General features: G+C 37.8%; 3 protein-coding genes and 3 long non-coding RNA genes across 6 annotated transcripts; all 6 read right to left on the bottom strand.

Moving 5' to 3' along the window:
• Positions 1–9,177: 9,177 nt before the first annotated feature.
• Positions 9,178–12,361, bottom strand: LOC149090141 (uncharacterized). Its single transcript, XM_089235736.1, has 2 exons — positions 12,206–12,361; positions 9,178–9,525 (listed from the first exon to the last, which is right to left on the bottom strand). The coding sequence occupies exons 1-2, from the start codon at positions 12,299–12,301 to the stop codon at positions 9,256–9,258; spliced, it is 366 nt and encodes a 121-aa protein (XP_089091862.1). The 5' UTR covers positions 12,302–12,361; the 3' UTR covers positions 9,178–9,255.
• Positions 12,362–22,450: 10,089 nt separating this feature from the next.
• On the bottom strand, positions 22,451–28,040 carry LOC149090140 (uncharacterized). The gene is made up of 2 exons (XR_016193174.1): positions 27,901–28,040; positions 22,451–22,760 (listed from the first exon to the last, which is right to left on the bottom strand). It is a non-coding gene; the product is annotated as an uncharacterized LOC149090140 (long non-coding RNA).
• A 7,975-nt stretch (positions 28,041–36,015) lies between these two features.
• LOC149090139 (uncharacterized) lies at positions 36,016–40,409 on the bottom strand. Its single transcript, XR_016193173.1, has 2 exons — positions 40,313–40,409; positions 36,016–36,319 (listed from the first exon to the last, which is right to left on the bottom strand). It is a non-coding gene; the product is annotated as an uncharacterized LOC149090139 (long non-coding RNA).
• A 22,113-nt stretch (positions 40,410–62,522) lies between these two features.
• On the bottom strand, positions 62,523–70,366 carry LOC149090138 (uncharacterized). Its single transcript, XR_016193172.1, has 2 exons — positions 70,286–70,366; positions 62,523–62,842 (listed from the first exon to the last, which is right to left on the bottom strand). It is a non-coding gene; the product is annotated as an uncharacterized LOC149090138 (long non-coding RNA).
• A 1,049-nt stretch (positions 70,367–71,415) lies between these two features.
• Positions 71,416–83,687, bottom strand: LOC149090137 (cytochrome P450 2J5-like). Its single transcript, XM_089232406.1, has 8 exons — positions 83,408–83,687; positions 81,525–81,649; positions 80,086–80,192; positions 79,220–79,521; positions 74,258–74,376; positions 73,896–74,151; positions 71,735–71,922; positions 71,416–71,648 (listed from the first exon to the last, which is right to left on the bottom strand). Exons 1-8 carry the CDS (start codon positions 83,635–83,637, stop codon positions 71,467–71,469), a joined length of 1,509 nt encoding a protein of 502 aa, XP_089088532.1. The 5' UTR covers positions 83,638–83,687; the 3' UTR covers positions 71,416–71,466.
• A 15,089-nt stretch (positions 83,688–98,776) lies between these two features.
• LOC149090136 (transmembrane protein 62-like) lies at positions 98,777–121,651 on the bottom strand. The gene is made up of 14 exons (XM_089232397.1): positions 121,327–121,651; positions 115,918–116,029; positions 113,611–113,748; positions 112,383–112,428; positions 111,108–111,255; positions 110,885–111,009; positions 109,124–109,246; positions 107,743–107,898; positions 106,263–106,422; positions 104,396–104,503; positions 103,250–103,331; positions 102,739–102,864; positions 100,745–100,863; positions 98,777–99,885 (listed from the first exon to the last, which is right to left on the bottom strand). Exons 1-14 carry the CDS (start codon positions 121,639–121,641, stop codon positions 99,472–99,474), a joined length of 2,172 nt encoding a protein of 723 aa, XP_089088523.1. The 5' UTR covers positions 121,642–121,651; the 3' UTR covers positions 98,777–99,471.
• Positions 121,652–121,927: the final 276 nt, after the last annotated feature.

The raw sequence follows: 121,927 nt of genomic DNA, 5'->3' as shown, positions 1-121,927 counted from the left end.
TATTTGTTTTATTTGATTTATTGCTGACTGCATTAATAAAATAGACATTGATTTTTTCTACCACAATACCGAGATCTTCATCAGTGGGTATCTTTACTATTTTCTCATTTTTATTTATTAGGTTGTTAATGATTTTCCATTGCTTTTTTGTATCGTTTCCACAAGCATTAAATTTATTGTAAAAATATTCCTCTTTGGTACACTTAATCTTTTTTTTCAGCATTTTTTCATAATTTTTGTATTCTAACCTGGCTTCTTGATTACGTGCGTTTCGCTTGAATTTTTTATATAATTTCTCTTTAATATCAATCATTTTTTTTAGTTCAACCGTTATCCATTCATTTTTCTTTCCATTTTTTTTATTTTCAATACTTTTCATCCAGAAACAACGGTGTTTGTAGATGATATCAATAAATATTGCGTACAATATATTCACATTTTTCTCCGAGAAAACATTTTCATTCACTTTATAATTTTTTATGCAGGTCTCAAAGTTTAAATAATCAACCCTATCAATGTTGTTCTGTTCAAGAGTTTCAGATTTTGTAATTTTTGTTTTTTCGGCATTATAACCATTTAAAAATAATGGCCAGTGATCAGTTATATGAATTTTGGCTATTGCAGTTTCATACTGCGTTTAATTTTGCATTTCTTATATACATATGATCGATGCACGATGTTGATTGGGTAGGCGTATTAGTATAAGACAAAAATCCATTTTTCGCCATCATCCCTGTTAATTCCTCCGTTTCATAGTTTATTTTTAAGATATCAATATTGAAATCTCCCATACAAATTACATTTTGATATTTTATATTGCTAATAATTGATTCAAATTCGATTACGAATTGCAGTGGATGGAAATCATGTGCTCTATAAATCAGTATTATACACAACTCGAGATTAGAATCATATGAACAAGTTATTTCTGCTGTAGTCATATGCAAATCGATTTTGTACAGCATGAGCATTTTTTATGCATGCTAGTACTCCTCCGGATTTATTCCTATTTCTTGTCTCACAAATAATATAATATATTACATTATATTATATACAAATACCCTTATATTTGATATAAATCTATTTCATCATTTTTTATCCAAATTTCACTTAATAAGATATAGTCGAATGAGTAATTTATTTGTTTTTAATATATCATCAATTGATTGAAATTTTCACGCATTCTCACGCAGAAGTTTTCAAAATTATGAACATATTTTTTCAATATTTTCCATCCATTATGAATTTTTATGAGTTTCGAAATAAATTCTAACTCAAATTATTTCTTTAAAATTCTGAAATTATTTCTTTAAAATTCTGAAATTATTTCTTTAAAATTCTGAAATTGTTTCTTTAAAATTTCGAAATTATTTCTTTAAAATTCCGAAATTATTTCCTTAAAATTCTGAAATTATTTCTCAAAAATTCTGAAATTATTTCTTTAAAAAATTCTGAAATTATTTCTCTAGTTAGTTTTGAAATATTTTCAGTAATTTTGGTACAACGCCTTTCACCAATTCTAGAATACATTTCTTCATGGAGTGGTTTTTTTTTTTCTTTTTGGCATTTCTATAAATTGTGTAATGCAAGCATTTCATCGGTGTGTCACTGCAAAAAATCTTCGATGAAGATCCCTTGCTTAACAAGAGAATGTTTGACTTGGAATGACTTGGAATGAAGGGTATTAATCAGCACTATACACCAGGTGTTGATGTTTTGCAGATTATGATTCGAGTTCTATATAAGAAACGCGTTTTCGAAAATGAATTTGGCACTGCCCGTTTTCACGGATGCCACGTCATGGCCTTTCGGATATTAAAATCATTGATTTTTTAACGTATTTTCCAACGTATAATGATAGATAACAAGAAATTTTAGATAAAGACTTTTTTAGCGACTAAATTTTAGATTAGCGACCACTGATAGATGGCGCTTTAATTTCCAAGCCAACTCGTTAATGGCAGTAAATTGCAGTTTAGCGATGTGGCCTTAGTAGGTGTATGGTGAAGTATAATCATGGATTTAACGCAGTGATTTTAAGGTATTCTACTCTCTCCACTAGCATTTTCTACAAAATATTACGGAATGAACTTTAATAACATTTTTTGATAGAAAGTTTCTCGAAATGGGAAAAAAAATACAAATTTTAGACTACCTTTGTCGTTTTCTGAGAGTCATTTTTATGTCAGATTTTAAGAGAAGTTCGTGTAATATTTGAAAAACGATTGCAAAACATTCTATAGATGAAATTCTTTGTTATTTTTTGCATCATATTCAGCCAGTGATGATGCAGGTTATGAATCGAAATTTAAAGGATTGTATTTCATGCTCGCTCATAAGTTACGCCCAAATCTATTAATATAAGTGTGAATTTTTTGAAATTTCACTTCACAATATTCTGTATAAAACACTGCAATTAGACAAATACATGTGATAGACTTTGAATTTCGGTTCATAGCCTTAATAATAGATGGCCAAAATATCACATAAGAATTTTGTAATGATACAATTAATAGATTTTCAGAAATCATCTTTCAAACTCAAGTAAGATGTCAAAAATTGCGATCTTCGTATAACGCAAAGTTTTTATTCAAGGATTACTTGTGTGTAAAAAAAAGCAACACTAAAGTATAAGCGTAAGCGTCATATATAATCAAAACAAGGCCTGTGTTGGAATCACGAGAAACGGAGCTTTTATTAAAAATTAAAATATTAAAGAAATTGGTATATTTTCTTCCAAAATTTAGTTTTAAATATAGTCGGATACATTAAAATCATAGTTATCGTGTAAATTAAAATCGTGGATTTTTATTAAACTTATTTTTCTACAGATAAACGTTTAAAAAAACCGAGATTTTTCATCGCGAATTGCATATATGTTGCGGAAAAATGTCATAATTTTTTTCGTTTATTTTGCATAATAAAAGACCAAAATGTTCGGTTATTTTTCATAATAAACCATAAAAATCCGTTATTAAATGTGTAATAACCGATTTATCACATTTACCATAGCATAATTGCTATGTTTGCTTATTATTGCTAAAACTGCGGAAGGTTAGGAAAATATGTGCTGCTACAATTGCAGACAAAAATGCATTAAATGAGAAAAAGAAATCATTCATCATGGCAGGTTACCTTATTTCATTCAGGAAGAATAAGTAAAAATTAATATCCAAAAAAAAGGTAAAAAACGGGACGTCACCGAAATTGTGGTGGAAATTGCCAATGGTTAACATATTAAGCAACGAAGTCGGATTCACAGACTCGCAGATAGCAAAGCTTCTCACTCTAGCATAGAGAGAGAGAGTATTTCGAAACGGTGAGTTCCTTTGAAATTATAATTTTTGAAAATTCTCAAAAGGTAATACTCTCAATTAACATTAATTAAAAAAATACTGAATTTCAAAGTAAATTATGTTTAGTATAGTAGTTGTAAAAGAATTTGTTCTTTTTACATATTTATTAGAGATAACTTGTGAATTTTATTCAAAGGTTAAACAAAACTATGCAGTTAACAATTTTCAACGACAGATGGCGATACAGTCAGTAAAATTTCATCGATCATCAGACAGGTTGATGCATCCGCTTCAAGCATAAATCACTCTAAAATTCCCATTAGAATATCATAAAAATGCTCACAATTAAAATGTCTATCACATGTCTTCAACAATGAAATTTTGTGCTACATTTTGAAATGTGTCAGATGACACACATACCTGGAGATAAAGGTGTTCAGTTGTCTGATGCAACGTGTCTAAATCTCTCTGAACCCAACGCGGACGAACCAGTGAAGTGTCTGACCGGGACAAGGGCTGATATTGACGAATGTTGACAGAGCCTGGGTGGTGTACGGTTTAAAAAAAAAAAGTGAAGTGTGAAGTGAAGTATCTGAAACCATGGCCCTCACAAGCGCATCATGGGCCCCCGGGCCAAGTGATGTTTTTGAGGCCCTATCTGGAAAATTCTCGAAAATTTTAACCGCTTCTCATTTTTGCTAGGCCCTCTCCTCTTGGGGCCCCCGGCCTTGCCCGGGTGGGCCCATGCGTTAAGACGGGACTGCTCACAAGGGGGTGGGCTGGCAAGGCTCCATCCCTGGGGCCCGGGACGATTTTCATTATTTTTGTTTTTCCACGCTATAAATCCATCATAAAAGGTTTCAAACTTCACGAAGCTGTGGGGAAAAGAATTTTCTCAATGATTTTGCAAAACTTGGCAGCAAGTGTCTTAAACCGAGATTGTACTATGAAAGTTTGATGAAAGTCCTTTTATAAATAAAAGCTGAAAAATGTAACCAATAAGTGCATCTGTTATATTCGCTCGAATATAACCGATAGAGTTATTCATGGAATCTTCCAAGTTTTGTAAAATATCTTTTCAAACTTCTTCAAAGATCTTCTGTCAAACTTTTATAGGGTAATCCCAGCATTACAGAACTATCAATTCAGCTCGGATTATATTTCGTGGCCAGATAGTGTTTCAAGCGGAGATTTTGTGGTCTTTCACTCTGAGATATTATAGATGATATACATATTCACGAAACTAGACTTTGCCCTTGACATCATTTACATTCCGTTTGATTTCATCTCTTTCGAATTATGGTAATTTTTCAGTGTTGCTTTAATGATAACCTTATTAATTGTGCACAGGAGCAGCACAGTAAAAGTTTACAATAAAAATCTTTGGAGTCCCTGGAACGTATTAATTCATTTTATAGCGATTCCTATAAGAAAAATTATTTCGGTTTCCGAACGGACTTCGAGAACGAATTAAGTTCGTAAACCGCGAGTTGACTGTATATGAGATACGTCCAGTTTTTCGTAACGCAGTGCTACTCTGTGGGTGAAATTTTGAACTATTTTCGAACTAAACTTAGCGAAAACAAAACTCAGCATGATAAGTATTTTAGATCAAAACCCCCCTTTTTACGTCAATTAGTTTATTTTTTCTCAATTTCCAAAATGTTTCATGGGTGACTTTTGCCCACCTTGGTGAATATCCAAGCGACACAGCCATGGCCCCCACATGGGGGGGGGGGCTGACAGGGCTCTTGTCCTGGAGCCCGGGACGGTTATCATCATTTTTTACTTTTTCACGTCATAAATAAACTACAGAAGGGGCCCGCAAAAGATCCCAGTCTACGGGCCCCGTTACAGGATGTGGGGGCCATGGATACAGCTTCAAAACATTACCTTCATCATGGTTCCCCACATCCTGGAGCATGGCCCCTAGGCTGATACCTTAGGCGGACCCCCAGAATAGATTTTTCACGGACCCCCTCAGAAGAGAATTTATACATAGCATGAAAAATTGTCCCCAGCCCTGTCAGCCCCACCCTTATGGAGATCATGACCCTCATCTTACAACAAGGCAATGCTATCAGGCTTCTCGCAGAGGGTCGCTGTGACTCGGCCTGTGCTGCCACACGCGGCTTTCTTATAGGATTGGGGTGCCAAATCAGGGTTAAAGGGAAAAACAATTATGAAAAGAAAATTGGAAAAAAAAAAGAAGTAAAATTCAGACTATAAATATGTTGGATGGATTAATTTTGTTGGGAAAACGGCAATTTTCGGCCCCCACAAGGGGTCGGCTTACAAGGCTCCAGTCCTGGGGCCCGGGGTGATTTTAATCATTTTTTTGTTTTTCACGCTATAAATTCATCATAAAGGAGAGCCGTGAAAGTCTGCTTGGGGGGCCCGTAAAATATCCCAGCCTAGGGCCCTGCTTCAGGATGTGGGGGTCATGTTCGATATATAAGTATGCGTATACAAACTTGTGAGTTTTCCGGATCATTTTACTGCTTACTGGTGCAGCTTATAAGCCAGAGGGGTGCTGTAAAAATGTCTCGCGCGAGTGAGAATTTTGTCTCGAGGCACCCCTGCTCTTTGGAAGCTTGTAGGCAACAGGGCTGGACAAATCTATTGCCCAACGTGACAGAGGCATGTCAAAATTTCGACCGAGAATGTATGCGGGCACGTAGAAAAACAAAATTTAAACACACGGGGTTTTTCCTTTTCATCGTCGATGATGTGAAGTGTTCCTACATCGTGCAGGAAATTCCACACACATGCTTTCTTCGGCAGTCATGATACAAATGTGTAGTCAACGTATTTGGATCTATGTTTACGGTCCTAATCTTTAGCAGCCCGCTGCTGTCATGGGCCCTCATATGCTGCAACTGACCTCAGGCTGAAATTTTTGCAAGGGAATTTCTGTAAAATTTCTTTGTTAATTTTGATTCTTTAGTAAATTTAATTCTTCGGCTAAAAACAATAATGGTATTCATCCCAATTTGAGATGGTCAGACGTCTCTCGCTTTCCAGGGAGAGTCCCGGTTTTAGACCAATAAATGCAATAGCTGTTTATCCCCCCCGTTATTCCTTCGCTAATCGAAGATTCAATAAAATAAAATAATTTTTAAGATTAAAAAATGGAGATGGTGGCGAATATTGGGGGCGAGAGGGAGGTGGTACGCTTTCCCATGTACCGATAATTTTTCTATGGAAGAGAACTATGGAAGGCACAAACTCTGATGGTAACCTCGTCAAGCAAAATTTCCCTCGAAAATTTCCCTTTTGTGACTGAATTTTTCCCACACACTCCGAAAATTGTGCTGCCATCTATCGGTAGAAATATGTAGTCAATTTTTTTACACTAGAAAAGCGTTTGTTTTGCATTTATATATTTTTTTCAATAAAAATTATTTTGTTTGATGAACTCTCAAAATTTCCCACAAACGCCAAGAAATTTCCCATGTGGACCAATTTTGGTCAATTTTTCCCATGAATATGGTAAATTTCCCTCGAGTTACCATCACTGGTCACTGATATTCCTCGAACGCTAGGATTCCTGCTGCCACCTATTGAATAGAAGCAAAAATATCTGTTATAATTTCTAAAAAAGACCGATTGTTGGTTCTAAACTAGTTCTCAGCATGAAAATGGACAACACTCGGCAGGAAACTATGAACTTTTTTAGTTTCATGCCGCATGCCGGTGTAAATTTCATGCGCCAAAATATCGGTTACAATGAATTTATGTGTGCTGCAGGAATTAAGTTTTGCTTTAAAAAATAAAAAAGTTTAATTTTTTTTATATTCATGTTGTTCATTTTCGTGCTGCACATCGGTCTAAAATCATTTCATTTTTTGAATTATAACAGGTAGTTTTTTTAATTCAATAACTGGCAGCAGAGGTCCTAACTTACGCGATTTCTCGTATTTGTAATAGTAGAGTAAAAATTCGAATACAATCATTTCCCCAAAAGTCAGGAAATTTTCCTCCTCATATATATATTTTTTTTCATCGGTTCGCAAATTGTTTTTCCTATTTATGCCAATTCACGAAAATTTTCCCTTAATTTCAGCCGTCTGCAATGAGAAAAACGTTGAAGAACACTGAACTGAACTTGTAAAAGTTCCAGGCATGGCCTCCACAAGGGTGGAGCCAGGGACAATTATCATCATTTTTTGTTTTTCACGCTATATATTCAATATAAAATGGCCCGTGAGAAGTCTGATCCGAGGGCCCGATAAAGGTCCCAGCCTTCGTGGCCTTGCTCCAGGATGTGGGGGCCATGGTCCCAGGCTTTATCGCCAATAGGCAATTTAGCCATTGTTATTACGGTAATTTACGTTATGTTCCGGTTTCTCAGTCGTATGATCTGGCCACGCTATTCTAGGCCCGCGCGTGCCCAAATCAATACCTCCTAGATACTACCAAGCCAGTGTTTCTCAACCTTTGCTGAAAGCAAGGAACCAGTAAAATGTCTGGAACAATTTGACGGACCGCATGTGTCCCTTATTACGGAACATTCAGGTAATTTTCGTTCCGATTTCTTTTTTGCCATTTGTCCTGTTTTTTCAACACGATACCTATTTGAATTCGTAATAAGTATTTAGTAAAGTCGTGAATATATATATACACTGAATTTTCATAATATAAATAGTATTATGATAATTGTGGCATAAGTTATCAATATTAGAAATGAAGGCGCTATCTATCGGTGGTCACCTCAAGCTCGTTATTGAAAATATCTTACTTTCATCGTCTTATATCCGTATCACAACCTTCACGGAGGTAGACGAGCATCTCACCACCACGCCACCCGTGGGCGTTTTCATTCGGCGATAGTAAATGAAAATGGCCACTCGGACCCCTTACAAAATAATCGTGGAATCCCCCGGGGGTTTTCACGGACCACAGGTTAAAAAACATCGATCTAGACGCTTTTCATGTATTTTGCTGTCATAGCGTCACCTTTCGGTGAGAATTTCACCTATTTTCATTTTTTTGAGCTGAAGAAGTCCAACTCTTTGACAAATCTAAAGGCTTAAATTGCATTGCATTCTTTCAGTTTGTTGATTTTTTTATGGTTCGATAGAGTCCGTCCAAGTTTGAAGAACAGTCTGTGTATAATGTCCTACAAATCTATAAAATGTCATTTTCAACGCCCTTCTTCGAACTTACTCATTGATCCAAAATAAATGTTTTCCGCTTTGAATTTTGTGACGCTCCGTTCAATCACCCCTGAATAGTTATTTGATTAAACAAACATCAATAATCGTCTTACACGAAGTGTGGTAAAACTTTCTCTACCGCCCCCAGGCGGGACGGTAGAGATGGCTTTTTCCTCGGTCTGATATATCAAGGAAACAGATATTTTCTGGATATTATGCCGAGGTGAACTCGGAAAGAAAAGTCATCTGGTCACCGCCGGGAATCCAAGTCTTCTTGCATACCAGACAAGTGCTCTATCATGTACACCACTGGAGATACGACCCTGCTTTCCTTGATGTATTGGTCTGGCGGGGGGTAGGGGGGGGGGGAGGAGACGTCTCATCCTCTCTACTGTCCCACGTGCAGGCCATTTTCTGGAGTTAAGGAAGGCTACTAACGTCTTCACTTCATTACTTCACGTCAAAGCGCGTGAAATAAGAAAGGCAGAATCGTGTCTTCCTATGTGGTAACGTACTTGCCCGGTTTGCAAGAGGGGCCTGCGTTCGTTTCCTGTCAGAGAGCAGATGACTTTCCAAGTTCAACCTCGGCATAATATCCAAAAAAGATCTATTTCCATGATGTATTGGACTGGGAAAAAAGCCGCCTTGTTATCGTGTTTCTTTCATGTTTTGTGCACAACCAAAAACATCACTTTTAATAATTACTCATTCATTTTCTGTTGCTCTAATTTTATTAATCAAGATCTCAGACGACAGTATTTCGGTACCAAATGCGTTTCAAGAGTGTGTCATTTTCGAATTTATTTCTTCTTCTTTCCATATCCTCCGTACTGACTATATTGCTGTCCGTAGGGCATTCCTCCTCCTCCTCCGTAGGGCATTCCTCCTCCTCCGTAACCACCTCCACCTCCTGCGCCAGCTCCGGCTCCTGCACCAACGCCTGCGTTAATTCCGAAACCGATTTGTCCTCCGACTCCAGCATCGCCTCCAACTCCTCCTCCTCCCATCTGGGAGTGAGCCACCTTACATCGCAGCAACAAAAGCAAGCCACACAACAACCAAATTTTTGTCTGCGGGAAAATAATAGAAAATAATTACAAAGTCAAAATTATATACAGTACATCAGTGGTTCTCAAAGTGTGCGCCGCAGCTCCTAGGGGCGTCACCAATTTTTGCCAGGGGTGTCGCGGCATGCTGGCAATATTCATGTGTTCCTATTCTCCGTGCTTTGGGGTGGCTCTTTTTATGGATACAGAATATCTACTGGACTACTCTGTGGAGCCGTCGGTGAATGAACTATGACTAGGACAAGGGAGCAGTGAGTCACAAAAGTTTTGACAAGGATTAATCAATAATTTTCAGATTACCAAATCCACGCGAGTGAAGCCCGGGGTAACAGCTAGTTATCAAATAGAATGAACTGTTCAGTATGCGTTATTTGCAATACACAATTTTTTATGGCTTTTTTAAACATATTTAATGAAAGCTGTTGCCTTTTAATATCATAAAACTCATTGCATAATCTTGGAGCACAAGAAAGATTCTCTTTTACCATTACGTGCACCGTCGCCTTTTTTCATTCATTTCGGCGGTAGAGTTCTGGGACACTCTGTCTAACGCCATATTCAAAAACCTCCTACATAATAGCGGGCCTAACATTGGATTTTGGAGCAGCCCTCGATAAAGGTTCACATCGGTGGCCCAGTTCAAAACAGCAGCAACTTGAAATTCTGTTTTGGGATACCCCTGCATTTTGAAGATTAACTTTGTATGGAACTCAATGGGAATCAACTCAGATTTAATTACAGTAGGGAGCGTATAAGCCATACATGCTCAACCCACGACCCGCTCACCAAATGTGGTCCTCGGAGTCATCTGATGTGGCCGTGACCTCAAAGCTAATTTCATAAAAATGAAATAAGCGGCACATTTCCGGATCACTTAAGTAGCTTGCAAGCACTTTTACTGATCACTTAAGTAGATTGCAAGCACTTTTACTGATCACTTGAGTGACCCGCGGCACATTTCCAGATCATTTATGTGGCCCGTGATATATTTCCAGATCACTGAACCCTTAAAATGCAAAGCTTTGCATATGCGCAAAACATTTTTTAAACTGGAATTACTGATGTTACACATAAAAATTTATAATTTCAAGCATATTTTTTTGATAAAAAAATAGTAGGGAAAAAAGAGTATATATGGCATACCCCATTTTTATGCATTTAATCCTTTCAGACCCGAGCATTCATTTTCTGAAATTTTCGGGATATTTTTGATACTCAAAAAATGCATTAAAATCATTAATGTTATCAAATCTCTAATTTTCTTTTTTTTAATTTGCAATTTTTTGTGAAGGAATAATTCGTTTCATTCGAATTTTCCCAGCCAAGATGATGCAGGGTTTGTTATTTATCTTCACATAACATTTTTTCCACGGTTTTATTGCTAAATTTTATGTAGTTGATCACCCGGATGCACTTTCTCCTCGAAGCTCCTTAAACGCTCCTTAAAATCCCGTAAAAGTTAAACTCCAAGTGATGCCCCCTGATAAAAGCTTTTAAATTTCATATTCACCATATAATATTTCTAACTCAAAACTTACACAATCTTTCAAGTCAGGATTTAACTGTCTGAGGTCAAAAGAAAGAATTCTACGGTGGGGGAAACAGCAACCATCACATTTGTGTAGCTTTAGGGTCTGAAAATGTTGAATGTACTTTAACGCAGCGGTTCTCAACCTTTTTCGACTCGCGGAGTCTTTTCAAGTAAAAAATTCTACGGCGGAGCCCCGTATAGGCCAATTTTTTAATTATTCATCAAAGTTACTGATTATTTTTACTATTTAAAAATATTTATAATTATTTTTTTGAATTTCACTGTTTTTTTGGTGTTTTTTTTTTCCTCGAGAGGCCGCGGAGCCCCTGGAGAGTGCACAAGGAGCCCCAAGTACTCCGCTGAGCACCGGTTGAGAACCGCTACTTTAGTGTAACAAAACTAATTTCTTTTTTACCTTTTATATTCAAAGAATAATCAACACTAAAAACATGTACATTTAAGGGTCAAGTGATCCGTAGCATACTTCCAGATTACTTAAGCGACTCGCAACACATTTACAGATCAATGAGACTTTCCCCCCCCCCCCTCGCATGTATATTCAAATCAATGAGGTGACCAGCATTTTCCTAAAGGTTGTGTACTCTTGGTCAGTAGCATCTTAAGGCATAGGCCCACCCAGGAGGAGCTGAGGACCTCAAGAGAGTGGGGAGGAAATAGATCTGGTTAAGTTTACCTAATAGGATCTTAGAAAACCCGCTTGGCTCGGGGGCCCATGATGTTCTTAAGACAGCCCTGGCCTTGGTAGCAGAGATTAGAGTTGACCGGGGGATGTTTGCCCGGATGATGCATATTCTGTTTGTTATTTAAAGCCTCGACTGAAAATACTGGTCCAAAGCCCAATTTTCGGGTGAGAGCCACACGAGTAGTTATGAACTAAAATCTTATAAAATTCATATCTTCACTGAGTTATAGCTTCAAATACATATTAGTTGAGCATTAAATCCGCATTAAGACACATTTAAGCACAGTCATGCGCAGAATCATTTCCAAAAATTACCGGAATTGGTTTCATTTTAAAAAATATATAAATATTTAAAATTTAAAATAAAAAATAAAATTATGGGTACATGAAAGAGCAATCGCGAGAATTAGAGCAAATGGGAAGCGCCAAAAATCGTAACAATTTCATACCATTTTGCTATCCATGATACGATATCTGGAACACATGCGCAGGAATTCGCAAGTTTTTGAATTCTGATGATGTCTCAGAAAATACGCAACAATCATATTGTACAATACGGCATAGCGTGACTGAAATTTTCCTTATATTTCCGTGATATCTCTCTCATATTCATTCAGTCAGTCATTCCATTTCACGAAAAAAAAATTGTATACATAAAAAACAAAACACTTTATTCTTTCTGTTATGACTATTCGAGGAAGTTTTCTTTCTTTGTGTCTAGCGTTGAAATTGTTGTTAGCAGTGAAATAATCGCGTGAGACCCTATGTTATATCGTATTCGAAATCATCACGAAATAAAGCTCAAATGTTTATATTCAGTGTGAAAATTCTATGGGAAAGTGAATAGACAAATAGACATGCACGTCGAGGAAAACTAAAAACTAAATTGTCTTTTAACATTGCAATATTTGAAGGAATAATGGTATTTTCCGACGGAGTTACGCCATATGTCTGAATGATGAAATCACGTGATAACTTGCATAATCGAAATCCTGATTGTTTATGAAGCACATTATTCTAAGCTGCATATACACAGTAAATACAAAGGCGAAAAAAATACAGTCAAACTCGCTTATAACGACATCGAAGACCAACGAAATTTTGTCGTTATAACCGAGGTGACGTATACATGAAATTTTAAGTGGAAAAATATAATCAGGTGCAATCAAATACTACCATATTGGAGTTGTTATTTCGTTATGATCAGGGGGAACATATTTTAACAAAAAAAATACGGGAAATCGACATCATTATTACGGGACACCGTTAATTCTCGCTAAAAATGACACCAATCGTCTAAAAATCACCGATCATATTGCGTATAAATAACCCGTGCCGAGAAATAACGTACCACATCAAGTCTGCGGGGAACTGCAATGCATTTCACGGTGACACAAAGTTGGACAAGACAAATAACGTAAATTGTTTCCTTCCTCATTTTGATAAAGATGGCGAATGAAAGTAACCTTCATCGAAAAACCAGGACATTTTTACGAATTAGTCTGACAAAATTACAGATAAATACAGGAATGTCTCGTATATACGGGTTATATCAATAAGCAAGTCGGAATGTAAAATTCTTATCGTTAAGTATCAGTAGAACAACATACAAGAATTCCCTTGACCCCTTCATGTACAAACTTTTAGCAACCAATTTGGACGATCTGTATTTAAAGCAGCGTTTCATAAAGTCACGAATATCGCCCCCTGGTGGACGAGTATAACATAGGCTCCTATGGGTTTGCTTGAGTCGGGGAGCGATGAGAGAAAAAAATTTAAAGTGGGTGGTGATGGGGAGCAAAATGTTTGGGAAACTTTTGACCATTGCGATGCATCTCGCATTTTTAAATTCATTAAAGCCACTGGTTTTTATAACAAATTATAGTTTTTACAATTCATGTCATTGTTTTACATTTCGCGTTGCTTTTTATCATGCATAGTTTTTATTTTTCTGACATGATCGATTGTTATGGCGCAGTTTGACCAAATTGGTCCTTGCGCGAACAAATTTGAAATCCAATCCAATCCAACCCCAACTATGATTTAAAGTAGCGATAAATCTAAAAAACTGGTTCCTTCATCCGCATTTTACAAATATAAGAAGGAAAAAAGATGAGTGCAGTGTATAGGTCTTTCTCTCACTCTTTCAGAATTTTTGAAGGGAAAAAATCCCTGGAAGAATAAATATTTATATGCGCATTATACGCACTGCAGATTATACGATGATATTCTTTCCTCAGAGCAGAAAAATTGGAATCTGGGGATTATACATTAGATAGTATGGTTCTGGACACATACCGCTTCAAGTATGTTTCGTCGTTTCACCTCATAGTGACGGTCTCATCGACGTTGGTGGCAGCCCCCTCCCCCCCCCCACCCGCCCGAGAAGAAAAACCCGACTAGAATGCGTTCAGGAGTGCAAGGATTGGACGGTGGGTAATTGGAAACAAGTTATGAGGTCCTTTCTTTCTTTCAAATCGAGCACAACTCAGGTCTATCACCATCTATGGGCGATTCACTACCTAGTGAGTTGTGCCGGGGTGTAACTGTGTATAACTAACACCAACTGTCTGGGAGCGTATGTAGTGTTCTGTTTGATTTTTCAGTACCGCCATCTATATTTCAGAATTTCAGAAATGAAGTGAGCGATGTGCTATGATTGAATTACATTTGTACTGTTTGTAGGTCTGTTGCTCTCTGTGGCGAGGCTTTTTGAAGGGGGAGATCGGCTCGCATTCGCGCCTTGAAGTTGGAAACCACAGAAAACCATCTTCAGCTGACCACCACCGCGACGCGAGTCCGTCACTATGACCACTCGACCATCACAGCGGCACGTTATGAGGTCCGATGAATCACGTTTTCATTTACATCATACGGCTGCCGTTTGGAATCTGTAATAAATTGCAGGTCCCGGTCTATAATTAGCCCTCGTGTGCAGAAAATGGCCATGGCGCAACATAAATTATCAAATGACACAATGCTTAGAAATGGCACTAAATTTGAAAATTCGTATTATCATGTAGACCACCTCTGCACTTGAGGCTAAACGAGCCCATGTTTTTAAACGGCACTGCCTTCAATATATCTTTAAATTCCTAAAAAGTTTTTCTTCTGTTGAGGGTGTCTAATAACATCGGTGCCGTTATATCGAGGTTCCACTGTTTTTTCCGGAACTAACCAAACGGCTAGTAAACCTCATCGCCTTCCTGAGCGATACCCCAGAGAAGACCAAGCTGAAGGGGAGCCCGAATCATGATAAAAAAAAAATGTGGGCACAGTGCCCCTTCCAACTCCGTCCCCTGAGATCAACAAGACACGTTTATTGTCAACCTTCTTACAAAACTGAGAAAAAGTAGCCTTCTTAAAGACTATCCTCTTGTCGTTTACACAGGTATACAGCAGTCGGCCGCAGAAGGATGAGGCCTGGAACTTACGCCGAGCCACTAGTGACATGAGTTAGGTTTCCCTCCTTTCGGTCCCACGATAGGGGCCCCCGATATCTCTGTATGGGCACATTGTGAATTATATTTTTGAATCTCGAATGTACATATGTTGTCACAAGGTTCTCTAGGTATCCTACGAAAGGTGTCCAATCTCCCTTTTCTCGCATTTGTTTAACCTCGTACATGCATTTTCGAAATTGTACGTGAATGAACATGACACGGCACCAAAGCCCTCTGATTTTTTTTTCTTTGTTCAGTTTCGCACATCTGTATATGCATAGAAGTCATATGCATGGCCCCCACATCCTGTAGCTGGGCCCCTAGGCTTTGATCTTTTGCGGGCCCCTCGGTCAGACTTTTAATGGGCCCCTTCTGTAGTTAATTTATAGCGTGAAAAGCAAAAAAATATGATGATACCATCCCGGACCCCAGGGCTAGAGCCCTGTCAGCCTCTCCTATGTGGGGGCCATGGCCATATGTTTACACTTATACGTTATATACAGGGTATGGCATTTTACTGGTAAGGTATACTTCCAATTAGAAAAAGTTTCAAATAACGTGTAGTACTCAGATTTGTTGTCATGTTTCAAGGGGGTTTGTATAGTTATTAAAATAAAAAAATTAACTTTTTATACTATCTCCGTGTGCCCCAAAACCCAATTACAAAGTAGTTGCCCTGTCACTCTTGATGACAACAAAAAAAAAAATTCACGTTTCTAAATGCAATATTAACTGAGATATCCGAATTCAAAAAACGGAGATTTCGGGGGGGGAAAAACAGCGCGCGTTAACTGTGGGTAAAACAGTTATCTACATTTAGACAATTTATATTGCCAATATGAATGCACATACATGATTAGGGGTGATAATAGGAACCCCGACTATTATTTTTTACCCGCCTTGTTTTTCAGAATTTTATCCCGCGTGACCACGTCCTCCAGGAAGATGAGCTGAAATCGCGTGACACCGGTTCTCAATCATTTTTGACCGACGGAAAACTTTGTGGAATTTAATTTCTGTGGCGGAGCCCCGCGCGTAGAGAGGCCTATTTTTTATTTATTCATCAAAGTTGGACTTATTTATATATATATATATATATATTATTGAAAAATATTTATAATTTTTTTTTTTCGTCGAGCGCCGCTGGGAATTCACACGGAGCACCAGTTGAGGACCGCTGGCGCAAGCGGCAGAGGGTGGTCTGATCAATTTTTTTTTTCTTCCAAACCCAGCTTCACAGACTTCAACCGCCATAACAGCAATCGATTGAGAATTTATTAACGAGCTAATAGAAGAATGCCTATTATATAATTAAAATGTTATTTAAAAAAATTTACTTTTATAAAAATTCAAACTTCCTTTAAATAAAAACAAATTCATGTTTTTTTAAATTTATTAATAATTTTTTGAAACTATCGAACAATTGAGATGAATCCTATAAATTCATATCAAATGATAATAGCATGATCTTGTTTCATAAGTTGAATGAATTTGTTGTAGATGGCGCTTCAAAATGTATCAAGACAAATATGTATCCTAAAAATTTATAGAAGAAATTTCTTTTCATCGGTTTTTTTAAGAGAAAAAACAATTTGAAGACACTATCTATTCTTCCAAATGTTTTTCTCTTTGTACTGTAGAGTGTTATTGAAATGTTTTATAATTTTTTTTTTTTTTAATTTTCGTTCTTGTATAAATACAAATACAAATACAAAAACAACGCCACAACAGGCAAAATGCCCAACGAGGTGGCTGATAAAAAGATGCCCATAAAAATATGGTTGTCATATGTTTCAAAAATACAGCAACCCAATTAAAAATGCAATTAACACAAATTACAAACAATATATACACATGATAAAATATTATACAATGCCCATAAAGAATACTTATGGTTGTCTTATTCTAAGAATGGATAGCTTCTCGATTTACCCCAACATGTTTATCGTATTTCTTTTTAAACGTGTCAATTGTGTTACAATTTACTACCTCCGGGGGTAAGCTATTCCATTTATTAACAACCCTATTGGAGAAAAATTCCCTGCGACACCATAACCTTGCATTGTCCCTCACCAATCGATACTGGTGTCCCCTTGTAAAAGCAGTCGATTGGCGGTGTACTAAAAGTTCATGGTCCATCCTATCCATCCCATTGAAAATTTTGAACACTTCGATCATATCTCCTCGACACCTGCGTTCATCCAATGTAAACATATTCAAAAAATGAAGTCTTTCTTCATAACTCAAGCCCTGTGTGCCAATAAGGACACGCGTAGCTCTTCTCTGCACCCCTTCAACCAAGTCTATGTCCCTCTGTAGGTATGGTCTCCAAAACCTTACAGCATACTCCAGTCCAGGACGAACTAAGCCTCGAAAAAGCGGAAGAATGACTTTAGGAGAACGCGAAGAGACCTTTTTGAAAATGAGACCAAGCATTCTATTCGATTTTTTGACAACCGCTGAACAATGTTCAGAAAACTTAAGTCGCTCGTCAATGAGAATTCCCAAATCGGTGACTCTAGTTGCATCCGGGATAGTGACACCATTCAACTCGTAAGAGAACCGTGGGTTGTTCGAACCAAAATGAGCGACCATGCACTTATCTACGCTAAACGTCATGCTCCATTCATTTGCCCATGCTGCAATCTTGTTTAAGTTGGTCTGGAGCAACTCCCTATCGCTTTCATTTCCGATTACCCCCATTAGCTTCACATCATCTGCGAATTTGCTAGTAATTCCATCGATACCCTGATCGAGTTTATCGATAAAAAGTGAAAAAATTATGGGGCCAAGGACACTTCCTTGAGGAACTCCACTTGTGACGTCTGTCCAACCAGAGAATTCCCCGTTCACCATAACTCGTTGCGACCTATCTCTTAACCACGATTCTATCCAATTCAGCAAGTTGCCCCCTATTCCAATCTCGTGTAAACGCTTCAAGAGTTTGCCATGTTGGACCCGATCGAATGCCTTCTGGAAATCAAGGTAAACAACGTCGACATTTTTTGCTCTTACCCAAAGCCTTAGTCACGTAATCATAGAAGCAAAGGAGGTTAGTTACACATGACTTCCCCTTCCTGAACCCATGCTGATTATCCGACAATACATTATTCTCGTCTATCCACTTCACAAACTGCCTTTTGATGATAATTTCCAAAATTTTCGAGAGGGAGCTCGTCAAACTCACTGGACGATAATTAGACACCACTTCTCTACTACCCTTCTTAAATATCGGAACAACGTTAGCCAGTTTCCAATCTCTCGGGACGATACCCTCAGCAACACTACTCCTGTATATCTGTGCGACTGGCCCCAACAATTCATTAGCACCTTCCCTGAGAACCCTGGGATAGATATTATCTGGTCCTGGTGCTTTGCTTGCACATACATTTCTTAGAAGATTTAGGACCTCCACGTCTTCCACTTGAATATCGTTGAGCATTTTATTACCCCATGCAACACCCGTATATCGAATATCATTATCTCCATTAAAAACCGACGCGAAAAAGTCATTGAAAGCACTACACATAAATGGAATGGTTGAAAGGAATATCGATCACGTTGCAGAAATATCGAAAATATGCCAGTTACGGCATAAACCAAAATTGAACATCTTAATATATTTTCATGTTTTCCATAGCTCACTCACTCCCTCATTCACTTGCTCACTCACTCAATCCAAGAGACGCTAAAGGGTGGGTTGGGACACCGCACAGGGTGGGTCTGCAAAGGGCGGAGGTTCAGAGGGGCGGCAAATTTGAGGAATGATTGGCCAAGAAAATTAGCAGAATGGGAAAAAGGCGACAAAATTTGTAGAGTTCTCAATTAATCCACCTTTCTTGCCAACATAGGTATAGGCTTGGTCAATGGGTGACCAAAAAACCGACCTAGAGGGTGTGCAAGCATGTGAATGAGCAAAAGAGTGACTTAGAGCGTGTGCAACATGTTAATGACCAAAATAGTGGCCTAGACTGCGTGCAAGCGTGTGAAAGCATGTCAATGATCAAAAGAGTGACCTAGATTGCGTGCAAGCGTGTGAACGACGAAAAGTGACCTATAGAGTGTAAAAGCATGTGAACGACTAAAAGAAGGACCTAGGACATGTAAAAACATGTGAATGACCAAAGGAAGGACCTAGGACATGTGTAAGCATGTGTAAAGATGTAAATCATCAAAAGAGTGACCTAGAGCGTGTGCAAGCATGAATGACCAAAAGAGTGACATAGAGTCACTCAAAAAAAAATATAAAAAAACACTACCGCACCAAAAACACTGAAATTTTGAACAAATGTTTATTCGACATGTGTTGGTGAAATGAACCTCCGATTTAGCAATTGGTTAACGGATAGTACTTGAAAAAAAAATGTTGAATTCAGAGATTTGAATCATATATTTTTTTTAAACTTTAAAAATTCATAAATTTCTCCAAAATTTCAGAATTTTCAGTGAAGTAGTTTTTGTCTTTCAATCTTTTACGGAGATGAGCTCAAAAACTGCAACGAGAGAAAATCGTGTTCAGTTTTGCCTATACATTAAAACTATAAATCATAAATTCTTTAAAAACTTTAAAAATTCATAAATTTCTCCAAAATTTCAGAATTTTCAGTGAAGTAGTTTTTGTCTTTCAATCTTTTACGGAGATGAGCTCAAAAACTGCAACGAGAGAAAATCGTGTTCAGTTTTGCCTATACATTAAAACTATAAATCATTACTTTTTCTTTCTGTCTTTCTTTTTGAAAGAAAAACTTAATCGATTGACACGAAATTTTTTGCATTTGATTTGCAATTGAATGAGATATTTTCAATGTATTTTCTGAAAAATCGGCTACAGAGGTCGTGGCATTCTTAAAACTTGAGTAAGCTCTGACTTTATAGTCCTCTGGGAGGAACTACATTATTGAATTTTCAAATAATTTTGCCCTTCCCGACTTTAGCGGTTGATTTTTATAACCTTCTCCTAACCGGATCATGACCCACCGTTCTGTTTCAACGAAAAGATATAAGCAGGTGGTCGAAGAAAACCTGGGCCATACTGGGAAAAGATTGATTTTTATAACTGGTGAATCAACATGTAATTACAAATATTGTGCATTTTTTTAAGGAAAAATTCTGTAAAGGAAAACTATGATGTATTCTCAGGTAGCGAAAGGAAAAAATGTATTTGTTTCCTCGAAAAAATACGGGAATTTGGGATTCCGAGTTCGTTAAAATACGGACCATTGCTAGTGCTCTGAAATGATACCAAAGGCTAGCACAGTTGCTAACTATTACTAAACTCACTTAAAAATCGCCTATTCCTGGAAATGAAGCACTGCTGCAAATTGCAGTGGATAAAATAAATTACACAAACTAAAACGTCGAAAACATGAATTTCAAAAATCATTTCAATCCTTGATTTCAATAAAGAATAAAAAATGCAAATAGGCTGGCCCGTAGCCAGAAATTTCGTTCCGAAGGGGTACCTACTTTCATTTCGGGGGGGGGGGGGGGAAGGGACCAAAGTGATAGGTCAAAGGATCCAATAGATTTGGCCACCTTTTTCCCTTTTTCCCTTTTTTTGGTCATTTTCCCATATTTCTCGGGGACCAAACCCCCAATCCCCCCCCCCCCCAGTTGCTATGGCCTTGCCTATTTGGATATTGTGTTTCATGATTATTCGTGAATTTTATAGGCCGTATTTTAGGCCGAATAAATATATTTATAGGCCGAATAAATTTTTTTACAAATTGTACTAACAGGACCAAAAAAACTGACGCTATAGCCGGGAAGACGTTAAACGTGGTCAACGTTATACTGAAGTGTTACTGTATAATGTTACTCTCAAGATGGATATTCAAGTTTTCGTCTCGATGAACTAAATGATTTGAACGGTATAAAAAAATATAAAAACGATTTTAAATAAATTAAAAAAAATATTTTCTGCTTTCCATCACATACTCAACTAATTGTCACATAATCTCTGTAGTAGATGGATTACAGAAATAGAATAGCAATTCAATTATAATGCCACGACATGAAGGATGCCCCCTTGTTGTGGAAGTGAACAATAGAAAAGGATTTGGTCGCACAGGGCACGACGATATTTATCTTGGTCACACAGGGCACGATTTTTCCTTGGTCGCACAGAGCACGGTCGCACGTAACCGATAGGTCAAAGGATCAAATAGATTTGGCCACCTTTTTCCCTTTTTTTGGTCATTTTCCCGCATTTCTCGGAGACCAGACCCCCAAGTCTCCCCTCCCGCCATCCAGTTGCTATGGTCTTGGCTGTTTGGATAGTGTGTTTCATGATTATTCGCGAATTTTATAGGCCGTATTCAATAGAACTTGGGTGTTTTTAGCATTGAGAACTTCAAACGAATTTTTTTTTTCTCTGATTTTTAACTCTTAGTATTAAAGGGCTCGGTCGATTGCCCTTTAAATTGAAGGGTTTGCCTTTCAACGTGTTCCCGCAACATGTCGATTGCTCCAAGTCTGATTTTCTTCATTGCATCTGATGGAATAGTTTAGGGTGGGGGGGATTTTGAAACTTTTCAAACATGTTATTTAAGTAGCCAGTAATCATATGTCAAAGTTGCGTGTAATTTGGTTAAGAAATCGAAAGGGTGATTAAAAAGTTGTTGCTCTGTCTCTCCTTAGGCCAGAAAAAAATTCCACTTTTGCAAGTGCAATATTCACTGAGATACTTGAATTTAAAAGCCGGAGGATGGATGAGAAGGCAAACTAGACAGCATATACTAACAAAGAACGTTTCTTTCCCTCATTTATGCTGTTCTTTGCCAGCTTTTTTTTCCGACTTAAACATTTAATTATCTCCGCGGATATTGCACTCGGAAACGTGAAATCTTTTTTGGTGATTTCAGAAGTTACAATTCGGATTTTTTTTTATGGCAGGGTGCCATAAAAATTTAGAATTTTTTTTTATTTTGTGACATACTTTCCCACTCTCAAAGCTGGTGCAGGGTGGTTTTTTTCAACACATTTGGGAATTTCTTTTAAATTCACATCCTACCTGTAGATGGAGCAGTTGATGAGATAAAAGCAGCATTAGGGGCCATTCAAGTATTACGTAAGCAAATTTTCAGCCATTTTTGATCCCCCCCCCCCTGTTTCAGACATTTTTATCATTTTACGATGGTTTGTAATTTCTTCAATGCTTCCAATACATGAAGGAAACTATATAGTTTGCTAATTGCATTATATTTCGCAACTTCGCTCTATAGGGATCAAAAAGATTTCCCGAACCATTAATCATTGTTGCAATATTTATTACAGCATTAAGATCACTTAGAGCAAAAAATCGTATTGTACATTATTTCTTCTTTGAATTCAATTAAGAATTTTTCCTTTTGTTTCTTTGTCGAAGGTCTTATTTCTTCTTGCGACCCATTCCTCCTCCTCCTGCTCCAGCATTTCCTCCGGCTCCTGCTCCTGCATTCATACCGAAACCGAAACCAATGCCAGCACTTCCTCCTGCTCCTGTTCCTAGTCCTGCTCCTCCTCCTTGAGCGTTGGTGCATCGAAAGAGGGCCAAAAGGCACACCGCCAACAATTGCAATATCTGTAACCACAAGCACAAATAAATAAAACAAGTATAAGCAGATACTGTATATTCATATGATTAGTAAAAAAACACTCTGAGAAAAATATCTCGTGTACACTAAACTACACTCTTTTTCCATCTGGGATCATAAGGCTCCCCATGGTATCCAGAAATTTCACCCATATTACGTATTGTCCCCGGTACATTTCACAACCGCAAATTTCAACCCTTAAATTTTGCCTGCCCTGACCGTATGAGTGACCGCGTTAGTGACAAGTAAGTGACTGACTGTGTAAGTGACCATATGAGTGAGTGTGAGTGACTATATGGGTGAATGAATAATCACATGAATGACCAAGTGAGTGGTGGTTGAGCGAACACATGAGTAAGTGAGTGACCCTATGATTGGCTGTATTAACAAAGCCTGACTGTATGAGTGGTCGTATTAGTGATCAAGTTAGTGACCATATGAGTTACGTATGAGTTACCAAGTGAATGACCAGACCGCAGGGGTAACCACACTCACTTGGTCTCTCATATGCTCACATGCTGTTACTCACTCATACCGTCATCCACCGACTCACATCACTCATATGACCACACACTTAATCGCTCATACGGTTCACTCACCCACTCACTTGGTGACTCATATGATCAACCAAGACCGGAATTAGAGGGGGACAGGAGGCAACTGCCCCGGGTGGCAAAATTTGGGGGCGACAGTTTTAGGTGAATGAACACCGTTAAAAAATTATCGAATTTTAAAGTTGTGGGGTGGCAAAATAATGTTTGCCCCGGGTGGCTGAATCATGTCTGCTTAGGACGGTAAACGTCCTAATTAAAGCCCTGTGGTCAACCACAGGGTCAGTCTTATTCACTCATCGTCGCAAGCTCTTGAGATCCAACCCTACCGTCACCACAGTGGTGGTCGTCTGGAGTTGGTTTTCTGTGGTTCCTAACTTCAAGGCGCGAATGTGAGCAGATTTCCCGTTAAAAAAGTCTCGCCACAGAGAGCGACACACCTTCAAGCAGTACAAATGTAATTCAATCATTACATATCACTCACTTCACTTCTGAAATATAGATAGCAGCACTGAAAAATCCAAAACACAACATTACATACGCACTCAGACTGTTATGTACACACACAGTTATACTTCCTGCACTAGATAGTAAATCACCCATAGATGGTGATAGACCTGAGTTATGCTCGGTTTGAAAGAAAAAAAGAAAGTCATTCACTCATACAATCACTCGGTTACTCACACAGTGAGTCACATACCTGGTCACTCACTTGGTCACTCATACGTTCAGGGCAACTGAAATGTCCGCGGGCGAAATATACCAGAGACGAAACTTGTCGGGACGAAATTTCCGTAAACCGGCTCCCTTACGGTTCTGGGATATTCTAAGGAGAGCCACGACAAGTGGTGAAGAGGACCCGAGGGCTGTGAAGAAATAACGCTTTCAAGTGAGATATTATGGGGGGGAGGGGAATATGATTACTTTCAGAATCCAGTAGAGTTGTCCCGGGCTCACATATTGGCCCTGCACGATGAGATCTGGTACAATGATTCTCAAATATATATGTATGTAAATATTTAGGATATTATTTCTCAAACTGGGGGAGTATGGGTTCCCAGAACATCACTTTGACCGAGGATACATTGTTGAGATGGCTATGTAAAAAAAAGAAAAAAAAACCCCACAAGAAAAGGAAGCTTACGGAACTCTAGCCCTAGGTAAGCGCGGACCCACGGTGCAGGGGGGAGGGCCAGCGTCAAAGGTGAAGCCGAGTCATCTAATGTATTTGCGTATATATGAATTGGCGCCATAATCATGCCTCCCCTCGGAAATTATCGTGCACTCCCCAGACTGTCAAGTCTGTCTCCGCCTATGCCAGGGTGATGAGCTGGGAGGTTCGATTTAAGGTGTAGATTCGTTGGGTCATCCCGTATTTTATTATAAGACCTATTTTTCCCCATACAAATGTGATGTGCTAGAGATGCGCTCATGGGACTGCACATCCCACTGCGGAATTTCTAACGAATTGGCACATGCCGGAATATATGTTCTGAGTGTATGTATTGCACTAACACATCATGTTATCATGTCAGAATTGTTCTTGTTTCGTATTCTGTTGGTGCTGCCACCCGTCTTCCATATTTTCAAGTAAATATAGTAAGCGCTTGCATTTTCATACTTTTTTAAAGGGGAGACCGGCTCGCATTCACGCCTTGAAGTTTGAAAACCGCAAAAAAAGAGGTCCTACAACAACACCACATACTCAATCAACCATCACACTTCACTCAGGATGTATAATATGGATGGCAGCACAAAAAATTCACACACAACACTAGAAGCTCACTCACGTTGTCAGGCACACAAACTTCTGGCTCAGCTCATTTGGTAGTAAAAATTGCCCATGGGTAGACCGACTTGAGTTACAAGGCTATAGTGAAAGGAGGACCTACTTCCCCTCCCCCTAAATATGAGAAAATTTCTATCATTTTGTCCCTTCCCCTCTCCTGAAATAACCTTCTACGGCTGATTATTATTATGGGGGACACAGAAAGCTGGGAAAACAAATACAAATGTTAAGAAATTGTAGAGGGTGTTGGGTAGATTGGCGCCCCCCCCCCCCCACAAGATAAAATATATGGTCGACAGTGAAAGTGTTTTCAATTTTCAAATCAAAAAAAAAAAATTCTCAATATCATTCGAATTTCATATTCTTTAGACACGTGTTTTCCCTCGTAAACAATATAAATCACCAGGAAAAGATGGTAGAAGCTATAAATAAGACACGGGGCACTATGGGTAGCTTAGCGGATGAAGGCTAATAAGGATTTGAAAAAAAAAATTCAGAAAGAGATAGCCAGGCTTTTGTCCAGGGCGGAAAATTCGAGTGATGGGTGGCCAAGAACATTAGACTAGAACAAGGGGGCAGCAAAGTCATGAATCCGCCTCTGGAAGAGACAAATAAGTTTCGAGAAGACACTTGTTCTTATGTTCTTGGACACTAAGTAAAACCAAGATTCGTCACTATACTTATGAGTATTATCGTGAGTATTTATCTGATTCTCTTAAATCAGATAAATACTCAGTTTCTGCTGGTGATTAATATAAAATCGCATCCATTCAATTTGAAACATATGGCCTTCACAAATTATGAGAACTGGAAACTCAGAAGCACCGATGGTTATCATGAAATTGCTCAGACCCCTCACGTTTGATTAAATATTAGTTATGAGTAACTATAAAGCAGTGGCTCTTAACCTTTTTTCCATCCCGCACCACCAGTGTAGTTCAATTTACCTTACCGCACTCCCTTGAACAATGAGTCAATTTGTTTTAAAAATGTATTTTTTGTCATTAATTACGTTAATTATCCACTAAAAGTAACAGTTTAAAAAATTCGTATGTTAAAATATAATTGCAAAACTAATTCATTAAAGAAAAATGCCCACACAGGTGTCGGCACAACAAAGTTAAAATCACTCGACGTATCGATTTCAGTGGCTTAATTATTATTGTTTTTTCATAATTATATTGATATTTAGGTTCTTCGTTTATAAAAGGACGGTCTTACCCACATATATATATATCACTTGCATTCAAGCGATTCATGGTTTTTCTTTAAATCAGCAAAAATGATTCAAACAGGCATTTTGTAACTGGTATAGAGCAGTGTTTGTGAAGTTTTGCCTTCTCTAGTTTTGTAAATGCTTCCAACTCTACACGCAAAAATTGTTCTAACTAAGAATTTTGGAACTTCATTTGAGAACGTGCGCTTTCTCGCACTTATTATTTTGCACTGAATTACCATCACTAATTGAGATAAAAAAGAAATGGATCTGTAGTATCGCAAACGAAAAAATAAACTTAGCAAAAGCATCTGAAAGTGAGTGCGCTCTCTAAATCTTTCGAGCTGGGAAAATTCAAATTTCACGCAATACATTTTTAAGAACAAAAGCCAAAAAACTAGATAGATAGATAGATAGATAGAACCGCTCACAGCCCCGGACTGATGCAAAGTTTCAAAATGTAGGTATCATTCGTATTTTTGAATTGAAAAATTGAATTTTTCGCATCATTTCAATATCCCTGAAGAATCTCAATCAGCATGTTACTAATTTTTTTTTCTCTATCTTCCACTCCTAAAAATGCTTTCCTACACCGCTGGTTAAGAACCACTGCGCTATAAAGCATTTGGTAAAATTTTGAATGGAAGAGTAATCCTTACGAGATCGTAATAATAGAGGGAGTGAAGACGTTTCTCATTTATATTCCTTTTTGCCGGGATGATCGTTATTGTATCAGATCAGGTATGCGAGATTGAGAAAAAATTTTAAACATGCTGACTGATTAATCAGGAAAATTGAAATGATGCAAAAAATTGACTTTTTCAATCCAAAAATATGAATCTCATCTACATTCTGACTACATTTTTTAGCTTTCGCTCGCAGAAATGTGTTGCGTAAAATTTTGAATGATCCTAACTTGTGAAGGGATTTTGAAGGCACTCGCTTATACTATGCAGTTTGGAGATGATATCGCAGTTTTTCTTTTTCTGTAACCGAGATTCTTTACCGAGATTATTCTTTACCGAGATATGAATTTATTTATTTTTTACTTTAATTACACCAAGGATGGTAATTTAGTAAACGATTATTTTATTGAGTATTAATAATCATTAATTAATACTTAGGCAAAAGTACCAAAGGATGTTAAGAGACGTCGCGAGTTCACGTGGTTCGTCCTTGTCAGAAACTTTCCTGACACAGGGGTGCAACATAAATGGTGACATGACCACACAAAAGGATTGCTACCGCAGTTAATCCCAGTCCGATTGGTTAGCGCACCAGCCTCTCGGACAAAAAAACGCCGCCGTTCGGAATCGGCAATAAATTGTAGGTGCCTGTCTGATCAGCCCTCGTGGGCAGAAAAAGTGACCGTGGTGCGGTAAAAATGATCGATGGTCAATAAAATGTTACAATCGAAAAGTTCGACTTACAAAAGGGGTAAAAAATGCTAAATTCTGTGCATAACTTATCGGAAATTAGCAAATTTAAATATCAACAAGTACATTCAATCAAAATAGTTTTGAAAAAATGAAATAATTTAAAAAATTCTAATGATAACAGTCGGCACATACCCAGCAGCGCATTTTGTTTGTTCTTCTAGTGAAATCAGAGAAAGATTGTTTCAACACCAATGTTGTGAATGCCGTTAGCTGGAACGAATGCCTCGTTAAATACTGATGGCCATGCGTACAGACCGAAGGAAAAATTATGCAATAAAAACTGTGCAAATAAAAAGTAAGTAATATTACAAACCAATGAACGATACAAAGATAATAATAAGGAGCATCGCGTGCATTTATGGGAACCGATGCGCAGTGATTCGACAACACGAATTTGTCCTTGGTCAAAAAAAATGGACACGGTTATGTCCCAAAAATTGTATTTACCAACCAACCTTTTCGTGAAGATAATGAATGAACGGATATCATTTCGTTTGAAAAAAGACTGAAATATTCACGCCCCTAAGCACGGAAACGTTATTATAACCATCGATGGGGTGGCCTTCGCATCTTTTTGTCAACCATTTGATGAAGGATATGGGAAAAATCAAATAAGTTCCAGAACATTTCTATTTTCTTTCAATTTGGCGTAAACAAGCTCAAAAGGGAATGCATTTTTTAAAAAAATTTTATTATGCAATGACATTTTCATAGTTTTACTTCAAAAACTTGACAAAAGAAATTGTTTTGTGTGTTCTACATCTATAGCAGACATTCAAATATTTTTGTCGAGGTATACCAATGCCACTATTAAGGGAAGATGGCGGGTCTGGTATCCCGGACCATGAATTATTTTCTAATTATTTCTTTGATTCCTCTTTCACTAGTTTTTTTCGAGAAAAAATATTTTTTTTCATCAATAATAGAAATTTTTTTTCATAATTTTTGATTATCCCTCTCATAAATTCTGGATTTCTATAAAGACGTGAAGTTCTGGAATTATTGCTTTCATTACTTTACAAACTTTCTCCAATTTCATTCTTTTAAATTGAAATCAACTTCATTCATTTTAAATTAAAAGCAATTTCAGTCTTTTCAAATTTTCATGGATTCTAAATTTTACTTAATAGATTCTCCTCAATTTAATTCCAAATTCTCCTCTATTATGTATTTTCATCGACTCCAAATTTTAATCAATTCTGAATTTTCATTAATTTTTATTCATCATTTCCATACATACTATTTCAGATATTTTAAGAATTCCTGTGTGCGCAGTGGCGTCGGAACAAGGGGCTAAGTTTGTCAGGATCATAGACTAAAGATATTATTCTGCTCGAGCGGCCACGGTAATTTATGGCAGAGGTGTGAGCACCACTAAATTGATTCAGAAATCAAAATTTCTTACGTAAAAAAATTTAATATCGAAAGGAAATACCCTTTATATGTCATATTAACCAAAACTTCTGTTAATATCGAAGAAAACTTCCCGAGAAGTTTTGAGTTACCCTGCTTAGTTCGATCCTGCGTACGCCCCTGTTGCCAATAAGTTCCTAACATTTACGACGCCCCTGCCTATGCATTCGGCAACAACGTTATGTATTTTTGGACAAAAGCTTAGGCAATTTCGATACCGCAAAATATATAAAATTGGAGCTCGAAGGGAAAGCCTATGATGCCTATACCTGTGTTCCCGAAATCATTGAGTCACCAACATTTAACAAATTATTTATGCAACAAAATTTGCAATTGAAAAAAATTAGTTTCTAAAACATAAAATAATTAGATTTCATACTGAGTCCGTGGCCTAACTTTCCTCGCCTACCCTTTCACCTCGATCCAGTGCACTTTAGAGCTCCTTGTAATGTTGGAAGGAGAGGTTAAAGGGTGAAATTTGCGACTCTTCTGGTAAGGAGGCCGGGGCACAAGACCCACCTGCCCCCCCCCCCTCTCTAGTTGGGACCCAAGGGTCACCACACAATTATTATTAACGTATTTTTGGTTTTAATTTTAATGAAAATCAATGTTTGTTTCTGATCATTCAAAGATGCATAAATGTTTTTTTTGTGCAGTAAACTTTTAATTGCAGAAATTTCATCAGAGTAGCATAAACTATTTTTTCTGGTAATTTATTGCCAACCAGCATGATGTGAATATTTAGACTCAAAGATCCAGAGCAATCAATATTGAACAACCTTCATTAAGGCATCAGTTGAAGTCATAATTACTTAGAGCAGGGCCGCAACTAGATGTTTGGTCACCCGGGCAAGTGTGAATTTTAGCGCCCCCTTGTAATGTTGAAGGAGAGGTTTGAGAATAAAATTTGCACCCCTCTGATCCAGCGCCCGGAGCAAGAGACTCGCCTGCTCCCCCCCTAGTTGCAGCCCCGACTTAGAGTGTCATACAATTATTAAGTTTCCTTCATAAAAAATTTTTTAATATTTTTTAAATTTTGTTGGGGCATAATGCCAGTATGGCATCCTCATTCTGCGTTAAAGGTGCTCAACTTTTAGGAGAGAGTGCGCCACTTCATTGGTTTGAAAACAAGTCTAAGGCCACTTAAGTGATCCAAATGTGTCGCGGAACATTTAAGTCATGTGTAAGTGTGCCGTGGGCAGTGGCGTTGGAGCCGGGTGTCCGACCACCCACGGTAATTTGTGACACGGGTCCGAGCACCCCGGAATTGGTTGGAAAATCAAAATTTCCTACATAGTGCTCCAGACGAGCACCCTCAGGTTCGAAACACTTTCGACGCCACGGCCGGTGGGCCGCTTGTGTGATTTGAAAAGTTTCGCGCTTCTGTATATGCATAGAAGTCATATGTTTACACTTATACGTTACATACAGGGTATGGCATTTTACTGGTAAACTTAAGGTATAATTAAAATTAGAAAAAGTTTTCAAATAACGTGTAGTACTCAGATATGTTATTCATGTCTCAAGGGGGTTTGTATTAATTTTATTTTCTATTAAAATAAAGAAAAATAGCTTTTTATACCGTCTCCATGTGCTCCAAAATCCAATTACAAAGTTGTTGCCCTGTCTCTCTTGATGACAGCAAAAATGCAATATTAACTGAGATATTCGAATTCGAAAAACGAAGATTTCGAGAAAAAAAAAACTTCGTTAAAACGATATTTCGTTATAAAGGAATTCCATGTTACCTAGCATTGTTCCTACGTAAACTTATTTAGAGCATTAGAAAAGTGTTCGTTAAAACGAGATTTTCGCTATAACGGTATTCATTAAAACGGGATTCGACTGTATATATATATATATTATTGAAAAATATTTATAATTACTTTTTTCAAATTTTACTGGGGGTTTTTTTTTCGTCGAGTGGCCGCGGCGCCCCTGGGAATTCACACGGAGCACCGGTTGAGAACCGCTGGCGTAAGCGACAGAGCCTGGTCTCAGGGCAGTGCGACCGGTGAAACTGCACCTGCGGCGTGCCGGGTGGGGGTTACCACACCAAGAGTCTGATAATATGGTAGAATGAATCTGTCCCGTATTAGATGGCGGGTGTGAATTGCTTCCTCTAGCACATCACCCTGGATTGTCGCCTGGGGAGGGGGGGGGGCACCACTAGACCTAAGACCGGCCCTGCTCAGTTTTCTCTTCCAACCGCCATAACAGCAATCGATTGAGAATTTGTTAACGAACCAACACATGAAGATAAAAACTGTATCAAAATTTTATTTAAAAAGTTTACTTTTATAAAAATTCAAACTTATGGAAACGTAAAGTAGGACAAATATATATTTTTTTTCTTTCAAATAAAAACAAAGTCATTTTTTCAAAAATGTGTAAATAATTTTTCGAGACTATCGAACAATTAAGACAAATCATATAAATTCATATTAAATGATAATAGCATGATCTTGTTCCATAAGTTGAAAAAATTTGTTGTAGATGGCGTTCCAAAATGTATCAAGACGAATATTGTATCCTAAAAATTTCTGGAAATTTCTTTTTCATCAGTTTTTTTAAGAGAAAAAACAATTTGAAGACACTGTCTATTCTTCCAAATGTTTTTCTCTTTGTACTGTATAGTGTTATTGGAATGTTTTATAAAAAAAAATTTTTTTAATTTTCGTTCTTGCATAAATGGAATGGTTGAAAGGAATATCGATCACGTTGCAGAAATATCGAAAATATGCCAGTTACGGCATAAACCAAAATTGAACATCTTAATATGTTTTCATATTTTCCATAGCTCACTCACTCCCTCAATCACTTGCTCACTCACTCAATCCAAGAGACGAAACTAGGAGCGGGTTGGGGCACACGGTGCGTCTGGTGCTCCGGGTGACTTACTAGTGGGAGCAAAAATTTCACCTTTTAATTTGTGACCTACAACCTACATTTGTGAACCTACAACCTACATTTGTGAACCTACAACCTCAATCATTGGCGATAATTGCTGGAAGTAAAATATCTCCGTTAATATTGCATTTAAAAATATGCAGATTTTTTTTTTGTGAATGACTTCACGGAGCCGCATTTATATTTCCACTATAATTGTGCCCTTCCCGACTTTCCTCATCAAATGTCCCATTTCATTCGATTTTTTTTTTTCAATGATCTTTTTTTCTATTCTTTACCTTCTTCTAGAAATGGGAATGGTGTGATTTGCAGAAGATTTAATTATGCAATAAAAATGACTATAATATAAATATTCATCTCGCATATTTTCTATAATCCAGTTAAGTGCATTTAATTTGCTGTATCCCCATATTTCTCGCCAACGGTTAATATAGTCACCGAGTTTATATTGCGATACGTTATAAGCTCGATATACAGTAGATAATGCTTAGTGATTTTTCACCTAACATTGGCAACATTATGGGCTGAAATTGGTGGTCTTCTATTTTTGATCCAAATTTCCCGTATTTTTCGTGATCAAATATGGTCACCGAAATCACAATAACGTGACAACTTCATGCATTTTTTGTATCAGATAATAATTTTTGTAAAAAAAATATTCTTGAATACATTTTCGGTTATAACGAAAAAATTCGTGGAATCTTCTAATTTGTTGTAACCAGGTTTCACTGTATTATGGTGCCTGCCGCTTATAAAAAATTATTTTTTTTAATCCGCTCTTATCCTGATGAATCTTGTTTTATTGAGCTGTTGATTTTTATAACCTTCTCCTAACCGGATCATGACCCACCGTTCTGTTTCAACGAAAAGATATAAGCAGGTGGTCGAAGAAAACCTGGGCCATACTGGAAAAAGATTGATTTTTATAACTGGTGAATCAACATGCAATTACAAATATTATGCATTTTTTAAGGGAAGATTCTGTAAAGGAAAACTATGATGTATTCTCAGGTTGCGAAAGGAAAAAATGTATTTGTTTCCTCGAAAAAATACGGGAATTTGGGATTCCGAGTTCGTTAAAATACGGACCATTGCTAGTGCTCTGAAATGATACCAAAGGCTAGCACAGTTGCTAACTCTTACTAAACTCACTTAAAAATCACCTATTCCTGGAAATGAAGCGCTGCTGCATATTGCAGTGAATAAAATAAATTACACAAACTAAAACGTCGAAAACATGAATTGCAAAAATCATTTCAATCCTTGATTTCAATAAAGAATAAAAAATGCAAATAGGCTTTGTTGAAAATACGTAAAAAAAACACGGCAATTTTACAGAAAAAGGTAGTATGGCCAAACTTTACATGAAATACGGGAAGCATGGTCACTCTATGTATTTCTTACTGATAAATACAGCCCAGAATTTTATTAAAAATGACATTAATGCCTTTTTTATTCTCCTTCAAGCTTTTATTTTTTTTGTAAAAATGCTTATTTGAATTTTTCCTGCCATAAATTCCTTTTTGCAGCCCGTAGCCAGAAATTTCGTTCCGAAGGGGTACCTACTTTCATTTCGGGGGGGGGGGGGGGAGACCAAAGTGATAGGTCAAAGGATCAAATAGATTTGGCCACCTTTTTCCCTTTTTTTGGTCATTTTCCCACATTTCTCGGAGACCAGACCCCCAAGTCTCCCCTCCCGCCATCCAGTTTCTATGGTCTTGGCTGTTTGGATAGTGTGTTTCATGATTATTCGCGAATTTTATAGGCCGTATTCAATAGAACTTGGATGTTTTTAGCATTGAGAACTTCAAACGAATTTTTTTTCTCTAATTTTTAACTCTTAGTATTAAAGGGCTCGGTCGATTGCCCTTTAAATTGAAGGGTTTGCCTTTGAACGTGTTCCCGCAACATGTCGATTGCTCCAAGTCTGATTTTCTTCATTGCATCTGATGGAATAGTTTAGGGTGGGGGGGGGATTTTGAAACTTTTCAAACATGTTATTTAAGTAGCCAGTAATCATATGTCTAAGTTGCGTGTGATTTGGTTAAGAAATCGAAAGGGCGATAAAAAATGTGGTTACTAGCGTTGACTTGAAACATAAATTTTTGAACTAATGAATATTATAATAATATTTTTATTTCTTCTATTGAATAAATTTATGTTTTACGTTATTAACTGGATAAAATTTATTTTAGTTCAACTTCATTATAAAAAAATTCGGTGGAGTTAGACATCGGTTGACATAATTTTAAATTTTTATTTCCGTTCGTGGACAAATTTCCTTCCATTTCGAGTTAAAGTTTCGATATTGTGCGCGCCTGAATAAATTTTAGTTGTGTTTTTAGCGTCATCTATCTTTGACTTTAAATATTACTTCCTAATCTTACAAGTATAAATTACGGTCATATTTTTTTACATTCTATCGTGTTTTCTTAATCGGAGAAATCAAACTCTCAATAATTTATAAAAGAATTGATTATTTCGATTAGTTATGCCCTTTTATAAAATCTATGAAACGTCGGTTAGTACGATGTTTCATCTGCTTTCATTGAGCCTGAAGTTTTCACATAATTTGTAATGTATTTCTGGCATATATATTTTTTATGCTTTATGTGTGGGGAAAGTGGGCTATACAAATTGCCCAAGTAAGTCCTAATACGGCCTTTATCTCATCAACCGTTCAGTGTAGATCAGGCATTTCAACCCGTTGCTCTCGAGTATGACAGTGCTCCCTGAAGCCCCCACAATGTTCGATGCTCGTGTCCGATTTCGTGCTCACAGGTACTTGATCAACGTTCCTGTTAAACACCCTGTGCAAATTGTGTATTCGAGGATTGAGATCATCCCAAAAAAAATAATTTTTATGCCAAACTTGCCATAAGGATGCTTTTCTTTTGAGCATGAATACAGGCAGTGCTCACGACTAGCAAAAGGTTGAAGACCTCTGTCGTAGAGAAATGATTCCAATTCAAAAAATACTCAAATGTGTTCAGAAATCATACTGTACCAGATTTGAGATTAAATACGGTACGTCACAAAATAAAAAAAAATCGGAATTTTTATATTTCACCCCCTCCCCCGTCTTCTAATTCCCAATTAAAAAGTTGTTGCCCTGTCTCTCCTTAGGAGAGAAAAAAATTCCATTTTTGCAAGTGCAATATACACTGAGATACTTGAATTTAAAACAGGGATTAGTTGGGAAGAAGGACTAGACAGCATATACTAACAAAGAACGTTTCTTTCCCTCATTTATGCTGTTTTTTTGCCAGCTTTTCTCCTCCGATTTCTACATTTAATTATCTCAGCGGATATTGCATTCGGAAACATGAACTTTTTTTTTTTTTTTTTTTTTGGGCTTTAGAAGATAAATTCGAATTTGGTTTTTTATGAAAAATTTCGATTTTTACTTTGTGACACACTGTATTTTACACTCAAAACTGGTGCAGGGTGGTTTCTTCAACACATTTTGAGCTTTTTTTTTTTTAATTCACACCCTACCTCTAGATAGAACGGATGATGAGATAAAAGCAGCATTAGGACTTACAGGACACCCTGTATATAATGCACATATACAATTTTAGACCGATCTTCGCCAAATCTTGCATATACTAGTATACCAATTAGGGCCCGACTTGAATGATAGGCCATTTTAAAAATTCATCAGAGCTGGGCAAATGTCCCAAATGGGCAAAAAACTACCGGGCAACAAATGTTCATGGTCATCAACAATGACTTTTGGAATGATTAATTTCATTACCGTGGCTCCTTAACAATGTGTTTCAGACATTTTTATCATTTTACGATGGTTTGTAATTTCTTCAATGCTTCCAATACATGAAGGAACCTCTATAGTTATTTTTGCTAATTGCATTATATTTCGCTATTTCGCTCTATAGGGATCAAAAATATTTCCCGAAACATTAATCGTTGTTGCAATATTTATTACAGCATTAAGATCGCTTAGAGCAAAAAATCGTATTGTACATTGTTTCTTCTTTGAATTCAAGTAAGAATTTTTCCTTTTGTTTCTTTGCCGAAGGTTTCATTTCCTCTTGCGACCCATTCCTCCTGCTCCAGCATTTCCTCCGGCTCCTGCTCCTGCTCCTGCATTCATACCGAAACCGAAACCAACGCCAGCATTTCCTCCTGTTCCTAGTCCTGCTCCTCCTCCTTGAGCGTTGGTGCATCCAAAGAGGGCCAAAAGGCACACCGCCAACAATTGCAATATCTGTAATCACAAGCACAAATAAATAAAACCAGTATAAGCAGATACTGTATATTCATATGATTAGTAAAAAAAAACATTCTGAGAAAATGTCTCGTGTACACTAAACTACACTCTTTTTCCACCTGGGATCATAAGGCTCCTCATGGTATCCAGAAATTTCGCCCCCATTACGTATCGTCCCCGGTACATTTCGCAACCGCAAATTTCGGCCCTGACATTATTCCTGCCCTGACCGTATGAGTGACCGCGTTAATGACCAAGTAAGTGACTGACTGTGTAAGTGACCATATGAGTGAGTGTGAGTGACTATATGGGTGAATGAATAATGAACATGAGTGACCAAGTGGGTGGTAGTTGAGCGAACACATGAGCAAGTGAGTGACCCTATGAGTAGCTGTATTAACAAAGCTTGCCCGTATGAGTGGTCGTATTAGTGATCAAGTTGGTGACCGTATGAGATACCAAGTGAATGACCAGACCGCAGGGGTAACCACACTCACTTGGTCTCTCATATGCTCACATGCTGTTACTCACTCATACCGTCACCCACCGACTCACTTTGATCACTCATATGATCACACACTTAATCGCTCATACGGTTCACTCACCCACTCACTTGGTGACTCATAGGATCATCCAGGGCCGGAACTAGAGGGGGACAGGAGGAAACTGCCCCGGACGGCAAAATTTGGGGGCGACAGTTTTAGGTGAATGAACACCGTTACAAAATTTGCGAATTTTAAAGTTGTGGGGTGGCAAAATAATGTTTGTCCCGGGTGGCTGAATCGTGTCTACTTAGGATGGCAAACGTCTGAGTTAAAGCCCTGTGGTCAACCACCCATCCACTTGGTCAGTCATTCACTCATCGTCGCAAGGTACCGGGTTAAAAACCCTACCGTCACCACAGTGGTGGTCATCTGAAATTGGTTTTCTGTGGTTCCCAACTTCAAGGCGCGAATGTGAGCAGATTTCCCGTTCAAAAAATCTCGATACAGAGAGCGACAGACCTACAAGCAGTACAAACGTAATTCAATCATAACATATCACTCACTTCACTTCTGAAATATAGATAGCAGCACTGAAAAATCAAAACACAACATTACATACGCACTCAGACTGTTAGGTACACACACAGTTACACTTCCGGCACTAGATAGTAAATCACCCATAGATGGTGATAGACCTGAGTTGTGCTCGGTTTGAAAGAAAAAAAGAAAGTCATTCCCTTATACAATCACTCGGTCACTCACACAGTGAGTCACGTACCTGGTCACTCATACGTTAAGGGCAAATGAAATGTCCGTGGGCGAAATACACCACAGAGACGAAATTTCTCGGAACGAAATTTCCGTAAACCCGGCTCCCTTACGGTTCTGGGATATTGTAAGGAAAGCCACGACAAGTGGTGAAGAGGACCTGAGGGCTGTGGAGAAATAACGCTTTCAAGTGAGATATTATGGGGGGGGGGGGGAGAGATATGATTACTTTCAGAATCCAGTAGAGTTGTCTATATAACCAGGGCCATCTTAACCCATTGACCCATATGAGTATGGCCCGGACTCACATATTGTCCCTGCACGATGAGATCTGGTACAATGATTCTCGACTCGAATATATATGTATGTAAATATTTAGGATATTATTTCTCAAGCTGGGGGAGTATGGGTTCCCAGAACATCACTTTGCCCGGGGATACATTGTTGAGATGTCTATGTAAAAAAATAAAAATAAAAAACCCACAAGAAAAGGAAGCTTACGGAACCCTAGCCCTAGGTAAGCGCGGACCCACGGTGCAGGGGGGAGGGCCAGCGTCAAAGGTGAAGCCGACTCATCTAATGTATTTGCGTATATATGAATTGGCATCATCATCATGCCTCCCCTCAGAAATTATCGTGCACTCCCCAGACTCTCAAGTCTATCTCCGCCTATGCCAGGGTGATGAGCTGGGAGGTTCGATTTAAGGTGTAGATTCGTTGGGTCATCCCGTATTTAATTATAAGACCTATTTTTCCCCATATAATTCGGCTCTTGGGACTGCACATCCCACTGCGGAATTTCTAACGAATTGGCACATGCCGGAATATATGTTCGGAGTGTATGTACGTTGTCAGAATTGTGCTTGTTTCGTATTTGGCTAATGATGCCGTCTGTCTTCTATATTTTCAAGTGAATATAATAAGTGCTTGCATTTTCATACTTTTTTTAAAGGGGAGACCGCCTCGCATTCACGCCTTGAGGTTTGATTCACGCCATGGGTAGACCGACTGGAGTTACAAGGCTATAGTCAAAGGAGAGTACCCCCTTTCCCCCCACTCGAAATATGAGAAAATTTCTATGAAATAACCTTCGACTGAAAAAGGTTGAAAGGTAAGAAAATTTCCACTGAAATAACCTTCTACGGCTGATTATTATTATGGGGGACACAGAAAGCTGTGAAAACAAATACAAATGTTAAGAAATTGTAGGAGGTGTTGGGTAGATTGGCGCCCCCCACAACATGAATTATATGGTTGACACAGTGAAAGTGTTTTCAATTTTCAAATCAAATTTTCTTTTTTTCTCAATATCATTCGAATTTCATATTCTTAAGACCAGTGTTTTCTCTCGTGAACAATGTAAATGACCAGGAAAATATAGCAGAAGCTACAAATTAGACACGGGGCATTATGGGTAGCTTAGCCTTGGATGGCTAATAAGTATTTTAAAAAAAAATTCAGGTGATACCCAGGCTTTTATAGGGGGGGGGGGGGAGGAAATTCGGGTGATGGGTGGCCAAGAATATTAGACTAAAACAAGAGGGCAGCAAAATCATTCATCCTCCTCTGGAAGAGACAAATAAGTTTCGAGAAGACACTTGTTCATATGTTTTTAGACACTAAGGAAAATCAAGATTCATCACTATGCTTATGAGTATTATTGTGAGTATTTATCTCTGATTCTCTTAAATCAGATAAATACTCAGTTTCTGCTGGTAATTAAGCATTTGGTAAAATTTTCAATAGAAGAGTAATAATCCTTACGAGATCGTAATAATAGAGGGAGTGAAGACTCTTTTATATTCCTTTTTGCCAGGATGATCGTTATTGTATCAAATCAGGGGGTGCGAGATGGGAAAAAAAATTTCAAATTTCTGACTGATTATTCAGGAAAATTGAAATGATGCAAAAAATTGACTTTTTCAATTCAAAAATATGAATCTCATCTACATTCTGACTACATTTTTTAGCTTTCGCTCGCAGAAATGTGTTGCGTAAAATTTTGAATGATCCTAACTTGTGAAGGGGTTTCGAAGACACTCGCTTATACTGTGCAGTTTGGAGATGATTTCGCAAAGTTTTTCTTGTTCACGAGATATTGGATTTATTTCTTTTTACCTTAATTACACTAAGGATGGTAATTTAGTAAACGATTATTTTATTGAGTATTAACAATCATATTAAGAAATGCTTAATTCATTAATACTTGATTCATTAAGTATTTAATAATCATATAAACAGTGTGTTTATATGATTATTAAATACTTAGGCAAAAGTACCAAAGGATGTTAAGAGGTGTCGCGAGTTCGACACGCGTTTCGTCCTTGTCAGAAACTTTCCTGCCACAGGCGTGCATCAGAAACGGCAACATGACCACAGAAAAGGATGGCTACCGCAAGGAATAACGGACCGATTAGTTAGCGCACCAGCCTCTCGGTGAGTATGACAAAAGAAAAAACGCTGCCGGCCGAAATTGGCAATAAATTGTAGGTGCTTGTCTGATCAGCCCTCGTGGGCAGAAAAATGACCGTGGTGCGGTAAAAATGATCGATAGTCAATAAAATATTACAATCGAAAAGTTCGACTTTCAAAAGGGGAAAAGAATGCCAAATTCTGTGCATAACTTATTGGAAATTAGCAAATTTAAATATCATCAATTTAAATATATCAAAATAGTTTTGAAAAAAATGAAATATATAATTAAAAAAAACGCTAATGAAAACTAGTCGGCACATACCCAGAAGCGCATTGTTTGTTCTTGTCGTGAAATCACAGGAAGTTTGTTTCAACACCAATGTTGCGAATGCCGTCAGCTGAAACGAATGCCTCGTTAAATACTGATGGCCATGCGTGCAGACCGAAGGAAACATTATGCAATAAAAACTGTGCAAATAAAAAGTAAGTAATATTAAAAACCAATGAACGATACAAAGATAATAATAAGGAGCATCGCGTGCATTTATGGGAACCGATGCGCAGTGATTCGAAAACACGAATTTGTCCTTGGTCAAAAAAAACGGACACGGTTATGTCCCAAAAATTGTATTTACCAACCAACCCTTTCGTGAAGAAATGAATACACGGATATGATTTCGTTTGAAAAAAAAATGAAATATTCACGCCCCTAAGCACGGAAACGTTATTATCGATGGGGTGGCCTTCGCATCTTTTTGTCAACCAATTGATGAAGGATATGGGAAATCAAATAAGTTCCAGAACATTTCTATTTTCTCTCAATTTGGCGTAAACAAGATCAAAAGAGAATGCATTTTTAAAAACAATTTTATTATGCAATGACGTTTTCATAGTTTTACTTCAAAAACTTGACAAAAGAAATTGTTTTGTGTGTTCTACATCTATAGCAGACATTCAAATATTTTTGTCGAGGTATACCAATGCCACTATCAAAGGAAGATGGCGGGTCTGGTATCCCGGCCCATGAATTATTTTTTTAATTATTTCTTTGATTCCTCTTTCACTAGTTTTTTTCGAGAAAAAAAAATTTTTTTTCATCAATAATAGAAAATTATTTCATAATTTTTGATTATCCCTCTCATAAATTCTGGATTTCTATAAAGACTTGAAGTTCTGGAATTATTGCTTTCATTACTTTACAAACTTTCTCAAATTTCATTCTTTTAAATTAAAATCAACTTCATTCATTTTAAATTAAAAGCAATTTCAGTCTTTTCAAATTTTCATGGATTCTAAATTTTACTTAATAGAATCTCCTCAATTGAGAAAATTTTCTTTAATTCCAAATTCTCCTCTATTATGTATTTCCATCAACTCCAAATTTTAATGAATTCTTAATTTTCATTAATTTTTATTTACACCCGTGCCTATGCATTCGGTAATAACGTTATGTATTTTTGGACAAAAACTTGGGAAATTTCGATACAGCAAAATATATAAAATTGGAGCTCGAAGGGAAAGCCTACGATGCCTATACCTGTGTTCCCGAAATCATTAAGTCACCAACATTTAACAAATTATTTATGAAACAAAATTTTCAATTGAAAAAATTTAGTTTCTAAAACATAAAATAATTAAATTTGATTCCGAATCCGTGGCCATCAACTAAGCAAATATTAATTTTGACCCTCCTCGCCTACCCTTTCACCTCGATCCAGTGATTGGAGCTAGGGCCGTCTCAAGCGCATCATAGGACCCGGGCCCAGTAATTTTTCTGAGGTCCTACCTGGCGAATTTCCGAAAAATTCACATACTTCCTATTTATCTGAGGCTTCTCTTGAGGCTCCCCGGGCCCGTGTGCCCGGATGGGACCATACGTTAAGACGGTACTTCTCGGTGTTCCACACTGACATATGTTTTCTTAGTCATGGCTCTGCATATATCTTGTCCTAGACAAACCGGACTTTGCTAAAAAAATTATATTTTCTGAAGTAAATTGCAAAAGACGTAGGCATTTTTTTTCTTCAGCTGTTCAGCGAAGAGAAAAAATGTTTAACCTAGTACACACAAAATTTCTGCCTTAATTGTTTTAAACAAATTCTATATGTATTTATATTTATCGCCACGGGTGTCAAACTCAATCGGACCACGGGTCATTTTCTTCGGAATTATATCGCACGTGAGCCACCCCGGGCCGCAAATAGATGCTTGGTCAACCGTGGCAAGCACGCACTTTGGCGCCCCTTGTAATGTTGGAAGGAGAGGGTGAAATTTGCGCCTCTTCTGGTAAAGAGGCCGGGCACAAGACCCACCTGCCCCCCCCCCTCTCTATTTGCGACCCAAGGGTCACCACACAATTATTATTAACGTATTTTCGGTTTTAATTTTAGTGAAAATCACTGTTTGTTTCTGATCATTCAAAGATGCATGAATGGTTTTTTTTTGTGCAGTAAACTTTTAATTGCAGAAATTTCATCAGAGTAGCGTAAACTATTTTTTCTGGTAATTTATTGCCAACCAGCATGATGTGAATATTTAGACTCAAAGATCCAGAGCAATCAACATTGAACAACCTTCATTAAGGCATCAGTTGAAGTCTTATAATTACTTACAGCAGGGCCGCAACTACATGTTTGGTCACCCGGGCAAGTGTGCATTTTGGCGCCCCCTTGTAATGTTGAAGGAGAGGTTTGAGAATAAAATTTGCGCCCCTCTGATCCAGCGCCCGGGGCAAGAGACCCGCCTGCTCCCCCCTAGTTGCAGCCCCTACTTAGAGTGTCATACAATTATTAAGTTTCCTTCATAAAAATTTTTTGAATTTTTTTTAAATTTTGTTGGGTCATAATGACAGTATGGCATCCTCATTCTGCGTTAAAGGTGCTCAACTTTTAGGAGAGAGTGCGTCACTTCATTGATTTGAAAACAAGTCTAAGGCCACTTAAGTGATCCAAATGTGTCGCGGAACATTTAAGTCATGTGTAAGTGTGCCGTGGGAAGTGGCGTTGGAGCCGGGTGCCCGAACACCCACGGTAATATGTGACACGGGTCCGAGCACCCCAGAATTGGTTGAGAAATCAAAATTTCCTACATAGTGCTCATGACGAGCACCCACAGGTTCGAAGCACTTTCGACGCCACGGCCGGTGGGCCGCTTGTGTGATTTGAAAATGTGCCGCGGGCAACTTGAATGATATGGATAGTACAGATGTTGATCTTCACCAAGTTCCGAAGTGCTCTGGAGCCGTGCTACACGTCAATGATCTGTAAATATGTCGCAGATCACTTGAGTGATCTGTAAATGTGTCGCGACCACTTGAGTGATCTGTAAATGTGTCGCGACCACTTGAGTGATCTGTAAATGTGTCGCGGTCACTTGAGTAATCTGTAAATGTGTCGCGGCCACTTGAGTGATGTGGAACTGTACCGCGAGCTGTGCTCTAGAAGTGCATCACGAGTCAGGTAAGTAATGTGGAAATGCACCCAGATCTGTAAATTTGCCTCTTAGTTCCTTTTTACAAAATTCCGTTTAAGGTCGCGGGCCACGTCAGATGACACTGAAGGCCACATTTGGCCAGCTTTCCATGGGTTGGGTAAATATTTTATTCTCCGTCATCCGTGATCAAAGATGCATTAAGAGTCTTTCAAGCGGCTTTGTCTGTGATTTCGCTTATGTACGCATTGTAATTTTTACACAAAGCAAATGTTTAACGCAGAGGTAATATTTAAGCGCCATTTCGAAAAAATACAATCCCCAAAAACAAGTAAAAAAAAAATCTTTGGATCTTTCCCCCCCCCCCTTCCCAAAATTGGAGTCAACATCATAGAATGGCAGTATAAATACTGTTCCGTTCCTTATCACTTTTTAGTCATCTCTTATCTGCATCACAGTTTTAAATCCGGATAATACTGTACCTCATCAGAATATACAAAAGAAAAGGATTGGCGTCTCTGGCGTCAGCAACAACAACACTCATCGTCAGACACATATAATCCGGATATTCCTCGATAGTAAATTCCTGAACAACTTTTATGCTCACCATTTTAAAAATGACGACGCCCTTTTCCTTTATTCCTTTTATTCGCCACTAGAGCCCGAATTTACATTCGCTAAACAAAGTGGCAAAATATGCGGGGCCGCAACTAGGGGAGGGGCAGGTGCCGTGCCCCGGGCGCTGGACCAGAGGGTGCTCAAATTTTATTCTTAAACATTAAAAGGGGGTTGCCAAAATGCGCACTTGCCCCGGATGACCAAACATCTAGTTGCGGCCCTGAAAATATGCACTAAAAAGTTTAAATATGCGCTTAAAATAAAGATAATTCTGCATTTAAAAAATGCCGAAATATGACATGAAATCAAAAATATGTGCGGAAAATGAAAGCAAATAACTACTTCTGTTAGAATTTAACTTAAGTTTTCGGGTTTTTTGGTTCAATAAACCAAACAATTGTTGACAAATGAAAACAATTTGTTCAATAATTATTGAAAATGTTCGCCACTCGCCAAAAAACCCGAAAAACTTTTAAATTTAATTCTAATTTTCACGAAAGCCTTTTTTTTGTTTCGGCTACTTCTGTTAATGCTAAAATATGGGGCTAAAAATTAAAAATATACGCAAAAATGAAAAATTCTAATGCCTTTGAAAGTGCCGAAATTTTGTTTTTAAAAAATCATAATAACTGCGAAAATATTCATTTAAAAATGCTGTAATACTCAATGGTGAAATATTTTCTAGGAAAAATTAAATAAATTTGAAGAATAAAAAGATGAAAATAATTTTGAGGAAAAATGACCATATTAATAGCTCGAGTATTTGACCATCAATAGATAATGAAATATTCTATTGCGTTACCGATCATTGGAGAACGCAAGGGGATAGCGAAGATTATAGGGTTATTTTGCAGGAAAAAACGTAACCCCCCCCCCCCCCCAGAAGGACAAAAAATCTGATGACCTCCTCGAAAAAATTCTGCGTACGCCTGTTACCGATAAATATTGCAAAAGAATAAATCCATGCAATGAATTGGAAAATTTGTTCTATATCTTAATTACATGGAATTTTCCTGAAGCTAACGAAAAAAAAAGTAAAAATTATTATTATTATTTTTATCGTTTATGGAAAATAATGTTGAGAACCCACAGTAAGTCTCATTAAGAAATGACCCCCACAACAAGAAACCTGAAAGACCTCTAAGCCCAGGGCCCTGAATCAAACGGGGGTGGGGGGGGGCCCCAAACGGTCGAAAGCTTACTCTATTTCTGAAATTAATTCCTCTTTTTCACTGCTTCTGAAACAATTTCTTTGATACACTCTCGATCTGAAATAATCCTGAAATTATTATAGTAATCCATAAATTATAGATTTTTTTTTTCACTCGTTCTCAGAATTATTCCTGATTTGTACTTTCGATTGAGATGAACCATTTTAGCGATGGTTTTCTGCTACCAAATTCAAGAGGCTATAAAACATTGTAATTTTCAAGAACTAATTCTTTTACCATCAAATACAGTGCTTTTAGGTGACAGCCGGTTTTTCTATCCCAGATATTTTGATGTTATTGTCGGAAACATCCGCTGTGAATGTCTTCAGTATTTCAAAGAGCCCGTCTTGGTTCTTCCGGACAACAGACAATAAAAAAACGACCATTTGGAAAAAGTTGTTTTTTTCTCTCTTTCTCGCAACTGCATTCGAAGGTCCCGTCTTTTTTTTGTCGTCCAAATTCTATTTTTACTAATGGCTTTCTCAAGATAAAAATATTCGTTTGTGCCGTCCACAAGAAAGAATCCCTGCATTGCAGATGGTCTTGTTCAAGGATACAATCTGGTTCCCAAAGGAGCTATTCTAATTGCCCTGTGGACAGACACACGGTGTGACATTGGTGGCGGCACATGTTGATCATACATCCTGGGTGGCATGTACTTTTTTTTTAACACCTGGTAAGACTGCCGCGTGATGGTCTATCAGAAGAATAGACGGTGGCCTTTGACTATTTAAAAGTACTAAAAGAAAACGTTTCAGCCGGCGAATATGATAGTGAATACAGTACTGGATTATTTTGAAAAACTCCACGAAATACTACTTCAATAATAATAATAATAATAATGTGGAAGTCGGCAATCATCATACGCGTAAACTTGTTTCCGGTTTTCATGGGCTTCAGGCTTTCAGTCTCTGCAAGATTTTCCAATTTATCCATTAGTACTTATAGGAATTTTGGGTTCCAGCCCCTCCCATATATTTCTGAATCCTTCCAATACTGTATTTCCAATAAACGCCTATGACAACCATGCACTGTATATTGTTGGGGGGGGGGGGAAGTTCAATGATTTTTGATATTTTTATCATGGCCAGACCACAAGAGGCACAAATTTCATCCTTTAACCTCTCTCTGTACATTACGAGGAAGGGGGCGCTCAAATGCTTGCTTGCCTCGACCGACCAAGCATTTAGTTGCGGCACTGTCTGTCAGCTCCATGCTTGTAAGGGCACTAACACTTATGGTTATTTATTTCAGAGGGCCAAAAGTTGTTTCTTCAGTTGTAAACTTCCTTTGTAATTGGTAAATTTGTTTTCTAAAACTGCAGTTAACATTCAAATAAATAAGGTAATCTTTTCGCGCTATAGAACTATATTAGAGCTATTCGGCTACCGTTACAGCGCGGTCAGCTTACAGGATGTGCGGTCTAAAAAACACTTGTCGTTATTGTTACCATTATTTGTTTTAGTTTTAAAATTTCTTACCAGAGCCCAAGAATTAACCCAGTATCCAAGAGGGTGCAAGGGGTGCGTTGCTATCTGTATTTATTAATTATTCGGGGTGGCTCACAAACTCCCAGATTCCTTTGCTTATGCCTAAGCCGTCTGAAGAGCATCAATCATAGGTAATCTGGGCAAAGTGATTTTCCGTGACCCCCCCTTTTTTTTGGCTAAAAATACCTATCTACCGATTTGCCTACTTACCTTGATAACTGTGACTATATCTTAGTCATGAACTGTGCTCCCCACCCCCAGTGCGTTAAAACGTGACACTGTGCCTTACTCATCTTCATTTAATCTATATTTATTTGAAGAGAAGTCACAACGTTAAGAGGAAATGAGTTTTCAATTAGTTTTAAAAACATAATGAATAGTATTTTTGATCTGTTTTTTGTTGTTTTTTTTGGAAGAAAATAATTTTAATCATAATTGGATTTTGTACAGGGCCGTCCTAACAAGACGCGAAATAATAGCGTGGCCGAAGGCGTCTAATTTCGGAGTACCCTTAGTCCCGATTTTATACGTATTTTATGGGGCAAGGACAACCAGCATCCAAAAAACTCGTGCATCAATATTATAAAATATTAAAAAATATCCGTACGAAAAATATTTAGATTCAATTTAAAAGTTAATTTCAAATTGATGAAAATTTAGAACTAAAGAAAATTTTATATCGATGAAAAAAATAATTTCAAAACTTGAAAGAAATTCGACAGAAATAATTGCAAAGAAAAAGAAGATAAAAGAGCAAAAAGAAAAATAATTCAAGAATTGATGAAAATTCCGATTTCATGACAGGAATAATTGAAGAATTTTTTGATGAAAATTCGGAAGTGATTAAAGAAATAATTGAAGAATTGATGAAAATTCAGCATTTATACAAATACAAAGCCGCAAAATGCCCAGCTAGGTGGCTGAAAAATATACAGTCGGTCCCGTTTATAATGTTCCCACCTACATCGTTTTTCCGCTTAGTACGATTTCACGACTTATTTTCGTGGTCCCAACTCTAACAAATTATCATTAAGATTTCCCGTTTAAAGCATTTTCCCGCTTACAACATTTTTTTCATGACGATTTTTTTTTAAAAAAACGTTATAACCGGGATCCACTGTAATTCCAGAATTCGATATTTGAAGGTCAGACTCTTGTTCACTACAAGAAATGTATTTGAAGTATGTTGGTTTTTTTTTTTATTGTGCGGGCCTCCAAATCGGGGGAGTGCCTGATCTGATATGCACACCTACATCCCCAAGGGTGACTCTGATTTCGGATAAACGGTTTTTTACGCCACTGGAATAAAGAGGGATACACATGGGGGGTGGCGCCAGTAATAAAATATTTATCTAGTAGGTTTCTATAATCCAGTCTGGTAAACTACCCGAAAATAAAAGAAATAAAGTGTCTAGTTATTTGCGGAGATGTTTCGATTGTGCGCGACTCGTTTTCATTATTGTGCTGTTTGATTCTGTCCATTCTTCCAGTGCAACCACATGAAGAGTTCCAGGAAGAGTCAAAAAGCTGACAATGAAGAGGGATTACATGTCAATCAGGGTATTGACATTGTCCCTTGTGTGACTAAATAGGTGATGCTCCGACTGTTTCTTTTGCCACATTTTGTGACCGGAGCCCCCCCACTTCGTAGTTGACCTGTTCGACCTCCCGAATAGAGATTCCTCATCATAAAGCCCTTTGTTGGAAAGAAATGATTTTCTGGTTAACCGGCTGTTTTGCATTTAGCCATGTTTTTGTCCGTACAATGTTTGCCCATTTCACTGTGGTCAGGCCAAGAAGAAGCACAATGACAAAGGCCGATAAAAATGGCTCAACGATGCTCAGAAAGAAAGAAATGGCGATACTTGTTCTCATCGGGATTGAGAACAACTTATTAACGCGCCATTTTCGATGGCAAAAAAAATAAAAATGGCATCGAGTCTCAAGTTTCATAGATTTTCGTATTTCCAGATAAGTATACATAAAAATACAGTGGAAATTCGCTACAACGATACTCGATATTACGATGTATAAATCCCCTCTACAACGATATTTTTTTTCGAATCTTGTTTGGAATCGTCAATGTTCAACTCCTCTCGATACAACGATATCCTTTACCGCGGTAAATGACCTCTATAATGGAAATTTTCAGGGGATTTTGTAACTCGTTTCTATATAACGATATTTTTTTGAGATTTCGGAACTGCTCTACCAAGATATTTTTTTCATATTTCACTCAAAATCACCTTCAATATATTTTTAAATTTCCTCACCAATTTTTGTCCTAGCGAGGATGTTTAATAACATTGGTATTTTCACTTTCTTCCATAACCCACACATCTTGGAGTAGGGACCTTAGGCCAGGATCTTCGTGCTGGCCTCCAAGCCAGACTTTTTACGAGCCGTTCCAAAGAAAATTTATGTCATGAAAAAATTGTATTAATTGTTCCGCGCCCCAGGGCAGGAGCCCTGTCAGCCCCACCCGGGCTGCAACTAGGGAGGAGCAAGTGGGCTGGTGCCCCGGGCGCTGGACAAGCAGGGGCGCCGAATTCACCTTTTAATTGCTTCTACATAGCAAGGGGTGCCAAATGCACCCGCGGCTGAAAAAGTATCTAGTTACGGCCCTGAGCCCTGCCCTTGTGGAGGGGGCATGCTATATACCCTCAGAAAGTGTTAATTGAAGTTGTCATGAGACTACTTTCGGTCAAGGGCGTAGCGGGGGGGGGGACTTGGGGGTCTGGTTCCCCCCCCCCCGAAATGTGAGAAAGTGACCGAAAAAAGGCGAAATCCATTGTTCTGTCACTTTGGTTCCCCCCCCCCGAAAGAAAAGTGGTTCCCCCCCCCCCCCCCCCGAATGAAATTTCTGGCTACGCCCCTGCTTTCGGTGTAGTATATGCAAAACTGTTGTAAAAGAAACTACTTTAAAGGGTGAAAGAACTAATAGAATTTTATTCAGCAATTTCAATATTAGATTCGTTTTTGCTGAATTTAAATACTCATAAATGCATTTTATTTGGTATTAAGAACACCAATTCAGATGAGATTCCAACAACAGTAAATTTGGTGGTGCCTCTCGATATAACGATAATCTCTCAATAACGATTTTTTTCTTAGGTCTGCAGAGTATCGTTGTATTGAAGTTATTATTGTTGGTTGTTATTGAAGTTCAAATACTGTATACTAAGAGAACGTTTTGTTTTCCCGGGACTTCTATTCGCTTCTGAGCGTCTTCAGCCCGCTTTGGCTATATTTTCTTTCAATGGCGACTCTGCTCTACTCAGGGTAAAGCCGCTTGAAAGGCGGTGCTCTTAATGCAGCTCTGACCCAGGGCTTCCCCTCTCCCTCATCCAGAACCGAGACTCCTTTTACTCATTGAGTTGAACTTAGTCAAAACTAAATTTATAATTTAAAAAAAAAATTATAAATTAGGTTAATCTCTGGACCCCTGGGCCGGGTGCCGATTCAGTGATTGGAGGGAGCGATGGGACGATTATTCCTTTCAAGAGCCGGAATATATTGCAGGAATTGATGTGTCCTCTGTAAAATACAGGATGATTCAACATAATAAATCACCCCTCCCGACAAATTTTCTGCCAGCTCAACATAATCGGCTCCCGGGCAAAGGGATAACCCAGGACCCGATAAAAATAATTTATACTGAGGCGAATTTAACGGCATGTGCACGGTGCCCGATTTCTGAAATGCCCCAAAAAACTCAAGTTTACACTTTTTCTAATTTAAGGGACTAAATATTTTATCTGCGCCCGGGGCCTCAACTAATCCGTCTCTGATTTTAGGGCCCCATACTTAGCTGGAAGTCGCAAGATCATAGTACCAGATCTCATTGTTTAGGCCTTCCATGGGCATGAGATACTCCCCCCTCCCCCATCAGGTCATGGGCTCGATTTAGATCTAAGTTCGAAAGTAGCCACATTACCCCCATATTTCATTCAAGAGCTTTATTTCGTTTCACTCAATTTCTTTGTTTTTTTAGCCATCTGTCGTGGATCACCTTCACTTGATTTTTACCGGTGCCTCCTTATAAAAGAATATCCCAAGGCCCAGGTTATGAATCACTCTTCTAATGCTCCTGAACGCTACAACCAGGAGGTTTCTGGAGGCTCTAAAGCTTGGATGAGAGAACAATTTAATTATTGTTTTTGCATTATCATGTGTTGAATATTATTCTGTAAAAAGGTGTTCGTGGTTTTTGTCTTGCTTGCAGAGGGAGTCCCTAATTTTCCTCTTATTGGCAGAAAAGGTCTTACAAACGGAACACAAAAGGTTAAGAACCCCTGAGAAACTGCTTTCACTGACCAAAAGTGGTACTCAACCTTTTGATGAATGCGAGCCATTTGTAGGGGGCGGCTCTTGCTCTCTGCGTGGAGCAAAGCTGCATTAACTTACAAGCGGCTTTGGCGTGGAGTGCTGCTCAAAGCTGGTTAAAGCTGGTTATGCGCACCATGCCGCTCTTGGAGGAGCGACAACATAGCCCGACGTTCTGGAGCAGGGTTCTTAGTCTGGGACTTTTAGCCTTTCCCTATAGTTAATTTACAGCGTGAAAAGACAAGAAACGATGAAATCATTCGAGGCCCCAGGACTGGAGCTCTTTCAGCCCCCCCCCCCCAACCGACAGGGCTCCAGCCCCCACAGGAGGCCATGAGTGCCAAATTCGAGTTGAAAGGGGGGGGGAATCTTTGTCGACCCAAAAAAAGTGTGGTCAAGGGCACCAAAAATATTAGCTCATGCCTTTTTTTTTCTAGCTCACCAAAAATAGCTCCCGCGTAGGTAGAGAATTTTTCTCGAGCCGCCCCGACCATTCGACTGATTTTTTTTTTACTGTTCGCGGGCCACAATCAAATGAAGTGGCTGCATAATTTCCAGTTCAGTACCACAATAAAAATTTCAGATAGCAATGAGGACATGCTCCTCACACATTCGGCAGCAGGGCCCATAGGCCGGGATCTTTTGTGTTTGCCCCCTCCCCATGCCTGCGTTTCAACGGGAGTAGCCAAAGATAGATGACGCTGAAAAACAAAACTAATTTATTTAGGGGCGCACAAAATCGAAACTTGTTAAAAGGTATGAGACCCCCCCCCCTCCCTCCCCGCATTCCATCACCTGCAAAGAAGAAAATCTGCCTGGGACAATTGACTTTTTGCAGGAACGCGTTTAAAATAATTCAAACCCTTCGGTTTAGTGGGCAATAAACAATTCATTCTAAGAGTTAAAAATTAAAAACATCTTTTGAAGTTCTTAATGCTAAAAACATCTAAGTACTACAAAAAAAAAAAAATTCAAGCCTCTAAAATTCACAAATAAACATATAACAGTATCGGAATAAGAATTTACGGCATTAAATATTCAAAAAACACATTTTTACAACAACAAAAAATGTTTGAAAATAGGAAAAAGGGACATTTTTATGATACTGTATTTCGTTCTAACTGCAAAAAAAAAGCCTGAAACATGCTCTAATGATAAGATTATAGTGAATTTATAGTGTGAAAAAACAAAAAATATAAGAATCGTCCCGGGCACGGTTGGTTGGCGGTTCCACGGCATCTTTTTTTTCACAGTTAGTTTTCACAGAAGTGAGAAATTGAAAAGGGGGACCAAAAAAAACAAAAAACCTGCAACATCCCAGAATTCGGTTGACCCGGGACCGATGATGCTCTTAAGACGGCCCTGAGGTCCGGGACGAATCTCATTATTTTTGGTCTTTTCATGCTATAAATTAAATATAGTGGGACCCGTGAAATTGTCTGGCCTAGGGACGCATCGAAAGTCCCAGCCTAGGGGGAACCCTGCTCATACATGTGGGTTCAAAATTAGCAATGTGTCACAAATTGGAATATTCATTTTTTTAAACTAATATTCATCATCATCATCTACATTTTTATTCAAGGGTGGCCAATGGCCTAAGAGTAAAAGGTTCAGTATTCATGCTTTAAGTGCTACTTCTCTACATTAGTAGTTGGACTTGTATTTGTATTGGATGTGTAGGAGGAGGGGCTCAAAATTTGTACTTTTCCCCCAGCTGTCCCAGTATTGTTCCAGACTCTGCCACGAAGCTGGGCTGGAAGAGATCTCGGCAACGTGATAAGTCCAGTGGCAAAGTTCTGGCTTTCATTCATTCATTCAGCTGTCCCAGTATCTAGTTTTGGTCTTCTCGTACCTATGGATACGTGGGTTATATTATTTAGAAAGAACTATACGTACCCAGGAAAAGTTCGATTGTGAAAATAACTTGGTGAAATTTCTGAACCAGAAAAATTTCTCAACCCGGAGGGGGCCTAAATTCACGCTCTTCCACCACGACTCCCCGACAACCTGAAGCCCCTCAGGCCTCTAGGTAGCCAAGACCATGGCCGTCTTAACAGCCTCCCCGGGCAATCCCAACAAGTCAAAATCCCGACACGTTCAAATTAAAAAAAATTAATTTTGCTGTATAAGCCGCACTTCGCGCTTTCTGTAAGAATTTGCATTTCTCGCAGCATAACATTTTGTATGCCTGGGAGGAGGGGGGGGGGGGTTAGTGATGGAAGAAGTCATTTAAAAAAGTCTGAGTTATTCGACACATTTATAGGATGTTTTGACTCGGCCTGTTGAACGTTGTGTAACGGAGATTCCCTGTATTATGCAATTGACATTATGTCCTGTTATTCAGCCACCCTATTCGACTTGTTTATGCCGAATGGACGCTTTTCAATGCTAAGCTGCTTATACATGTTTACGTTGTTGATTTACTTTTTTGTCTGTGATTGCAAAAAGGAAATATTTGCAAAAAGCAATTAAGAATTTATTGAACTTAATCCTCGAATTGCACTGTTTGTAATTTCAGGGGTCTTCAACCTATCAAACATTGCGGGAAAAAGTAGAACTCTCCACGAAGCCCACGGGCGAACAACTCCGGCAATTCACAACGGCTTAATTTGGTGTAAAATGGATCATAACGGGAACCTGGTTAAACAGTGGCCACAATAATTAAACTTTTAATTACTCTGAAATTATTTTTTCAGTTTAAGTCAATTTTGAATTTTTTTTTTTTCGGTAATTGAATCATCATAAAAATGAGAGAATTTTCATCATGTAATAGTAATTCACCAATTTTATAATGTAAAACATATGGATTCGACATGGGGCCACAAGGCTGTTGCATATCACCCTTCTCATGTAAGGACTATGCATGTTGTCAGGGCTAGTGCCGTCTTAACGCATGGCCCCATAAGGGCACGACCCGGGAACCCAAGTGCAGAAAGGGCCTCGTGAAAATGAGATCTGGTCAAAATTTTCAATTTGTTAGCAGGTGTTTCCAATCAATTGGGGGAGGGGGCAATAAAAATCCATTTATTATCTTGGTATGCACCCCAAACCCCCTCGCGGCGACAAACGGAACTCCCGACAGAAAACGCGAAGTGCGGCTTATACTGTGAAATTAAAATTTTAAAATTTATTTGTGATCGCAATTTATTATTCTTTTTGACGCAGTAAACGCCCCTCGCCAGAAATGCAAATCCCGACAGAAAGAGCGAAATACTGCGCATACGATTAAATTAAAATTTTCAATTCAACCCTGTCGGGCTTTCGTCTGTCGGGATTGTGACTTGTCGGGATTTTGACCTGTGAGGTTTGTGACTTGTCGGGATTTTGACCTGTGAGGTTTGTGACTTGTCGGGATTACGACACAAACGACAAGTATCTGGTTGTTGCTCTATCTGGGGCAGCACAAAAAGCGTGGCTAATGCACACTTGCTTGTGGGGAGGAGTGCTGAATAAAAGTATTACGTAATGTGTTCATCTGTAAGCGAATACTTTAAGGAAACAATATTTCCATATTTTTTTCTGTTTTCTGTCTTTCCATTGCCAACTCTAAACTTTTGGGCATGCTCTGAAGGCCCGTGACTAGATGCTTGGTCAGTCCGGACAAGCACGCATTTTAATTCCCCCCCCCCCTCCGCCTGTAAGGTTGAAGGCCACTGGGCCTGCAGTGAGGTTAAAGGCATGGGTGGACCCTCACATCCTGAATTAGGGGCCCGTAACTCTAATCTTCGATGCCCCCCCCCCCCCGACGGCAGGCTTTGGAACCACGCAGAATTTCACGCCAGGAGTGGAATTTATAACATGATAAAACAAAAAAAAAAAAAAGGTAATTGTTCTGAAGTCATCCCCGTCCTTGAAATTTGTGCCTCATCTAGTCCAAGGCCCCAGATCTGCCTGCTTTCCCCAAGGTCGAGGAGGGTGTTCCTACTTCAGTATGCTGAGCCAAGCTGTCTTCCTAATATCACCATTCGTACCACTTTTCTAATTAATCATTAGAGATCACCGAATTGCAATTATATTTTACATTAGAGTTTACGCCATTTTATGTGTTAATTTGAAGCCATTTCGTTTTTTTCCCTCAAAAGAGAAGAAAAGCCGTTGGAGCCGAGATACGACCCTAACCCCCCCCCCCCCCTCCGAATCCACCATCCATTGAATAAAGGGATCGACACTGATTTTTCTTTACCCTTTTTTCTAAAAATAACCCCCTGGCCCTGATAATAACACCAAATTCCAGACTTTTAATCCTTTCCTAAGATAACATCACAATGAGCCAGACGCGTGACCATTGGTGGACGCTTGCGCCATTTCTTCAAGTTTGTCTCTTTCTTCTTCCCCACATCTTGTTAACTACCCCGCCCTATCAACTTAGGTACTGTTAATTTGTTGACCAATGACAGCCAATTACAGGGTCTTCCTGTACAGTTCGGAGGAGGTACCTGACAGGATTCCTGGAATCGGCTGTACATGGGTTTAAATATCGACGACATCCGCCATTTGTCACAAAGTGTACGCAAACCTTTAAGTGTCTTCTCTAGTTTCGTAGCGAGTCACAGTTGTAGTGGAATCTCGTCAAGCCATCGGCGCATCTCCAGAAACGGTAAGTACGTTTAGCGCTATTTTACGTACTGTGCATGTATCTCTTATGATGCTTCAATGACAGCGAAATTGATAGATCCCTAAAGTTAATGTGTATTTTCTCTGCTGTAAATGTATATTCCCATATTTTTTTACGTTTTTCGTCCAATCTTCAAAGAATCGAGGCCAGTTTCTTTAAAACTGTTTTAAGCTGTCATATATTTTGTCTTTTTTGCTCTTGGACCTCAGAAGGATTTATCTTTTATAAATTTTAAGTCTTCGCATATATAATTGCTAACAGAAAGCTTCCCCCCCCCCCCAAAGCTTAATTTAAACGCAAATAGGACTGAGAGATGTACAGTACATCAGCCAAAGCTTGGTGTTTCCTGGCATAGAAGTGACGGACTTGTCATGTTTGCGATGCTTACTTTTGAAATAGCAACGTACCATCAAATTCCCGTCGAGCTTTTTAGTCTAAATTTTAAATAGATGGTAATTGTAATTATTCGCTTACTATTTTATAACTTTAGCATTAACATTTTGCATGTATAGTTAGTAACGTATTTTACGTCTTCGACCTGAGCTTGAGGGATCACAAAAACTTATTTTCGGCCTGATATCGGCCGGTGAATCTTGGCTTGGCTAATAATTATTAGCAGTATTACACAATGCAGTTATTATAAATTAATGTGGAAACTCGCTGAGTAAGTTTTCTAGATATTTTAGTAATTTTTCGAAACTTTCGATGTATCTAGTTTTTTTTTACCTTAAATATAAGCCTTTTCTTAGTGCGTATTTTGAGTACGTTTTTGTTCTCTTTATATGCTTATCTTGACAATTTTCGGTTTCTATCAATGAAAAATTTATGAGTAACATGCGTTCTTTTTGAATTGTCACCAGTACATTAATCGTTCAAGCTTAGTTAATTGGTTCAGATATTGGTATATACCTGTAATTAATTGATACGTATGCGTTATTTCATGATTGTGTTATCTCGGGGATGTCGAAGTGTATAGTACAGTATTTATTAGTGTCGTATCCAGTCAACGTAATGATGCGTTATATTCATGAAATTTATGCATGCTTAATCTAAGGCCCGTTGGCCAAATGCTGGCGCTCAGTCATCTGGCCTGACCCGATATTTCAAGCCATTTGCGGGAATATAGTTTAACGAAAAATGATTATGGTATTCGTTTTAAAATTAAAAAGAAAGGCATTAAAAATTGTGGAGAAATTTGAAAGCTTTTCATTACATTGTGGCCCCTTGACCTCTTACTTGAATTTTGTAGACCCTTTCGAAAAGATTTTCGATTTTGGTTTATATATATATGGGGTTCAACTGAAAATATTGTTATTTACAATTAAAACATGTTATTTGTTTTAAAGCAGGTGTGTGTGTGTGTGACATGGATTGATTCCCCAATTTAAAAAATTCGATATCGAAATGAAAAATTATATTCGAAAATGATCGATAAAAATAGCGGCAAATTTTTGAATTTTTTTGATAGTCTGGTATAAAATGATTTAATATTATAATATTGAAAGTGTCCCAGCACATTGAATTTAGAAGTGTTTTTCTAAGTTAGATGAAATGTTCTGGTTTTGCCCGTAAAAAGTGGTCTTTTCCGGTTTTTTCAAAGTTTATGAAATTATTTAGATCTATTCCCAAACTGATGAAATAATTCGTCCCCCCCCCCCCGAATTTCCATCAGTGAAAAACTTAATCGAATTACGAATTGAGTACAGTGTAGAAATTAAGAAAATATAGATATATTTAATTACATAATCTGACTCCTTCTCCGACATTGGACGCCTTTCAAGCTGACTCTTACCCAATATATTAAATTTAATTTTACATATTCTGTATCTGTCTTTGTTCGGGGGATGAATTGCAACGGTCGAAGTGTGTGCTGTATTCTTCACCGGGTGATCCATCCCTGGACCAAGGGTGGATCGTGCATCGTATGATGTGTCATTCGTGGCCAAAAGTGGTTGAACTAAATTATCTTTTTTAAAGTATCGATGTATTTAATTTTTGTGATATGTGGCTTATCAATTTCTAATACCTTCGAAATGTATTTATATCGGGTTTAACTAATTTTTGAGCACCACCGGTGTTATTTTTTAGTTTTTTACCTTTTTGAAAACTTGCAAGACCCGGTCATTCCTTTTTGCGCTTGTACAGACATGTTGGTATAATTCCGATAAATTCCTATCACCAATTTGGAATCGCGTTAAATTTTAGATGCAAGCGCAAATTTTTTTCACAGTGACCCGGTGCCTGAACTTTGTCAGCCCTGATTTATGTCTACCCAAATATTTTTTTTTTCTGGGTCGAGTTGCAATCTACTGCTTGGTAATATGATGGCTTGTGTAGCTGAGGGATGAACACCTCTGGTGACAATCTGATTACATAATTTCACCGGGTGGTTCATCTCTGAAGCTCTGCAAGTTCTTTTCGACACCTGTACAGATGACGTCAAAGCAGGGGCTGAGCAAATATTTATACTACCTAGTTTTGTTTTCGAATTGGTATAATCCTCCTAAATTGATAAATGCAAAATCTCGAATTGTTCTCTTGCTGTGAAATCAACACCTATTTCAGCGTATCATGAACACCTTGAGTGGTGTAGGAATGGATGTCCCGGTGGAAAAATGGTTTTGCGATACTTCACCAGGATAACCATTTCTATACCAACCAAGACTAGCGACAACATTCTGAATGCTTCGGATAGATATGCGTGTGATTTTCGGGATGCAAATCCTCGGTGTAGTGTTAGAATCACTCTTCACCGGGTTTTACATCCCAAGTATTGCATCGCAATTTCGTCGTTCAACTGTAATTCAACGTACGTACATCTAACGGGTAGGACATGTTTCATTCTGCAGAATCTATTTTCCCCCCTCTTAGTTATGCGTTCTCTTAGTTTCACTTGCGTGGCTCAGGGATGATCAACTCTGGTGAAAATGAATCTGGTCTTTTCACCGGGTGATACATCTCTGGAGCTCCGTGAGAAATATCATCTGTCTTATCATCGGATTCCCGTAAGTATCTTATTCAATAAGAAATTCGTAGGGAAAAGAGCAAATTTGAGGAATGAGTGGTCAAAGAGATTAGTAGAATTTTCAGGATGGTAGCAAAATTTGTATATTTCACAGGCTCCGATTTCAGCGTCAAGCAGTATTTCCATAGTAGTACTGAGTGTTCATCCTCTAGTGTTGTTTAATTCGAGCATCACTGGGATGCAACGCCCAGTATAGCTTTGGACAATTTCGTCAAGTGGCCTTCGTCTGAGTGGCAAAATATCGCAGAAGTGCAGGGGTGATTATCCTCAGTTGAGATGAACTTGTATTGTTTCACTGGGATACTCACACCCAGTTCTTCTGTCGATCTTATCATCATTGGGAATTTCCTATTTACGATGGATGTGAATCACCCTGTTGAAGTGATTATCCCACCTTCACCGGGTGCATTCACATCCACTGTAAGTATGGACTATCGTCACGCTACACCATGGTGAAAATCTGCTGTCGACATACATGCAAATGGAAATCTAGTAGCGTATTACATGAAGAATACTCTACTTTATTAGTATGCAATTACACACTTTGCAGTAATTTTTAAATTTTCTCCTTTTTGTTTTCATTTTCATGTTGCATTGCGGTTGTCGCAGGTTGTCTTGCCACTCCGTTTAAGCTGGATGAATCTACTGATGACGAAGTTGGCTATAGTCACGTAGTGACACCGGGGTGTCTATCACCAGTGTTGTGCAATTGCTTACATCACTGGGATATACACACCCAGTAATGCTACGAGTTAATCATCTGCCCTATCCAAATGCAGTCCAGGTATTTATGATAACCGTATTTATGTGCAGTGTTGGTAATACTTTCAGGGTTTGTATTAAGCCAAATTGTAATATTTTTCGCTTTGATTTTAATATACATTGTAATATACCATTAATGAAGCAGATATACAGGGTGTCTTATAAATTTGTAAAAGGTTTGAAAATTCAAGAAATATCGAGGTTTCACTGTATGAGGGTATTGTCTTCAACTTTTGCCTCTCGCGGCCTTGTTCAAATCATGGTACATCTGCGGATCCCTAGAATAGTTTGTTAGATATATAAACCATTCATAGCATATAGATAGGAGTAGAAATAAATATCTCCAGCTACCCGTGACACCTGTGATAGATTGGTGATGCCTCTAGGACTATTACCCTTTCAGACCCGAGCATTCATTTTGAGTTTCAAAATATTTTTGCACTTTTACTCAGAAATATAGCACATATTTTGAAATTTTCCATTTTTTTATTTGTTTTGTGAAGAAATAATTCATGTCGTTAAATTTTTTAGCCAAAGTGATGCAGGATCTATTCATAGAGAATTTTTTTGCTAAATTTTATGTAATTAATAATCCCCACCCTCCTGAAGTTTCAACTTGCTTAATCATTTGAGTCAGCCCATAATTCCTGAGATAAAATGATAATTGTACTGTGAGAAAGCCACTAAATTTTGTGGCACCTGGGTCTCGCTGAAAGGGTTATTAGCGCAGCCCGGAAGGTCTCTCAGGCACTAAAAAGTATTTTTAACTTATGGAAGGAAGAAAGTATGACAAAACTATGTATCCAAAAAACTAGCTGCGAAATTGGTTGCACTTAATCCATCTACCCGTTTAATTATGGTTTATAATTTGAATTCAAGATTGATTTCAAGCCCAAAATAAAGGGTAGTAGGCCTTCAGGATTATCGATTCCAGGCCAGATGCGGAGCCCGTAGAGAAAATGGTCTGTGGGGCTCCTGCGAGTTGCGAATAATTCTCGCTTATTTGTTCTATTTAGAATCATTTCTATAGTTGAAATAAATATTTTGTTTCTATATTTTGCTCTTTGTTGTAAAAAAATTTAGTTTTTTTTTCTCACCACACATATATATGTGAGACTTGGGGGCGCGGGCCTTATGCGGCCGCATCTGTCGTCCACCCCTGAGAGCAACTCTGGTAAATCTATTGCACACTACATATGGGTGAAATAGGGCCGTGGTTGTTTACAGTGCATTTATGGTGTAAATGAAACAATATGGGGCACCAGTGCCCTGTCTGCTTCTATCACGCAATTGAGTGGAGTTTTTAATTAGCTAAAGTAGTTTTTATTCACGGTTAAATATACTGTTTACCTTGATTTTAATATTTTCTATAACCAGATGAAATCGTACTTAGTTGAACAGTTTTAAGCTTGAATTATTTTTCTTACTGATGCGATTTAAATTTTTGAACTCGTAACTATTCAGAAGCTCTCAAAAAATTACACCAACAAGGAATCAACTCTGTCTGGGTAAAAAAGTATAGTACTTATATAGCCGTATTTTGGCGGATTATATGCACTAAAAAAAGTCTAGTGAAATGACTGAAAAAGTTGTTTTCTAAAATATCAAAAAAATTTATATAATGGGTTGTTTTTTTTGACCATGTATATGCAATAATTATACACGGACCAAAATAATTAAAAGGCTCACGAAATATCGTGGAGGAGGCAGCATTTTTCTGATATGAATTCAAAGGACGGAGACCTTTTCAGGATTAACGACAAAGAAAATTTAAACGTGAAGAAAAGATTCTTTTAATGGAGAATTTATTTTTTTCGATGTTGCTGGTTTTTATTCGTAAATTAATCCATAACGACCTATTTTACTTGTATACTTATTAGTGTGTTAGTAGTTTCAGTCGATTTTTATGTTACAGTGAAACCTCGGTACAACGACACTCAATACAACTATGAATCCTTTTAGAACGATAGCTTTTTTTATCTTGTTTGAAATTGCCTATAGTCTAACTCTTTAGAATGTTAAACTTACAACGGTATCTTTCTCTACGATATATAAATCCATAACTACATTTTTTGATAGGATTTTGTAACTTTTACAACGATATTTTTTATACTTCGTTCAAAAATCACTAACAATAGTTTTTTTAATTCCTCATTAGAACCCGGATTATATGCACTAAAAAAAGTGCGGAATATGCTCTGAAAATATGCATTTGCAATAAAAGCACACAGATATGCTTTTAAAATGGATACTTTTTATATCTTAGTGCATATGCAAAAAAACTTATAAACATTTTTTATTTAAGCATTTTTAATTTCTAGTTTGTTGTAGCTGCTGAATAATTAAATATCAGTAACAAGAGATTTTTGACGCTATTTCTAAAAAAATTGAACGCTTTTGACGAATCTCTAGAAAATAAATACTTGGTACTTAGAAAATACGAACATCTCTATTAATTCTCTAAATTCCACCAGCGGCAGAAAAACCGATGTTATAAAAGTACAGTAAAACCCTCACCCCTCAGATGCGATCACCCTTCTTTCATGGTCGAATAATATTTTCCCCTTGTACTGTATAATAGAAGTATGCATTTCAAACCCCCCCCCCCCCCCCCCGATCAACGGTCATCCATCTTTTACGAACGCGTCGTTTTTTGTCGCGTCGGTGACCGCAAAAAAGAGGTTTTACGGTATTATTAGTAATATTTATTTGAAATTTTTTTTTATAATTTTTAATAATAAGTGATTACGCTTAAATTAAACCTTCAAAAATATGCACTTATTCTGAAAATTATCTGATTTTATGCGTTACTGCTAAAAAAGGCCAAAACATGCAAATACATATGGATTTGCGTATAATCCGAGCTCTACCAACACCTTCTAGAGCAGAAGAAGGTGTTAGCTCTACTCATCAGGTTTTGCTCTATCGAAGGTGTTTAATAACATCGTTGTTTTTCGTCTCCAGTTCTATCTACCTTACTAAAGTGATTATTATTAAGGTGTCGTGAAGTGACTTTCTGTTGGATTTTTTGCGAAATGAGGTAACATACAGGTCAGTTCAGAGAAAAAATAAATAAAACTTTAATTCGTACATTTTTTCAAAACCTTGTTGAATAAAATTTAGCATCTGCTCGCGTACAAATTCATTTTCAGCGACGTCTGCTCTCGCTCGCTTCTTCAGGAGATCCCGTGCCCTCTTCCATTTCATATTCATTCCCGTAGTCTATTGTTGAAGTGTCATAATCTGGCGCACTCGAATACTCTATCATGCTCGAATAATCCTCAGTACCATCGATTGAATCCTCAGTTTGCTCGTCTTCTTGACCGAATGTGACATCTAACGACGCCAGCATGCATGCCATCAGGAGCAGAGTCACCTGTAATATCGATATACAATGTATGTTAGTACACGAAATCAAATAAACAGCACACAACTTCCCAACATTTTTACAGCTCAAGGAAAAAATAGCAGCAGAGGCAAAAACGTGAAAATATCAGTCTTGTTCCAGATTTTATCACAATTGCGTATGGCAGAGCTTGACAAATTGGAAACTAGGTTCGTATAGTCCTTGAAAAAAAAAATTTATTTTCTAGAATTTCTTCCATCAATTTTTGTCTCCCCCATCCATGTTCCGCTGGGCCGAAAATGCGTAGAGCAGGGGGTGGCGAACACGCTTTTCAAAATTTGAAGAAATTTTGCTCCATTTTTCAATCAAAGAAATTCTCTCCAACTTTTAAACAATCCTTTCCTTATGATTGATGGTCTTGTATATACGCCGCTGAACCTACATTTAGTGATATAGGTACTCTTTAAGTGATGACTTTTTGCTCAATGAGTTTGTTTGGTTTTTCATCTTTGGGCATAGTTACTGGACGTCCCATGTGTACAAAATTCCGGATCATAGGGGACATGAATTGCATAATACAATCACATTGTTTTCCCATGGTATCTTTGGGGAAGGGGGCTAAGCAGTGCCACCTTAACCTTAACACATGGGCCCACCCGGGGGGGGGGCTCAATAAAAATGAGAACAGATTGAAATTTTCAAGAATTTTTCCAGGTAGGACTTCAGAAAAATCACTTGACCCGGGGGCTCATGATGCTTTTAAGACGGCCATGGGGCTAAGCCCCCTTCCGGTGATTATAGGGGGTGAGGGAACAAGTACCCTGAGCCTTCAGGTTCCAGTGTCTTTGCCTAACATGGTGTAGGTCAGCGGTTCTCCACCTTTTTTGACCCACGGAGCCCTTTCCGGTGTGTAATTTCTATGGCGGAGCCCGGGACGCCTATTTTTTATTTATTGATCAAAGTTTCGGACTTACTTTTATTACTCAAAAATATTAATAATTTTATTTTTTCAAATTTACTGGGCTTTTTTATTTTCCCCGAGCCCCTGGGAGTTCACGCAGAGCACCGGTTGAGAACCGCTGGTGTAGGTAATAGGTAAGATGAACTTCTCTACCGATATGCCGTACATGCAGTATTGCGATAATCGAATTTATGACTCAAAAATAAAAACAACTTAGAATTCAAAAGAGTGACGAACTGAACGCTTTTACGAAAATAAGAGGTCAGCCGAACAATATTTTGCAGAAAAGGGGAGAATGCTCATGTCCCGTAAAAACGGGACGCATGATCTGTGTATAAAAAATTCGTAAAGCGGTACGCGCATGGAAAACAATCTTCATTGTGGCATGGCTTAGAAAAAGGTTGGCCACCACGGTGTAGAGCAACAAGGATGAATTGCGACAAATGTTCAAAACAGACCGTGGTCACGCATACTTCATGTATTTCTGTGCCAGTGAAACGGGATTTACGTTTTTTTCCTGCAAAATAACACTATAATCTCGGCTTGAGAGGGGGGCGGGTTAGAACCCGAACACCCCCCCCCCCCTTTTGCTTACGCCAATGTCTCTAATAAATTAGGATTTTAAACTCGAAACTAAAAATGAATAAATGCTGAATATTAATTAAGAAAATCAAATTAATTTCTTCATTTTTTTTAATCATTAATTTTCATCAACCGCGATATAAATGTCCTTGAATTTAAAAAATTTGCCTGGAAAAGTGTTTGAATAGCCCTTGAAATTTTTTAAATTAAAAGGGTTAGAACCATGGGGGAAATATCTAAGCGAAAATTCGAATGTTTTTCGAAGCCCAGTGCATTTTGTTTCCCAGAGCTTGTAATCACTCATAATAGAGAAAATTGCAGGTGCAATTAGGTCAGAAAACCTAAGCCGCTCCCCGTCAATGAGAATTCCCATATCGGTGACCAGAGCCGCAACTAGAAGCTTGGTCAGCAGGGGCAAGCAAGCATTTTGGCGCCCCCTTGTAATGTTGAAAGAGAGGTAAAAGTGTGAAATTTGCGCCCCTTCTGGTCCAGCGCCCGGGGCAGCAGACCCAGCTGCTCCCCTTAGTTACATTGGTGTCAGTGACCTTAGTTACATTCGAGATAGTGACATGATTCTACTCATAAAAGTTGTTCATTCGCCATGTTCATTTCCATGCTGCAAATCGGTTTAAAACCCTCAATCATTTATTTTGAGAACGAGAACTAAAGTATAACAGATAGTTTTGTTTTTGAAATTGATCACCAGGAGCGGCTAGGGTGCACAGCTTCTTATACATATACCGCCCCTAATGGTGACTCTGGCAGGAGGCTGACAGGGCTTCAGTGAAGGGGACTTCGAGATAAACCTGATTTTTTTTCAGAAGAAAGCCGCACACGATTGTTTACCGTGCATACGTCCCGCTTTTCAAGTAGAAATTTTATCCTCCTGTTTTTTGTTGTTCCAGAGTTATTCTAACATTATGCCAAATAATTTAATCCTTGAAACAGCACTTATTTTTGTGATCCATCATCTCTTAACCTGTAAAAATGACTTATAACGATGTTATTTTTATTAAGAATTTTTTTCAAAGGTGTTTCTGGGTCCTCCAGAGACCGGACAAGTGAGAAGCCGAATTTTTTTTCCTTTGCTTTCATTTTACTGTTGTGGAACAAATTCTGGGCGAGGGAATCAAAATGCACACTTGCCCCATGTGATAGAGTACAGGAGTGGGCCTTGTCCATGCGACCCATTGCGGCACAGGGGTACTAAATTTAAGATGCGTAAAGTTCCATTGGCCGGAAAAAAAATCAAAGAAAATGTTTCCTGTCTGCTCTGGAGGGGCGCAAAATCCGAGATGAAAGGACGAAAAAAAGTTTTTTGTTAGAAATTTGGATATATGTTGTGAGGGAGGGGCGTATAGCCCCAAGGGTAGGGTGGACAGAGCTCCAGCGTAGGGGCCCAGGACTAAATCTTTATCATTTTTCTTTTTTTCACGGTATAAATTAATTGTAGATGGGGCCCCCCATGAAAAATCTTGCTTGGTCCCCGTGAAAGATTCCAGCCTAGGGGCCCCGACGCAGGATGTAGGAGCTATGGGGGAATAGGCAGGAGGGCAAAAAATAAGTCCCGCACGGGTACAGATTTTGTCTTGAGCCGGCCCGGTAGCTTATATTCTTGTTTCTGGTATTAGAGTCAAAGGCCCTGTCTATTTTTTCAACGTTTCACTTGTCGAGGTATGACTCTAAACGTGATGAGAATTTTTACTGAACTAAAGTCTACACTGCCGCCCGGGAACGCCACCCCTTGCACGCTCGCTTAAGCCGCCCCTGTTGATCACCTTAATCATAAAGAAATAAAAACTTCATGTAAAGTATTTGATTGCCTCTGGTTGTATTTTTCACCGAATAATGTCTTGAAAACGTCAACTTTTGATGTATAGCTGCACCTTGGTTATAACAACACCCTCTACAGATAAGATCTTATTTTTGTCTTAGATATTATTATCTTTTCTCTCTAGAGATAAGATCTTATCTATAGGGGCTGTGGTTATAACGACATAATTTCATAGAATTTTCGATGTTGTTATAACCGATTTTAATAGTATTACTGCCCAGGAAAGCCGATATGAAGAAACAATTGTGTGGCTTTTTCTGCGCTCTAATCGAAGATTCAGAAATACCCACTAATACCTATAATTTTTGTACGGAAGATAGATGCAGATAAATACTGCTTAAACGCTGAGACCCAGTTGTTAACTATTTTATAAAAAAAGCAAAACTATTGGTTATAATTCTTTAAATAAAATGGTTGTTGGTTGTAAATCGATGTGCAGCATGAAAATGAACAGTATGTGGTATGAAAACGAAATTTTTTTATTTTTATGCTTCATACCGGTGAAAATTTTATGCGCCAATGTACCATTTGACCATTTTTGTCTCACCACGGTCATTTTCTGCACACGAGGGCTAATTAGACCGGGACCTAAAATTTATTGCCGATTCCGAACGGCAGGCATGTTTGTTATACTCATCGAGAGGTTGGTGCGCTAACCCTTCGATGGGGACTTCCTGCGGTAGCAATTTTTTCTGCGGTCATGTCGGCCGCTGTGGTGGTCGAGTGGTCATAGTGACGGACTCGCATTGCGAGGATCCGGGTTCGAACCGCCACAGTGGTGGTTGGCTGAAGTTGGGTTTCTGTGGTTTCTAAATTCAAGGCGTGAATGCTGAATTAACTGAATTAAAATTTTTTTTTTTGCCGGTGCCACGACACAATTTTTTATGGCCGGTCTTAATCGCGGGCCACGAAGTACGTGACCTATTTTGGCTCGTGTGCATGAATGTGTGTAAGATGTAGTGAGTCAATTTCGGGATTTTTAAGTTCAAGTTCCAGCCATTACGAATTTTCCCTCAGGTAAAATGCCGCCGAGTCCAACCAGCATCTAGAAGAGAAAAAGAAAAAATGCCCCGTCCAACAGCGGGTGCCATTGGCCAAGGGCTCGCCTGCGCAGGATTGGCTGTTGACCTGTGGAAGAAATAAAAAGTCCAGTGGTGGAAAGGAAAAAGAGAAGAGATAGAGAATTTTTTTCTTTTTTCAAAATTTTTGAATTTTTTTGGGTTTTTGAAATTTTTTGCCTAGAAGAAAAAATAAAATAAATAAAAATAACATTTAGAAGGGGGACGCTACAAAAGAGAAGAGAAAAAAGAGAAAAGAGGGGGGTCCGGCCGGAGACGAGTTTCCAGGAATTAAGCGTCGGAGTCCTTCAACGCTTTTTTTTGACGGTGCCTTTCTTGAGCCCGTCGGCGCGATTCAGCCAGCTTTTCTCTGGTGCCGGGAGTTGACAGGATGGCCGTGACGTATTCCTGAGTAGTAAATAACGTCATTCGGACCTCGTTGATTGCATCATTTCTGGAGTGGCCGTCGACCTCGACCAGTTTGACCATGACGTCTTGGAAGGCCAATTTGAGTTTGTCCATAGGGTCTATGTCTGATTCGTCCAGACTGGTGTCCGGCGAATATGAAGTTGACACCTCGGCAGTTGACGGGATTTCGGCTTCAGGATTAGGCTTGAGAGTTGACACCGCTGCTTCCTGGATACCCTTCGTGGGTTTTGCGCGTTTGGTCTTCTCTGCCTGCTTGAAGTTCTTACTGTAGGGAGAGAACCTGCAATTTTTGTAGTTCGCTGTATGGAACAGGGAACAGTTTACGCACTGGGGTTTGTCGACCCCGCGTACGTTTGTACAGTCTCTTGTAGCGTGTTGACCGATGCATTTCACGCACCTTTCGGGCGCTTTGCATCCAGAAGAATGATGGCCCCACCGCTGGCATCGGAAACACATGACGTGTTTTGCTGCTCCTCGTGGCCGAAATTTCTCGACCTTGACCCGGAGTTTGTCAAGGGTGCTGACCAACAGGAATGCGGACGAGTCAGGAACCTTCGGGAAGTCTACCCTCCATATGGGCAGCCTGGCTCCATCCTTCCTTCTGCGAATCTGCTGGATCTTGCTCGGGACGAAACCTATATCCTGTAAAGATAGCTTGATGTCCTCGTCCGAGGACGAGGGGTCTAGACCCTTTATAGCATAGCTATCGGGTTTGTCAGAGTCCAGGGAAAAGGAGTGGAACTCTATCCCTTTTTCCCGTAAGTGTTTGGTGATGGCTCGGTGGTCATCAGTAGAGGAGGGGAAGACCAAGACCTTCCCGTTCTGGATTTTGGCATCGAATGCCCGAAGGCATATTTTGTCCAGCTCAGCTGCGAGTGATCTCCACTTCCCATTTGCTGAGACATAGATGGGAGGGATTTTTCTCTGCTTTCGTGTTGAGGACGTTGCGATTGGCCCGCTCTGTCTGGGAGGCGGGGTTACCATAGTCTCCTCAAGAGGAGGCGTGTTGATTGGTTCAGTGGATGCAGTGGGAGGAGCTTGTGCGTCTTCAGAAGAAACCGCCGCATCCTCTGGCATCGTTACGTTTCCCGGAGACGGGAAGGGGACCGGAGAAAAAATTGGTGAACCGGCATCCTCTGTAGGGTTTTCCGGAACCTTCTTCTTGCTCTGCTTGGCTCGTTTCCGGACGATCTCGCAGTGTGTCGCGTCCGCTATGACAGTCATCAAGTAGAAGTTATCTATTAACTCCGTCCTGGCGTTGATTTTCTCTGCCTCTGACGTGAGTTTCTTGGTCCTCTCGAATAGCTCGTAAGTCGACCTAAAAAGAGAAAAAGTCTTGCAGGATCGTTTTGTGGCGGTTTGGTCATGGATTTCCGCCACTTGGTCCTTACTCAGCCCAAACATGAGCTGAGCAATTGCCTCGACTAGCTCAGTTACTCTTTCATTTGGCTTCTTATCCTCGACATATTTCCTGGAAATTTCTCCCAGATGTCTCCAATGCTCCTCCTTTTCCGGGACCAATCTTGCATGTAAGAGACAGCATTGCAGAACACCGCTCTTCATTATCCCGGTCGGGGAAGGCTCCTTGGCACGTACGGGATCGTGTACCTGAAAAATATAATAGGAAAGCACGGAGCAAAATTTGCGACCGCACTCCACTAGATGTACGCTTAAGGCGTGAATGCGAGCCGATCTCCCCGTTAAAAAGTCTCGCCACAGAGAGCAACAGGCCTACAACGTAACAAATATTCAATCATTACACTTCACTCACAATTTGAAGTACAGATGGCAGCACTGAAATATCAAGCACAACACTAGCTACACACTGAGACTGTTAGGTGCACTCACTTTGTTCCAGACTCTGCCACGAAGCTGGGCTGGAAGAGATCTCGGCAACGGGATAAGTCCGGTGGCAGAGCCCCTGGCGTTCATTCATTCATTGCGGTCATGTCGTTATTTCTGTTGTACCCCTGTGTCAGGAAAGTTTTCTGACAAGGACGAACCGGGTATCAAACTCGCGACACCTCTAAACATCCTTTCGTACTTTAGGCGAGTGTCTTATCTCGACCTGGGCTACCGCGCTCCCGCCAAGATATCAGTCACTATGCATTTAAGTTTGCTGCAGGAACTGATTTTGGTGCTTCAAAAAATGACAAAAAATATTTCATTTTTGGATGGGAAACACAAAATTCGACAATCAGCAAGCGTCAATCTGTCCTTTCGAAATCCAAAATTGGCACGATCACGTGTATCTGCTTTATGCATGTGTCCTGTTTCGGGACCGACGGAGATTTTTTGGTTAACGAGATTTGATTTTTGAGAGGTAATTCAATCCAAGGACTTTAACCGTGACCTACGTGAGTGTCAAGTAAGAAGGGCTGAAAATTTAGAGAACCTCTACTAAGAACTTAGAGGGCTGAAAATTTTCATTCGTCCCGTTTTTACGGGACTCCAGCTCGTACGCAGAAGGCGGAATGGTGCGTTGCATCGCATATTCATGAACGGGGCGGAGGGGGGGGGGGTCAGAGTCATAGCTCCCAGGTTCCGGTTTCTATGCTACTGCTGATAAAATGATACACGAAAGTATGAAGCAGATTATGTGTACTTACCAGAAACTTTTTCATTTTTCTTTCAACAACGAAGACAGTAAATGTAATAAACTTTGCATCGAAAATCCTTGTTTTTATACGTAGGCATTACTACGTCACGATTTTGACGCGCGCTTTTCTGTCGTGAAGTATTTGAAATACCATGAGGATTTTTCTCTGGAAGCAAACTTCCTGGATACATGGGATATTCTTTTGCAATGTTTCCTGTACATATTGTGATTTCCCGTAAGGAAATCCGTAACGGAAGTTAAACCAAATCAACAAAACCTATTCATTGATGAACCTATTCCAGATGAATCTATTGACGCCTGTAACACAGGTATAACATTAAATGTCGATTAAACATGTGTTTTCCACTGCCAATACCACCTCACGATATTTACTATTGATCTAAATCATATTTTGCATTCATGATTCCCGCATAAATATGCAATTTTCCTCTACGTTTCCTCATATTATCCCGGTGTGAATTCCCATGTGCGTGCAGCAGGTGAGAACAGAAGCGTATTCAACGTCGGGGGGGGGGGGTAGGGGTTAGTAGACTATAGCCCTCCGAGGCAAATTTGGGTGATCATTATTCAATTAGTAGAATGGTGGCGAAATGCGTATTTCGGTAAAACCATAAATCCTTATAGGCTTCCATAAATCCTCTACTTAGGAATCGAGACTACATACTACATGTGTGAGTGACCAGAAGAGTGGCCTACAGAGTGAGGAATCATGTTGGTGAAGGACCAAACGAGTTTGCAGGCGTGTTAGGGACTAAGAGACCAGGTCAGTGAGTAACCAAAAGAGTTTGTAAACATGTGAAGTGATCAAAAGAGCGATCTGGAGCAGTGTTTCTCAACCACCGGGCCTAGGCCCAATACATGGCCCTCGCATTAGTCAAACCGGGCCGGAGTGATCGTCAATAAGTGGCACGAAGAGTAACCAACGGAGTTTGCAAGCATGTTAATGATCAAAAGAATGACCATGTGAGTGACCTAGAGAGTTTGCGAACGTGTGATATAGACAATTTGCAAGCGTGTGAGTGGTCTAGAGAGTTTGCAAGCATGTTAGTGATCGAAAGAGTGATCTACAGAGCAAGGGACCATGTCGGTGAATAACCAGATGAATTACCTAGAGAGACCATAATATGAAAACAAAATTTATTCATAGCGAAGATCTACAGGATACGAATTTCATAACCGTGGTTCGAATCGCAGTTTGTGAGGTTTAGCCTGGTAGGCTATACCGAGGACACCGTCCGTCTCGAGTTGCTTATGAGGGTCGCCCGGTAGAATCGTGAACTTCTTGACGATCGCGCTGAAGTACAGAAGGATCTCCATCAGCGCCATCGTTTCACCGGGACAATTCCGTTTACCTGGAGTGAAAGTTAATTGCATTTTGATTAGTATGTTTACTTCTTAAAATAGCAGAAAAACTTCTGAAAAATAGTAGTTTAGCTACCTGTCGAAAATGGAGCGTAACTCTCTGGTTTGAGATTCACTGATCCGTCCGACTTCAAGAATCTCTCTGGAATGAACTTTTCCGGTTCTTTCCAGTATCTGTCGTCGTTGTGAAGGCCCCAGATGTTGCACATGAGGGATGTTCCTCTGGGAATGTCGTAACCACAAATCTGGGTATCTTCTTGAACACTATGAGATACGTAGAGGAAAAATGTTATTTTTTCATGCCAACGACACATCAAACACTTACTGGATATTAATGCAGAGATAAAAGTTGTTTGTCTCTACCGCAAATCGTATCTTGGTCTTTTGCGGTCCGGGATATCGCACAATAGAATATACACCAGAAATGCAACACTTCTAACTTTATCAAAAATATTGTAGGGTGTATTTGACGAAGTTGTGTGTGTGTGTGTGTGAGGGAAGAGTGGAAATGCCTCCACCATCACGCTACTATGCGTGTTATAAAGTAAGCGCAGTTGTGGTGTCTCTGGTCTGGTGTATTGGATAACGCGCTTGCCCACACTGGTATAATACTATTTTACCGTATATGCACCTCATAAAACTTTCCCTGTGGAATTTTTAACGAATCGGTACATGCTGGAATGTATGTTCTGAGTATATGTGTGGCGAGTGTTTGTGTTGCCAGAGTTGTGCTTTATTTATTTATGCAATAGTGTTGGCTTAAGTACCTATACAAGAGGATGCGGTTGATTTACGCGTAGATATTTTTGTAGCATTGAACAGGAAATCAGTGATCGTGGTAGAATCAACAATAGCGGAGGGGAGTTTGCTCTTTTCAACTGATGGTAAGAGGAAAGAAGCTGTATTCAAAACAGTCAAGATGTTGTTTTCTGTTCTGCTGGCGCTGCCACCAAGGACAACACGGAACAACAGCAACTCTCACAACTCAAATGAACTCTCAAAACCAACATTTTGGCATGTACCAATTCATTAGAAATTCCGCAGAGAAATGTGTACGCATGCGCAGGGACGTAGCCAGAAATTTCGTTCGGGGGGGGACCACTTTCATTTTTGGGGGGGGGGACCAAAGTGACAGAACAATGGATTTGGCCATCTTTTTCAATTTTTTCGGTCATTTTCTCACATTTCGGGGGGGACCAGACCCCCAAGTCCCCCCCCCTCGCTACGCCCTTGCGCATGCGCATATGCGGTTAAGTAACAGTGGGGCTTAGGACCGTGTTAAGAGTATCATGACACCCGGACAAAGTGATTTTTCTGAGGCCCTACGTGGTATATTCTCGAAAATTTCAACCGGATCCCATTTTTGTGAGACCTCTTCTTCTCTCTCATCAACCGTCCGTCGTAGAAGTATGATTTCAATTTGGAAAATACTCAACCGGCGTTTAAAAATTACCCTGTAACAGTTTTGAGAGTGGAAATACGGTGTGTGATAACAAAATAAGAAATCTAAATTTTTATACGGTGCCCCTGTGCTCTAACTCACAATTAGGGAGTTGTTGCCCTTGTCTCTTCTGATGCCAAAAAAAAAATTCCATGTTTCTAAGTCCAATATTCACAGAGATATTCGAATTAGAAAACGGAGGGGAAATTTGGAAAAGAACAGCGTTAAATGCGAAAAACCCGTTTTACCCGCATTTAACGCTGTTTTTTACGAAATTCCCTCCCCTTTTCGAATCCGAATATCTCTGTGAATATTGGAGGGCGCGGTAGTCCAGGTAGGTAAGATACTCACCGGATGTTTAGAGGTGTCGCGAGCTCGATACCCGTTTCGTGCTTGTCAGAAAACTTTCATGACAGAGGTACAACAGAAACGGCGACACACACACGCACGCACACACTTGACCGCAAAAAAAATTACTCTTACTTAAACTCTTACCACCTGTACAGGGTAATTTTTGAACGCCTGTTGAGTATTTTTTAAATTGGAATCATATGTACCTCTACGACGGACGGTTGATGAGATAAAGGGCGTGCTAGCACTTACAGGACACCCTACATAGGCGTACGCAGAATTTTCTCGAGTGGGGGGAGGATTCAGATTTTTTTTCCTCTAAAATAACACTATAATCTTGGCTCTTAACACTATAATCGTTGGGGGGTTTAGAACCCCAACCCCCCCCCCCCTTTTCGTACGCCAATGACACCCTGTATGTTTATATGATAATGTAATCTCATACCTCCTGGAAACACCGAGAGGGAGGACAGTTCTCCATCGCTGACCTTCCATGATAGTGGCATACGTGTAAGGTAACTTGAGTCGGTCCTCCCACAGAGCTATCTCCCTTTCGCCGAGGTAATTCGACAGCTCTTCGTGAACTTTCTGCTGAGCTCCTGGGTGGACGGCCATTGCCAGCAACAGCCAATCCAACGATGTCCTCGTCGTCTCGCTACCTCCGAGGAACAACGACTTCAGGTTGCCTCTGAGATTCTCAACTGAAATAAACTAAAAGCGTGTCAAAACAAGTTAGAAGTGACGTTAGGAGTTTCTAAATGATATGAAGACGAGTCTCAAAATTCAATTATATACTATGTGATATACCATTGTAGCTCGTGCCTGTCTGAGATCGTTCTTGTATCCTCATCTCTCGCAGGTATTCGTCAATGAAGTTATCACATTCTCGATCCGAGTCCATTGAATCGTGAGTTTCGATCTCTTTCCTGTAAGCAACATTGAAAAACTTGTCACCATCAGCATCAAAAGCATGGGACAGTAGAAGGCGTATTCACGGGGGGGAGGGGGGTTACTTAGAGGGCTACAACGAGAGCTATAAAAAGCGCCTATTTCAGAGGGGCAGCATATTTGATGAATGAGCGATCAAGGAAATTATAGTATAATGAGAGAAAGGTGGCAAATTTGTATAGCCCACAGGTAGTAAAATCATAACCCCCGTCTAGAGAGAGCGGGGATTAAGTGAGTGACTGACCAAACAAGCGACCTAGAACGTTTGCATGCATGTTAATGACCAAAAGATGTGCAAGTACGTGGTTGATCAAAATAGTGTGCAAGCATGTGAGTGACCAAAGCAGTGTTTAACGACACCCTGACCTTGGCGTACGCAAAGGGGAGTTTGGAGTTCTAACCCCCCCCCCCCTCAAGTACATTCCAGGGGCGGCCCGAGCTAAAATACCGCCCGGGTGCGAAGCCTCATATGCCGCCCTTAATGGCGACCCTAGTAAGAGACTGACAGGGCTTCAGTGAAGGGGGACCTCGAGATAAGCCTGAAACCTGATTTTTCCTCCAGAAGAAAGCCGCACATCATATTGTTTACTGAGCAAAATGTGCGTCACCATACGTCCCGCTTTCGAAGTAGACTTTTTTCTGGTTCTATTTTTCATTCCAGAATTAACTTGCCATTCTTAATAATGGCAGATAACGTAATCCTTAAAACAGCACTTATTTTTGTGAGTCATCATCCCTTATCTTGTAAAGATGATATCTAACGAGGTTATTTTTATTAAGAAATGTTTTTTCAAAGATGCTTCTGGTGCTCCAGGGACCGGCCGAGTGAGGGGCCGAATTTTTCCTTTGCTTTCATTTGACTATTCTGAAACAAATTCTGGGTGAGCCCCCACAAGGGCGGGACTGACAGAGCTCTAGCCCAGGGGCCCGAGACAATTCTCAAAATTTTTTAGCTTATTCACGGGGGGACTTTCTATAGTTAATTTATATATAAATTAACGAAGATTAATTTAATTTTAATTATTAATTTAATTAATTAAATTTATCTTTTCTATTTCTTATATATACCGCATATGCAAATAACTTCTACATATTTTTTATTCAGGCATTTTTTAATTGCTAGTTTGTTGCAGCTGCTCAATAACAAAAATACCAGTAACAAAAGAATTTCGACACTATTTATAAAAAAAAATGTAACACATATCTCTAAAAATAGACTTACAATAAAACGGTTAATATTCGTAAAATACTTTATAAATATGTATTTATCGACTATATTCACTAAATTTCACCTGCGGGAAAAAAACCGATATTTTGAAAATATTATGAACAATATTTATTTGAAAGATTATATAAATAAGAGTGAGCTTAAATAAACCGTCTAAAGTACGCATTTATATGCATTAATGCTCAAAAACGCCAAAATATGCAAATGCATGTAATCCGGGATCTAATGATTACTATGAAGGAAGACGATCTAATAATTATATTATACATTCTACTGATATTAACTTGCCTTCAATAAAAAATAACTGTTAAAATTTTGAAGCAAATACAGTATTAACTCAATATTATTACTTATAAAATATTCTTCAGTATCATATTAATCAAAAACCGATCACTAATTTCAATCAAAGAGTAATAACAATTTTCAATTTTATTTGATAGGTGGAGAAGGGGGTTTCAGTTCGCTGACATATTTCTCACATCTATGTAAAGGGCGTTCATAATTGAAAGTCCCTATTTTAAAGTAGCTTACAGGCGAAACCAGTCATCAGAAAAGTGTGAAATTTTGTGGAGGACTTAATGAAGTGATGAAAATTTGTTTCACAGAGGGAAAAATTAGTTGCACATGTCGCCATGAGATGGCGTTTTACTTTGAATACCTGCATGTAAATTTATGTGATGTCACGCTGCAGCTGTTATAAAAGAACATTCGCGGAGATCTCGTTCATGTGTTTACTGCTCGCAATAACGATAAGTTTGCGAGATCACGCTTTTTTTGGTCAAATTGTTTTACCAAAACAGAAATTCCGCAGTAACTGCTGTACGGAAAAGGTCCAATTAAAAACCTTCGGAGAATGATAACGAAATTTTAAACCACAGGGTCGTTGGCTGTTCGTCCTAGAAGGGGTTTATGAAGTCGCAGTACAGGAGGTTTCGGGTGAGAGAGCTCAGAGCTTCAAATTGTCGTGGTAGCACTAGTGTCAGGCGTGTAGCACAGGCGTTGGATAGGCCACGTTCAACTGTCACATAAGATCATGCGGAATATCCTCCGATATTATCCGAACAAACTTTCACTTGTGCAGTGGTTTCTCCCACATGATTATGACGCTCGACTCCGGTTCTCACAGCAGTTTCCAGCTCACGTTGAGGTCGATTCAGAATGGCCTTGGAATATCCTCTGGACAGGCAAAGCGCATTTTACCTTGGATGGTTCAGTCAATACTTACAACTGCCGAGTTTGGGAACCAGAAAATCCGCACGCCATCTTAGAGGTTCCGTTGCAGTCACCAAAAGGGACGGTATGGTGTGGATTTACTGCATCATTTATTCTCGGTCCCTACTTCTACGAGGAGTTACGTTCTACAGGTCCAGTGACATGTTCGATCACCGGGAAGCGACATGCATTGCTGTTGCAGAACGAAATTGTTCCGGCTTTGCAAGCACGTCTCTGCCTTGCAGACACAATCTTTATGCAAGAGACGGAGCTCCTCCACACATTGTAGTGTGTGTTAAGAATTTTACAGAAGAACGTGTCATCAGCCGGCACTTCCCTAATCTATGGTCTCCCCGATACCCGGACTTAATCCGAGCGACTTTTTGGCTTTGGGGGCATTTGAAACGTCTGGTAAGTCGTAATTAGTAAGTCTACATCAAATTTGTCATATACACCAAATGGGACCCGACTTGAACGATAGGCTACTTTAAAAGTTCGTCAGAACAGAGCAAATGCCCGAAATCGGCTGAAAAACTGTCGGGCAACAATAGTTTTTGGGCCTCAACAATCACTTTCGGAACGTTTACTTTGGTTACCGTAGTTCTCTAGCAATGCGTTCCAGACATGCATATGCTTTTATAATGGTTTATAATTTCTTTAATGCTGCCAGTATTATACATGATAGTTCATACCTTCGTAATGGTTTGTCACTTTTTCAATCCTCTCAGTAATTGAAGAAAACCAGGGCAGCTCCGGGTGTTATAGCTAGTGTAATATATAACACTGGACTGTATATACTTATTTTCAATATTTTCTAGTGGGCTTATTTTTACTGATAACATTTATATGGGATTGTATGATAAAATTTATAAATTATATAAAATATATATTTAGGAGGGGTATTTATTAATTATCAGACATTGAGTGTTGTTCCACCTATTTTGTTTGTTTCTGATCTGAAGAAGGAAGATATTGCCCGAGTCTTTAATAAATTACTCCAGATCTTTACGCATGGGCACTGCCAGTCGTTGAACGTAGGGCATTCTCAGGTGCACAGGGAAACTCCATAATGATAGGATCAGGTTCTGTGATTAATAGCAGGAGCCGCTTGGGAAAATGCCTAATTTTTCCACTGTGGAATCGGAGCAACTGACAAGGACCACATAACTTTAGGGCCCCCCCCCTCCGATTAGGGCTTTGACCGGGCCCCTCTCCCCCCCCCCCCCGTACGCAGGCGGATTTATAGTTGTGAGCAATAGAAATTTTGCCATCCTTCACCCATTCTAGTATAGTTTTTTAGACCCCTCGTTCCTCTAAATTAGCCACCTTGGACTGTAGCTTGCTTGAAAATGTAGTGATTGATATTATGACACATAGAATCAGAAGATCAGGAAATTTTCATGCTTAGATTTTTTTTTTCTCTCGCCGGTTCGCAAATTATTTTTCTCATTCTTGCTCGAAAATATTTACTTAATTTCAGCGGTCTGTAATAAGAAAAGGTTGAAGAACACAACTGTAGTTCAAAGGCCATGTTATTCCAATAAAATAGGTAATTTTGGTCACTGCCCTCTGAAATTTTTTTCAAGATGTGGTCAAGTTTTTACCAGTAAATTTGTGCTATGTCTCGGTTTCTCAGTCGCATGATCTGGCCACCTTCCTAAGCCTGCGCCTGCTCAAATCAGGTCATGTACTGTAAATCGGTTAAGATTCTATTAGCAAGGTAGAGGTGCCGACTTGAAGAATTGAGAGGCCTGAAAATCGCCATTCGTCCTGTATATACGGGACTAAAGCAGGAGGGGGAATGATGTGTTGCATTGTATATTCATGAATTATTGAGAGGAGGCTCACATAGCCTCCTCACAAAATTTGAGAATAGGGGAACTCAAATAACCTCAGCCCACAGGTGCCTCCCTATGTGCCTATGAAGCAAGGTGAATTGTAACTTGGTTACTTTTTTTTTGGACGCCACAAGTGTGGAAAACTGCAATCGGTGGTTAGACGAGAATTTCAGATTTCACAACTGGTGACCATATTCGATTAAAAAGTAAGTCCGGTGATAATATTTTCATGTGAAATATTGATTCGGACAATTATTTGAAGTCACATCCCGACATAGCCAGTGCCGTCTTAACGCATGGGCCCACCCGGGCACGGTCCGGGAGCCTCAAAAGAAGAGGGGCCTCACAAAAGTAAGATCTGTTTGAAATTTTCTAGAATTTACCAGGTAAATTTACTCAGAAAAACCACTTGGCCCGGGGGCCCATAATGATCTTAAGACGGCCCTGGACATAGCATGTGAATATATTTGAGGTTTGGCCCCCAGCCCTGCTACGCTCTCTCAGAATTAAAGGTGAATTTAATTAATGTCCTTACCGCCTCACCTGAAAAACTCGTCAAAAGCTATCATGTCTTCGTAATCCTTGTGTAAGTTTCCGATCCTTAGCTTTAGTAAGAGGTTGAACACATGTGGGAAATTGATCGCCAGAGGTATCCTCGCGAAATATCTCGCCACCACGTCGACGCAGTGATTGAGGAATTTGTCGGTGTCGCTGCCCTTTTCGACAAACTTCCCGAACAGCAACGAGACGACATTGGTCGAGACACTAGAAGTCATCGGATCGCATATGTCGACGGCTTTGCCATCGAATCCGCGTAAAACTTTAAGGAACTGGTTCACTTCTTCCTAAAAAAGACGAAATTGAGTTATATCAATTTGGAATGGCAGTACATACAGTAGAAGGGTGTATATAGGTAACAGCGCGCACGTCATTTTACTGGCGAACCGTTGATCCGAGAGGCATACTTCCAATTCAAAAAAGTATCTAAAAAACAGCATTAAATGCGATAAAACCGTTTCACTCGCATTTAATGTTGTTGTTTTTTCCTAACTTTCTTCCGTTTTTTTGTGAATTCGAATATCTCAGTGAATATTGCACTTGGAAACCTGGACTTTTTTTTTGGCGTAAGGAGATACAGCGCAACAACCTCCTAATTGGGTTTTTTGGGCATATAGGAACAATATAAAAAGGTAATTTTTTTTAAATTTTAATAACTATACAACCCCTTGAAACTTAAATGACATATCTGAGTATTACGCAATATTTGGGCACTTTTTCTAATTTGAAGTATGCCTCTAGGACCAACGGTTCGCAAGTAAAATGCCAGTAAAATGCTTCATGTTACCCATGCATACCATACACATAGATGCGAATAATTACTTGAAAATTCTCATCAATAGATACGTTACCACTATAGCCGCTTCCCACGGTCCTTTTCCTAGTCCTAGATTCCTCATCGCTCTAACGCTGTACCTTCTCTGCTCGATCCATTCCTTGCCGTTGCTGGATATGAAACCTGCCATATATGAATGGTAAATGGACATTTCCGAATTCAGTTATTCTTTCAAATTCAAACTCACATGCGTACTTTGCAGAAAGATACCTTTATTCCCATAAATTTTATTTTGTGTGTGGGAAATTCATCGCCAACAATTCACCGCCAAGACAAATCACCGTCAGGAAAATTCACCGGCATTACGACTACTTAATCGTACATGTACCTCGTACACATTCCTCTACGGGATTTCTAACGAATCGGTACATGGAGGAATGTGTGTATGTGTATGTGTGGGGCCAACGTATTAGCATATAGATAACGTATTCATGCTGTCCGAGTAGCGCTTGATTCGTGTTCTTGTTAGTTCTGCCCTCTGTCGCCCACGCATTCCAGCAAATACTCGAATTTTTACGTTTTGGAAGTATCGTGTTGAAGGTCTACCTGTTCTCTGTGGAGAGACGTTTTCTGAATGAAAGATCGACTCACATTCACGCTTTAAAGTTGGAAAACCACAGAAAACCAACTTCAGCGACCACTGCTCCAATGTGCCGTCAACCGGGTTCGAACCTAAATCCTCGCGATGATAGTCCAGCCCTACCTACACGACCGCACAGCGGCCACCGCCACGCAATTCATCGATGAAGGGACATGGTGAGTGAGTGGATAATCGATTCAGGGAGTTGGTGAATGAGATGGTGAGTAGATGGTTGAAAGAGTTAGTGAGTGAACAAATGACCGAATGAATGAGCAGGTGAGTGAATTACTTGATCATTCGTACGGTCAATGACTCGCTCAATCGCTCAGATTGACCCATTCACCGGTCAACTCACTCACTCTCACACACATACGGTCATTTATACGGTCAATCTTATGTACTGTTACTGATTCATAGGTCACTCGCCCCATCACTTGGTCACTCATACGATCACTCGCTAGCTTAATTGCTCGATCATCCACTGGTGACGAGCTGTTGTCGATGAATTTTCCCGGCGGTGATTTTGCCGTCGGTTATTTTTCCGATCGGTGAATTGTTGGTGGTGAATTTTCCCGTAACACACTTATTTCATTCAATCCCGACGACAGAGATTTTTGCATGGCTCAGTGAGCCTAGTCAGCCTGCTGAACATCATACACCCCCCCCCCCCCCATCCTTCCTTGGCAAAGCGATTTTCGGTTGACACCTGGCTGGAATCACCAGCTTGCTTACCGTCGAAAATCACTGAGCCACATTTCATAATCATAGCGGCCCTCCCATATGCAGCCTTACAACCATCGTCTCGAAAAACATGAAATCGGCATAAAAGGAAAGAGGGGACATTTTTTAACTGATACGAAGCGAATGATCCTCACCAATGCCTCCGGGCAGGAACTTGAAAAGCTTTCCAGGTCGGTCGAGAGTCGAAGTCTTGCCATAAGCATCGTTCGCTGCAATGGCGTCTGCCAATATCACCATTTGTGAACGTCCGATTTTCATACTTCATTTCGAAACAAAAAACGCAACAATAAGTAAAACAACAATGACAACACAGTAGCATTAGGAAATAATTATACAGTACGGGGGGGGGGGATGGACTGTGGTTGCCTAATTGCCCTTGCCGCATTTCATTGACGAACCTTTGGTCATAGAGCAGAGGAGGTCTCCGACCTTTTTCCCAGTCGCGAGCACTGCCTGTACCCATCATCAAAATTAGAGCACCCTTACGGCAAGTTTAACGTACGAATGCATGAAATGACGATGATTTCAATCCTTGAAAATGCGCGATTCCTCCAAGATGTTTAATTGAAACGCGGCTACGAAATTGGACATGAGCATCGAGCACTGTGAACACTTCAGGGAGCACCGTGGTGCTCTGCTCTAGAGCAACGGGTTGAAGATACCTGTGGTAGAAGCATTCTTCCTGGGAGGAAAAGTATCTAAATAAAACGTGTAGAACTCAGATACGTACGTTACTGATGTTGCAAGGGGTTGTATAGTTATAAAAATACGAAAAATAAATTTTTATACCAGACACCCGGTGTTCCTGCTTCTATATTTTGAAATGAAGATGATAGTTTTTTTGGGCAATTTTTTTTGTCGCAGCTCTTCGTAAGGCACCTGTCATGGCTCCCTTCAAACTAGTACTCGCAAATACGCATTTAGATGCGTGATTCAAGCATCAAAATTCAGTTTTACTCCCCTAAATTTCCTTGAGGAGAGAAAATACTCCTTCAAATTTCAGGTAATTTATTTTTTGCTAGAATTATTTCTCACTGATAAAAAAAAATACCCTCTTTTTACAACAATACTCCTTAAAATTTCGGACAAGAGTGAAATTACCCTTCAAGATTATATTTTCGGACAACACTGTCTCAAACGTTAGGAGAGAGGGGGGTGTCATGTAACTACGTAAGAGAAATACTGGTCTAGAACCAGGTTTCTCACTCCTCCTAATTCATTTTTCTGTCTTGGCTTGGTGGTTTGACAAAAATTCTGGCCGGTTCCTTCACACACATGCGAGCATATTCTACAAATTCGTAAGATTATTTTTCACATGACACACCTAAGACTTCAAACTATGGGTTTTACAATCAAAATAAAATGCTTTATTGATGCCTCATTCCAGTCCAAGTCTCACCCTGCGAAAAAACAAACTGATTTGACTGGGTCTTGGGTGAAACATGCATTTTAGCCCTTCCTCCAAGGGCGTAGCGAGGGGGTGGGTCTGATCCGCCCCGCCCCCCCCCCTGAAATTTGAAAAAATGACCGAAAAAAGGGGAAAAAGATGACCAAATCTACTGTTCTATCACTTTGGTTCCCTCCCCCCCCCCTCCGAACGAAATTTCTGGCTACGCCCCTGCCTTCCTCAATGATACTGAGGCAAAAGATGTTCGGTTATATAGTCAGAACAGAACGAACCGAACATGATCTATCTCTGTCGTCTAAGCGATATTAGCCAATAACCACACTAGAGATAGTTGATATCTCTAGTGTGGTGTTGGACTAGTCTTATTGACTGCCCCCTTTGCAATCAGTGCTTTAAAAGGCACCCCGCCCCCTCCCCCACGTAGACCTTGCGGTAAATTTACAATTATAAAGAATTAGATGTATAAGGCCCACGATCGTATCGGGCCTCAGGTCTGGAATCCTGTCAGCCTTTCAGTTTTTTTTTTTTTTTTTGGTAGTATGTGTATACAGATATTTGTAGAGCAGAGAGGCATTCAATTTTTTTCTTTCTTTATATCAATTAACTCACCTGAAAACGCTGCCATATTTCTTACGAAGTTCGGCCAAGACCCGGAAAGGTTCCTTAGACATGAACGGCACATATCCGATGATCGGAAGCCCGTAGGGCCCAGGCGGGAAATTTTTCGGACTTTGTTTGAACAAAATCCTCAAAATAAACACCAGGACTAAAGTAAGTAGAAAAACATCAATAAACCCGAACGAATGAGTAATCGTCATTCTCGCGAGTTTGTTGTTCATATTACGTACTGTATTATCTCGGCCATTCGAGAGTGGGGGCCCCGTTGCAAACATAAACTGTGGACCCTTTCCTTTGTATGTAATTCGAGATTACGATGCTCATAGATAAAATTATAAAACCGAGGGACATTATCTTGAAAATTTGGTCCTTCCCTTTCTCTTTTTCCATACGCGTATCACGTGCTTTATTTACGATCTGATAATGACACAGAATGACAGAAAATTATTTGGTAATGATTCAGTATTTTAGTATGCAGCTTCACTTTGACGTAATTTTTCAGAATTTAAAAAAAAAACCAGATTAAGTATGCTCAGGATCGGACTTGTTCGGAGGCTAAGGCTGAGCTGGGGGGAAATATATTTCGTTCCGTATAAAGGGAAATAATCACGTATTTCGTTATAACTTCAGCTTGAAATTCTATGAATTAATAGATGTCATATGAAAAATTGGTGAAGTAGGCCTACGCAGGGTATCAACCAAAGCGTATCAATAATACGCTTTGGTCTTTAATACGCTTTAATAGCGTCTTTAATACGCTTTGGTATCAACTAAGGTACCTTCATATGTAAAGGAGCTCTGGTATCAACAAGTTCTAGTAATCAGGCACAGGGTTGCCTGGTTCCTCTGACATGGTTCCAAAATTATTAAAGGCTTTCATCATAAATTTTCTATATTAATTAAGAAATTATTGCTTTCATTACTTCCAAATTTTTAAAAATTCTGAAATTATTCTTCCATTATTTCCAAATTTTGGTTATTTCTGAAATTATTTCTTTGATTTCTTTAAAAAAAATTTTATTAATTCTGAAATGATTTGTTTCATGAAAAAAAAAAAAAAACCACGAATTTTCTTTATTCTGAAAATTATTTTTTCGCCAAACATGAATTTTCTCTAATTTTGTGTCGAACGTGTACAAGCAGCAGACACTCTTATGGGCCGACCATATCAGACCAGAGTGTGCCGGATTATCGAAATTACCGGATTACCACCACTTCTTAACATTTCATTCACCTCGTACACATTCAACTACGGAATTTCTAACGAATTGGTACATGCCGGAATGTGTGTGCGCACGTGTTGTGAACCGAACGTGAAGTTTGTTTCCGTGTAATACTTGTTATGTGTACTGCTGCCACCTGCCATCAATTTCCCTAACCATGAATGAAGTATAATGATTGCACCGTTGCAGTCCTGTTGCTCTCTGTGGTGAGACTTTACTGGCGCCGGATTACCGGAAGTCAATTAAAAAAAGGCCTATTTAAATAATATAAACGTCTGCACACAGACATACAGTGACATGTGTTTCTCTTCTATGTTCGAAGAGAACAAGCCTAAAATTGCGGATTATCGAGAGTCTACTGTGTACATATGGGTATTTTTTAGTATTTCTGTAAGAATGTATCTCTTTTTTTTTTTTTTAATGCGACTTCCCTTTCTAAAAATTAAAAAATGGGCTCAAAGTGGTCCCAAGCAGAGGCGCAAACATGAAGAAAATATTGGAGGGGCTGAGAAAGTTGCTGGTCGTCCCGCATGTACGGGACTCGAGTGCGTACGCAGGAAAGGGAAAGTGCATTGCATATATTTTCAGAAATTATTGGCGTGGGGGGGGGGGGGGCACAGTCCCGTTAAAAAATTTATTGGGTGGGCTCAAATGGTCTCAGCCCCTAGGTCCCGGCGTCTATGGTCCCAAGGGGTTGAAGACCCTCCAAGTCTCACCGACATGCCTTTTCTGTTCAATTCAGTGTTTTATAAATAGAATAAACGCATATTTTTGTAAAGGCGGAAAGGATCCCCCACAAATGTTAGGAACAAGGAACACTCAAATTCATTGTAAAGGCCTTACAAGACTCTAGTGTGGGGCCGGGGGGGGGGGGGAAAGAATAAACCTAATATTTTCGACTTTACGTTTTCAATATACAACAAAATAACAATAAAAACGAGTGATGAAATGGAAAAACTAGGTCAGTTGTCCCACTAAATATTCCCATGATCCCCCCCCATCCCCTCCTGGGGGAGGGGGCAACAAGGACAGAGCCGAAGTCAAACAGCGGGCCCACCACACATATACGTTTTTACCGCCAGTCACACAATTTGTAATTACATTATTTAAATTTTTATTCTATTTAGACCGATGTTTTTGGTGAAGGTATTTCACAGCATTTCTGTAAATTCCAAGAGCCGATGTCGATTATCCTCCCCCCATGGGTATGGACATAGTGCACGCTGGTTTCCGATTTTGCGAGTCGACGCCGTTACGGATTGGTTGAAAAACTTGAAATTCAGGTTTTTAACCAATCACCAACGGTCCCGACTTTAGGGATCGGAAACCAGCGTGCATTACTTTCGTACCCCTATGAAGGCGCGTATACATTGGCGTACGCAAAGAGGGGGGGGGGCTGGTTTGGGGTTCTACCGAAGCTTCCTATATAGATACTACTCTAGGAGGCTTTGGTTCTACCCCCCTCCTTCATATAAGATTATAGTGTTATTTTGCAGGAAAAAATGTAACACCCCTCCCAGAAGAAAAGGAAATCTAAATTCCCCCCCCCCCCCCCTCGAGAAAATTGTGCATCGACCTGTACCTGAAGGTTCATATTCTCCCCCCCCCCCCCTCCGCCTGAGCAGTTCTATTCCGTTTTTGGATATACGACTTTTCTTTCCTTTGTGTTCGTTGAAAAAGCCGACTCCCGATGGGTCCAGTTAGATCTGCTCAAAAAGGATTAGCTCGTCGTTCACAACACCCCGTACAAATTACTGAACTGCACATTTCGAATGAATTACATTACATGATCCGTTCGCTAACGTATACGCGCCTTAAGGGTACGAACATATTGCAGGCAGATTTCCCTATTCCGACAGTCTGCGCACTGCGGATTGGTTAAAAAAAACCTGAAATTCATGTTTATCCAGACTTTTTTTAACCAATCCGTAACGGCGCAGACTTGCAGAATCGCTAACTAGTGACCTTAATGTTTGTACTCTTAAATGTTAAAATTTAAGCTCAGTGGGTCCCCGAGAAAAATTCTTGAATTTTAACATTTAAGGGTATGTGAGGGTTAGTTATGGTTACGATGGCCTCGACGATGTTTTGTCAAAAAATAGTGTTTAAAAAATATTGATACTTTATTTATCGTTAATGATCTCAACTCATGTTTTTTACCAAATGTTTTTTTAAATATAAAACGTAATGCACGTAAACATGTGGCGTATTTTTTTTTTACTACCGACATGAATAATGTTGCTTCATCTCGAGTTTGAAACAAATATTAAAATGTAAGCGTATATTCGCTACAAGCACTGGATGGGAATGAATACACACACGAGATTTTGCGTGGAAAACTCTATTAACAATTTGTTTGTGAATGTGATAGCGAACATTTCAACTGCAGGAAAAGATGATCACGTGATGTGATGGCGTGATCATGATGGCGATGTGAAATTCATGGCTTTAAAAAAACATTTCTTTTTTCTCTAGCTATATTTTCCTCCAGAAGAGCCATCTCCATAGGCGGAGATAGACTTGGAAGTCTGGGGGGGGGGGCGCAATGATGATGATGTCAACTCATATATGCATATATACATTAGATCAGTCGATTCCACATTTGACGCTGGGGGGGGGGGGGGCATTGCCCCCCCGTATCTCGCCCATGGCCATCTCTAACCTGGTTTTTACGAATTCAGCAGTTCTAACCAAAAAGTACCAACAGTAGAACAAATATATTTTTTTCGCCATTTTAACTTCAAAATATGGAAGACGGATGGCAGCACCAGTATAACACGAAATAAGTATAACTCCGATGTCATAAATACGTTGGGGGGGGGGCACATGCATGGTTAAATAGTACCAACGAAAGCATCCTAGAGTGCTCAATGTGCGTAGGTGCCAGATTTCATATTCGCTTGGTAGTGATCGTCAACCCATTCAAGTTGAAACATTATAAGCTGGTTTGCTTAATGTCTTACAGTTGTCATACGGGTACTCCCCCCCCCCCAATAAACTTAAAATATGAATAGCATTATAGTCTTCTAATCATGAGCATTAGATGGTGCTCGCGAATCGAAAAAGCTGATTCTTAACGTGGCGATGGAATGTTCCGGGGGGGGGGGTGGTAGAAGCTATGGGTATAACATAGGATCCAATGGGTTAGGAGCAGTTTCCCAACCTTTTTTTTTTTTTGTCCCATCGCCCCCTTCTTCAGAAATTTTTGCTCCTATCGTCCCCGAAAGCAATCTACCCATAGGATCCTGTGTTATACCCGTAGCTCCTACCGCCCCCTGGAACATTCCATCACCCCCCCCCCGGGGGGGGCGTTAACGCCCACGTTGGGAATCACTGCTCTAGAGTAAGGCGTACGAATTGATTCTTGCTCTAGATTCTAGAATAAGGCGTACGTATCGATTTTGTAGATTACTGTCATGGTGTCGCTGATAATTAACTCTCTTCATTTATTAGACCCACAACGCAAAGAAGATTTAAAGACATATTTTTTGCTTTTATATGTAATCGATCGTATAATCTTACGTATAATCGTACGTATAATCTTTTTCATGTGCAATCGATATCAGTCGACACTCGTTATGATGGCCATGCGCTATTGCGTCCGTTCCATTACAACGACAGTAATGGTAAGTTTTTATGGTGGCCAGATCATGAGACTGAGAAACCGGAACAAACCTTGATGAAAAGCGGGACATAACGCAAATTCAATGGTAAAAACTGGGAGGTATTGAAAAAAAAAAAAAATCCCAGGGATTATATATAGTGTCGAATTTCAAGACAATGGCTACAATTACCTATTGGCTATAAGGCCTGGGCCTTGCACGGTTTAGTTCCATGTTCTTCAACCTTTTTCCGACCGCTGAAATTAAGTGAATATTTTCGTGAACCAGCATAAACGAGAAAAATGATTCACGAACCGGAGAAAAAAAAAATGTCATTGGGAAAATTTCCCGACCTTCTGACTGATTGTATTCATATTCACACACACACACACTTTGCTATTGTAAATACCAGAAACCGTGAGAAGTAAAGACTCTGCTGTCACCTGTTGAGTAAAAACAAAACTAACTGCTATAATTCTTGTAATAAATTGTTGGTTTTAAATCTATGTGTAGCATGAAAATAAAAAACCTGTGGTAAGAAATTTTATTTATTTATTTTTATGCTACATACCGATATAAATTCTGTACGCTATAATGTAGGTCACTACATTTTTAACGTTACAAAATCAATTCCTGCAGCAAACATAAATTACATAGTGACCAATATTTTGGCACATAAAACTCAAACTGGTGCGCAGCACACAAAAGTAAAAAAAAAATTAGTTTCATATCACATGCTTTTCGCTTTCATGGTACTCGTCGATTTAAAACCAACAACTATTTTAATAATTATAGCAAACAGCTTTTTTTCGTCCAATAGGTAACAGCAGGGTCCCAGCATTCAAGCAATATTCATGTTTATTTCTCATCAGTGCAAAAGTTATCAATGAAAACCCGGACAAACAGCTGACCCGAAAGCATTTCTCGAGACAATGTATTTATTGGTCAAAAATCGCTATTTCCCTTGGGAACCAAATGTCCGAAATTTTTCCTACTTATCCCATGTCATTTTCCATCTAATATAACGACCTAACATTGAACATTTCATTCCAATACAACATCCGAACTTTGTTCCACTCCACCTCTTTTTTGCCAAGAAATGTACAAAATTTTTCTCGTTTGCCAAAATTGTCTTTGACCTTTACCCTTGCTATTAGCGAATTCTGTATATAAGTGCGTGCATGTAATTAGTTATTGCAGTTTTATTCTTATATTCAAACCTGATTCATTTTCGCTGCAATTATTTAGCCTACATTATAACAAAATGAATAACATGAATTTTTATTCCGTCGAAATACGAACACTCCAAAGCAAAACGAGTGTTCAATTTGCAATTAACGAGTGTTAATTTTCCATCAAACGCTCGATACTCCAATGTAACGTCGTTTTTCGTGGATTGAAAAGGAAGGGTCGTTATAACGAATGTCAACTGTATATTCCATTTGATATCGAGTGAGCCCTCTATTTAATGAACTTCAATTTAGGGCTTCAGAAAAATCACTTATCCCGGGAGCCCATGATGCTCTCAAGACGGCCATGCCACTCGACACTCTCGCTATGTAAATTTAACACTAAATAAATGTGAAATTAGAGTAAATCATTTCGTTTCTACGCTGCTAATGCTGATAAAGTTGAAGTGAAATTCTTTTGTACTTAAAAGAAAATCGAGCTTTATCAGGCACCCATAATTATTCTGTTAAATTGAGTGTTTAGCGTATTTTTATTATAAAACTTGTCGTTTATTATATTCTCTCCCTTATAGTAACAAGATTCCCTTAGCACGTGCTTACCAAATTAATTCCACCCTGCTTGAACACAGAACACGTATTCTAATGAAAAATTGAACGGTTTCCAGCATGGACAAATTTTTAGCGCAGTAATTTTTAAAATTATAGCAATCACTTCCACAGGAGGCTGCAGTAAAACCTCATAAGCATGATTGCCCTGGAATCGATCATAAGATGTTTTAACGTACGTTTATCTTTTTTTTTTCTGAGTTACGCATTATTTCTGATTTGGCACATAACTGCCAAGGTTAAGTAATTATCTGAAGTTAAAAATAGGATAGCTGAAAAATTGATCAGTGTCTATTATCAATACGCACGTGCGTGTTACCTCATCACTGCAGCAACGCCCGTTCTTTAACGGAATTCCGTATAAGTGTTGTTATCAGAAGCTTATTTACAGAGGGGCTTAGCGGGCTATAGCCCAGGGCGGCAAATTGGAGGAATGGGTGGTCACGAAAATTAGAGTAGCATGAGAGCAAGGCAGAAAAACTTTTATAGGCCACAGGCAGTAAAACCGTAAATTTGCCTCTGCCTAGGGAGTGAGTGACAAAAAGTGACCAAGGAATTGTGAAAGCTCGAGTTATCTAGAGATTGACCTAGAGAGGGAGGTACTAGGTCGATGAGCGACCTAGAGCGTGTGCAAACATGTGAGCGATCAAAACAGTATGTGGTCATGTGAGTGACCAGATCAGTAAGCGACCACAAGTGTAACTTGGTGTGTAATCATAAGGGTGACCAAAAGAGTGTATAAGCACAGAGATGACCTAGAGAATGAGGAACCAAGTCAATGAATAACTAAAAAGAGTAATGAAGAAAGTGTGCGACCACAACTGACCTAAAGAATGACCTAGAGTATGTGCAAGCATGTGTTATCAAAAGAGTAATCTTTAGAGTATATGCCCCCGGTTCGGTGGCCAACCGGAAAAGTTAACTAAAGACCGGTTGAAAAGGGGTTATATGCCAAAATCTGTGGCATACGTCACAGAACAATTAGTGTTACTGCAGAACAATCTGGAAGAATTTTAAGAAAAAGTGCAGAAACTATTGTGGGGATTTTTACTGCAGAACATTTCCAGTCAACTGAAGGCTTGTTGCAGAACAATGCAAAACATTCCGCTTTGGGGCTAAAGACAGAGTATCCAGTTACCTAAAGAGTGTGTGTGTGACCTAGCGAGGGACGAACCAGGCTGGGGAACAACCAAAATTGACCAAAAAATTACCAAGCATTGGAGTGACCAAAAAGATGACTAAGAGGGCAGAGGAGTATTTACAGGGGCTGGGACTAAGCAGGCTATAGCCCGGGGTGGCAAATTTGATGAACTAGTGGTCAGGAAAATTAGACTAGAATGGAAGGACAGCAAAATTTGTGCAGCCCTCAGGTATGGCAAAACCCTAAATCTGAGGTTATTATGACACATGACGTTATAAATTTTAATATTTAAAGATTTTTAAGGATAAAAAATGGCTTAGGGAAAAAAAATTAAATATTTCCAACATTTAACATCGAGAAATATTTTATTATACCGAATATGGACAACATTACACAATATTGAAAGACGAAATAACATATTTTTCCAGATATGCAACAATTGATCTATAGACTCTAAAGGAGTTTTAAAAAAAATGTACATCACAGGAACACATCGCTGACATCACCACATTTATACAAACAATACATTACACAATACGAAATGTTGCATTGCTAAACACATTTCTCCTACACCATTTAATAACTTCAGATATATATATATAGTATGATTGCTTTCATTAGGGGGGGAAGGCATCAAAAATAGTGTTTTGCTACACAATGCTCAGGTATTAAATGGTTTTTTTTTTACATAGCTGTATATAGCATGTTATTTTCTCTCACTTATATACCACACAACAATAAACCACAGGTGCATCTCACTTATACATTCAATATCTCTACCACACATACATATAATCTATAAGATTATTTTACTAATGTATGTATATTTTTATATAAAAGGGGAAAAAGTGTTTGATCGAGGAAAAAAATTGTGAATCTTGATTTCAAAAACTCGCAATATTCAAGGAAGCGTCCAAAAAAAATTTTGAAATTCACTTTCTTTTGACGCTCTTTGTTATTTTAGTAATTATCATATAATGAATAAGCACACAAGGCAATCAGAGAGGGAAGAAACCTAAGATGGTATAAAAAATTTGCTTCAAACTGGACGGTTTTTATTTAAGTACGAGGAATGTTCTCACTCAAATATTCTGATAGTTCATATATGCACTAATATCATTATCAATTAATGAATTCATATCATAAGTATGCAATGCAACAAGCAAAGAATTTTCCTCAAACTTTTCACAGTAAACACCAATTTTTTATTGACTCTAAACAAGACTGAATAAAATATGCGCAAGAGAGATATTATATTGTAATAGGAAATGATTCTTCATCTAGTTATTCATTATACATGCACCAAAACCCTTCTCAATCAACATGAAATATCGTGAATATTGAGCATTGGCTTTTTTTTGTATACTGCTTTAGGAACAAGTATTCGAACTGGTGCAATGCAACGACAACAAATATCAACAAGCAAAGGGCACCTCCTAAAGCGTTAAAAATTTACTTCAAAAAGACTTTTGTATAACTAATGTATATATCAAGTATACTGTATATAGTATTTCACCATTTCTAAATATTCCAGAAATTCATCCAAAAAATGCTACTGATGAATTTAAATTGCATTGAACAGGCATCATTCAACTGACCTGGTTGGTCAATCTTATTTGAAAACTGCAGATTACTATCCAGAAAAAATTAGATGTTCATCAGGGAGTGGTCACTAGGGAAAAAATTATATGCACGGAGATGGGTGCGATAAATGATGAATTTAAATACATCTTGACACTCCAATATTTAGTTGAGTGACCAATCAATAAACTGACGAACGCATAAGAATAAATTTGGTTTCAATAACCTTTTCACTACAGAAGTGCGCGTATGTGTACCTTCATCATTCTTGGTTTTAAAGATTCTTTATTCAAGTTAATACATGAAGAACACGTGTATCTAACTCAAATGGTCCTAGTACAGATACTTAAATTAATTAATTAAAAAATTTTCATAGAATATTTTGAGAATATTTATCACAATATAAACACAAATCAATTTTTTTTAAATTTCCAATTTTGGCTCAGGTTTAAAGAGGATATAGAAATCAAGGGTTCATGTTACGAGAGGCAAAGATAACTCATTTGCTTAAACATCACATTCTAATACTGAAAGCACATTGTTGTATAGGCTGCAATATAAAATATTTTGATAACACCATATTTTCAAAAATTAAAAAAAAAATATCCAAAACTTGAGAGAATTCTGAAAATTATGGAAAAAGCAGAACAAGATTAAAAAGTAATATTTTAAATTATATTTTGCTGAAAAAAATAGAAAACAAAAATCTCACTGGAGCTCAAAAATTTACCTAATTTTGGAAACGCAAGGGTCAAGCTTGGAGTATGTAAAATATTTTTCAACGATACTATTGAATAAGAGGGCTAAAAAAAAGTCTACACAAATGAACCCTGATTTAACCAATCAGATGGGGCCAACACTTTTATTTGCTAAATCAGGGAGTTTCAATGAACACAAATATACAAACAGCAGGGCTGTTCCAAAAGCATTGAGAACTTCAATAAGATATTCAGAAAACCCATCATGCAGAGATTACCAGAGTGCCAGTTTGCATATTCACCATCAAAATGTGATAGGAGGGCCATTGTTAGGCCTGCCTATGTACCTGAGGACAGTGTGCTATGTCCGGGTGGGCCTCAGGTGCATCAAGACGGCACTAACAATCAAGGACGTTCATTAAATTGGGATTGGTCTGACAAATGATAAACATTATCATTCAAAAGCCAAATTTTAACATTTAATGCATCTATATAATCAAGAATGCAAAAAATAACTATAACACATAATCCTTTCCCTAGTAACATATATATATATATATATATTCTCTCCTCTTTAGATAAAATCTATTGTTACTTTATGATTTCAGTCAAAAAACAACCAGCGATTATACTTCATAAATGTGACTGATTAGTCAGTTCTTTAAGCAAGCTTATGATGGTAAAAAAAAATTAACCTTGAGGATAAAATTGAATTAGGTAAAAAATAGTTTTCAGATATAATTAAAAACTATGGCTGGTGATAAAAAAAGCAATTTTGATTTCCCTCCCAAATATACAGGGCATAAAGCTAACACATTGCACCACAAATTACTGATAAACCATTGATCTTAGAGGCATACTTCCAATTAGAGTAAGGATACAAATATAACCTGTGAACCTTACACACATGCATATATATGCCATTTATATTGCAAGAGGTTATATAGTTATTAAAATAAAAAATAAGTTTTTACACAAACACCCTGCGCTTAAAACCTAATAAGAAAGCTGGGGCCGTCTCTCCTGAGGCCAACAACAAAATTTCCACGGTTTTAAGTGCAATATTTACTAAAATGTTTCAATTCAAAAATCTGAGAAAAAACAATAGAAAATGCCATTTGCTCTCATGTATGGTTTTCCCTTCCCAACTTTTCTCCAATTTTTTAATTCAAATATTTCAGCAAATATTGCACTTAGATACATCAATTTATTTTTTTTTGGTCTCATGAGAGACAGGACAACTTTCTTTCTAATCGGGTTTCTTGACAGGATGACCAAATAAAAAGTTACTTTTTTTCACTTGGAACCTCTTGCAATATGAATGACGCATCTGAGGTCCACACATTATTTAGATACTTTTTCTAATTGGAAATATACCTCTAGGATCAATGGCTCGCCAGCAATTTGTGGTGCGAGGTTTAGCTATGCACCCTGTATATCATCAGCGTTAATGCAATATTTCAGGTTTGATAAGTGCTGATTTTAATTTTTACAATCACAATCCTGTGTGTATGCGTGTATAACAAATATATCATTGTACAATTTTTTTCTTCTCTAATTTGTATAATTTGTATTGTTGCTTTAAAAGCAGATGTGTCTACTCCAAAGTATTTGCAATATTAAAATTAAAAACTGGTCCATCAGAAGAATATTGAATTTTCCTAATGAAACCAGACAATAAATTTGAAAAACATGTTTATTGTAGAAAATGTAAATTTGTCTGAGCATGTGTGCTTCCAAGTTAATCTTTTTGCTCCCAGCATGCTTTGTGTGTAGCATTTTTCATATGTAATGGGATAAGTATTACAATAAAAAAAATTAGTGGTTGAAATTTGATATATGGCATTTCAAGCTGTTGGTATAAAATGTAAATGGTACATTGAGAACAAGATTTAGTGGCGATTAAAGCAGGAAGCACATCTGTATCACGATACACTGGGAATGAGAAGATTAATGGATGATTCTTAAGAGGACGGTAGTTCTTTAGGGGAAAAAATAGAAATTGTTTATTTTTTTTCTCAATATAATTGACTATTACAATATAATAATTAATTATATAATAGTTAATTATATATTCAGAAGTCTGATGTATGAATCATTTAGTTGCTTCTGCAAAACAATTCTTCTTACGTCCATAGAAGTTTTCTTAGTGAAAGAAAGTTTACTGGCCTCAGCCTTAATTTTGTTGCTTATTAAAAAAAATTTCAGCTAGTGATCATGACATTAAATATTTTAGGAAAAATGAATTTTTCATATTGAAAATCTGGTGATGACATCTGTATTTGACATCATGGTGAAAATATATAGTAGTCACAAAAAAAAATTTTCAGAGTGATTTTTTTTAAATGAAAATAATTTCAAAAAGTGTCTGAAGGTGTAGATCAACTCTTTGTTAGGTGCAATTAAAATATTATGAGATCAAGAGAAACGCAACTACCAAGCACATTATGAAAATTACCCTCATGAATATTGATGACAATTTTCATTCTTCTAATCATATTTACTCATAGTTTCCAATCTTCTTTCTTCAGAAAAAGTCATCATTTAGCCCAGGGAGTGCAATATCAAGAAAAAAATTTAGGTGCCAGACAAATTTCTTAGGAGCCAAGCACGATTTTTTTTCCTTAAGAAAATCTGCCCAAAATAAAATATTTTTCCAGGACATTATTTTCCTTACACACATGGGAAGAGATTATTCACTCATAAAATCCATATATTTTGCACTCTCCTTAAACGCTAGATTAGCAATCACGTTGCAAAACCTTTAGGAGATGATGATTTTTTTTAGTCGCCACAATGACCTGGAATTTGTTAAACCCTGGTTTAGCCAAAAATAAGGAATATTTTTGGTTAAAGCTTTGAAATCTGCAAACTTGTTTGTGAAGCACCTGTCAGATCCACTGCGTCTAACAGAGGGTTAAGATAAGTGGGGATGACGGATGCAAGATACATACCACTCATACATCATTGCAGTAATAAATGTTACTTCAGTTTGATTATTGGGGTGGTATTCGCCAACATAGTTTAGGCTAGACTCACAATTTTTGGACAAGAGATAGACATTGATTGGTTAAAAATCTGAATTTAACCAATCTGTGTCAATCTCCTATAAAAAAATTGTGACCATAGTTTAAACCAGTGATTCCCAACGTGGGCATTAATGCTCCTTGGGGGGCAATAGAATGTTCTGGGGGGGGGGTGCAGTAGAAGCTACAGGTATAACATAGAATCCTATGGGTTCGATTACGTTTTGGGGTGATGGGAGAAAACTTTTTGAAGAAGGGGGAATTGGGACACACACAAAAAAAGGTTGGGAATAATGGTTTAAACCATGTCTGTGAATGCCACCCTTAGTAGTACACCTGAATTGAGCTGATGTAAACAAGACCAATCTGGGATAACCAAAAAATTGTTGATAATACAGACCTTACCAGATTTTAAGGCAACTTAAAATAGAGATGGAAATTATATGTTTCACAAAGACTATTTCAAATTACTATGCAATGCAACAAAAATATCAAATACAGTGTAAATTACACGAAACAAGTACTGTATTGCACTTATGGTTTTCAACATTTTAAATATTGTTATATATATTATAGTTTGAAAACAGTACCCTCACATAAAGCTCTTGCTACATACTGAGATCGCAGCAAATATTTCGTGACAATACAAAATATTTTGTATGCCATTTTACTGCACCTACTTTTCAAAATCAATACATGAAAAGCACCTTGGATAACCCAAACCTTGGTTAATTGAAGACCTACTGTATATATTTTTTTAACAAAACTGAAAACATTAAATTTAACCCTAAATTTTATCATGCATTCTTTAATTTTTAGCAACATGCTATGGCATCAGTGTAATTGATGACATTTAAAGAAAACATTTCCACACAAACAACAATAATACATACCACAAAAAGCTTTCCATATCACAGTCAATATACAGGCAATTACATACAACAGTCTCCAGACCCTTTTTTTCTTTGTCATGTACTCATACACCAAAACAAATGGCAAACATAACTATACATTATAAAAAGCATGCTCAATAGAAACGTATTTGGTATTCTCAAATTAATCACTACAAAATTTATATACGTGAAACAGAAGCTTGTTATACAGAAACCTTATTTAATACTAAAATACAATAAATTTTAACAACTCTACAAAGGGAAAAGAATGTTGAAAACAAAAAAAAATTCATTATTGTTCTGGCAATAAAAGTATTTCCAAATGTGAGATGAACATTCTTAGTTTTGTTATCGCTTTTGAAATAAAATGCCATGTATTAATTTACTGAAATTTATTAGTTGATAAAAGTGTTATTTTAATGTAAAAAACAAAATGTAACAGATGGCTGTTGCGATCCAATATCTAATAAACGTCAAAATTTATTAAATGTTGAGGTCCCAAAATATTTATAAGCTGAAAGCATCAAAAGTTTAAAAAAATCTACCTTCAAAAAATGAAAAAGTAGTCACAAGAGCATAAAACATGACAAAATCGCTTCATTAATGCTAGTTATCACTTCACAACTAAGATAAGGCCTCTGAAACTTTAGACCTGTCCTATGTCTAATCACTAGGAAGACAAAAACATTAGTGGAAGAAGTAAATCAGTCAAGTTTCACAAATGGAAAAAGAAAAAATTGGTCGTTTATTAGGTTAAGTTAATTCTTCAGTTAAATGAACCCCTCTTGCAATTGAACAAATTGTCACATATTTTGAGCAATTGATGCAGAGATGGAAGGCAAATGCATCTAGAAGTTTCGATTCAAGACATTTAGCAAGTTAGGGTTACTTCACCGGGACATTTGGATAGCAATTCTTCACTATATACATTTCATTTATCTAAAGCAGGAAACAATCTTGTATTCACCCTCAACTTTCTATTCGACACTATCTAGAAATGATTGTAATTTTCTATTGATTTTTCTTTTTTCCCCATCTTCATTTTCTAAACTAAGTACATAGACAGGTTTTATTAGAATGTAATTACAGCAAGATAGAAACCAACTTTTCTCCTATCAGCTCTTCAGCTGATATATTTGATATATTTAGAACTTCAAAAGTGAAAACTCAGTCTAACACTGGGAAAAATATCTAAAAAATTATTTTGATGAATATTAATTTTTAGAAGAAAGTTTTAATGATGTTTTGTGCATCTTAATTCCATCACTACATCATAAGAAGAAAAGTTTTTTTTTTTGTCTAAAAGTTCCAGAAAATGTTGCACAGTTTAGATATGTTAAATATCTCATCTTTGGTCAAATTTGGTATATTTAGTATAACCAAATAAACAATTCTGAAAATAAAAATAAAACTTCAAATGTGCTACTCTGATATGGCACACAAGAAATTTTTTTTAATGTCAAATAAATATTCAACAATTCTCCTGTTCTTCTTCATCCCAAACATCATAGAAAGAGGTTGTAATTATTGGAGAAAACAGTATTGTGGGAATATCACGAAAGTATGAATAAAAAAACAGCTAAAAATGGATGTACACATGAGCAAATAAACAGAACATATACCGGCAATAACAAAATGCATCACAGCTTCTTCCATGTAATTAGAAGTACAATGGAATTTTTGTCTAAAAGAAAAAAAATAACTATCATAAACAGTATTTCTAAAATCACTTAGAAAAAGCAGGAGGGGGGGGGGGGAACTTACACAAGAATATAGAAATTTACATCTGGTGAACTCTGAATAACTGAATGCTATCACATCAGAATTTTCAAAAATCACAGAGGTTACACATCACGCAACTAACTGTAGACAATCATTAGGAAGAAAAAATACGAAACTTTAGCAATAAAAATATAATTTTCTCGGTTTATAACGTATTTTAATGGCTTGAATGAATATCAGCAAATTAATATTCATTATGCATAAGTTTAACACTAAAATCAATACTGTAGATAAAGGAAAGCAAAAAAAAAAAAAAAAAAAAATAGGTTTTGAAAAAGTGCATTATAACCAGGATTCAATTCAAGTGGAAAGATCATAAGACTGGATTGTGAACATCCTGAGGATTGTCGTGACTTGGCTCTGATAGTTGGCGGTTGACACCTCTTCGACCTGGTAGCAGCGGCGTCCCTATCGGTCGTCTCTTCTGCCAGATACCAAGATGTATAATCTTTTCTTCAGGGAAGGTTACAGATATCCTCCAGAGATACAGAGCCATCAGGATTGACCAGAAATGAGTGAAACTCAAGAAGAATGCCAGGGTACCATATGAAAAAAAGATTATCATAGCACATAGCATTTCCCAGGCAATGAATACAAGCATGATAAAATGGCGGCATAAGAAACAGAGGAAGCCGCAGGATGCTCCATTACCTTCCATAACGCGACAACAGTGCTGGTACAAAGAGTGAGAGATAAAGAGGATCATTGGGATGTAGAATGTTATAAACTGGAATGAAAAAAAAAAGTTAAAGTGAAATATTTGTCTCTCATAAGAAACAAATCATTAATATTTAATGCAATAAAATGCACACTTAGATATACACAGTTGAACTCCATTAATTAATTTTTTTAAAAATTACACAAGTTTTGCTACAAATCTTTAAAGTACAAATGAAAAAATTAACAAAAGTATGGAACATCATGAGTATGGGATATGGGCTGAAAAACCATATAGTATCATAATAAGCACATCATCATTCAATCAATCAATTGAATGAAATACAAGATTGTCCTGCAGAATTGTTCCAAAGACAAAAATGCTTGAAATATGAAAAGGATTTAGAGAAATTATACAGTGGTATTAATTTAAAATAATGTTTCATTGAAATCCTATTCAAGAATACCTTACTCAAATATATACTCAAATCGTTACAAACTTATAGCCTTTCTGTGAATATTTTGATTAGCATTTCCCCCCCCCCCCCCAGTAATTTTAGTTAACCATCTAGGATTTTACAACGCCATGCTTCAACTACAAGGTTTAAACCTGATGTCTTTTTCTATCATCTGGCTGCAAAAAAATAATGGAGAGAACGCAGAGATATCCAATCACTTATTTTGACTTTAAATAAATTCATATCAATAATAGCCTATGCTAATTCTCAAGGGAGGGGGGTCTGGTCCTCCTTGAAATGTGAGAAAATGACCGAAAAAAGGGAAAAAGATGGTCAAATCTATTGTTCTATCACTTTGGTCCCCCCCCCCCCCGCAAATTAAATTTCTGGCTACGTCCCTGCTAATTCTTATAGGGATGGAAAAAATTTTATTACAGTATGTGATATCAATTTTAACTGTTGAAAACTTACAAAAGCCATTCCTGCAAAGTAAGTCAATCCGCCAGGTAAGAAATGGCCACCAATGAAAATACCCCACACAAAGCACACTCCCACATGGTCATCTATCATGTATCCAATAAACCAAGGACCTAAAAAAAGGTTTAAAAAAATTATTATTCAAACATTAAAAATTAATTTTCATACATATTTAAAGCTACTTTCAATCCAGTGTCAGCAAACTACAATAACATCCAGAATTAGTGTCAGTGAGAAGACATAGAAAGAGCCATCCAATCTTAATTTGTCTAATTAACTCCTCTATGTCACACAATTATGTGTCTCAATAATTTAAGAAGGTTGGCAAAGGGGGAAAAAACTCAAAGCAACACAGCATTGGGCTAATGTCATTTCTTCCTATATTACTGGGAAAAAAGATCCTCAGTTTTTCACTAGGTTTAAAGGTTAAAGAAAAGAGAAATTAAATAAAATTGAGAAGAAATATCTCTTTGCATAGCAGTATTGTTTTATTAGGTTTAAGAACTTTCTTCAATGACATAAGATAATCCTAAAAGAGATAAGGGATTGAATAGATATCAATATCTTAAATATTTGTAATTGTAATTTGTATGAAATTGAAAATCACAATAAATCAAACATCAAAAACTTTGGTTCAAACAAAATTTATAAAATTCAAAGGAATGAAATATAAGAAGTTGTAAGAGAATATGTTTTGAACCAGCGTCAAGTAATTTTATACGAGACTTTCTCTTCAAAAAAAATATACAAAAGTAGAGCCTCCCATATAACCAACATAACTTTTTATTTTATACAAAACTTGCCACGTTTTTAAGACAAATAAATTCAACTGGTCGAATGGTCGACGCGTTTCGGCTCTTCAATGGAGAGCCGTCATCAGGACCTCGTGGTCAGAACTCACACGAAGAGTGATGTTTACGTCTGGTCGTCCGAAGAGTTCGCCTTTGTATTTGCTGCGTCCGAGTGGTCTTTGGATGCGAATTGGGGAGCCATCTGTTGTAAAGTGTTGAAAGTTTTTTCACGACCAATTTTTGTATAAATTAAAACCAGGCAAAGTTACTCATTTTTTGTGATAATAACTTTTTATATCTGCATATTCAAAGATACATGCTGGCTGACAGAGTCATTACCTAAAACACCATTGAATAAATGTAGAATAATTCCATGAACTTGAAAGCAGTTTCATCATTTTTAAAATTAAAAAAAAATATATTATTCATTGATAGCACACAATGCTTCCCACGGTACAATACTGCGAGACAGTAGCATAATAGTCAAGTTGAAATACATGCAACTTACAGGATGTTAGGTTACAACTATTGCTATTTCAGCACATATCAACTAAAGTCATATCACCATACAGAAATTTACTGCTGATAGAGTTAGGTTGGAAATGAAGGCGCCATCTATCGGTAGTCACCTCAGGTTATCAGCACAGAACTTGCTACCTATGTTCTTTCCCAAGGATCAAACCTGCGGACCTGATGGGAAAGCTTCATTGGTGATAGACGGACACCTTACCACAGCACCTAGGATGTTAGATGATGGTCCAGAAAATTATCTTCCTGACATTTCACACCCATCTGTAGCAAATATCTTTCGAATTGCAGTTACACACAGGAATAGAACTTCCTGGAACATGTCCAAATATTGCGCATACCTTACTAAATGCTGATCATGAAACCCAAGTCTATTTTAATAACAATGTTTTTGTTCCTTACCGATACAGATTGGGGTGCAATTATCACCAAGGTTTACTACACAGGACATCAGCTTTGAAGAGCCCTTCTTATTTTAGTCCTTTTCCTGCTCTAAAAAGATATTTGCTCACAGATTTTTTTTTTTTTTTTTAAATAGAAATAGGTTGATTGATAGGTTTTGCAGATGTGGGAGATTCTACAGCATAAGCTAGTATTCATGAGATACATTTTTTAGTGTGAAAAATATCAATAAAAAGCACATCAAATGTAAAAAGAAAGATTTCTCACCAAGAGCAACATAAAATGCACCAAGTACTATAGGCCAAAAAATACCACTAATGCTTGACATCAAGAACAATTTGAATACAAGTCTTGTACAAAAATTAGATTCGGATTTAGCAATGATAGTCTGTCCTATAGGAAAAAAAATCATGGATCAGGGGAAAAAAAAATGTATACATTTAAATTAGAAAACTAGCAAGTTGAAAGGCTTAACATAGTTTTCAATGTGAATGAAATAAAAGTTGATTAATTCAAGAGTTGTGTCACTTCTGTTAAGAAAGCACTTTTGAACAACATTGTCATTTCTAACGTTTCTAATACAGAATATGTTTCCAACATTAAAAGAAACAGAAAATGAAATTAGGTAGGGGCTAACTCTGGGCATAAAAAAAAAACATTACTTATGTAAAAACAAATACTTGATTTTTCATAATTTATATGCAGAGACAATATTTCATATTTTTAATCTGATACAAACACGATTGATATGAAAGTCAATAATACAAATTAAACTAACCTTTCTTTAAGTAGAAAAGTACTCTGAATATACACAATGGCAGTACGATCACTAGGAGCATGATAGCAAACAAAATTTGACCCTGAAATATAAATTTTTTTAAACAGGAATTATTATATCAACCGAAAAAAAAAAAAAATTTCACCTGAATTACAATATTTCTTTGCAGCTGATTGTCAATAAATAAGTTTTTTTCAAAAATCTAACAAATCCATACGATTTTAGCACATTGGAAAATGATTTTATCGCATACCAAACAAACACGATTTCTAAGACAATGTATAGAAATTTGAGAGAATTCATTTAGCATATATTTCCGATACAATAAAACTCCTCTTTTGTGAACAAAGTCAAGAAAAAAATACGACAAAAAATGGGTGATCACAGAAAAAGATTAATTTCTATTGAAGCCATTGAAATATTTCATTTAAAAATTAACCCAGTTTTAATTAACAAAGTTGGACAGATTGTACAAATACCCAATTTAATTTACAATGGAACATAAATAAAATTAAGGCATTTTAATTAAGCTGTACCCAGAAAAATTATAAGATAAAAAAAGTTTGTGGGGGAAAATGCTGTATGTTAAGGGGTCCTAACAAAATAGAATGATGAAAATAGTGTCAGTGATCATATTTGAGAGTGCCTGTGAAGCAGGGGTTCGAAATGCATTGTTTAAATAAAACAAGAAAAATAACTTGTTTAAATAAAACCTTATTTATATATAATTAAATAAATAAGTTTTTCCCCCTGGAAATAATTATTTGGCCATAAGGAGCGACCATGAAGGGGGTTTTGCTGTAAAAGCGATTGAAAGTGATTTTATCACATAACAAAAAAAAATGAAATTTTTAAGATGAAGGAAATTATTTACCACCAATATTAGTTATTCTGATATTTTATATAAATAATTCACCATTAAGAAAGAATTTCTATTATTGCAATTCATCTGAACATGCAACATATCATAGGAAGGAAGTCAACCATGTATTTACTTTGTAGATAACACAATATAAAAACATCCATAATAAACTTGAAAAAGTCATAAATGCTTCAAATATACACATCCCTACTGCAAGTAAACAACCAAGTTTATTATGAAAACGAAGCACATTAAAAAATAAGGAAAAAATATCTCATAATCACCAATGATATGTGACCCATAAGTGCCAATCGAGCTCCCAAAGGAAATTTTGGTCTTGTCCCATCCAGAGAAAAATGATGATCTAGTACATTTTCACTTCCATTCGAATCCTGCAAATATTGATAGAAGCTCTTACTGATACCTGAATTAATTCTGGAAACAAATAATCTTTTATTTCCAGGTCAATATACGAGTCTACATACCATACACAGGGGTCACTTTGTGACTAAACGAACAAGTTTATGACGAGATATAATTTTTTATTATTTCTAATCTCATGCTGTGATCCTGAAGCCAAACAGAAAATGGGCAAAATGATAGGCTACTGCCATGTATGCAGTCACCTACTGGTTGGCTGGCAAACTCTCCGTGCTTAGACAGTTTCACTATTGAGGGTGTGTTGTGAGGTTATAGTTAGTTTGTGCTTTTGTATTCACCAGAAACTTTGAATTGTGTAGCAAAAAGTATTGGTTCATCAGACTTTCTTATCCGCAAAGAAACCGACCCTGTCCAAAAGACAAAGATTAGGTAGGAACTCCATTTCAAAAAAGGCCCCCTAAAGAGAAACAATTAGTTATGAAGAAAGCAACTAGTTATATATACAGGGTGTATACACAGTTGAAGCAACTAGTTATATATAAGAAGGGTGCGTAGCAAACAGGGAGTATGACATTTTATTGGCAAACCATTGATCCTAGAGGTATATTTTCAGTAAGAAAAAGTTTAGTACTCAGATACGTTATTCAGGTTTCAAGAGTATTGTTATTAAAATAAAAAAAGACTTTTTATACAGTCCCTGTGTGCCCCAAAACCCAATTTGAAATTTTTGCTCTCCCCCCATTTACTATGCACCCTATATATAGTTTTGTAGAGGAAGAATGGGGTGTAATCAAAAGCACCGGCTATTAAGAGGACGGAAATGCAAATGAATGCTTAACAGCAAAAAATATTCAAATTCTGTCACAAATCGACCCCTGTTTATGGCACTTTATTTGAATTTTTATTGCCATATTGAACTTACAAGTAGAATGGTATTACTATCTTGGATGCAACTAGGATCACCGATTCGGGAATTCTCATTGGCAAATGGCTTAGGTTTTTTGAACATTGTCAAGCAGTGGTCAAAAAGGCAAATAGAATGTTCAATTTCATTCTTAAAAGGTCCATTTGTATTCTCTTAAAGTAATTTTCCTGAGGCTTAGTTCGTCCTGCACATTGTATGCCATAAGGTTTCAGAGACCATACCTACAGAGGAGCATAGGCTTGGTTGAGGGGGTGCAGAGAAGAGCTAGGCGTGCTCTCGCTGGCACATAAGGCTTGAGCTATGAAGACAGACTTGATTTTTTGAATATGTTTACATTAGAGGAACGCAGGTGTAAGGAGATAATGATCAAAGGGTTTCAAATTTTTAATGGGATGAACCACGAGTTATTAATACACAGTCAATCAACAGCTTCAACAAGGGGACACCAGTATCGTTTAGTAAGAGGCAACAATTTTAGGTTGTGGTTTCGCAGGGAATTTTTCTCTAATAGGGTTGTGTTAATAAATGGAATAGGTAGTAAATTTTAACACAATTGACACGTTTAAAAAGAAGTATGATAAACATAGTGGGATACATAAATTGAAAAGCTATTTATACTTAAATAAGACAACCATAACCATTTTTATGGGCAATGTATTATACATTAATTATTTTATTTATTTTATCATTTATTTTTGGTGATATATGCTTTTATATTGGGTATTTCGGTTGACATCCATATTTCTTTTGGGCATAATTTTTTCAGCCACCTCGTTGGGCAATTTGCCTGTTGTGTATTTGTATTTGAAATATGTATGATGTGATAGATACATGTATCTTCTCACCCGAGCATAAACTTTCATTTTATGAATTCCTTCCAAATACTGAAGAGGTTCCCACTGGTGGACGTAAAGTGGTCCTTTGACATTCTTCATCTTTTCCCATGGGCCATTATCTATTTTAACCTTCACTTCAGCGATTGATACTGGCGAGAAGACTAGTGTTCTGAAATAAAATTTCACAACTTTTGCAAAATCATTCTATAATTTTTCAAGAAAGAAAAAATTAGTCTTATATATAGGAGAAAATTCTGTACACCGTAACAATACCCCTTTTAATGAGAATCACATATATAACAATATTACTCCCTGGTACTGATGCACTTTTCATAGTGTTAACATATCCCATCTGTCATAGGTGTATACAGGAGGAGGGCACGACCCCCCTAAAAAAAATTGTATTACTAGCATAGGTGGGAGGGTAAAGGTGGAGAATCTAAACCCTCGTTCAAAGAGAATGTTTCCGCTGATTTTATCTATAACAATAACCCTTCACAACGATGTTTCTCTGATCCCTCGAGTTTCATTATATAAGCATTTCACTGTGTATTGTTCCTTCCTTTGACCAATAAGAATATACAGCTAAATTCCTATATAATGATACTCTGGTTCATGTGTGGTCATCAATAAATCAATCCCAAATAATGACAAAATATTAGTAACTAAAGTGTAATCTTCAAACAAGATATTCTATGAATGTTCAAGTTGGAGCAGAGGACATTTTTTGCTGTTGCTATACATTCCATGCTTCATTGAACAGTAACTATTAATATTAGGAAGACATCTTTTTCCTTACTTAGGTCGAGCACATAGTGGAACAAAGAGGTACGCGACAAAAGAATTGCGACTAGGAAGGAAAAAAATGCATAAGGGTAGAGATTTAGATGTCCACACAGTCAAACAGAGGAAAGATAGAGAAAATGACTGGAGGGGTTCTGAAATGTAAGGGTGTGGTGGTGGTGATTATGATCCGCCCGTAGAAAAGAAAAGGAAAAATAAGAAAAACAGACTACTCAGCAGATCAGGGTGAAAACAAACAGGTTCGCTCAAGTCGCGCACCTCGTTGAGTGCCCTTTGTCGCTTTTGCCTTACTTCTCGAGTATGTGCGCTATACAACAAAACAATACAATTGTTTTTATCAACAGTCTCTATTATACAATCCCATACCTCTTGGTCACCACACTGTGAGTGGCCTTAGAATAAAAAATTCTACATAGGATAACTATATAAAAACATTAGGATTATATTTACAAATACATATTGAACTTACATAGACACATTTCCATTTTAATCAGACAACAGAAAATATTATCAAAAATTAATTTTGGTGTGTAATAATATAACAAAAAACATAAGTACATAAATGAAATCAACTGAAAGCTTTTAAGTTTTATTTGATTTTTAAAACATCTTCTTTGTGTGACAACTATTTCAAACACAGTTATTTCTTGAAAAAAACTTATAGGTATTGCATTCATGCACTTACCTAACATGAGTTGAATAAACCATTCTATGCACAGGCTCTGCAAGAGGCATTGTATACAATGCACTTTTAGGGTTAGTTACCAATATGACTGGCCATTTTCCAAGGTATACATCAGCGAAAGTGAAAATACCATAATCAATAGCAGCAATCCTGTACCTTAAAAAATATATTTTCTTTTTAAATCTCAAAGGCAGATGTGGAAAAAAAATAATCGTGGAAAATTTCATAATAGAACATTAAAATAAGAGCTGATAATATGGTGCAATGAAGATTAATAATACATTATATTAAATTTACTTTACAATTGCCATCAATGGCACATCTTAAATCAATCAAGAAATTGCATTTGGCAGATTTTGCACTGAATGATACTAAAAGCAATACAGCCTGCAATTCGACACAGATTGGTGAAAAACCTGAATTTAAGGTTTTTCAACCACTCCATGTTAAGTTGCATGTTGTATCCCTTGTAGTGGTCCAGTGTGCACTTTGCCTTATTATTATTGACTAATAAATTATCAACAAACATCTAAACTTTAGGTGAAACATTAGATACAGTCAAACCTCTCTATCTCAAAACTGACGGGACCAAAAAATTTCAAGATAGAGAGTTTGAGAAATATAATTTTTTTAGTAAGAAAGGAAAAACATGCCAAAAGTGATTTCCACCACTTTTGGAAGGGCAAGGATCTCAGATTAAAATCTTTCACATTGGGGGGGGGGGGGGGGGGCTGTAATAGTAAATTTATAGTGAAAAAATAATGGGATTCATCCTGTGCCAAGAACTGGAGACCTGTCAGTCACCCTTTTATGAAGTACAATAAGGATTAAAAGGGAAATCTTTTCACCAATTTTTAAATGTTTTATACACATTGCTTTAAATACAGTGTTAGGTAGGAACTGTTTCAAAGGATGAGGACATATAAAACATACTGAGCAAATATTTTGCTCTTTTTGTAAAAACTTTAGATGAACTTTGTGAGTTCATCATGTATGTATTTAAAAAGTATTTTTAATAATTTTAAATCAAAAATTTTTGAGTCAAAAGAAACTAATTGCCAACTACCCAATTGTGAATTATAGCTATGGAATACTATAGGAGTCAGGAATTTATACTCTATGTAATCTTTTCAGAAAAACAAAATGCTCAAAGAAGAAATTCACATGAAGCTAAAAGTTTCAAGAACCTGAGAATTAACTGACTGTTCGCAATAAAGCAGTAAGCAAATAACATTCACATAAAAACTTCTTTTTTCCAAAACACAAAAAGAAAAAAAGACATCATACATTCCCTATGGAAGTAGCTTTAAACTAATAAGAATTACCATCAAGTTACGTTCACCATCAATATATAACAGATTATGGGAGAAAAAATTCATACTTTCTATTTGCTTTCCAATCTGCCAGTTCCAATTCTAATGAACCAGTTGCCTGAAGAGTGTGCATCTGGGGCACAAGTCCTCCCAAAGTATGCAGATGACCACACAAATATGGACCACTGGTACTGAAACCCATTTTTTTTAGGTTAATTTCTAGGTTAATAACTGCACGATATATTTTTACAAGAAATATATAAAAGGTGAGAAATACAATCGAACCCGGCTATAGTAAATCTGGCATATAAGGAATGTAATTTTTATGCCTCTCACAGTTCATTATAACAGGATTTGACTGTACATAAGAAACAAGAAACCAAATAACAAATATTTTCATAAATTTTTCACATTAGAATAGCACAAGTTTATTTATAAGAACTGACTTTCGAAAACATGGAAAACAATATAAAATACTCATCAAAGCAACTGAATTTGAAAGAGGGGGGGGGGGAAGTTATTCTTTTTTAGTTCTTTTTAGATGAACACATAAAACCAATTTACTACAAAATGGATGTATCGTCAAACCTCACTGACAAAAAAAAAGATGTTATTTTACATAAACCACATTTTGGTGTGAGCCAATGTTACTTAGGTGAAATCAAATATGTTGTATGTATGCATATCAAATAAGAAATTAATACTTGGTAGATGTGGATAATTCATTTCATCAGTTTATGGCCATGGGTATAAATTCAATTAAAATTTGTATGAATGAAGTCTAAAAAGAAACATCTCTCTAAACATTAACAAAATTAGTAGATGGTAAAAAACTAAACTTTTTCTGGAGAAAGATGTCCTTAAAAAAGATTTGTTCTCATAAACAAAAACATGATTGAACATGAATATGAATAATTTTTCCAGCTTTTTCTCTGCAATACGAAAGATATCAATAAACTTTCAAAAAGATATTTCACCATTTAAAAAAAAAGAAAAGAAACTATGCACACAAAAAAAAAATTAAATTCAAGAAGTATTATAGGGCAGTAAATAACCAATCATCAACTTTTTGAGAGCCAAAATCTTTTTTTACAAGAACAAGACACACACAAGATTCACAAAAAGTCAAAAAGTGGATAAGCTTATGAAAATAGAAACACGGGTGCAAACGAAAGAATTTGTTTACCTAATTAGGTTCTCACAGGCATCATTCAATAGATAAGATTCTCGAAGGTGAAAGGGCTATTGGAAGTTTACATATCAACTACACCAGTGTTTCCCAAAGTGTCTGTCATGGCTCCTAGGGGCATTGCGACAAGCTGAAAACATTCATATGTGTGTGTGTGTGCCTATTTATGCTTTGAACTGGTTCTTTCAGGAACGCATGATTCTGGGTAGCCTCAGATGAATCATGGATAGAGCAAGGGAGCCGTGAGAGGCCGAAGTTTCAGAACAACTGAACTAGATGTTTTCCCAACACCAGTGATCAGGAGGCATGTGATGAAATCAATCAAAATTAACAGAACAGAATACAACTTTACCATTTCCTCCTCAAAGAAGTGAGGAACATAGCTGATTAAGTTTCATGGCCATCATTTAATGAATAAAATTCTCTCAGGCAAAAGAAAATCATAGGAAAAAAAAAAAAAAGACCAAACAAAATTCATGGCCCTCTATTAAGTATGTTAACAATCTGGTTGTTAGTGGTGTTCCTAAATAAGTTTGGCTAAAACAGGACAGTTTTTATCACCTTATCTTATTTAGCAAGTCCTTACAAGTCCTTGTACTACAAAAAAAAAAAAAGGATTGAAGTATTTTTAAGGATTTACCCAATAAGCTCTCTGATGCCTGGACTTGGTGATATAATTGTGGATGTAGGATAGTGACCAAACCATATAGTCATGTTGGAATTTGAGGATTCATTTGAAAGTCTTTGCAGTAATGCATACTCCTCCTGTAAAGAAAAGAAGTAAAGTAACTGACAGAACTATTTCTAACTAATCCAATAAATCTAACCATTCATGTTGAAGTTAATTTTTTTAAAAATCTTACTTTTTGCACTACACCCAAAAAATTGAAAGGACGTTTTGGCCCAGGTTCCATACATGCATCAATGCCGATGAAAGTGTACTTGTCAGAATCTTTTAAAAGCTCGTAGCTGTAAGATCGTCTATGCTTTTCACCTTGCACCGAGTACTTTCTGCAAAATTAAAAAAATTACAAGAATGTTAAAAATATGATCAACCTCACTGCATATGGTTGTGAAAACATTATATATTTGAAATATATTTTTTAAAAAGCCTATTACAATATCAGATATGATAACACACAGACGATTAAAAAAACCCTTACAAAAATGCCTCTATACTTGTCCGTGAATAATTTTAGAATTCATGAAGCACTTTTTCTTCAAATAAATACAAGGTAGAATAATAGACTAAAAGGGTTTTCAGAGAAACAGGTTGTTTTCTCATAATAACGCTAAAAAATCTGAGTGCCAAAACTGCTCATAGAATTTGATACAGGATTATTTGATTTTCTGAGGTGTGACTGTACAGAGGTATGCAAAAATTTAAATCGAAGCAAAATAGTATAAAAGCGATTTCCTTTTAGGACTATCTCTGTTCACGCAAGATGTATTTGTTTTCTCACATTTCTTTTAGTAACAATAATTATTTTGCATTAACCAAATTTCATGTCACCTACTAAAATCCACTATTCTGAAGAGACAAAATATATGTTCCATCCAGATGAGATCGGTTTTTTGAAAACTTCAGGAAAACTACAGAAATGTAACACAATATACATGTTTCAGCTAAAATTTCTGGTAAGAGATGGGTTACACGAAGACAAATTGGAATAGCATTTCCGATCCTGCATTGCAATGTAATCTTCCTGAATGAGAAATGAATGAGCAGCATATTTTGTTCCCCAAACATGCTGCTCTCATCCCTTTCTCATTCTATCACAAGACTCATCTTCTGATCTTCTGTAACTCATCTGTTACAGAAAATGCTAAAATTTAGAACCATGAGCTCTAACACATGTTATATGTATGCTTATCATCATCAGCACATGAAATCATGTATATTTTGAAAGATGAAACGATGTCATCTACCACCAGACAAAGATTGCATTTCTGTATGATTTTGATTTGTCTTCATACAGCCAACCCCCCAACTTAGAAGTTTGTACACATGCTTATAAACCTTACCAGTTAAAACACCCCCATTACATGAAGAGTTCCCCCCCCCCCCACTAACAATGATGCTGATATAGACTACACCTTACTAACACCTAATTAATCACAAACATAGAAATATTGACCTGTAAAGGTTGTTCTCTTCATCCACTGACATCACATTGAAGTTATCTGCAAAAAAAATGATGAATTATATAAGTTTTATAGTTTTGAATTTCACAAAAAAAATATGAGTACACACTTTTGTAAAATAATCATAAATAGCTCAAATGCATCAGATCAAAACTTCATATTCAATTGAATTTTCTCTAGTTGCTTCATTAAAAAAAAGAAATCGAACATTAAACTCTCCACTGGCCAGATCTACTTATTAACAAATCATATCAAATCAAAAAAAAAGAATACTGATAGATTGGCAAACAAATGCAATTGCAGTGCACACCGTTTGTGTGATGTGATCGTATCCAAACTTTGGGATTTCTGATAACAATAACCAATCGATAGCTATATCCAAAGGAAATCCAGAAGAGAATATAATGGTCATAAGTTCCATTTCATGTAAAAACAGGACAGCTCTATTTTTTGCCACAAAACCGGTTGTAAAATTTTCAATCCTGCCACTGCATTCACTGACTCATTTTTGTTTTTTCTTTGCTATTATACTGTTCTGAATACTGGATTTCCCCCCCCCCCTTTTCAAGCCAAGATATGCATTTTTCTTTAATTCAGTCTTTGCAAGGAGTTTAATGTAAATGAATCGCTTAGTTCAGGAAACTCATAACTGACAATAAAATTTGAAATTTAGTTTATACTGGATTGTTGTAGTTGATTGATTAACATTCTGTTCGGTGCAGAAACCCACTAAAAAATGTTTTGTATACTCCCATTTGACGTCCTTGAAATATTCGTTCAGTACAGAAACCAGTTAATGGAGTTGGAATTTTTTCCTCAAATACATCAAATTTTGAAATTCTGCACTTAAGAGATTTCTGGAATAACCGATTCAAATATCACATACATTTTTCATACTATATTCAAATATCATTGATTCCTTGAGAGAGCTTCTCTGGGGAACAGTGAATCTGGTCAATTGCACAAACAGTTTCTGAAGTGCTGAAGGAAAGGTTTTTAACCTTACATTTTAACCCACTATAATCGTCATAAACACTTCCACCAAGTTGGTGGTGCTGGAGCCACTTGTGCAGAGATCACTATTTTTTTAATCATGGGTCTTGATGTGTTACAGGAAAATCCCCCTCATCTCCATATTTGAATCATTAACCCTATTCAACCAGTTGAAGAATTCAAACGTATAATGCTGGATCAGGAAAGAAAAAAAAGGTAACCACTTGCCATGATTCCCTCTGATATCCAACCACACAGTATTCCTGGTGACGGCAGTTTCATATAGCACTTGCCGATAGATACGCCATTCTTCGATATACTGTCGAGATCCCAGATGATCTGGCATTTTAGCATCAATTAGATCACCTGGAAAAAGAAAATCTTTCAAGTCAAATTAATTAAATGTAATATATTTCCATAAAATTATGCATTAACTTCCCTAACAGTGTCATTTTTAATATATATAAACAATTTCCCTGAAACCCTCAACTGCACCACTAGATTTTTTTTCTGATGACTGTGTAATCTACAGCATTAATAATCACAAGTCTGATTAAGAAATTCTCCAACGTAATCTTGCTTCTCTCTCAGACTACTACACCAAACAACAACTCTGGCCAGATCGATATTGCAATTTACTATCACTAATGAGATGGGTTGGAAATAAAGGCGCTGTCTATCAGTGGTTGCCTCAAGCTAGTTAGGGAACATATCTTATCTATACCCTCCCTCGGATTCGAATCTGGGACTGCAACAGCAACCTTCACAGTGGTAGATGAGCATCTTACCACCACTGCACTTAGGCGCACCATCCATCTCAGACTGGTGCTCATTTTGGCATATGTCTATCAACCTATCTAAAACAGTTTTCATGAAAGTTTCTCGTAAAACTCTTCCCCCTTGAATTCTCATACTCAATCAATAACGTGACCATATCCCAAGATTCTCAATTTAAATATGTGGCCGTCATAATCTTGACTGACCTACCTCTCTTTCTCTCTCTACATTGGAATAATCATATAGATGTCTACCAGAAAAGTTTAAATAAACTTTTCTTCCTACGCCGCAACCTCAAACATTCTACTCGTGACATCCAACTTCTCTGCTACCAAACTTATATGTCTCCCATTCTTCCTTATTTCCTTATGCAGCTGAGATCTGGAACCCCCCCCCCCCCCATTAATAATGACAAACTTGAATCTATTCAAAATAAATCTGCCCGCTTTATTCATGACTGCTGGTCCTCTTACAATTCCGTTTTTGATCTTAAATTTGACTTTAATCTCCACCAATTCGCTACTCACAGACTTATCTCTCGCTTAGCCACGCTTTATAGGAGTACTCATGGCCATCTAAGTTTTGAAAGGCCAACATATCGCATAAATAAATAAATTTCAGAAAAATGCATCGAATATAAGGAATTTTTTCCCCTACTTAATTTTGTTCTTTGTATCAATATGTCAATATGAATGTTACAAAATGGTTATGTAAAAAAAAACTAACTAACTATACAACTATTTAATGACTATATATTTCTATTTTAATATATGACTACTAAATTTATCTTCAGTAGAAATGTCTAGGGTTACCAGTTTGGAGATGTTGACATTGACATTTGTTTTACATGTCATTTCAAGCATCCTCCAATGTTTCACAAAATTCACATTTTTCCCTTCCTTTTCCGGTTTTCAGAATTATCTTTTTTTCTGCGAAATTTTTTTTTCTTCTTACTATGGCACATATCTATCTTCATTGATATGAGTGTTTTTATGTTTTTTACTTTCCACACGCAATGACCAATAGCTGTCGAAATTCCCAGAATTTTTTTTTTTTAAGCGGTTGATTGAGGAAAAATTCTTGTGTGGGGGTTTTATTGTCAGTATACTGCCGCCATCTGTTGCGGAAACTGCAGAAAAAGTGACACTATTAAGAATCCATGTGCAGGTGTCCTCCTTTCTCTGTTTTCGAATGTGGGAAACTCTATCGGTTAAAAAGTCTCGCAGCAGAGTGCAACAGACTTACAACGTTGCAATTATTCATTCATTACACTTAACTCACTATAAATTGAGAAAAACACAGTTTAAAAAATTGATTGCAGATGGCAGCACTATACATAACAAGCATTACACTGAAACAAACTTCACTATACATGCACACACATTACAACATGTATATTTGGTATAAAATTCGCAAAAAATGGCAAGAAATGACTAACTGTGTGTGAAACACTCATTCTCAATGCATGCCTTCATAGCCGACCACCATTTTATCCTCTACTGAAATGGAAAAATGTAAGATCAGTATTGCCATCTATTATGAAAATAGTGGATGGTATTGAATACCTATCTGAAAAAGAAATCAAACTCGGTTCGGGCTTCATGGAATAGAAACCCTAATTTTTCTTCTGCATCACAAATACTGCATGTTTGAGTTGTCCAAACTGGACTCTGGTGTCCTGGTGACTGGACTCTCTGTCAAGGGGTTAAAACTTACACCCATATTTGTGAATGTACTCAAACATGGTGTTCAAATTACCTGTGGCCAGAACTAATGATGGTGATATGGCCGGGACAGTCTCGGCACAGAACTTCTTGAAGTCAGGTCCTCGTGAAAGATCCTCAAATATACTGAGATGCAAGTCAGATATCTGAAAAATTCAAAACAGAGCAAAAGTTCAATTTTAAAAATTTAAATGCAAAGTACACCATAAAATTCCATTAATTTCAAACTTACATTCCAACAAACACTTGACCAAAACATTTTTCCCTCCTGCTAACTACAATCACCATTCAATTTTACAAGCTATTGTTTCAAATAAAATTGTTCAAGCCTGTTCAAGTTCATAAAAACAAGTGTCGACTGCATCATATTAAAACTATGAACAGTTCAGTCAAACACATAATAATAGGGAAATCATCTAATAATACATCCTGAAAAGATGGATGGGGGACCTGAAAGTTGCTGGTCGTCCCATATATACAGGACTCAAGCACTTACACGAGAGAAAGTGCATTACATTGTTTTTTCAAAAATAATTGGAGGGCTCAGCCTGCTTACAAAATTTATTGGGAGGGGGGCTCAAAGGACCTCAGCCCCTAGGTTTTGGTGCCTATGCCGGTACAATAATCTCTCTTATATGCCCTCTATAATATGTTTCTCTCAGATACAAGACAATTTTTTGCATTTCAGGCAATAGATAATGCTCTATTAATTTTTTTGTGTCACATTTCGCAATGTATTTCTTGGTGCGAACCGCTGAAAATTTCAATCTTTTTTTCAAAAGGTAAGTCTGAAAAGATTATCAATGAAAAAACTATTGCGTGTTACAGTTGTGTCGAAAAGAGTAGAAACAAATACACAATGCCACAGCAGGCAAAATGCCCACAACGTGGCTGAGAAAAAAGTGCCTATAACAAATATGGTAGCTATTTATTTCTAAAATACAGCAACCCCCAATTAAAAATGCAATTATAAAAAGTAAAGACAATATATACATGATAAAATATTATACAATGTCCATAAAAAATATTTATGGTTGTCTTATTCTAAGTATAGATAGCTTCTCAATTTACCCCAACATGTTTATCATATTTCTTTTTAAACGTGTCAATTGCGTTAGAATTAACCACCCCCTGGGGTAAGTTATTTTCTTGGGCTTCATGGCTGCTTACAGCTTATTTGCTATCAATCAGCATGTGTTCACTTTGCGCACTCTTTCTTTGTTCTTTTGCACTCCGTACACCTCAGCATGACTGGAGTATCCATCATCACTCTGTTCAGTGGAGCTTATCTGCATTAATAAACCATACCGCTTCACAAGTCTGAAAGGGCTAGTTGAATTGATGTGATGAGGGAATGGTGATACTAAAGTAGAAATAAAAGATTGTTACCAATAGCATTCATTTTAGACAGGCGACATGTTTCCGTTTTTGCTAGAGACAGCATTTTGAGTTTTTCAAACTCATTCCACCCTGCGTTAGCTTTGAAAACAGGAGATGTTCTTGATTTCATTCAAAATGAATGCCATAAAAAAGCTTAAAAAAATAATTTTGACATCCAAAAAATTGATGGCGATCATTCTAACAATCGTTAATCGATGCTAAAAGGAATTTCGAAAAATTATGACGCAATAATGAAGATAAATGTATTGTCGCAGGCATTAGGCCTAGAAATTGAAAACTTTTCTGCATCATGTGGATGGATTGAAAAATTGGCATGGGTTATCAGTTTGTATAATGAGTGATGAAAGGAGTGGAACATTGTGTCAGTGTGGAACCAATGGAAATGTCATTTGCCTAATTCAGTTAAGACTAACGGCCAAAAGACATTTTTAACTGTGATGAGACAGGTCATTACCTATTATTTCTGGAATTTTAATGTACTTGTGTCCAGTGGCGTCGAAGCCGGGGGTGCTCAAGCACCCATAGTGATTTGTGGCATGGATCCCAGCACCCCCAGAATTGATTCAGAAATTAAAATTTCTGATATGAAACTAAAGACGAGCACCCACAGTTTAGAAACACTTCCGACGCGACTGCTTGTGTCTCATCTTGCGAAAAAGTGTATTTTTCTTAAATTTCACTTATATGCTTTTCTCAATTATGCATAGTTTTTTCTCGTTCCCTGACCTCGATGCATAAGTGAGAGGTCACTGTATATATCATAGAGCTTTATATCTTCCAATGGCATCAACAAAAAGACTAGTATAAATAACAAGACAATGCATAAAGTGTTGATTTAATTTGTCCGAACTTCTGCAGGAAATCTCAAATTTCCAGGAAAATCTTCAGCGTATCAAATGACATCTAAGCGGAATGGATCAACTGCTTAATGAGGTAGAAGCAAACCTTTAAAATTATGTTTCTAAAACATAAGGTTACCCAGACGAACATCGACACACTTTTTCAAATTCACACGTGATTTAGAGTGTTTTTGCGATAGTGGTCCAGCATTCCTATTCGTGCTTGTAATTGAGGTGGCAAACTTTTTTAAACCATCAAAACACTCCAGCATAGGGGTGGATGGCTTTTGCATCGCCAATAGGCAGATCGTCATGAATAACCAACAAGTACTAAAAATGGTATTAAATAATTAGTTATGGTTTCAATACACTCAATTTTCTATAAGGTTAGAGTTACATAGTACTTTGGCTTTTCATTTTATGCATTTACGTCTATCAAAGAATCTTCACCATACATAGCTGACAAATAACATTTATCCTCTGGCCAATCTCAATTATCCCCAGGGTGCCGAGGCACATGATTTGGGAATCACTGCACTAAGAAAACTCCGTAGTAAAGGACCGAAGTCATTAGAAGAGTTTTTCAAACAAGGGCGAAACATTATCATGAATGAAGCTTTTTCTACCACAGTGACAGCAGATCAAATTTCACCCATGCCTGTCCATAATTTTTTGTCACGTTTGTCTATAATTCTGATAGCAGCATTTTGGCCGAAGACAAATTGATAAGAAACAAAATCAAATAGGTTAGCAGTGCACTTAGTACTTTGTTAGAGTATAAAAAAATAATGTGACATATTTGATTTTTACATGTGCACAATCACTGCCATCTTAACAAATATATACTCGAACATGGCACAAGGATCTAAATTGGATAAGAGCCTTATGAGCCTATTTTCAGGAGTAAGCATGCAAATTAGTAGACAGGGACCCCAGAACATCACTTTTACTCCGGGTAGAAGACAATATGTGGCTGTTAAGACAGCCCTGTGCACAATAACTTGAATAGTAAATACATCTTCCACGCACTTATAGGGCAGGGCTGAACAAATCACAGGTGCCAGGTCACCACAATGACTAGAAAATCAGTATTGGCACCTAAAATTTTCTAAATGAGTTTGCTGAAATGGAGTAAATTTCTAAGTCTGAAGGGTGATAAATTTTTTTCCAAATTTCATTATGCTATGTCTTTTAACATGAGAAAAAATTATTTAGGGCAGTTTTTTTAGAGCAAAATACTGTGCTTTGCTCCTAAGAAATTGGGCAGGCACCTAAATATTTTTTCAATTTGTCAAGCCGTTATAGGGCATTGTTTTGTTGATCAGCACTCACTCAATACAGATGCAGATCAAGGGCTATGTGTTGGGAAGGGCGGAGAAGGCAGCAACTTGAATGGGGGGAAGTCTGGTGCTCCAGGTGTTGGACGAGGAAGGGCATCAAATTCACTCTTTGTTTGCCGAAAATTACAAGGACTGTGCAATGAAATGTAGGCTCTAGTTACGGCTCTGAAGGTGACTAATTGTGTAGGTTCACAGGCTAGTTCACCCCCATATTATTTGGCTCTTGGGATAGGCGATCGCTCTTCTCTGGATATGCACCCCTGGCATTCTCCATGATTCTGAACTTGACTGAACTCCTGGTCAAACGCTGAAATGGGTGCTCAGACAAATGTTATAAATTACCACGGGTACTCGAAGACCCACAGCATACCCGGTTCTTCCATCAATGTTTTCCAGAGAGCTCGGCTTTGCTGCAAAGGATTACATGAGCCATGTCTAATGGCTATTACAGAAAATAATGAAACACCATACAAATGATCATAATCATGTAAGGTTAATTCCCTATATGTTATACCACTGTTTTGTGACAATTTTTTTTTATCGCTGTGTCTAATTTGACGCTATTGGGAAGGGTTACAGGCCAGACAGTACCTTTCCGTTATAACCATCACTTGGCACCCGTTTGTTTTGGCAACAATTTCAGAAACCAACTGCCATCATTTTTGTCTTGGAAAATTTGCACCACCAGCTTGGCTCAACTTCTTTCCTGTGGCAAGTTTCCTCGCCGTTAGTTTGGCTCTCTAACACAACCACAATTTTGTTACTCTTCAGTTGCAGCCATACGGTTTTTCCCCTTTCAGAGTGTAAGTGAAACTTATCCCTTCAACGTCACAACCGACATAACTTGATTCAACGAAACTCTGTTATTATTGATGTACAGACAAAGTGTCAGCCAAAGGTGTATCGTCTTTGATACAGATTTCATTTCAGCGGTGCTGGTTTACAATTGCATTCCAATAAATTCTGTTAAATACTTTCATATCATAATAAATAAATACTACGCCAACAAGTATAGTATCACACCAAAGGCGTGCTGGATGAATCAAGCCAAAAATGTATCAATTCGGTGTCGAAATTCGTGGATGGTCACAACGGAAAAGTACCAACATGTATGTAAGTATGCTAGGGAGGATGAAATTGGTGATAGGACTGCAATTACATACTTTGTCACCTGGAGCAAGCAGGGATTTTGGCGCCCCCTTACATGTAGAAGAAGTAGTTAAAGGGCAAAGTTTGCATCCATTGTGGTCCAGCACCACTAGACCCGGCTGCTCACCCCCCCTCCCCCAGTTCTGACCCTGTTGGCAACATCTCCAGTATCATAATATATTGCAGGGCCGCAACTAGGGGGGAGCAGGCGGGTCTGGTGCTCCGGGCACTGAACCAGAAGGGAGTGCCGAATTCTACCTTTAACTGCTTCTTTTACATTACAAGAGGACGCCAAAATGCCAGTTTGCCCTGGGTGACAAAATATCTAGTTTCGGCCCTGCTATATATTGCTAGTATATCAAACCTGTACCGGTACGAAATAGTGTGCTACTGGTGATATTGCTGCCTTGGCATAGTAAAACAACTTCGCAAAAAAATTGTATACCGCATGTTAGGAATTAACCTCATGTAACATTAGACAGAAAAATAAAGGTGGATAGTTCTGTTGTAATCATGTTTTGTATACGAGTTCTACACCTTGTGTGTGTGTGTGTGTGTATATATGAAATATGAGATCATCAATTAGTAATGTGCAAATCAATAACAATGAAAACAACAACATCGCTGGCAAATGTGAAATTGAACGGCGATGAAATCACTAGAGCGTGTTGCATGTTAATTATGCGAGATGAAAGGCGGCGATGATGAGTTTACCTGCAGGAACCATACGATGTGCCGGAAGCGGTCGTCGGGACGAAGATCGTCGTTGGTCGTCCTCTCATGATACGAAGGCGACGATGAATCTTCGACATTGACGATGCTCTGGAATTTGGCCACTAACGTCGAAAAGATGGCTAGACACAGGAAGGCCAACAATGTCAACCTCGACACGATCATGACGAGGTGCGAATGCGGCGGCCGCGGACGACGACGACGACGAACGGCAGAAATCAATGACGAAGAGGAGGGACGGAGGGAGAATGAACAAATCGAAGGCGCGAAACTCCCTTTAAACTCATTTTCATGCATATTTTCCTGCTTCACCTCACTTCGCGGATCAAGGTCAAATTTTCGTTCGGATTGTTTTGTTTTTGTGTCACAAATATGTGATGTGCTGGAAAAATCCATAGAATTATTGAATTTTCTTTAGTTTTGCGAAGGAGTCCTAAAATAAATTTCGTTTTCATTTAGTAGTGGATTTTCTGTAATTGTCCAGGGAACTGACCATATTTCCTCGTTAAAAATACGGGTGGTTAGGATTATGGATAAATATGGTACGTCGCCAAAAATGATGCCAAACGCAAGCAAACTTGTC

This window comes from Pholcus phalangioides, unplaced genomic scaffold (genome assembly GCF_987345545.1).
Source record: "Pholcus phalangioides strain wild (caught in Gottingen) unplaced genomic scaffold, Ppha-v1.0 ptg000001l_1, whole genome shotgun sequence".
Classification (NCBI taxonomy): domain Eukaryota; kingdom Metazoa; phylum Arthropoda; class Arachnida; order Araneae; family Pholcidae; genus Pholcus; species Pholcus phalangioides.
This window is presented reverse-complemented; position numbering and strand designations above follow the sequence as displayed.

What these genes read in the sequence shown, in the direction of transcription:
- LOC149090141 (XM_089235736.1), bottom strand. Translation starts at nt 12,301, where the DNA reads ATGATTGTTGCGTATTTTCTGAGACATCATCAGAATTCAAAAACTTGC. An exon ending in GTATCATGGATAGCAAAATG is followed by an intron (nt 9,526 to 12,205) that starts GTATGAAATTGT and finishes ATTTTCCCGCAG; the next exon opens with ACAAAAATTTGGTTGTTGTG.
- LOC149090137 (XM_089232406.1), bottom strand. Translation starts at nt 83,637, where the DNA reads ATGAACAACAAACTCGCGAGAATGACGATTACTCATTCGTTCGGGTTT. An exon ending in AAATATGGCAGCGTTTTCAG is followed by an intron (nt 81,650 to 83,407) that starts GTGAGTTAATTG and finishes TTCGAAATGAAG; the next exon opens with TATGAAAATCGGACGTTCAC. An exon ending in GACAGGCACGAGCTACAATG is followed by an intron (nt 74,152 to 74,257) that starts GTATATCACATA and finishes AGTTTATTTCAG; the next exon opens with TTGAGAATCTCAGAGGCAAC.
- LOC149090136 (XM_089232397.1), bottom strand. Translation starts at nt 121,641, where the DNA reads ATGCATGAAAATGAGTTTAAAGGGAGTTTCGCGCCTTCGATTTGTTCA. An exon ending in GAAGAGAACAACCTTTACAG is followed by an intron (nt 111,256 to 112,382) that starts GTCAATATTTCT and finishes TTAATTTTGCAG; the next exon opens with AAAGTACTCGGTGCAAGGTG. An exon ending in GGCATCAGAGAGCTTATTGG is followed by an intron (nt 109,247 to 110,884) that starts GTAAATCCTTAA and finishes AATGGGTTTCAG; the next exon opens with TACCAGTGGTCCATATTTGT.